We start from the raw sequence: 144179 nt of genomic DNA, 5'->3' as shown, positions 1-144179 counted from the left end.
TAGACCTCTAGAAAGGTTTGTTCCTTCCTTCAACCATCTCTTGATCTCAAATTCTGGAGAGCCGGAATCATACGAAGAAGCTATGCAACATGAATTCAAAGAAGAATGGATGAAGAGCATGCAAGTGGAGATGAACTCACTACATCGCAACCAAACATGGGAGTTGGTTGAGTTGCCTAAAGGTAAGCGGGCACTTCAAAACAAGTGGGTGTACAAGCTGAAGGAAGAAGAAGGTGGGAAGAAAAGGTACAAGTCTAGGCTTGTGGTAAAAGGTTTTTCTTAAAAGAAAGGTATTGACTTCAGTGAAATATCTTCTCTTGTTGTAAAAATGAACTCAATTAGGCTTGTCTTAAGCCTTGTGCTACTCATGATTTAAATCTCGAGAAAATGGATGTAAATATGGCATTCCCTCACGGTGACTTAGAGGAGGAAATCTACATGCTTCAACCAAAGGGGTATGAAGTAAAAGGTAAGGAGACAATGGTTTGCAGATTAAAGAAGAGCTTGTATGGTTTAAAGCAAGCATCAAGACAATGGTACTTGAAGTTTGATCGATGGATGTTGGATCATGGATTCACAAGATGCAACTCAAATCACTGCGTCTACACGAAGAATTTGGGAGATGGAAAGTTCATCATACTAATGTTGTATGTTGATGACATGTTGATTGCAAGTGCTAACATGCAGGACATCAAAGACCTAAAAGAGGAGTTGTCTAAATATTTTTAATGAAAGATTTAGGTGTTGCAAAGAGGATACTTGTTATGAAAATATCAAGGGATAGGACGAAGAAGACAATAAAGCTATCTCAAGATGATTACATCAGGAAGGTACTAGAAAGGTTTGCAATGCAAGATGCAAAACCACTTTCTATACCTTTGGCTGGCCACAATAAACTAACCAAGGATATGTGTCCAAATACACAAGAGGAGATAGCCTATATGTCTAAAGTTCCATATGTTGCAGCGGTAGGTTCTCTAATGTATGCTATGGTCTAGACAAGGCCAGATATTACACATGCAATGGGAGTTGTGAGTAGGTTCATGGATAACCCAGGTAAAGAGCACTGAAAAGCTGTGAAGTGGATACTTAGGTATCTAAAAGGACCAACAACAAATGCTTTGTATTTTGGAGGAACTGATATTTTTCTAGAAGGGTATGCTGATGCAGATATGGCAGGTTACAAAGATACTCGAAGGAGCACTCCTGGCTATGTCTTCACGGTTGGAGGCACAACAGTAAGCTGGGCTTCAAAGCTGCAGAAAGTGGTCTCAGTTTCTACCACGGAAGCAGAGTATGTAGCAATGACAGAGGCAAGCAAAGAAATTATGTGGCTTCACAGATTCTTAGAAGAGCTTGGATTCAAACAAGATAATTGTGTCTTGTACAGTGATAGCCAAAGTGCTATCCATCTTGCAAAGAACTCGGCCTTTCATTCAAGGACAAAGCACATTGAGCTGAGATATCACTTCATACGAACTCTTTTGGAAGAGGGACAACTAAAGCTAGGAAAGGTGCAGACATGTTTACAAAGGTGGTCAACAAGGAGAAGTTGAGCTTTTGCTTATCTTTAATCTGCATTCAAGGATAAGAAGCCAGGATGGAAAGCACTCACAGGTTTGTTTTGGAGATCAGTCTCCAAGTGGGATATTGTTAAGTATGGAGCATGATTTACCCCTTGTAATTTTTTGTGTTAAAAACGCACATTTGTAAGGCCTCCATTATGATCGTGCATGAGTAAAAATAACTCGTCGAAAAATAAAATCACTCGTCGGAAACCAAAATTTTCATGCCCAGTCTCGAGCCTAAACTCGAGACTGGCTTCGCCGGAATATTATGGCCGGACGGCGGCCGGAAAGTGATCGGAAAACGACCGGTCGGTTGGCCGGTGGCCGGTGGTCGGTGGTGGGAAGTCAATGGCCGGTGGCCGGTGGCCGAATTCAAAAGCGGACTTGTCTTCTCAAGGGCTGCCACACATGGGCGGATTGGAGGGTCCAATTTGGACTTATCTACACAAGGGCGGCTACACATGGCTCTCATGAGAGAGGGTAGCCCTTTTGGCCTATAAAAGGAGGCCATTTCTACACACATTTCATGGTGTGAAGTTGATGCAACAAGGTGGGTGTGAGGTGGTGAGAGTGAAGCAAGGCGGGAGCTCCAAAAGGGTATAATCCCTTTATAAACTACTTCTTGTTTTGAAGTACTAAAGCCATTGAGTGGCTGCTTTCTCATGGACGTAACCCACATTGGGTGAACCACATATATAGGGTGTACTCTCTCTCTCTCTCTCTCTCTCTCTCTCTCTCTCTCTCTCTCTCTCTCTCTCTACTCTATAATCTCATGTGAGAAAATCTGTCTCTCTCCATTAAGTAACCTACTCAATTATGTATTTAGCTACATCATATTTCCTAACATATTGCACCTCCTACAAGATTCCACTTGCAAGCTCCCCAACTCAAAGTAGGCAGATGGGAATATGTCAACCAAGATTGTGTACTACATCCTGCCTTCTCAAACCTTATGTATGCAGCTAAAATAATCAAGATCTAGCCACACGAGCCAACTACGACACAAGCTACAGAAGCCACCGCTTTAAATATCCAACACCAAGATATAATCCTACCACTTGGCATCATGTGTCACTCCCCATGGCCAATGTTTATCTTTAGATGTTGGACCGGTGGCCATATGAAATAGTGGATACAAGCATGTCACTTGGAAGGAAGCAAGCTTAATTGCATTCCAAAGCCAAGTGATCCAAATTAAAGAGCCTTTGTAAAAAAGAAAACATAGAACTCTTAATTTAGTCAAAGATAGAAATCCCCAAAATCGACATTCAACTTTTGATTTATCCCTTTGTATCAATGGAGCCCACAGAGTTGACATAAATGTTGTATCTTCTTGTGGTCTCTGATCGAACAATGAATGGATACAAAACTTTTTTCGGGTTGAAATTGTCATTGTATTTTTAGTGCAAGGTTAATTTAAGAATCACATCACTATTTAATTGACAATTTAATGTTTTTACATTCAAACTGTCATTATATAATTCAAATTTGTTTAAGTGACATTTGCGTCATTGTCTGTATATTGATTTGTCAATTTCAACTTACAAAAGGTTTGCGTTGGTTATATGGTTGTTGAATTTTGGTAGTTTGTTTGTAGATATGGTTGAAGACCTTGATTACGACGAGGTACAATGAATTATCAACGTGGAGCAAATTCGATGTGGACCATCAGACTTATAAGTTATTGCCAGCATTTGGGAGGATGAATCAAACCTGGAGGGCGAGCCTTGAGTCACAAACAATGCAAAGACTTATGTCCAAACCACTTTGTTCGGAATACACTTTTCAAAACAAGTGGCCACGCAAAGGGAAATCCACCGATAAAGCTCTCTGACTTGCAATATGTGGGCTTAGATTGAGCTCTTCTCCAATGATTTATCCATCAACAATGAGCTATCACCAATAATAACCAGATTGCCATATACTTCATTCAGTAGTGCTATGCACATTACATATTGGGCAAGAGAGTCAACTGGGATGATAAGCCTCCTAACGTGGGCGTTAGGCTTAGCCGCATTGCCGACAAGGTTTTAGCGCAGAACGATCGAAGACCCAAACCATTGTGAAAGCATCATGTTGTCCTTTTACCAGAGGAGCATAAAATCATTGTGGAGATGGCAAGTCATGGAGTTGACCTAGCAAGCCAAGGTGAAACTCCCATAGGCTTGAGGTTGTAGGTGTTAGAGCTTGAGACACAACTTGATGCCACTAGAAGAGAGCTTGCACTAGCTCAAAGCAAGCTTGAAAAGTACAACGAGAAGTTTGGTCCCCTTGCAAAAGAAGATTTTGCACCTGCCACAGCCAACCTCAACGCATTTTTTCCTGCACCGACCAACTCCCCATCTCTTGGCTCCGATAAATTTCGCTTGAATGAGATTTTGACAAATCTCACTCAGCATGCTAAGTTGTAAAATCTATACCTTATATTGTTGTAATCCTTCAAGCCAACATTTTGCAATCATTTTACATAATCAACTCAAATATTTATTGCATTGTCTCTTTTTCATCTTGGTTATAAATTGTATACAATAAGCATTATACGTTAAACGTTAAATGTATTATACATGTTTAATGCGCGTATAATATGTTAGGGAGTATAAAACGATCGTATTATACGGTATTATACATGAGTATCTTCCTAGGGACTGACACTCAATGACCCATGCACAAGACACTACTGACCAACACCTTCTTACTTACTTTCTAATCATTGTTGTTTCATAAAGGCTACCCAATGCTCTAGGAACTATTGACTTTTCAAGCTCCAAAATGGGCATTCAAGCCACAACTTTTGGCTTAAAAGAAAATTCGAGGTGCAGGCTTGAAAATGATCTTTACGAAGACTATACTAGCCTTTCTCGTGTTTAGTCAGACCACATCAATATTATTGTTAAATTCATTGGTTAGTACTACTGAGGAAACGTCTTCTCCTCATAGTTTCACATCATCTTAGATTTATTGTCTTTGCTATAAGGCCTTAACACTTTCCATTGCCTAGCCTACTAGGCTCCAGCTACATAACAAATTATCACACGAGAGTATCTATACTTTAACACCTGTGAGTTACCATCTCTTGTATAGGGGTGCTGAAATACTCACATTGTTTTAGAACTAAAGATGATGAGCTACTTACCAATGTTCCTTGCCAATTTAAGGGCTCATTGGCTCTTAAAAAAAGTATGCAAGCTCGTCTGTGTGAACCCTTATTTAGGCCACAAATCTTGACATGAGTCTTGTCTCCTCTCTCAAAGTCATAAAAAAAAAGAGAGATCAATTACTAGATTTATCTATTCTTTACCTCTAGCCCATATTCTTTTACCTCTATTTTTTAATAAAAGGCCACATGCTCTACTTCTATCTGTTAATACTTGAATTTTGGTCAAATCTTTTGACAGTGGGCCAATTATAAGTGCATATATGTGCTTAGGTGTGCAATTTATTTATTTTTAGAGTAATCCTTTGCATCACACCACTTACATGCTAGGCACTGATTAATCTACGCTTTTGAACCATAAGAAACTTAAAGTTCTCCCTTTTTTTGGGGTAGAAATATCTTAGGGTTTCCTTGCCTACTTGACATCCCCTTTTTTTTCTTTTTTTTGTTTAAAATTATCAAGAGACTCTGCCTCTCGCTAGCAATTTTTGAAGGGTAAACTCCCTTTTCCACTCCTTTTGGGTCCTCTCTACTTCTCCCTTGCTTCCTTTTGCTCTACTTGTTTGTGGCCTTCTACAAGAGAGAAGCAAAACTTGCCAAGAACCGAAAGAGTATTTTCAACGGGCTAAAATTGCAAAATCTTGAGCAACTTCCAAGAGAATCGACAAAAAATTTCGAGTTGCAGTGTAATTATTGGTAAAAACTTCAAAAAAAAAAAATTCACTTACCAACCATTAGAGATCTAAGTAGGCCCTTATTCTAAGGCACATAAATACTTTGTTTCTTCTTTTTTTTCTTTTTGCCCTTGAATATTAAGGTCCAATGGAGTTATAACTCTATTTTGAGTTTCATTTTCAATTGGACAATTACAATACAAACCAAGATACGAGAGCATTATGAGAACTCGAGAGAACTCCCTCTTTGTTTCTCTCTCTGTTACTCCAGGTTTCTCTCCTTTTAAAAAAACCAAGAACCTTCTCTCTCTCTCTCTCTCTCTCTCTCTCTCTCTCTCTCTCCCCCCCCCCCCCCCCCCCCCCCCCCCCCCACTTTGACTTCCTTTAAAGAGATTAGATTAGATAGCTTAGAGAGGAGACACGTGAAACTTGATTTAACAAGTTATAAAATCATGAGGCCTGTCGTATGGAAGTGTTAGTGCTTATTTTAAAAAAATGGAAAGGGGTGACATGGTACATGGAGGAGAGAGAGGGAGGGAGGGAGAGAAAGGAGCTCCATGTCAGGAGCTACAAGAGAGAGAGAGAGAGAGAGAGAGAGAGAGAGAGAGAGAGAGAGAGTCAAGAGAAACCCTACACAGTATAGCACGTGGAGCAGAGAGAGAGAGAGAGAGGGGGGGGGCACATGTGAAGGGCAATCGACAAGACACAGAGAGAGTGTGTGTGCCAAGTTTCAAAGAAACGGCGACATGGTCCTCTGCAAGTTTGACTAGCTTGAAGACCTCTTCTTGTTCAAGAGGAGCTAATTGTAGGAGAAAAAGCAGCGAGGTGACATGCGGACGACAAAGAGAGGGAGAGAGAGAGATAAGAGGTTTCATTCGCTGACTTGCTTGTAGGAGAGAGACAATGAGAGACGAGGGGAGATGGGAGCCACATGGGTACGCTGAGGAAGAGAGAGATATGGGTGAGATTTACCAAATCTCCTCGTGCAACAAGGAGGTGGATCCCCTTGTGTGTTAGCTACCATTGTTGACCTCCTTGGAAGAGAGAGACAAGGAGATGATGAATGGCAAATGGTAGTCGGTGCGGCAGAGTGAGCAATGGTGGATCAAAGATCGGGGGCTATTGGGGTTGACGAAAGTTTGTTTTGCTATGAGATTCAAAGATTCCAAGGAATCTCGATCACAAACTAATTGTAATTTCATAAAAGGGACCTAGTAGGTGTTAATTAAATTGAATCTATGGAGATGCTTAACTACATTTGAAGAGAAAAGAGGTCAAGATGTTTCATTGCCAAGCCGAGGGGAGAGAGAGGGAGAAGAAGAGCCATGTGTCAATTGCAATGCATGCGATCGATGGGGATTATCTCAAGGAGATATTGCTCTTTTGATCGATGATGGTGTCTGGCAACCAAATGTGTGCTTTTGTGTCTCTCTGCACCTACTCCTCTACAAGGTAGGTTCCATGTGCAAGTGGACTCTCTCTCTCTCTCTCTCTCTCTCTCTCTCTCTCTCTCTCTCTCTCTCTCTCTCTCTCTCTCTCTCTCTCTCTCTCTCTCTCTCTCTCTCTCTCTCTCTGTGTGTGTGTGTGTGTGTGTGTGTGTGTGTGTGTGTGTGTGTGTGTGTGTGTGTGTGTGCAGGCACACATTGTCTCTCTTGTTTGTCCCTCCAAGAGCATGTGTGTGCAATGGCACATTGGTGAGACCATGTGGTGATTTCCTAAGATTTTAGGATCAAAGGGGCATGGAGGTGATGTGCAGGGCTGCCATGTGCAACCAACAGCACAAAGAGAGAGTAAGAGATCGTAGGCAAAGGAAGGAGACATGGCAAATGCAGTCAGGGTAGGTTCGCACAACTCAAGGGTCTACCCAAACATAGTGATGTGGGGGGCCAACATTTTTTGACTTTCAAATAGTCATATTCCTTGGCAATCTCATGCTTTAATCAATGGGGTTTTAGTATATTAGACCATAGGTGGGTTCAATTAGTAACCATCATGATTCATGATACAAGTTACAACAACAACCTAGGGAGTCTTCAATCCTTGTAATGAGTGTTTTTTGAGATCTCTCCTTTTAATGAGTGTAATAATTAGGAAAAAGGAAGGCATCACTAATGCCTCACCCCTTTGTGGCAGGCCAAAAAAAAAAAAAAAAGAGGAGGTGGAGAACATTCTATACGCAAGCGAGAGATCTTGAGACAGAGCAGGGTGAATGATGTTATGCTAATGGTGATGACAAGGCTCTCCAACACCCTTCCTCTACTATGAATCTCTCTCTCTCTCTCTCTCTCTCTCTCTCTCTCTCTCTCTCTCTCTCTCTCTCTCTCTCTCTCTCTCTCTCTCTCTCTCTCTCTCTCTCTCTCTCTCTCACACACACACACACACACACACAGCCCCTTTTCTATTTCACTGTCTGTATCTCATCTTCTTAGCCTTGTCTCTCCACTCTCCACTTCCCTTGTGTGTTGTCTGTGGCAAGATGAGGTAAAGCACCTACTCCAGCTCGCTATGTGCCACCATCATTGCGGGTGCTCTTGCCGGTGGTTATGCTTCAAGGCACCACTTTCATGCCTAGCTTCTCTACCAACTCTTACATGGTCTACACTGGCTTGTCTAGCTAAGCACATGAGAACTCATATTGCAAAGAAGAAATATCTATAAGCAAATCAATAAACCAGATCAGATTCAAATACGTCTCATGAAATCAGTTTCAAACACTCACAAAATTAGTTTCAAATACACATGAAATTAACTTATCTCCTGTATGGTGATCATAAAATTGCAGATTGCTCATCTCTCAGGATCCAAAGAAGAAACAATAGATAAGAAAAATCAATAAACCAAATTACATTCAAATACTCATGAAATTGACTTATCTTTTGTATGGTGATCGCAAACTTGTAGATTGCTCCTCTCTCAAGATCCAAGGATCATCTCACTCTGATACAAATATGAGGCTCCATGCCTCAAGACCTCTTAAGCTCTCCTTGAAACTCTACACAAGAAAGACCAAATGAGCCAAAAGTGAGTGACTCTCCACCCAACCATAGCTAATATAGGATCTAGGCATGCTATCTTGAGATCAACATGGGTGTCATGCCCTAGAGATCCTATCGGAACACTTGTCCCAATTCTCCTAGCTTCTTGACCTCCACACTCCCTAGTCATGCCCTTACTTCCACCTATAAGTCCCCCCTGAGCATACCCGAACACAAGCATCTTGCTACGAGTGGTGTCCTTGGCATCTTTATCCTTGTGTACTAGCCATCCACACCTAACAAGCCCTATCCATCAAGCTTACTCTCACACTTGCTCTAGGTCTATCTTGCAGGTACTAACCTTACCTTAGGTAGCACTAACCTATGACCTCTAGATTAGCCTTGTCCTAATTTACCTTGATATTTCACACCATTCAGTCTGGTGTCTAACAGAGTATTTGCTCCCTCTAGCCTAAAAAGAGAAAATCATGTTTCAAACGTCAAACTTTATTCTAACCTCCTTGAAACATTGTAGGATTTTAGAAAATGAATTCCGATACTTAAACTTTGATGGGGGTCTTACCATAATACGATTTTGGTGACATAAGAGACAAATCTCCCGTTTGAAACAAACCCATCTTTTCTACAACTTGAGCCATGCATCCTTGACTTTCCAAAATGTCTTCCAAGAAAAAATATGCTCTCTTTAGGTACTTTCATCTAGAGACATGATCTCCCTTTTACATGAATATTGGATGTGTGAATAGGCCCTTAAGTTACAAAATTCCTATGATTACTTGGTAAGCCTAATAAGTTTCTCATGTTTCATAAGCCTACATGTGGCCATTAGGCATGATCTAAGTCATTGCCCTCAACCAACATTCTATAGCAAGAGCCTCATGCTAGCTTTAATGAATTTTTCTTGCTACTATAACAAAAGCGCACACAAGAGGCGTCATTTCATCCTACTGTGAAACCTTACCTTCTACTCACTACACCAATTCCTCAACGTTTTAGTGCAATCTTTCTACGAGGCTACCCTTCACCTATATTCCAAGATGGCCACATGTGCTTGTGGGAGGTAACAACTCTCTCTCTCTCTCTCTCTCTCTCTCTCTCTCTCTCTCTCTCTCTCTCTCTCTCTCTCTCTCTCTCTCTCTCTCTCTCCGTTTGCCACCTAGAGCTACAACAACCCTTGATCATCATCGTCGCATGAGTACTAAAAAACAAAGTTGTCCTTCTGCTCAAATCTTAGCACTTATCTCGTGTTACGATTATTTTATATGCTATTTCGTCTAGACTATAGACAAGGAACATCACATAAGCATTGGTAATGGTAAACATGATGGTTGTGGAAGTGAATGTGATAGCCAACACAATGGTAGAAGTTGCAAAAGTGATGAAGATGTAGATTGTAGTAGACATGAACAAGGACTCAAAGAGAGCATGATGATTGCAGGGAGGATCAATACAATGGATATTAAGAATAGAGCACCGATGCAAAGCCAACAGTCTCTCTCTCTCTCTCTCTCTCTCTCTCTCTCTCTCTCTCTCTCTCTCTCTCTCTCTCTCTCTCTCTCTCTCTCTCTCTCCTGCAAAAGCACAATATAGAGTTGTATGTTGACATAATCTTTTTGGTTGCCTACCTCTAATCACCACTGCAACAAAAACCAGCGACATTTGGTACATTTTGCTTTTTGTCTGAGAAACACGTTGATTGCATAACATTGAAATGTCAAGGGAACTACCGCATGCTCATCTCCACCCAGCCTTACCACTATATAAACCCTTGGTCCCTATTTTTGGAGTCCCCTTGCTCATGCATGCATAGATTAGGTCCATGCCCCCCAATCCTACCTTAGGCTTGACATTACTCCCCCTTTGGAGAAGTGTTTTCGTCCTCGAAAACAAAAGTGAAGATATCTTCTTAATGACACTAATGTTTTCCACATTGGAACCTCCCTCGGGTCCAGTTGTCCACTTGAGCAATACACGGTTCAATATGAGGTTCAATTAAACCAAGAAGAACATCTTGATCGTCTACATTAATGTCCCTTTGTAAGAGTTTTTGTAAATGGCTTATATCCAAAACCAGATGAATACAATAATGTGTTGACTTGATTTTATAACTCACTTGAGTATTTTAAATGATTTACCACAACTAAGAGGTACCTAAATGAATGACTAGTTTTCAAGCTTTCTGAAGGTGCAAGAACATGTAAGAATACCTCTCCTCAACTTTATATGAAAGTGACTTTTCGACATATCTCATCAGCATAGACTAAGTCCTTGACTTGTTGTCATTCCTCATCAGTAACAAACCCCACCATAATTGGTGATCGATGTTGAAAACCTAGCCTAAGCATGAAGGGACTAAACCTAGTCACAACATGCTTTCTATCATGATAAGTGAATTTCCAAACAAGAGAGACAATCTTCTCAATTAGGTTGCTACTTGTTGCTAATGTATGCTCTCAGTATAGCCTCTCATTGGATCAAGCAGTATTGATGTTGAGTTGTGTTCCCAACCATCTATATATAGTCCTCCAAAAATAACTGGTAAACATGGGTTCACAATTACACCTAATATGGCTAGGTAATGTATATAATCAATACAGATTGTCAATAACCAACTTGATTAACTTTAGAGATTGTGGACTAAATAAACTTTACAAAGTTTAGACAACTTATTTAGAAGCACCCATACCGGGCCATGACCTTGTATGGTGATTGGTAGACCCACAATAATTCCCATAGAGATACTGCACATATGGTGCTAAAAGCCTCATAAGCTATCATATTGCTGAAGTTGCATGCCGTTGTGAATATGCCTTTGCTAAACACTAGGGGCCATAACATCTGGTGTGCATGCATTTAGTAAAAACGTATTTGAGCCTGCATTTCCATGACTAATGATTTATTGTTACCGAAGCTTATGGCGAATGTTATGCTCATAGCATACATGGAGAGATGAGGGATTAAAATATGTAAATAGCTCTACAAAAAGAAACTAAATACTTCCCATTGTAATTATTAGAACATCTTGGCCATAATAGAATGTGAAGATAACTCACATCTAGGTACAAATAAGGAAACATTTTCATTAACAAAACATAGCTTTGCTATATGCCTAATAGGTATGCAAAAGTGTAGCCTAAAAATCTTGAAGCAACCATCTATTAATGTCGTTTATATTACATATTACATTAACAAGTCCTACTTGATATCTGACAATTTTTTACCATTGAAATGTTTTTGATACCACGTGCTTGCAATGGTCTAAATAAACAATTTTGACCAGCACCTAGGGACTCTATCACGACACTTACTTGAAGAAACAAGCACCAGTGTCAATCCCAGAGACTCATATTCTACACATGTGGAGTATGTCTCATATAGTGATGTCAAAAAATATGACATCCATCAAGTACGAGATGTACTTGTGTCTGGAGGTAACTGGAAACACTCAACAACATGAGTGAGAGAGACCCTCGTAAATCTTGGTCCACACCAACTAAACCTAACTCCATGGGTTCCTAGACCATGTTGTACACCTTGTGACTAACAACATGTGCCAAATGAAACCCTACGCTGTAGGCCTATAACCATTTCAATAGGGAAAGTATTAAGTTGTAGAGATGGTGCGTGATACACTACCTTCCCAAAATCCTTTGCTCATACATGGCCTTGTCATGTGTCTGAATAGTGAATTGGATGAAAGCATTACAACATATACATCCCACTTGTAAAGCTCTATCAAAACATATTCAAAAAGGAAACAAATCACATTATATGCATACTATGAGTTGAAAAGTACCGATTATTTACTAGGAGGTCAAGGGTAGTTTTCAAGCCTCAAAGGTACATGACCCAGAATTCAATCAATACGCTTAAATGCCTTGCACTATCTAGAGCTACTGTCAATACATTCCAGTACAAGTCAACCTTTTTGTACATAAAAGGAAAACTTTTATCTCAAGAATGCCCATTTTCCAGTCCCCTGGTCCTGTGTCGAAGATCAAAAAGCAACGAGCAGGATGTTGGCATGGGATAGAAGCCTTGCTTCCAAGTATGGCCTTTAAATCATGTTCCAAATTCAACGTTTAAAACACATAATAAAGTATTAAAAACTTAAAATGTTCCAAACTTGTCATTAAATCTAATAACTAACCAACCCAAATGATTTTATCATATTAAATTGGTCATTTAATGTGGGATAATAAACGAGAACAGAGGTTAGAATATAACATGTGCTTACGGATCTATCTCAACACGGGGACAATGGTAAAGGGGCCCAAATGAGAGATGGTCTATCAAAGAGCAAGGTTAATTAATGGAGCTTAAAATACCTTAGGGTTAGCTTCATTAAAGACCTCCAATGGTTAGTGTTAAAAGTCCCTTGACCTTACGCAAGTTAGGGCTAAGCTGGAGGTGGGAACCCGACCTAAACTTGTCTTTGACCTTAGGCAAGAGCTTGAGGTGGGAACCCGACCTAAACTTGCCTTTTACCTTAGGCAAGCTAGGGTTGAGCTTGAGGTGGGAACTCCACCTAAGGTGCTTGTCATGCTTGATGACTAAGGTACTTGAGGTACTTGTCATACTTAATGAGGAAGGTGCTTGAGAAGCTTCCCATGCATGGGGGGTAAGGTGCTTGAGTCAAAAAGAGACCCTACAAACTTAATGGGGAAGGTGCTTGAGAAGCTTCCCATGCATGGGGGGTAAGGTGCTTGAGTCAAAAAGAGACCCTACAAACTTAATGGGGAAGGTGCTTGAGAAGCTTCCCATGCATGGGGGGTAAGGTGCTTGAGTCAAAAAGAGACCCTACAAACTTAATGAGGAAGGTGCTTGAGAAGCTTCCTATGCATGAAAGTCTCAAAGTTAGGGGAATCTTTGACCTAATCTTCCACTCACCCAAAGGGCACATGGGACACATGTCAGACTCTCCCTAAGCTTAACCACATGGTGTGCTTGAATGCTATTGGTTGGGCTAAAGAGGGGTCCAATGAGCTTCTAGTTCCATCCAACAAATATCTAGATATCGTCAAGCTCTCTCTCTCTCTCTCTCTCTCTCTCTCTCTCTCTCTCTCTCTCTCTCTCTCTCTCTCTCAGGGGTAAGGAGGACACTTGTCAAAAGACTACCCATGTACTTGACTGCATGCTGCATGTGATTGGCTAGGGACGAGGGGTCCAATGAGCTTGAAGCATGTGGAAAAGCCACAACTCACCCCAAGAAAGCAAGGGGGATGCTAGGGGGATATACACCACACACACACACACTCATTTTGTGGATCATTCTCACTTGGTGAAAGTTGAGGAACTCCACCTCCTTCTCCAAGCTTGTGAGAAGTGAGAGCCTACACCAACACTCTTGGCTATGGAATGCAAATCCAACCAAGAGCCATGCTTTAATGCTTAAGCTTTCCATCTTCATTATTATGCTATTATGTATGCCAGCAAGAAGAGTGATGATAAGTGAGGAACTATTTCTTTCTCCTATGAAATGTTTCTTCTTCCTCTTCCCTATCCTCATTCCCCGCTAGCTCTCTCCACCTTTCAAGGTGTTTGAGGCCTTAGGACTGAGGCTTGGGATAGTTAATGCTTTCTACAAAGTTTATGTTATGCTTGTGATGCATGAAGCTTTCCATCTTCATTGCATCACCTAGGTCACAAGGAACACAAATATTTTATTGTACCAAGTCTCTCTTGATGGGAGAAACTATAATACAAATGCCTATTGGAGGGGGGACCGGATCCATATGAATCCGGTCCTCAACTATTGTCATGTTCTCTAAACTCTCTCTCTTGCAAAAGTATTGTTCATGCCAAGTTTACTAATTACCTTGTTTATGTTGCTACCATCAATTAAGTTCACCCGCTATGCTCACAAAGTAATCTCTCAAAAGTGCTTCACCTAATTTCCTAATTCCGCTACTTTCAAAGTTCATAGGGCATTTCCATTACATTGGTATCAGAGCATTTGGTTTCTCTTTTCTTGCTTAAGAAGAGAGGTCCTTAAGTAGCCTATTAATTGTTGTTTTTGTTTATTATATTAGGGTAAGTGGGACTGGGATCTATTATCGATTTTGTTGAGCCCACTATGTGGGATATGGTGCACACCTCGAGAGATTTGGTCTTAATAATGGAGTCTTTTTAGACTTGCCTACAGCTTTACCATTATTGAGCCATAAAAAGTCCGAAAGGAGCTATCCCTCGGCAACTTCGCTATGTTAGACTCACTCCACTACTCTCTATAATTAACCAATTCGAGCCGTGGGTGTAGATACTTAAGTGCGTATTTTCAAAGGCTAAGAGGAGTAGCAACTAAGGTTTTGAATTGCCAAAACATACACTAAGTAAACATATAAGTTTAATTAACATGGCTGACAATAACCAAGAGAGTATAATGAACATTGATTACTTTGATTTTGCTCATGAAGGTGCTAATGATGATGCCCCCATGTTTGTTAATTATCTTGTCACTAGGTTGCAACAAGCTATGGGCAACCCCGCTTTGCAAGCCGAAGTTACTCAACACTTCGTGTTTATGGGATTTCCTTTCCTCTCCAAAAGGAGAGAGAGCTTAGGAAGCCTCTTGATGAGACCCCCAAAAGAAGACTCTCTCCCATACGAGAGGATGAATCCAAAGATCAAGAAAGCAATGAATCCCTAAATTCCTTCAAAGATGTGACTCCACAAAGAAGGCGGACTAAACGATCACCAACTCCTCCCAAGAGGGAACAGTTAACCCATAGTCCTTCTCCTCGTCACTCCAAAAGGGAAGAGAGGAAACCAAGGAAGAAAAGGGAAAGAAAGAGGTCACCCTCTTCTCCTTTTTCTTCACCTTCCTCCTCTACCGATGAAAGCTATGGCTATTCTCCTAGAGAATATAAGAGGGGAGGACATCGCAAAACTTACCCTGTATGGCAAAGGTCACAAAAGCTAAAGAAGTTCAAAGAGGGAGGACAGAGTATCTCTTTTCTCACCTATGATGGCACCTTTGGTGCTACTGACAAAGTATTGGCCTTCATCCAACAATTTGATGTGGCTTTTGGAGACGAGGACTTCACGGAGTCCTCCAAGCTACGCCATGTAGCTATGTACTTCCAAAAATTGGCTCGTCAATGGTAGGCTAGCCTTCGTGGCAAAGGTGAAGCCCCATAAGACATGGAAAACTCTACGAGTTTCGATCATTAAGCAATTTCTTGCAAGCGATGCAAAGGACAAAGTGCTCACCGAATGGTGGAGTTTGAGGCTTCTCTCTCATGAGTCTATCCACAAATATGTGGACAAGTTTTGGGATTTACATCTCAAGGCTACTGTCTGTCAAAAGGTAGACTTTGCTGAGCAAAAGCAACAATTTTGTGCGGGATTACCTGAAGAGATGGCCGAGCATGTCAACTCTCAACGGCCTAGTTCTATCAGTGAAGTAATCCACCATACCATGGTTGCTTCACGCATCAAGTTCCAACAAGGGGTTAGATGGAATTTCAAGCCCCTGGAAAATAAAGACAAAAGTGATGCAAAGGGAAAAATTAATGCCCAAAATTCTTCCCAAGGCCATTCTAACAACAACAACAATCAGTCCAAGGAAAAAGGAGTTTACAAAGGTAAAAATAAACTCTCTCCAGAAGAACTTGAAACTTTTTGGAAGGATTAAAAATGTTTTAAGTGTGGGGAGCAAGGACATGGTTATCGTTCTTGCCCCAAAAAAAATGCCCACAATGAGACTCCTAGAGCTTCCACTATCAAAGCTCCAAAAGAGGATGCTCATTGCAAAGGATCACCTCTCTCCTATGCTTGGGGAAAGGTAAGGGAGCATGATGCCTTCATCTTGTTTGACCCTGATTCTACTCACAACTTGATATTAATGGAGTTGGGCATTCAAGCTTTTGAGATGGGAGATGTTGTAACTGTCAATGCCGCTTTCAAAGGACAGCAAGCCTCCGTTACTCCCTTGATTGGGAAGTTGAGGCTTCATGTCCAAAGCTATGTCGACAAAGAAGACTTATTTATCTCTCCTCTCCAACATGAGGATGCTATCCTAGGGGGTACCATGGTTCAACCGCATGGCTGCCAACATGAAGTTCCCTGAAAGGAGAATCTACTTTACCTACATGGGAAAGAATATGTATATAGATGCTAATGAGTCTGGCCGTACTATACCACTTGTAAATCCTCTTGCTCTTGATAAATCAATAAAGATCTCAGTTTCTGCTACATGATTTTTGTCAAAGAATCCTAAAAGGCCCTAATGTTTCATTAAAGGTGAATGGTAGGAATCAAGAAGAGTTAGACTTGTCTAAATTTCTAAAAGGATTCCAAGATGTGTTCATCAATGATATCCCTATGGACTTAACTCCAAAATGAGGGGATGATGACCATCGAATTGAGCTTCTATCATGAAGCTCACTACCTAATAAGCCTCCTTATCGAGTTTCACAAGCTCAACAAGAGGAGATCATGAGGCAAGTACAATAATTGGTAGACAAAGGTATGGTGAGGCCTAGCTCCTCTCCCTTTTGTTCTCCAGTCATTTTAGTGCAAAAGAAAGATGGTACATATCGCATGCGTGTGGACTATCGTGCACTAAACCATATCACTATCAAAAACAAATTTCCCGTACCTCGGGTAAAAGATATGTAAGCTACAAGGCTCTACCTACTTCAGTAGGATTGACCTTAAAGTGGCTACCATCAAATAAGGATAGTGAATGAAGATATCCTAAAGACCGCGTTTCGTACAACGTTTGGCCTTTATGAATGTCTAGTATGCCTTTTGGCTTGACTAATGCACCAGCTACATTCAATCTATTAATGGAGAAAATTTTTAGACCCTACCGCAAATTCACTGGAGTGTTCTTTGATGATGTCATCATCTACTGCAATTCCTTGGAGGAACACAAGCAACATCTCCAAGTGATTTTTCAAGCATTAAGGGAGAATAAGCTTTTCTCAATCAAAAGAAAAGCGCATTTTTCCTTCAAGAGATTCAATACTTAGGTCATATTATCTCTCGAGATAGTATCCGTATGGATCCATCAAAGTTGGAGGTAATAAAAGCATGGCCTAATCCAAGGAATCTACATGATCTAAGAAGCTTTATTCGTATGTGTGCATACTATAGACACTTCATAGAGAAATTCTCTCAAATAGAAGGACCATTACATGACTTAACAAAGAAATACGTTAAGTATTCATGGACTGTTAAGGAGCAAAGTGCTTTTGACAAGCTCAAAGAAAATCTTACCTCCCAACCAGTCCTTATGCTTCCGAATCTCTCAAAGCCATTTGAGGTCCAATGTGATGCTTGTGGTGATTGCCTTGGAGGAGTCTTGCTTCATGAAGGGCATGCCATAGCATATGAGAGTTGAAGGCTCAACACGGATGAACGGGTCTTAGGCATTTATGAGAAAGAGCTGTTAGCTATTCTACATGGCTTAAACACATGGAAGCACTATCTATTAGGGACTCCATTCATTTTACAAACAGACCATCAAAGCCTCAAGTACTTCATGACGCAAACAAAGCTTTTTGACAAACAAATGACGTGGGAAAATTTTATTTTGCAATTTAATTTCCACATTGCTCACATTGTTGTAAGCACAATCAAGTGGCTGATGCACTTTCATGACGACCAAAAGTTAATGTTGTGTCAATAGCAACTCACAATGATCTATCTTCTATGATAGATGAGTATGCTACTGACCATGACTTTAAAGACATAATGTCGGCCCTTGCTTTGGGGAAGAAAGAGGAACCATTCACCTTGCAGGATGGTTATATTCTTAATGGAAATAGGCTTTGTGTTACCCACTCCCTTCGTGAGAAAGTCATGTATGAATCCCATGCTCCTCCCTATGCGGTGCATAGAGGCATTCAACCTACTCTTTGAGGAGTAGAGATGTACTTTTATTGGCCTACCATGAAAGTGGACATACAAGAGTATGTTTCAAAATGTGTGGTATGCCAAAAGACCAAGTATGATAGAGGGAAGCAACCTGGATTACTCCAACCATAGGTCTATAATTGAAGATATTGCTGAGATCATTATATATGTGAATAGTACAACTAAGAAAATCAAATATTGAGGGGTCTAAAAAAAATATGTACATATCAAACATAAATAATATAGGAGGAAAAAATATAAAGGGGTCAAAATAAATCTCTCTCATTATAAGTTTACCATAAAAAGATGAATATTTTTGGTGGTCTAATTTATGAGAGTAATAGGGAATAGATGTAGGAAGGAAAAAATCACAATAGTGAAAAAATATACACATAAATAGAACTAGTTTTTTTGGATTTTTGTTGGGATAGAGTTATACCAAAAATAAGAGAAGCTTGCATGAAATTATTTCATATGGAATAAAGAGTATGCAAAATGGTAAGAAAAAATATGGTAATGGTGAGTCAATGTACATAGCATAAATAACACACCATAGGTAAAAATATTTAAATAAATACCAAAATAATTATGAAAACTCCTTTTATTTAGGCCCTATATACAATGAAATATTTACACACAAATGGGCCATAGTATATTTTATTTTTCTAATTTTATTTATTGTTTTGGCTCAACTAGCCCAGTGACTAGCTAACTGAGGGTTTTTAAGAAAATATGGAGAAAGTCCCTAACTCACACACGCCTATGTACAGTGAAATGGTAGGGATAACCAAAATGTTTGAGTGATTTGATAGGGTGAGGTAGCTTACTATTGCAATTATGTAAAGCCGAAAAACGGCTATCATTAGCCCTCCCCCAGGATGATGGTATATTCATGTACCATCATAGAGCATCTTTTTCAAAAAGAGTGCTTCAGAGTCCTTGACGAGATCTTCATTGTTTGGCCCGTCAGAATTTTTATTTGAGTTACACTCATGCTTCACGGAACAATACCTACATGAGATAGCTACCTTTTGACAGATCTTTGGTAGATCCTTTGGTAGAAGGCGACTCAAATAAGGCTTTAAGCGATACACGTTTACCTTCCTGGAGTGCTCTTTCCCATTCAAGTCCATAAGTTGATAGTAGCTTGAATTGAAAGCCTTCTTGACTATGTATGGCCCCTGCCATCTAGTTTCAAACTTGGCATCAAAACGATTATCGAGTCGATTGTCATACCTTAGCACAAGATCTCCTTCATTGATGCCTTTGTCCTTCAGTCTCTTGTCAAGCTTTTCCTTCGTCTCTGTAGCTTTCCTCTTGTAGCACTCATATGTTGCTTCTCTTTTCCACTCAAGCTCAGCTAAGGTAAGAAGTCGATCCATCCATGCTCCTTGATCATCTTGTGTTGCTTTGCCATGAAGTCGCATTGTTGGAATGTTGAGCTCAATTGGTTGTAAAGCCTCTTGACCATAGACCAAGAGAAATGGTGTAAACTTCGTGGCTTCCTTATATGTGGTTCGATATGCCCACAAGGCACCATCCAAGAAGTCATCCCACAACTTTGTCTTGTTTCTCACCATCTTTCTAATGATGCCTGCAATGACACCATTAGCTTTTTCTACCAAACCATTTGATTGGGAATAGTAGGGTGTACTATGACGATGTAGAATGTGAAGTTCTTCACAGACTTCTGTGAGCAAGCCCTTTCTAAACCCTGGACCATTATCAGAAATAATCTCCAAAGGTGTGCCAAATCTACAACAAATGTGAGTGTAGACAAATTTGCTCACTGTCCTCTCATTTACCTTTGCCACACTTTGTGCTTCCACCCACCTAGTCATATAGTCTACAGCCACTAGAATGTAGATTTTACCATTTTTTGTCCTAGGGAGAGGACCCATAGCATCAATGCCCCACTTTTCAAAGGGTCCATTTGCAAGCACTATTTGCCTTGCACCATAAACCAATCTTCTATCCCCATTTACCTGACAATTGTGACAAATTTTACACCAATGTTGGACATCCACATGCAGACTTGGCCAAACATACCCCGCAAGCAAAATCTTCTTCACAGTTAACTCTTGGGCAAAATGACCACCACATGCCTCTTCATGCAAACCTTTTAGAATGGATGGAATTTCCTTGATAGTTGGTACTCTTCTGCACACTTGATCCTTCCCTCTTTGATAGAGGGATCCTTCTAGAAAGAGATACACGCTTGCCTTTTTCATGAGTCTCCTCTTCTGAGCCTTCGTGAAGTCTTGTGGAAACTCGCCCTCCAAAATGTAGCTAATAATGGGAGTCAATGACTCCAATCCCTGGTATCTCGGTTGCTTGACAGTTGCTGCCACCATGATGACCTGCACTTCTTTCTCAACACATGTAACTGCTTGTTGTGCAAGTAAATCGGCATCTTCATTTTGTTTCCTAGGAATATGATATAGTTGCACTTCTTCAAACTGATTAAACATCCTATGAATGGCATGAACTTTTGTCCTTAAACTTTCATTCTTGCATGCCCAAATGCCTAAAATTTTCTTCACAATGAGAAGTGCATCCCCTTTTACCATGAGACGTTGTATACCTTGGCCAATGTATATCTTTAAACCATGAAGTAGTGTGTCGTATTCTGCTTCATTGTTGCTAGTTGAACCTGGTAGATTGACCTTCTCTTTTATGACCACCTCTCCACTTGGGTTGAGCAATACTAGCCCTCCCCTTGCTTTTCCTGTGGCTCGTCGAAAAGCTCCATCAAAGAACAAGGTAAAATCATTAAGAATATTTTTTGGTGGTGGCAATGGTAGGGTCTTTACTTCAGGCACCTTAATCTCCTTCTCATGTACCCTATAAGTAAGGATCCCTGCCAATTGTGTACGCACACTATCTTCTACCTTGAAAGAGTATTGAAACTCTTGCAATTCCATAATCCACTTTGAGATCCTAGTGCTAAGATTCATTTGAGATGACACCCAAGGAAACAAATTTTCTACAGTGAGAATTACAAAAGGTTTTGGTAGCAGGTAGGATCTAAACTTTCTCACCGCAAACATGAGAGAAAGCATCATGAGTTCTGCTTCTGTGTAGCCTCTCTCTAAAGCATTCATGACCCTACTAGCAAAGTAGATGGGTCGCATCCGGGTACTATGGGGATCTTGTTGTAGCAAAACCACTCCAATTGTTTCTTTCCCAACACTAGAGCTAACAAAGAATGTGTACTCCCAACAAGGAGGCATGAGTGTTGGTAGCTCTGACAGGATGACTTTAATGTTACAAAAGTACTCTTCAAGCTCATAAGACCATGCAAATTCTACTTGTTGTGTCAACTTTTGCAAAGGATGAAGCAACTCCGAAGCTAAGTGAATAAAGCGTGACATATACTTCACCTTTTGAATGAATGAGATGACCTCTTTGAGATTCTTTGGTGATGGGAGCTCAATAAGAGCCTTTGCCTTTGAAGGATCCACCTCAATGCCTTTATAGGAAACCTTGTGACCAAGCAAGATCACTTCATCCTCACCTATGTGACACTTGTCGGGGTTGAGTTGACCTCCCATGTCGTAGAGCTTCTTTAAACCTTCTTCTACCCTTTGTAGATGCAATGATTTTGAGCTATAAATGCAAAAATCATCAATAAAAATCCTAATGGACTTTCCAAAGAATGCTTGAAACACCATGTTCATGAAGCGTTGGAAAGTTGCAGGAGCATTTGTCAGTCCAAATGGCATGACTGTAAAAGCATAACAACCCCAAGGAGTGATGAAGGTTGTTTTCAACTGATCTTCCAATGTGATACCTATTTGAAAGTAACCCGAGTAGCCATCACACACAGTGTACTTCTCATGACCAGCTACCTCATTTAGTATCTCATCTTGAAATGGGAGGGGAAAGTGATCTCTTTTTGTTGCCTCATTGAGTGGACGGTAATCCACACACACCTTCCACTTGCCATTTTTCTTAGGAGTGACAACAATGGGAGAGACCCACTCTGAATTCTCCACTGGATAAATGAAACGTGCTGCTAGAAGCTTTCTTACCTCCTTGAGTAAAGCCTGCTCCTTGATGACTCCTCGCCTTCGTAGCTTCTGAGCCTTAGGTGTGGCCTCTGGCTTCAACTCAATTTTGTGTTGAACAGCATCTACTCCACGCACTTCGGTGTAGTCTTTAGCAAAAAGCTTAGGAAATTTCCTTAACACACCTTTGAGCTCCTCTCTTTCATCTTTTGTAAGTGTTGTAGATAACATACTTTCTAGCATTCTTTCATCTTCCACTTTTTGGTTTTCTTGGGAACCTACCTCTTCCAAACGTGGGCAAGAGGTCTCTTGGTTGTTTGGCTTAAACCTTACCCCCATGACTTCAATGGAAGACTCCTCTTCAGTAATGCTGCCGCTACTTTCTCCTTCTGAAGTGCTGTCGGTCCAGCCTTCCTCCGTCTCACTTTGAGATGATTCTTCATGGAGCTGCTCTTAGCGTTGATCCTTCATGTCAAAGACAACCTTCTTATGATTGTCATTCCTGCAAATTAGCTTTCCACTCTCCCAATCCTGCAAAGCTCGCATTTTCATTAGCCATGGTCTTCCTAGGATAAATGGGTAACCATTTCCTTTGGTAGACATGACATAGAAATCCACTGCCTTCTTAATGCCAAGGCCTCCACAAAAACATTTTTACAAATGCCTACGCACCTAGCCTTGCTATTGTTTGCCATCTTGACTTTAATTTCAGGTGTCTCATGGATGTGCATGCCTAGTCTTTACATGAGTCCCTCTGTCTTGATGCAAATTTGTGCACCCCCATCCACTAGACCTTTCCTAACCAATCTTCCTTTGATGTAACAATCTAGCACAGGTGTAATATCCTCATTCATTTCAGCATTTGCAATTTTTACAACAGGCACACTCTCTTTTACCTTTCTCCTAGTGCTAACTGCCTTTGTTAAATCCCTCATAACTTGTGGGCATAATGCAAGAAACTAAAGCCATGAGATATTAGGACCCTTACATCTCATGTCTTCCAACAAGTTGTATGGAGCCATACCATGTCCAAGAGGGAAGTCTTGGAAATTGATACGACGTCGAGTCCTCTTAGCTTCCTTGGTCTCCTTTGACTTCTTTTCTCGTCCATGATCACTTTGTGACGTGACTCCTTCTTTCTCCTTACCTTTTCCTCGGCCACGCATGCCATTTGCTTCCATGTCAACCTCATTTGAGTTTGTCACCTCTACCACATGCACATTTGGATCTGGCAAAGGTGGAACTCCTTCTACCCCTTATGGAGGTGGTCTTGGTCCATTTGGTCTTTGTAGAAGCCTTGGTTGTTGACCAGTTCCTTCACCTGCATTCATCACTGGGTAATTCAAGTTAGGTCTCCCTGGCTCCCCACGGGGCCAAGGACAATTATACATCCCATGTCCAGACTCTCCGCAATTCCAACATTGCAAGACTCTCCTAGGTCGTGGATCTCGCTCTTCAAACTTCTTTGCTTGTCCCTTTGGACCTACAGCTTGTGCAAGGTGAATTGACAGGCTGCTTAAAGATTCATTTAACTTCTCAATCACTTCCGCCGTTACCTCAGGAAGCTCCCTAGATGTTGATGCTTGTGACGTACCTTTGGGTCTAAGACCTTCTGTTGGAACCTCCCCCCTTAAGCACTTGAGTTTCCTATATTTCTCAGCAGCCCTAGTTTCAACTGCATCAAATGTAGCAGGTGCACCCGCCTCAACTTTTACCTTAAGGTCAGGAAAGAGTCCGGCTATGAACCTCTCCTTCTTTAGAAATTCTGCATCATCACCAGGGTTAGCAACATTTCGTATCCATAGAGCCCAAAGACGTAGAAACTCTTGCTTGTACAAGTGGTAGTCATCTAAATCTTTTTGCTTATGAGAAACAATGTCTTGCCATAGTTTTTGAGTGTTTTGGGGATCAAAGAAGTATCTCTTGAAATGATTCACAACTTCCGTGTAATTCCCTTTAACTTCCTCAGGCAACGAGTCAAACCAAGTGCTAGCATCTTTCCTAAGGACCACTTCAAACATCTCTACGTGTTCTTGATCAGTTACTAACCTCTTGATACAACAAGACATCTTGAAATTTGCTAAAAATAATTCTGCATCCTCTCCAAGCTCTCCAAAGAAAAGAAGATATCCAGACATTTGGCGTTGGGCCTCCATTGAATCAGTTTTGAGGTGACAACACGTTTTTTTTTTTTAAAATAAAGATTTACACAGTAATATTTTCTAAATTGCAATCTATTCTACAACAAAATAAAAATATTCACATCAAATGACCTATGATAATCAATAAGAGGCAGGATGACAGGGTTTGGTGATGCGAAAATTTCTCCTACTCTTTGGGCACCAAACATGAACACCATACGTTGTTGAAAATGGATTTTTCTACTAATTGCAATGTTTACTCTAATGTGTGGAGTGAAATGAAAGGGGAAAACCTGTATTCGTGGGCCATTATCCATGGTCTATGCATGACCTAATTCTTAAAACAAAACAAAAATATAAACGTCCAAACTAAGGTCGTACCTAATGAGAGGCAAAATAAAAGAATTTACTGATGCGTTTATCTCTGTCAACCTAAGAGGACCTAAAATTCTACGAATTACACGTTGAAATTGCAACTTAGTACTAACAATTATGTGTACCTTTTGCCTTGCAATGGGAATGAAGGGATCATACAAATTCTCGTGATTCATGCAAGCTACTTGATTATGCTAAAGGTTGAGCCTACACAAAACATACACAAGCCTTCCTCACTGGGGGCACCAACTTGAGGCGGTCCAAGGCGGGCAACAAGAAGAGTGGCCTCTAAGCACCCTTCTAGGCTCCCATGCTGCTCAATTGGGTTGGGGTTGAAAAAAACAACAAACACACACACAAACCCACAACCTAACCCTACACAAATTTGAGGCACCACCTAGTTTTGGATGCGAACTAGGACACGTAAAAAGAGAGAGAGAGAGAGAGAGAGAGAGAGAGAGAGAGAGAGAGAGAGAGAGGGAGAGATAGTGCTCGGGCTGCTTTGAAATGTATCGGCAATGATCAAGCAAACACAATTATATATGTAAGAAAGAGAGAGAAGAGGGACCGATCAAAGTGAGATTAGTATTTGTTCAACATAGCTTGAGTAAATTTCACCACAACACATCACAAAAAAAGCCACCCCAATCATTGTTTTAAGGCCAGGGGAGTCCTCTCCACCCTGTCGCCCTCTTACAATATGTGGGATTTATGGCTAAATTGATGACAACACCCAGACACAAGTTATCAAGAACTAAAAAAATCACCAAGACACTTACACATCATTGTTGTCCATTACTTCACGTTGGAAGAGAGACAAAGTATCCAAGCTTAGTCCAAATCCACCCTCCTTGATTCAGCAAATGTTGGGCTTACACTAGTATGAGGAATGATAGATTTCCCACTCTCAATTGAATGATCGCTCTCTCTCTTACAATGGCATAGAGTTCCCGTGCTAATCACCCCTATTACAACACATGCACATACATACGACAATGAGCTTCCACTCAAGAGATCCTTCTAGAGAGGTTGAGCTTGGCTTCTCAAGCTATAGCATAGTGCTCTTGCTTATGGCTCTCCCTTTTGTGCTAGCTACACCCTCCTTTTATAGCAATTTTGAGGGCTAGGGTTACTCCTCTAACCATGGTTGGGTTAGATTTTCAGCACTTATCTAATTTCTTTTGCTTGGAATTATCAAGAAGTTGGTGGGGATAGATGAAGAAGAGAGAGAGGAGAGAAGTGGAGGTGATAGGACTTTTCATAGTAGGTTAGTGTTAGTAAATTAGTAGAGTTAGTAATTTTATTGATTCACAAATGGAATTGGATATTTACAATGGGAGTATTCAAGTAGGATACAAATAAGGAAGGAAAAACTCCTAATATGTAAGAAAATATGGATTTCTTACAATGTTGATGCTCCAAGTGTCTTGAGTAGGGTCAATTTTGACGCTTGTTGACGGTCCACTAGCTTTGACGGTACATTTTTTCTCCACTCTTGACCTTCCTTGGAAGCCAAGGTAAGTGAACATGAGTAATCAATCACCATGATGCTGTCTTTCAAGAGAAGAGGCTGAATTTTGTGATTTTTTGATAGATATGGGTAATATGGATGAGGAAAAATGAGACTAGGTGGTCAATTTTGGAATGGAAGTGTGTGTAGGAGACATGAGTTCACCATAGTTTCTCTTATTCTTCAAGGTTGAGAAGAAGGTGAGTAGGGTGCAGAGAGGAGTGGTGAGAGAGGTGGGGATGATGAGTGGAGAAGTGTGTGTGAAAGAGGAAAATGATAAAGTGGAAGAGGGAGTGTGGCTGCATAGCATGGGCAAACTGGGGTCGACCAATAAAATCATAGCTCACAGCTCGTAGCTCAAAAAAATATGAAAAAATTTGAGGTGAAAGTTCAGTCCACAAGCTACAACTTTTATTTGTAACACCTTTTCAAATTCGGGGAGCATGTGATCTTTAAAAATTCAACAAAACCGATTGTTTTTTCCACTGCACAAAGTCCTTGTGAGGTCCTTTGGATGATTCTTTTGAATACCTCCAAGAGTGAGCCCCCCATGGTGCATGCATGCATTCCACATACCCTTGACCTTATTTGGTAGGTCTATAATTGAAGATATTGCTGAGATCATTATATATGTGAATAGTACAACTAAGAAAATCAAATATTGAGGGGTCTAAAAAAAATATGTACATGTCAAATATAAATAATATAGGAGGAAAAAATATAAAGGGGTCAAAATAAATCTCTCTCATTATAAGTTTACCATAAAAAGATGAATATTTTTGGTGGTCTAATTTATGAGAGTAATAGGGAATAGATGTAGGAAGGAAAAAATCACAATAGTGAAAAAATATACACATAAATAGAACTAGTTTTTTTGGATTTTTGTTGGGATAGAGTTACACCAAAAATAAGAGAAGCTTGCATGAAATTATTTTTATATGGAATAAAGAGTATGCAAAATGGTAAGAAAAAATATGGTAATGGTGAGTCAATGTACATAGCATAAATAACACACCATAGGTAAAAATATTTAAATAAATACCAAAATAATTATGAAAAATCCTTTTATTTAGGCCTTATATACAATGAAATATTTACACACAAATGGGCCATAATATTATTATTATTTTTATTTGTTTTTGGCTCAACTAGCCCAGTGACTAGCTAACTGAGGGTTTTTAAGAAAATATGGAGAAAGTCCCTAACTCACACACGCCTATGTACAGTGAAATGGTAGGGATAACCAAAATGTTTGAGTGATTTGATAGGGTGAGATAGCTTAATATGGCAATTATGGAAAGCCGAAAAACGGCTATCAGTATCTTGTCATCGATATGAATCAGTCTTTGGGAGCGTACATGGTGTGTTTCTTGTCTCGTCTCTCTCTCTTTCTCTCTACATCTCAACATGGTATCAGAGCGGTAACGATCACGCACAGATTCAATTCATGGTGACAAAACAGTATGTGTACGCGATTCGCATGTAAGATTCAAAATTGCTATAAATTTTATTTTTGAGCGTTGATTCTTGTTAACTATGGTTGTTTTGTGTTAAGAAGAATATGATTAGTGTTTTGTGTGATGTTTATTGCTAATCAATCTAATGAATCGTTGAATACGTTTTCTTGTTGATGACACCCTGAACTTCATCTCAATTTTTGGGGGTCTTCTGCCCAAAATTTGAAGAAACGGAAAAAGTGGCATGGAGCGCAACATACATGGGCTTTTCATCCAAAACTTGTTCGTCTCCTTGAGCTCTTCGATTTGAGTTCTAGGTTTGCGTCAATCGGAGTTCGCAGCCGAAAGTTATGCTGTTTTTACTGCAATTGAGCTTGATGCAGCTTTCGTCCGCGATCGTTTTTTTAATTTTGGCGTCGACTTTTTGAGCAAATTTAGCTTTTTTCTATTCAAATTGTGGCCGTCAATCTTGCGTCGCACGCCACTCTAGTATTTTGAGGATTCTTTTATTATGAACGTCTCCTTTTCCCTGCTTTTTTGGGTGATGTCTCTCACATCTTTGGACATTCATTGAGCATCCTTCTTGCGTTTATCATTGACAGAACGCAGTCCTCATATTTCTCTCGTTCTCAATTGCGGCCTTCACCATATATGGTGTGCAGATTCTGCGATCTTACCTTATACATCTTCTCGCAACAAGATATGGCTATGACTATTCTCGTCAACGGATTTCCTTCTGGCCAGTGTTCTGTTCCTCCTTTCCAAGGCCAAGGATTTCCAGGCTGGAAAGCAAAGATGTTGTTAATTCTTGAAGGCGATGAACTCTCTGATGTTGTTCTTGGAAATCGTGTTTGTCCGCCTCAGCTTGTTGATACGAATACACTACAAGAGGTTGTGTGCTCTTGTGACGCTGTTAGCGACGGAAATACACTGGGTTTTTATAACCCCCGGCGTCGCTAAAACCGTCGCTACGAGCGTCGCTACGAGAGCATCACTATCTGCGTCGCTATATGCGTCGCTATATAGCGACGCCCATAGAGACGCTCATAGCGACGCTCATAGCGACGCTCATAGCGACGGTTACACAGAAGACTATAGCGACGCTCATAGCGACGCTACAGAGCCATAAATAGCGACGCTTATAGCGACGCCCGAGAGAATTTCTTTTTGGTGGCAGGACATTGAATGCCCTGCCACCCATCAACCATATTGTACTTGATTCACTTTTTTAAAAAAGTGCAAGGATAGATAATAGACCCAAAATAGTCACCCACAAGACGCATTGTTTGCAAAATTGACAATTGTACACATCATAGGCAAAATGAATTGATTGGCAAATGTAATAATGACAATTGTACAACATCATAGGCATAAAGAATTGATTGGCAAAAGGAACTGCGGTGACAAATGTAATAATATACATGGTTCAAAAAGACGTATAAAATCCGTCTCATGATACATAAGCTATGAGAAACCCTAAACTAATGCTATCTAGCTACGGCTAAACTGACGTCGTCTAGTCAGACGTCTCATCGTGTCCAAGCGGCGTATCTATCGGATTCTGCAAAAAAAGACAATAAGACAGCTTTCAGTAAGTATAAACATATAACGACATTTATAAAACAATACAAAAAATAAAAAAGAGAAAAACCCTATACTAACCATGCCGCCGCGAGAACTGAGAATGTCCATCAGGGCGTTTAAGCCCTTCCTGCCTGCGTTCTCGCGCTCGTACAGTGTGGGATCACGTCCTGTCATCGACCACTATCAAAACATACAAAGATTTCATTATGTTAGAATTAAAAAACTCATAAACCCTCAACTATCGAACATAAAGAGCAATGCGAAAACACTTACAAAATCGGCCTCAAATGATGCCCATCCACCGCTCCCCAAGTGGTGCGAGCTCCCTGCCTCTACTCGCGCTCTGGCTGCATCCTTTTGTTGCTTCCACTTGTCGGGATTCTCGCGCACTGCTTTCTTCGTATTCTTCCAATCTTCTTTGGCCAACCAATCTGGCCTGTTCCACCCATTCTTGATTGCTTTTTACACTTCGGAACGCTTGTGTTTGCAGTATTCGTGCATTCGAATCTTCATCAGGTCTTCATTGAAGCGCTGATCCCGTGTTGGAACGGGAAACTCATCATGAAGTATGCTGATGACTCTGTTTTTTAAATCACTTGGTACTTCACTCCATTTGTTTAGTATGTAGTGTCTAAACAGCTGAGAGCAAAGACCACGCATGCGCGAGATCACCTTCTTGCCGTCATCATCCATGATGATGCCGCCGCTGATGTCGACGGAGTAAGGCAAGCCCTCTGGCCGGTGACGCGTGAACCTGGGTGTCCCGGCAGGGGTCTCTAGCGGCGTGTCGATGGGGGTACGGACGTCAGGTGTCTCCACCGGCGTCTGGGCCCCGAAGCGAGGAGTGTCGAGTGGGGTGGCTCCTGGCGGAGTAGGTAGAGGTGTGTAGCTTCTAGGAACAGTCAGCCGTGCAAAACCTGGCGTAGATGGCGATGCTGTGGCTGGTGTGGGGGCGGGCAAAGAAGGGGAGGGTAAAGAACCTCGTCGAACACGAGGTGGTGTGGAGGCATCGGTGGCGGAATCCCCACAACAACCGCCACCGCCACCACTAGAGCGCCGGTGTCTAGACGAGTGTGAAGCTCGTCTCGTCGACGCCGAAGCTTCGGAGCGCGCCGAATGCTCCGAAAGAGAGGGAGATGCGGATGGAGTAGGAATGCGCGATGATGCACCAGAGCGATGACGCTCCACGTACCACTGTCTCTGCTGCGGTGACAAAGAAGAAAGAAACTCCTCATCATCCATACCTGCATTAAACACACGAATATTTAAACTTAATATTGAATGAATAGAGTAGACAATGACGCAAAGACCATTAAATACAATGACGTAACCCTGAGAGTATTCCCACTCTTCTTCAGTCACTTCGTCACCGCATTGTTGTGCGCTTTTCAATTGGTTGTGCAACCATCTTAAGCTCATGAAGGTTGGTAGGCTCTCCATAACCGCTAGATAGTGCATCGGTGGTCGTCTTCCTCGTCTCCACTCGATTCGTGCCCTTTGTCGCTCTTGCTTTGCATCCTCATATTGTGAAATCCACTTTTGCATCACTGGATTGTGAAGCATGCAAAATCGGTTGATTTTAGCCTCCAGATCTTCCGTCATCTTCTTCTCAACACCGAGATTGCACATGACAATCCCAGATATGCGCTCATCATCTATGGTTCGCCATAGCGTGTCCCGGGATTTATCAAATCCGTCTAGCCACTCTCCAATGTACACTAGGGACTCTGATACCAACCAACCTTCTGCCACGCTACCCTCCGGACGCGCCTTTTGACGCACATATCCCTTAAGCGTTTTCATGAAACGCTCTTAGAAGAACATCCATCTGGAATGAACTGTGCCAGCTATTTCCACCTCATCAACTATGTGAACAAGAAGATGCACCTGAATGGTTAGCATTGTAGTAGGAAAATGTTTCTCAAACATGCACGCAAGCTCCGCAGCATTTAGTTTGGCGAAAGGTATGGAGTCTACGTTGATCTCCTTTTGTGAGATCCATTGCACCAGCTTTGCAAGTTTGTAGATTGTGTTACGGATGTCGAGAGACAAACATCCCTCAATGGCAACCGGTAAAATAAACTGTAAAGTATGTGCAGCAATGATATTAAAGTCCACATTTTATGCAATGATATTAAAGTCCACTATGAACGTACCTGACACATTTTATGCCAATCGTGTGACTTCAAACCGGTAAGCTTTCCTTCTTTAGTAAAACACGTTCGGAGCGAGTGCATTACGCCAGTGGGGGTCCGCAAAGATCGAATGGTCTCTTTTACTTTGCGTTCTTGGGCTCCTGTGAAAATCCATGGTGCTTTAGGGAGTTTTATCGATCCATCAGACGCTGTTTGCGGCCAATATTGCTCCATACGATCCACATTTCTAAGGTCAACTCTGGCTCCCAAAGTATCTTTCTTGCCGGTCAGATGGTCCCATAGTAGATTACCCACATTCTTGAATATGTGCATTGGATCGAGCAAGTGATTGATCATGAGTCGGGGCCAGTATGGTAACTCGTACCATAGAGATAGTCTCTTCATCCCTGGAGGCAATCCGTCATCGCACATCTCCTTCTGCTCTAACCATGCTTGTGCAGACATCCTTGGTGGCTCTCTTCCCAAAAAGTCGTCGCGTAACACATGATTCTCTGGAAGATACGCTTGATGACCTTCGTAGATTTGCTTCTTCAGTGAGGGTGCCCTACGTGCATACAGTCTAGGTCCACATGTGACACATGCTCTGTATCCGCTTGTTTGAAGCCCTGCATGTATACACATGATAATAGATCAACTATGGGAAAAAACAAGATTTACAGTGTCTGAGTGAGGAGTGTCAATAGATCACCTGAGCATTCTGTTAGCCCGGGATAGTCATGCATGGTCCACATTAGAATGCCTCTTATCAAAGCATTCCGTCGTCTTGTGTGTCGGCTCATATCCACCACCTCTATGCCAATCCACAATTGTTGTAGCTCTTCCAATAGTGGACGAAGATACACATCCATATTCCCCACTTTATATCGCCCTGGCACAATCAAGCTTAGCCATAGGTGCCCCTTCTTCGTAGTCAACCACGGGGGAATGTTGTAGTTGACGATGACAACGGGCCATACACTATAAGATGTTGATCTTTGACCAAATGGATTTACGCCATCCATAGCCAGGCCTAAGCGCAAATTTCGAGCTTCCCTGGCAAAATCCGGCCATGTTCCATCTATATGTTTCCACGCTACGCAATCTGCAGGAATTCGTAGCACACCATCCGAAGATTTATTCTCCTCATGCCATGATGCTAGGGCGGCCATGGACTTACATTCGAAGAAATGCTTGATGCGAGGAAGCAGAGGGAAATGTCGCAAAATCTTTTGTGGAATTTTTGTCCCGTGGAGATCTACTCGATATCTTTCGGAATCACATTTCGGACACTTCTCCATGTCTATGTATTCCCCTCTGAAAAGAATGCAATCATTAGGACAAGTGTGGATAGAATTGTAATCCATCCCCAAGTTTCGCAAAATCTTTCTTGCTTCATCTCGGGAATCTGGCATCACATTGTCAGCTGGTAGTATGTGCTCTTTCAGCAATCTACACAACATAAAAATATGATACAGTCGTGTAAAAATCTATCAGATCATTATACATTTAGAGTTTTATTAAAGTAAACTAATTGTAATAGATCACCTGAAAAGCGTTGTGACGCTAGTGTCACTCCATCCAAACTTTGCCTGCATGTTGAGAAGAACCAGGAGTGCTTTCAATCTAGACATACGTGCTCCATTATACAATGGCGTATCGGCTTCACTTTTCATATCATCATAGATACGCCTTTCTGAATCCATGATCGTCTCGATCATTTCATCAATCTCGGGCTCAAACATTGCCTCGTTGGGAATGTGCTCTGCATGATCATCCCCCGAGCTGTCAGAGGCTACATCTTGTGGCCTCACATATGCTGCTTGACCAAAGCGCCTGCAAACACGTCTATTGGGTTGCAAGATTGCTGCTTGTTGGCCAGCGTCAGAGTCCGACGAGTTATAATTGGCAACAACTCGATTTATAATAGATGGATCGAACTCGCCAAATTCACGAACGTGCTGCAAAGAAACACGTCTTGTCCGTCGCACAGCATGCTTGCATTGATTACAAGGACATAAGACCCTCGTTGAGAGATAGGTGTTTCGGTTGGACGGTCCCACATCCTCGTCGCTACTCATAATGAGGATAAAAAACTTATAACCTAGACAACAAATTTAATATTCTATTGGCATTCTTCGTCTTATCTCTCTCTCTCTCTCTCTCTCTCTCTCTCTCTCTCTCTCTCTCTCTACCTCACATTCTCTAGTCATGTCCAATCCCCGCACACCTCGGTCTAGAGGTGCACGGAGATCAGAACCACCGGGTTATAATTTCGTCTTTATTGGTCAATACCAATATTTGTGGGTACAAGAAATCTACACACCCACGTCTACATGATACTGCATGTAGTGGACAAAACCCCTTTGCCTCTTCTCTAGCTGTAGCACTTCACAGCATCTTAACATCTTTTCACAGTAGATCTTTTCACTGTTCGTCTAACTCTAAACCCTAAACCGTAAGTAATTCTTGCGTGGACTCGATCTAACGTAAATAAGCGTAAATCTAAATAAACGTAAATCTAACTAAAAATAAACCTAAATCTAATTTAACGTAAATCTACATCTAACCTAATCTTTAACGTCTTTTGGGATAGTTTCCTACGACGTTAAAACTCTCTTCTTCTTGTGTGTATGTGTGTGTGTGTGGGTAAACCTAAATAAACCTAAGTCTAATCTAATATAACATAAATCTAAATCTAACGTAAATATATTATGTTATATTTAAAAAACAAAGAACTAAACTAATAGGGATTATAAGAACCTTAAAACTGATTTAACACATAATTTTTCACATAACTCGGCAAGAGTTGGCATTCTCATCACTAAAGATGTGAGAGTTAACTTCCGGCGGTGACGCTGCCTCATCTCCATCCACATCTGACGACAGCAATTGGCCCTTTAGACCGTTCTTGCTCTTGTTACTAACTTTGAAGTTGCTGTTGAATGACTAGAGGTTGTCTAGATGGTCATTGTGTCGGGGATGTAGTGACTCTTGCCGCCCTGAAGATCCACCTTCTTCCCTATCTTCTGAAGACATTTCACCAGTACTTTTGGATCGACGGAGCCCACCATGAGTGAAGGCAGCAATACCCTATATTCCATTGAGGGCTTTCTTCACCCGCTTCATGCAGGCATCGCAGTCTATGGAGACCTAAATCTAATCTAATATAACGTAAATCTAAATCTAGCGTAAATAAACGTAAATCTAGTTAAAAATAAACCTAAATCTAATTTAATGTAAGTCTACATATAACCTAATCTTTAACGTCTTTTAAGATAGTTTCCTACGACGTTATAACTCTCTTCTTCTTGTGTGTGTGCGCGTGTGTGGATGTGTGTGCCAATAAAAAGAGATAAATGGTATAACCTTTCTATCACCCATGCCAAGTATGATAGATTGATTATGCCATTTCCCTCTTGAATAATAGGTCTTGAGTTCAACTCCTCGTCGGCTAGATCTTTAGTTATTTTAATTTTAATTAGTTTCCTACGACGTTAAATTAGTTTCTCTCTCTTTCTCTCTCAATGTGTGTGCGTTTTTTTGGATTGTATGCATGTTTTCTCTCTCTTTTCCTCTCTCAATGTGTGCGTTTTTTGTTTATGCATGTTTTCTCTCTCTTTTCCTCTCTCAATGCGTGCGTTTTTTGTTTATGCATGCTCTCTCTCTCTCTTTCTCTCTCAATGTGTGTGTGCATTCTTTGTTTATGTATGTGTGTGCGTTTTTGTTTTTGTTTGTACTCTCTCTCTCTCTCTCTCTCTCTCTCTCTCTCTCTCAAAAACACTATGTGTGTGTGTGTATGGTGTGTGTGAGAGAGAGAGAGAGGGAGAGAGAAAGAGGGGAAGGGAACATGAGAATGAGGAGAGGGAAGGAGCATACCTGGCTCTCCTTCCTCTCCTCGTGTGTGTGTGTGTGTGTGGAGAAGAAAAAGAGAGAGAGAGAGAGAGAGAGGGAGAGAGAAAGAGGGGAAGGGAACATGAGAATGAGGAGAGGGAAGGAGCATACCTGGCTCTCCTTCCTCTCCTCGTGTGTGTGTGTGTGTGTGGAGAAGAAAAAGAGAGAGAGAGAGAGAGAGAGAGAGAGAGAGAGAAAGAGGGGAAGGGAACATGAGAATGAGGGGAGGGAAGGAGCATACCTGGCTCTCCTTCCTCTCCTCGTGTGTGTGTGTGTGTGTGGAGAAGAAAAAGAGAGAGAGAGAGAGAGGGAGAGCATTACCTGCTCCTTGCTTGAGGGCGCCGAAAAACTCAGATCTGAGATCTGAGTTTTTGGGCGCGCTCGGTTATTTTTTTAGCCCAGCCGGCGTCACTATGAGCGTCGCAAATTTCTTTGTAAATTTGCGATGCTCATAGCGACGCCGGGAATTTTAACGTCGCTGTGTGAGCGTCGCTAATATGAATAGCCTCTTGTAGTGATAATGATAACGTGCTTATCACTGAAGGGCCTATATTTGAAGATTGGAATGTTGCCTATATGGATTGGTAATGACGTGATAAAGCAGCTCGTCATTATATTCTTTCTGCTCTTACTGATTCCCTTTTGCTTGATATGTATGAACTGCCTACTTCCCATGACGTATGGAAGTACCTTATTGCAAACTTTCAAAAGAAATCTGTTACAGAAATACTTTATTTGAGAGGGTTGCTTAACAAGTTTCAATATGAAGTTCGTACTGCCATGACGAGACATATTGAATCTTTCAAATCTATTATTAATCAACTTGCTATTGCTGGTGATCCTGTTCCACAAAAACATTTGATTACACTTCTTCTTGATACGGTGAAGGACTCCTCGTATGATAACATTGTTATTATTCTCTCCCATAAAGATGGTCTGGATTTCGACCAAGCCTGCATGTCTTTAATTGAATACTCTCAACGTCAAGAACGTTGTAATGATGGTCATGATACAGCTATGATTTCACAAGAGGAGATTGAGTCACAACAGATGGAACGTGCTTTTTATGCTCGAAGGCGTCCATTTCAACAAGGAAACCGCAGAGGTGGCCGTCGCGGTAATGTTTTCTCTCGTCTCAAATTTCCCAATAAGCAATGTTCTTACTGCAACAGAAATGGCCATACTGAAGATGATTGTTGGGCACGTCAATATGATGAAGATCACAATATTACCACAAAACAACCACGTTTATCTAGAGACTTTTCTTCTTCTTCTTCTTGTGAATATTGTGGACGATCCGATCATCCCACTCATATGTGGTGTAAATGTCGATTCGACACAGATCGTAATAGAGCATATGCTACTGAATATCGAAAAAATATTGTACCAGAAACAAGCTGCATTCTATATTCAGTTGCTCCAGACAGAATACTTCATGTACGTGATGGATCACTTTTTATTGTTGATTTTGGTGCTACAAGAAATATGACATATCAGTCTAAGTGGCTCCATAACTATCATCCACTACCAGTTCACCGTGTTGTTTATCTTGCTGATGATACTACTTGTCAAGTAAAGGGTATTGGAGACTTATATCTTGGTACCTTATCTTCTTCCACTCGAATTTTGCGAGGAGTATTACATGTACCAGATCTTCAACGTAATCTTCTTTCAGTTGCTAGACTTGTTGATCTTGGTTTAATTTGTTTGTTGGATTTGATCATACCAAATGCTGAATTGAGAAAGATGGACAGACTATAACCACTGCTCCGCGAAACGGTAATTTGTTTGAACTATCTCTCAACGATGGTGTAGCAAATGTTGTCACTGCTCCAGGTGATCATGATTGCAAAGTATAGCATCACCGTTTTGTTCATGCTGATTTCTCAAAACTCCTTGATCTTCAACGTCGTGATCTTGTTCATGGCATGGATCTTAAAGCCCATCCCCATATGGGAATTTGTAAATTTTGTGCTCTTGGGAAACACAATCGTAAACCCTTTCCTCTTTCAAATACAACTCATTCTCATGACATATTGGATCTTGTTCATACTAATATATGTGGACCTCTACCTTCTTCGAGATCACAATATCTCTACTTCATTACTTTCATCGATGATTTCTCACAATATACGATTGTATTTCTACTTAGACAGAAATCTGAGGCCTTATCTGTTTTCAAACAATTTTACAAGGCTGCGGAACTTCAAACCGATCATCGCCTTAAGAAGCTTCATAGTGACAATGGAGGCGAATATGTTTCTCGAGAGTGTGTGAGTTACTGTGCTGACAATGGAATTCATCATGAATACACTATTCCATATTCAACTCAACCGAACGGCATTGTTGAACCAAAGAATCGCACTATTCTCAATGATGTAAGATGTATGCTGATTCATTCTGGTTTATCTCGTGTTTTTTGGGCTAAAGCTACTTTGACAGCAATATTTATTCAGAATCATCTTCCTACTACTGCACCTTCTGGTAAGATACCCAGCACATCATGGACATGTGACATTCCTTCTGTATCTCATCTTCGAACCTTTGGATGCATTGCTTATATTTATATTCCCAAAGAAACACGAACAAAGCTTGATGCTCCTGGTCTTAAAGTTATTTTTATTGGATATTTTGACACTTCCAAAGGCTACAAATTCTATGACCCTTCCTCCAAGAAAGTAATTGTGAATCGTGATGCCACTTTTAACGAACAACTTATGGGAGGCTCATGGTCCATGGATGATTCTGATGATACTAAATCATTGCTTCAGGCTTTTCCATTTCTTTCAGATGATGAAACTCTTCCTATAGAGAAGCTTTCCTCTTCACAACCATCCATTCCGAATGTTGCCAATGATGATATTGATATTTTTGTTGATCTGCCTATTGATTTTGAACATGGCTCATGTCATGTTTATGATGACGATATTGTTGATAATGCTTTCTCTATTTCTGAAGATCCCATTACTTATGATGAAGCTATCTCTTCACCACAAAAGGATCAATGGCAAGAGGCTATGGAAGCAGAGTACGATTCTCTTATCTCTAAAGGTACATGGATACTAACTGAACTACCTCATGGTCGTACAGGTATTAAGTGTAAGTGGGTCTATAAGACAAAATCAAAAGCAGATGGATCTTTTGACAAGTTCCAGGCACGTCTAGTTGCAAAAGGTTACTCCCAAGTAGCTAGTGTTGATTATCAAGAGACCTTTTCACCAGTTGTTCACATTACAAGTGTTCAAGTTTTATTGGCATTTGCTGTTCAGGTTGATTTAAAAGCTCATCAAATGGATGTGCGAACTGCTTTTCTTAATGGTGACCTGGAAGAGGAAATTTATATGGAACAACCAAAAGGGTTTGTTATTCTAGGTAAAGAACCTTGTTGCTCAACTCCATAAGGCACTGTATGGTCTCAAAAAGCTTCGCGAGCCTGGTATACAAAATTTGATCTTTTTCTCACCTCTAAAGGATTCATCTCTTGCTCTTCAGACCCCAACTTATATATAAAACGCCAAGGTACCAGCTTTGTGATTCTTGTTCTTTATGTGGATGATACTACCCCTTGTTTCCAATGATTTAAGATTTCTTCAGCAAGTGAAAAATTTATTGTCTTCTGCATTTGATATGGTGGATCTTGGAGAGATTCACTCATGTCTTGGCATTCAGATCCAACGAAACCATACAAAAGGTATTTTATTCCTTCGACAGTCAAATTTTATTGCAGATATTATTCAAAAATTTGGTATGGAATCCGCACATTCGGCCAACACACCTTGTCTTGTGAGCTCTACGAAGAACACTTCTAACAATGGCGATCAACTTGTCACGAATCAACCTTATGCTAACTTGATTGCATGTCTTCAGTTTCTTGGTATGAATACTCGTCCTGGTATTCTGTTTGTTGCTAATTATCTTGGACAACATCTTGCACGTCCTTTTCTTAAGCATTGGTCTGCAGCAAAGCGTGTATTGAAATACTTGAAAGGCACTACAGATTTTGGTTTGGTTTATCGTTGACAACTCACATTGGATTCCATGCAATCTCTTCCTCTTTTGGGTTACACAGATGCAGACTGGGCAATCTCACATTTATCTATGCGATCTACTAGTGGAAATTGCTTCTTTATAAATGGTTGTCTCGTTTCTTGGATCAGCAAGAAACAACGTTGTGTTGCAGTTTCTACAACTGAGTCAGAATATGTCGCGGTATCACTTGCAGCTCGTGAGCTGATCTGGCTTCGACAAATACTAGTTGATATTGGTCACTCTCCTCTTTCTAGTACACCCTTGCGACGTGACAACCAAAGTGCTATTAGTCTTGCAAAAGACTACGTTCAACATAATAAGTCAAAGCACATTGCTGTCCATTATCATTATGTCAGGTATGAAGTACGCAAAGGAACCATTATGGTTGAGCATTGCCCAAGTGACCAGATGATTGCAGACATTCTTACCAAAGGCCTCAACGAGTCACGTTTCATCCTCTTGCACTCGGAGCTCGGAGTTGCTTCGGCTTCACTCTTTCTAGATTAGCTTATCTGCTATTGTGGTAGCTTTGTACATATGACATTGTAATCCTATAGGTACCATGCACTATGCACACTCCATATTTGCACATTGTGATCTCTGAGTCACTTGTATATTTGTACATAGATACACAACTCACTTTCACATCATCATCGTTGGTTCATATTTTCACATTGTATAGGGACTTGGATTTTTCCCTTGAACTCCCCGAGGGTTTTTTTATCCAGAGCTAGAGACCTTTGTTTGAGTGGGGCTGTTGGAGCTATATATGGCTCACTCTACTCAACTTGGTCTCACCTATATATTTGTATCTTGTCCTCGTTATGAATCAGTCTTTGGGAACGTACATGGTGTGTCTCTTGTCTCGTCTCTCTCTCTCTTTCTCTCTACATCTCAACATATAAAAAAGTGCCCTTCAATAATTGTCAACACACATACGCACGTGCACACACACCCTAGTATTAGAAATATAAATTATATTTCTTCAATGGGTATAGCCGTACAATATTGAGCTAACGGCTCATGCAAATAATGATGAGAGAGCAATTTCCTGGTTTATAGTTGATAATTGCCTACCTAGTTGTATCCACATTCTAATAATCGAGGTAACAGTCAATTCGGGTATAAGTGCATCTGGTCAGAGTCCTCATATGGTCATCATTGCTAGAATATCAAAGCCTGATGCATCTTGATGGGGAAAATTTTGCCCTAACATACTATGATTAATCATGGTGTTTACAATTCAAGGCATGAAAAGATTTTTTGTAGTGTCAACATCTCTTTCTCTTTCATATCATTGCTGATGATATCTATCATCCACTCTTCTATGTCCTACCGATGTGTGGCCATGGAGAGTCTGTGTAGATGGAATGGTCGTCATTAATATTGGCTTTTTTTAAAAAGTCCCCCTCAAGGCTTCTATACTTCTAATGAACCAGTAATATTGTTGTAGATTCTAGGGCTTAATGAATGTGAACTGCAACCTACTTTTGGTAACAAATCTTGGCTTTTTATGCCATAGGTCAAAAAGTACAGAAACAATGGACTCAGCGAGTCCTTAACATTATCTTAACGGGCATTCTTTTCTTTCAAATCTTATACATCTTACATATTTAGGTGATTAAGTCTATTTGTACAAGACAAATCATAGTTTCACTTTCAAAAGACAACGGGTAGGAGACATTTTATTGACCTTTGCAAAGTATAAGGAAGTTTGCCTCATCTTAGCCTAAGGCTAGTTGAAAATCTAAATTTATCGGTTTCAAACTATAGTTTGCAAAAGAAAAACCAGTAACAAATACACCATTCAGAGACCAATAGCAATGAGTTTCTCACAACCAAATCTTTTGGAGCTACTCTTGTAATGCTACAATTGACAATTATTTAGAAAAAGGCATACCAAGAAGAAAATTTACAACGTGGCGAACCTCTTTGACTTGTTATCTTCGTGGCTAGCATGTGAAGTGAAATCAGGTTAGTTTTGAACATGTAAAGTTTGAGAGCTCTTACGAGATCAAAGATTTTAGGAAAATGGTTAATCGTCAAGAGATTTTATGAATGAGTAGGTAGAGGGAGTTGCAAGGGAGAAATATTCAAGGTTATGAGAAGATAATGACTTTTACAACTATGTGATCAGCTATGTGTTTATAGAGAACCTCCTCCTTCCATGTCAATGATGATGAGCCAAATCTTGATCGTCATCTATTGTGGAACCTCAATCATCGTGTAGACTTCTGATTGCTTTTGTTTTCCTGGTCTACCATCACAATTGCTTGTGTTGTCTTGCTACTTAGGATGTGATATGGATAAAGGGTATTGAGGAAGCTATGAGAGAGACATAGATGATTCCATCATCTAATTAACCTCGAGTTTTAGCATACTATTGTACGTGCTTGGAGAAAGTAACCTGTGTATAATGCTATAGTGTATATATGTATTAATGAGTAATAGTCGTGTAGGTGCATGTTGCATGCAGTGGGGCAACACCGAGTACATGATGAATACATGGCGATGCTCAAATTGAAGCAAGACGTCGCTACTGGACCTCGATAAAATGCAACTCCAAGCTTTTATCAATAACGGAATGGAACCTCTATTCAGAGTGGTGAACACAACTCGAATCTCCAAGCATAAGCAACAAACATGGGAATCTCACAAGATTTTTTTTAAAAGGTTGGGAAGCAGAAAAAAATCAAGCTTTGAAAGTGCTCTTGCCCCATGTCATCCCGTATTTGCATAGTGCATTGCGCGATGATTCCTACAAAGTGGTGCTAGGTATAGCAATGTTGCAGATAGGAGAACAAAGAGAGAGTAAGTGAGAAACTAACGTTGAGAGAGAGAGAGAGAGAGAGAGAGAGAGAGAGAGAGAGAGAGAGAGAGAGAGAGAGAGAGAGAGATGAACCGAATCAATAATTACATGCACCCACACAAAAGCTTGAAGTTGTAGTTGGTGCTAGCTGAAAAGGGGCAACTGGACTCAATTTTGACGAATAAATGTCGACATCACTGTAGTGTGGGTGTGGTAGTGGAAAAAATAAAATCAAGTGTCAACGACGCGTTTGGGTGGCGATCAGACTGCATGCATTTCAATGTGTGTGGTAGCAAAAGCTGTTGGCGGGAAAAAGAGATGGTGGATAGCCGGAAATTTTTTTAATGGGTGGAGGTTACAACTGTTGGTGGTTAGATTTGCATGCAATGGCCAACATCGCCAAAAAAAGAGGCAGTTTGTGGGTGTGCGAGACAAAAGGAGGAACAAAGAGAGGGTTTTGATGGCAGATGGCTAGCGAAAAGAGATAAGGTGTTAACGCGGGGAGAGAGAGTTTTGACTATTAACAATATACATAACACATGAGATATTCTACAAAGACCTTGGACTATAGATATAGTACAAAATCATGTATTTCTTTCGACAGTATATCCAAAGCAAACACATCTTAGTTACAGGCCAATAAAGGGTAAGATGGTCTTGTTTTAGTCCAATAGTTACAAGTACAGCACTTCATCTTCTTAATTGGTAGCCAAGGAGAGGACACCCTTACCTGCATCCACAGTAAGAAAACAAACTTTTGGTTAGCTTCCAGACAACATTGCAGGTAACTAGGGTGACCCAGTTGTCATCCATGTCACCGAGGTACCAAAAAAGAAAAAATCATGCTCCTAATAATGAGATAAATAATTTTGTGTTTTGCATATGCCAGAGTTTTGTATGTTTTTAACAAAATATGAAATTTCTTGGAAAACCCATATAGTTTTAATTCAAGTCTAACTTTAATTTAAAGTGAAGTTTTAACAAGCTAGGACCTAGTCCTTGTTACATCAATTGTGAATTCAAGCCATGATATGGTTCATTCTGACAATCTTAATTACCGGCGAGAACAGCATGTTCCTTCTGAAATTAATTTTACTGTTAAAAAATTCCTCTAGAAAGCAGATTTTCATGAGTTTAAGCAATTCAAAAGTCATATTCCCTTTGAAACCAACCAGGATATGCAGACAGTCATCAAAAAAACCTTTTACAAAAACACATCCGCCTACTAGTTACAAGTCAGATTATGTCAACCATCAAACCATGTATGTCAGCTTCCAAAGAATAGTGTAAGCCTTATACACCCAAGCTTCAACCCATACCCTCAAGCCGAACAAAGGGCCATAACAACCATAGTATTCTAGTCGGAAACCCCAACCAAACCTTTAGATTTATCCATGATGTGTCAACAGTCTGCTACTGGTATAATTCCCAGCACATAAATAACCAACAGTTAGTGAACACTTTAATTATTGCTGTAAACAACCATTACAAAAAGAGTTAGTCGAGGGTAGACCATACAATATTCCAACCATGCCAGCCATTCGGCCGAAACAGCCAACTATATCGGCCAGATAGCACAAAAAAATAATCGATAGTTAGTAATTTTAATAGTGCTGCAGTCATCCAACAACACAAGTCAGTCGAGGATAACCCTCAAGTAACCCATCAAGCCACCCTTTCGGCCAACCATTCCAGCCATACCGGCCAAGTATCATCAAAAATAAAAAATAATGAATAATGATAGGGTAGTAATATTATTGCTGCAAAAAGAACTGCAAGACGTGGATCAACATAATCCACACAAAACCAACTTAATAGCTGGTATACACATCACCCTTCTCGACCTTCATATAGTCCATACAGTTTTGGTACTCATTAGCTGGTTTAAAGACATGAACAGGGGAGAAGATCATCCGCAATAGCTAGGGCCAGCAAAGGACGACAAAAAAAAACCATTCTATCCCAAAACTAGGCAAGGAACCAATCACCAAATCCCCTTAATCCTTTATGTACAATATCCGAACCTAGTCTAGCAAATGCTTATACAAATGGTTAATTACCATATCCTCATCCAAAAGTAAGGCAAGGCCAAGAGTCAAGAAGCATCCCAAACCTTTGTGCCAGTCAGAAAGAGATGGTCGGCACTATAGCCCGACAACCTGTTATAGAGTGTTGAATTTGATTCTCAAACCCTAAAATTCAAAATCAACAGTAGCCAGGATACAACTTAAGATCAGTTTATTGCATGATTCCTCTTTCTAGCAAAAAAAAAGCAATCGGCATTAGTGGATTACCTAACATAATCCCAAAATATCATTTATAGAGTATAAGTCAAAATAGAGAGAATAAAAGTAATGCACATGTTCATTCATTTCTGAATACCACAACAAAGGGAAAAGAGAGAAGACTACCCACACTAAAAAGGGACAGCAAATACTACCACTTTTATCCTCCTACTGTAAGGCAATGCTAAGAAGCAACCCAAAATTTCATCTAATGTGATAAAGGACAGTCACCCAACTTACTAGTTGGTAAAAGCACAAAACCCAGTTGGCAAAGGCTAGGGCCAGCGGAGGACAGCTTATCCTACCCTATCTAAAAGAACAGCAATGAGCCAATCACCTATCCCATTATCACAACATAATGGAACATCCGAACCCACACAACCTTTGTTTAGTCAAAGGCCCAATCGGCAACTGCTATGGACAGCATAGAACCTCAGTAGCAAGGATACATCCTAAGAGTAGTTTACTGCATAATGCCTATTTCTATCCTTTCAGTAGTTCCATTCCCAAACCAAATCGATCATCAGAATATGCTTCAGCCAAAAGCAACTTAGAAGGCCAGTCCATTCTATCCATCAACCAATTGTAAGACAAACTTAATAATCAAAGCTACACATGAATTGAGATAAATAGAGAGCGAGAGCAAGAGAGAAAGCACGTGCACATGTACCTCCTAGAGCGGAGTGCTACACCAGCACATGGAGAGAGAAGAGAGGGGAGGAGAGATGAATAGACACATGCACTAGGTGCAATCTCCCCTCCTGCAAGAGCGAGCTTTTTTCTCTTGCACATATTTATTTATAGATTTCTTGAATACTCAAAATGAGTACAGACTGCCCGATCGGACATAATAATGATCAAAGCTCATAAAGAGCACTTGAATAATAAAATGTACATAAATGTAATATCCTTTCAAATAATCCATCGACTGCTGCTTTTGCCACCTGTCAGCTGCAATAAATAGGTACTTATCAATTTTCGTTACATCAACACCCTATCACAAGGGCCTACAAGAAATAATAAAAAAGAAAGTTTGTTGCCATGCGGCATTAATTGACAAGTTTTATCTAATGGTCCAAAATTACACCCAAAATGCAACCCTTTACTAAAGGCTTATGTAGTCAAAAAATACTCTCGTCCTCATCAAGTTTTAATTCTTGTAATGTGTGGTATAGGAACCAAATATATTCAAACTAGTTAATGTTTCAAATGACCAAGCATGCCTCCACCTTGACGAAAGTGCAAAGTACGTAATTTGCATCCAAACCTTTATGCTTATGTGTTTGCTTGGGCAACACATAAAGAGTACAGGGCAGGGCACAACTTCTGTTCCTTATATTTATCGAGGAGACCACAATGCCGACTTTCCATCATACTTCTGTATGACATTCTTGCATGACATGAAATATAGGTTTAGTGTTTTCACTCTATACCTCATTGCGTGAAAAAATGTTTAAACCATTCACATTGTTTCCATGTAGCTTAACACAAACAAGATACTCTATCTTGCACACTTGGACGACATTCGTACATGATTACTATGTCAGTAGTGCACTTCAATTTTTAGAGTTTGTCAACGTTTTTTGCATTTTTAGATGGAGGACGAGAACAATTTTTCCATTTTGCAGACGTTGTAGCAAGCATGTACCACTTCTGATACACACGAGTAATTATGAAGCTGTTCAATTGCATGTTTATTAAAATTTTTCATTGTTACAATGTCCTCTGTTTCATGTCTATTATATTGTATTAAAGATAACTTCCATAGCAAGGCCCACCAAGCAAGACTAGCTATCCTTCTACGCCTTCGCTTTGCCTCCCCCCCCCTTCCTTCTTCTCTCTCTCTCTCTCTCTCTCTCTCTCCCCTTCTTTCTCCCACTTTGTTGTCTTCTCAAAATCTGCAACAATTGTCAAGAAATCTTTGTGTACCTAACATATTAATTGCCTAGGCCTTGTTTTTTTCCTTGCCCTCCCTTGTTTCTTTTCACATCTCCTCCACCCATCATCTATTGATTCCTATCAATGTGTTGAAATAAAGACTTAAATTATCCATTCGACAATTCTCTTTTGTTATCTCTATAATTCTCAAAATTTATGATAACGGTGAAACACCTTGAATCATTCATGTAAGTTTCGATCATCACAACAAGATCTAATGAAAGAACAAAGAGAACTTCATCAAACAACGAGAAGGATGCAATGCCAAGTAACTTCAGGTGTTCCTATAACAAAACATAGACATATGTTAAGCTTAAACGAACCCACATAGAAGTACAAGCAATTGATGCAGTCTCAAATAGTTAGATGAAGTGTGGTATATTGATTCACCTATGTGTGAGTTTGAAACTCCCTTTGTTTTGGTTTTTTGGGGCATTCTCATGTAGTGGTATCCAATTTCGTTACATGAGGTTTTTGAATTTGTGCATTGCTTACTAGTGTCAAGCGCACAATTGCCTTTTGTTACTTGATGTAACTCCCTTTCACGCAATGTTCCATGGAGTATGTTTTAAGGTCGATTATGTTGTCCTTAATTTGGGCTAGTAACTCTAATCAACCTTGATATGTTGAACACTTGGTATGTTGTCTCTCTCTAGGGTTGCTCTTGGGGGGTTTGGTAAAGGATAATATTGCAGAGAGGAGTGATTGAAAGGTTTGTGAATAAGATGTTTATTGCAAGCTAAACTCAGGGGGGAAATATTAATAAACACTAATTAAAAAATGTATAATCTCTCTCTCTCTCTCTCTCTCTCTCTCTCTCTCTCTCTCTCTCTGCAGCAAATATTTTCCCCTTTCGATTGAAACTCGAACCCATCGCGCATCTGCAGGCTTCGTTTCTCAAAACGGGCTTGCTCTGTGCCACCATAGCTCCACTGTCCATCTCCAAGCTCAGCTTTGCCTCAGAAGAGGAAGAAGGCGGAGGTAGAGGAAGAGGTCCTAGAAGAGGTTCCCTTGTTCAACATCTCGGGAAAACTTATCTTACGGTTCGATCGTCGTAACTTGCGTTCACTCCGGTGTCTACCTGTCTGTGATGTAAGTTTGCCATGGGAGCTTCAGCCAGCTCACAAAGAGCAGGAGCAAAATTAGGGCAATAGCAGAGGGGTGACCTCTTGCGTTTATGAGAGAGGGCTTGTCAGACCGCTGATGGCGGATGTGCTTCATGGTTCTGTACTATGCCTTGCTCTCCGATGCCGTACGGCTACCAATTTTTGTGATAAAAAGAAGCTCGCCCGTATTGCTACAGAAAGGGAAGCATGCTGAGTGTGCTACGGGTGCACTTGCCCTCGGATATTCCCATTGTGGGCTGTGAGCTTACCCCATATGTTCTTCTTCGACGTCCAGATGGCTCCATTACCCCAGATGATATTCCGGAAAGCTCTCCTGTTGATGGATTTTACCTTAAACACAGATGGTCAGTCACTTTGATTCAGATATTAATGTTTTATTAGCTTTAATCCTGTTGATGGATTTTACCTTCAGCACAGATGGTTGGTCACTTTGATTCAGAGTTTAACGTTTCCTTAGCTTTAATCTTGCAATTAATATGTTCTAGTTGATCAGGTATGGACAATAATAAGAAATATGAATGATTTATGGATATTTTATTCATGGTTCTTCCTGGCTTGTTAATGTTAAGCTGAATCTTCCTGGTATTTATGAATTACAAGTAAGTTGCAATCAATTTTCAGGTATCGTATTCAAAGTGACAAAGGAATTGCAGTATGCAATGTGCATCCATCAGAACCTGCCACTTTGCAGTGTCTAGGATGCATCAAGGCAAAAACTGTCAGTAAAAGTTATCATTGCTCTCCAGAGTGTTTTGCAGATTCATGGAGGCAGCACAGATCGCTGCACGCACGAGCTTCAAATGCTGTGCAGGAGAATGGCCCTGAAGAAGAAGAGATGTTTGGAAGCTTTACGGGGGGCAGCTCTGTTGGATCTACAGTGGGAGCAGCACTGCTAGGGCTCAGCAACGGATCTATTCCTGTTCTTGTCTCAGATAGAGGTGGAGCAGGTGAAACATGGTACGAGGTTGGAAGGAGCAGGACATATACTCCCTCTGCTGATGATGTTGGACACGTGCTAAAATTTGAGTGTACTGCAATAGACTCAAGCAACGGACAGTCCGTAGCTCCTGCAAGTACACTCTTGACTTCAAGAGTCATCCCTGCCCCTTCTCCAACTCCTCGTCGCATGATCCCTCTTAGCTACATGGATGGAATGTCAGGTTTAGATGTGGAAAGCCACTCCTCAGCTGCAGGCACCTTCACAGTTCTTTCGTATAATGTGCTTGCTGATCTTTATGCAACCAGTGAGATGTACAGCTATTGCCCTCCCTGGGCTTTGTCCTGGGCTTACAGACGACAGAATTTACTTCGTGAAATTGTTGGCTACAGGGCAGACATTTTGTGCCTTCAGGAGGTGCGGACATGCGTGTGATAGCTGTGAATTGTGTTGAAGTGGGGTAACACACTATATCGACCTTGGTTAGGTGGTGTTTTTTGCAGGTGCAAAGTGACCATTTTGATGAGTTCTTTCAACCTGAGCTGGAGAAGCATGGATATGTAGCAGTATACAAGAAGAAAACAACAGAGGTACTTCTATTTTTATAATATTGTTTGTTCTGAAATCTTTTCAAGAGGTTAATTTGTGAAGTTTTTTTGATCACAGTGTTTTTATTTTTTGGAAAGTGGTTAATAGTTTTCATGCACTGTAGATGACAATGCATTCAGAGGATATACTTATGTTTAGCTACAAATTGTCCAGTATAGTATTTTATTTCATGAAGTTTTCCTTACTTTTTTAGTTTCTGAAATTACTACATGGCAGAGCCTATTGTTAACTTCTGTAAGCATAGTATTGAAAGGCTTTCAGTGGGCCTGAATAATGGTGAAAGATTTTCTGTCTGCTTTTACTGCGTACATTAAATCTATTGCTTCAGGATGCTGTGTTATTATGGTTTCATGCACAGAAGTAGTGAGTCTTCGACTGTCAATAGGTAAAGTGGGTGGGCTGTGCACTGTTAAGAATATTGTGGTTTTTATTGCATAATCTTATTTGTATCTTTCTGATCTACCAGAGGTTTTAGGAGATTTTAGTGGGTCCGTTGGGATTTTGACATCTTCTTCCCTTTCTGCATTGTGCTTAAAATTGAGTTTGACAATGTTGATCTGAGGTTTGAGGAGCTTCCAGTGGGTCAGATATTTTTTCCCTCCCTTTCCACAGTGTGTTATAAATGAGCTTTGCAATTAGCCTGGTCGGAAGAAGACTCTATTTAAACGGAAGCATTGTTAACTATTAAAAAAAAGCTCAAGCAGTAAAGGGCTTAACAACATTTGTGTCCGCATGGATTTGAGATCATTGTTACAAATATTCATTTACCTTTTACATTTAGGCCAGGGCTTGTATTTTACTGGACCTTTTTGGGAAATTGGTGATTGGAAGAAGCGAGTTGGAAGAAAAGGTGCATGTGTGCCATTATGTGTGCATTTTTTGTGCATCACATGGAGGCTTTGTATACATGTATGTGCATTGTGCAAGTTGTGTGGATTGTGTGTTCATGTGTGTGATTATGTCTGCATTGTGTGTGATTTTGTGTGCATTATGTGGAGATTTTGTGTGCATGTGTGTGCATTGTGTGTGGTTATGTGTGCATGTGTGCATTTTGTGCATTAGGTGGAGTTCCTCTGGTTGTTGCCTTTCTCAAGGACATTGCTATGCTGTGGTGGTGTTTGTCCACAAGCCACATGCTCCAAGACATGTCAAAGAGTGGCAGCGGAAGCATAAAGGAAGAAAGAGAATTGTCAAAGAGATTTAGAGAGAGGTCGCAAGTAGCAAAGGCTGTGTGTCACAAATTATTGACGTGTCAAGCCACTGAAGAACGGAGCCCACTTGCAGATCCCGGCCGAGGGGCCTAAACCTTAAGAGAAGCAACAGAAGCAGCAGAAGAAGATCCAACCAACCTAAGGTTTCAGTTCGATGGGGCCTAGAGTAAAGCAGCCCACACTCACATACAAAAAAGCGTAGAAGCTGATGATGTGGCATTCTATACGGAATTTTTGGATTTTAGGCTGGCTTTTGACGTGGCAGATTGTACGGATTGCCATATTTTACACTGGTTGTTGATGTGGTAGATTGTACGGATTTCCGTGTTTTACACTGGTTGCTTACATGGCAGTTGTATGGATTCTTGCTTTCACGCTGACAGCTTTTGAGCACCTGGTAAGTGCTTTTTATGGCCGAGGGCCTTTAAATATGAGCCAAAGGCTCATTCTTTGGCATGCTTCAGTACGTAGGTGTAGAGGGTGGGGTACCGGCATTGTACTGAGTTCAAGTAATATAAAGAAATACCGAAAGGGGCACCAAGGTTTGGGGCCATTGCTCTTTGGGGTGGAACTTCGCCACTCCCTGTGTCGTCTATCTCTTTTTGTTCAGTTGTTATTTGAAGTGCTAAAAGTTTGCTCAATTTGTTCTTTTTCGTTGGCACGTGGTGCTTGTCACAAACTGGTGACGTGGCGTTCCATAACACACAGACACATACTTCCTCTGCTGGCTGCGGATTGAACTGGTTGACTGTTGACGTGGCAGCCCGCGAATCACAACGGAAATTGCGAAAGCTAAAAGCTGCGGCAAATTCGCTTTTTGGACAGCTTTTGGATACTGCTCTAATTTATTCAAAGTGAAAGAGAGAAGGAGAACCATTTTGTTTTATTTTTACAAGCAAGAGAGGAAGAACCTTTGCTTTATTTTTCCAAAGCTTTGAAGGCTTTTGAGTTTAACAGCTTTTGGGCTCTGCTTTTGGTATCCCATGTAACCTTCAAATAAGCGGATTGGCCACTTACAACTCAGAGCATCTGGACGCAGAGTCTGAGTGTGAGCGCCTGCCCGCACTCTTGTACTTTGAACTCAGATTAATTCAAAAAGAAATACCGAAAGGGGCGCCAGTCTTTGTGGCCAATATCTCTAGGCACGAAACTTCGCCGGGCCAGTGTCGAATCAATTGTAAACTGTGAACTGTTTTGAAGTGGTTATTTGTGCTGTCGCGGCAAATTTTTGACTTGGAGTGTTCAAGTCTATTACAGTGGTATGAGAGCACGGCCGATTTCTCGTAGAAGGCCGATTTATCTTCTACGAGAAATCTAATCCCTTTTTCCGCGGCATTGAGAATCTGTTTGAGACCTTGTTTGGAACTTGTTTGAAATGGATGGTATTTGTTTTGAACCTGTCCTGGTGCCAATTTGAACTGTTTGACTCTGGTTTGAATGCTTGGTGATTTACTTCTTGGTGGAGTAGTGAGAAATGGTGTTTTTTTGAGAATGCTTGCACATACTCAGCATCGTATATGGAATTTCCGGATTTTACACTGGCTTGCTGACGTGGCGGATTGTATGGTTTTACGGATTCTACGCTGGCTGTTGACGCGACAGGTTGTACGGATTTCCGCGTTTTACGTTGGCCACTGACGTGGCAGAGCTGTACGGATTCTTGCTTTTGCGTTGACAGCTTTTGAGCACTTGCTTTGGGGCCTGTTGCTTTTGAGTTTGAAAGATTTTCATGTAATTGCTTTTTATGGCCAAGGACCATAAAAAGAGCCATAAAAAGGGCTTTTTAAGGCCAAGGGCCTTTAAATATGAGCCAAGGGCTCATTCTTTGACATGCTTCAGTACGAGGTGCAGAGGGTGGAGTACCGGCATTGTATTGAGTTTGAGTAATATAAAGAAATACCAAAAGGGACGCCAAGGTTTGGGGCAATGCTCTTTGGGATGGAACTTCGCCACTCCCCGTGTCGTCTCTCTTTCCGTTCAGTTGTTATTTGAAGTGCTAAAAGTTTGTTCAATCTGCTCTTTCCGTTGGCACGTGGTGCCCGTCTTGTGACACTATGCAGCCATGGTGACCATACCATGTGCAACCTCTCGGGGCGGGAGTACCACCCGGATATAGTGAGTGAGAGCGCCACATACTGCCTTTATACCTGCCTAGGCAGGTCGGCGAGTCACAAAGCCCCACTTCCTCAACAAAAGATAGAGAAAAATACCCCTAAGTAGAGGCGCCCATAAGTATGGGGACATATGACCTAAAATAGTTTTGGTAGACCAAAGTGCCCAACCGGGACCACATGCAGCCAAAAGAAGCAATGCAATCACATGCAATGTTGCTAAATGGACTATTTTCTTATTTTTAATTTCTATGTAATGAGATAAGGATATTTAAATGTGTACACTTCAATTGTTAAAGTTAGAAATTGTAGATCTATTGGAATTGATAAAAGCCATCAAGAACGGACATCTATGTTGGGTGAAAATAAGCATCGTGAAGGACTTGTTCCGCAAGTTCAATGGAGAGAGATTGGAGTATGGAGATTCTCGATGTGCCATAGGATGGGTGACGAGAGCATCGGATAGGGAATATTCCATTGGTCCAGGAGGAAATCTAAACTTGGTAAAGGCAATCAAGAACGGACATCTATGTTGGGTGACATTAAGCATCGTGAAGGACTCGTTGTGTAAATTCGGTGGAGAGAGATTGAAACCGGCCTGTACTTTCAAAAAGGGCGGTAGAATTTACATTGATTTAGCTTTCACCCATTATTAGTCGTCTATTCTACCTGTACTTTCAAGACACAACAAAGGGGAGAGGGATACAGGCGGCTAGATTGTACCTGTATGAGTAGACCGACACCAGATTGGCCCCTAACTTAGGCGCCCCTTTCGGTATTTCTTTATTGTTTAAAAGAGGGAATAAACGCTGTGGTTCCCTACAAGCTGCCCCGCATAAACTTGGCTGAATTTCAATTGTTCCGGCCTGATTTCGGCAGCATAACTGTACTAGGACCCTTCACAATCAGTATTCCCACGCATCGACTGACTTTCCCGACGCATACGGGCACTTTGCAAAACCTGGCGAGAATCTGCAGCACGCTGAATTCTCTGTTTTCAGCCCGGAAATGCGCCAGATCACCTGTACAGCGGTCCCCTCGCGTCCCCGAACCTCCTGGGGGTATTAGGGACCGTTTAGGGCCAAAACCCTAAACCTGCAAAAATACACAGCAGGCTGTAATTTACTGTTTCGGGCTCCGTTTCGCGTGCCGGTCGCATCCGTAGCAAGTCCTCGAGCTCCCGCACCTGTAGGGCTACTTGCCCTTTGAATCGGACGAGATTTCTAGCGTGAAACCTCTTCGAATTCACCTGTACCTGCGGGGGATTAGCCGCTAGCTAATCCAGTACCTGTGCAAGAGGCTCTTGCCTTGGCAATCGCGCATGAACCCACACAACTGTACATTGGTCAATTGAAAAGCCCACTAGTGGGGCATAACATACTGCCATAGGGGAGAGAGAGGGCAGTGCGTAGCGTGCAGGGCATCACTCCTGGCACCGCACTGTACATAGGAGGGAAAGGAAGCACTCCATAGCTCTTAACCTGTGACAAAATCTTGCAAAATGAGCCTCCCAGCTATAAATTCAGCGCCACTTCTTGTTGCATGAGGAAAGTGCACAGAAATGTGCCACTTGGCGCATTTACAAGCTATTTCCTGTTTCGGGGTTGCCGCCTAAAAATCTCCCGACCGGTTGCTTGGTTGACTTCACTGCAGAGTAATAAAATGTTCCCCTTGTCATTCTGGAGGTAATGACGCGAACACATTTTCAGGTGGCAAAATAACAGTTCCCTAAATTTTAGGATATGCTGCCATTGTATCTTTCTAGGTCATCTGACCCCCTTTGTACACTGCAGCCACACCCAGAATTGAAATGTAGCCTTTGTAGCAAAGGATTTCACTTTGGCTAGTCAATGACCCCACTTTGGCTAACCATAGTCCTTGTCCAACCTTAGTGCTCTCTTGCCCTCAAGCGTGGACTCCCTCTGAACAGTTCCACACTAGCTATGCAATGCAGGGCAGTTCGATTTCCCGAGGGGTGTTTCAAAAAAGTGAAAGTAAATAAATAATAAGAAAGAAATCAACAAAAAGGATAGATAGTAGTCACACGCTGGTGACATACCCCCCTCTTGAAATCTCAAACGTCCTCGTTTGCATCTATGTCGTACATGCTCATAGTCAACATTGATGTATTCAACACCTGTCGACACATGTACGACACATATATGCTCATTGTCAACCCTGGTGTATTCAACACCTCGTCGACACATGTATTGCCTGCGTGTGAACCCTGTCCCAATGACATAGTGGTAGCTTCGCACTCTGCCATTGCTTTGAGTCACTAACTTTCCAATGACAAAATGATAGCCACACATTTTACCACTGTCTTATAGTACACGTCGGGCCCAGTAACAGTTTCGAGCATACCCAAACCGACAATTTAAGAATGCAGTTACACATGTACCCTTTAATAGAAGCAATTACTGTATCCTTGACAAACTGACAAGAAATACTCACTTCTATAGCACTAACCGAACTTTTGGACATTCCATAAGAGCAATTGCCAAACTGACAATCTGTACAGATCTAACATTCATGTAACATGTATTTGATTTGAGCTCACTTTAAATACCATGTACATCATTTGTTTCAGAAGCCATTGTCACACTGACAATCCATGTAGCTTTGAAACTCAAGGGGTCAAGGTAGATTGCAAATCGAAGGCTTCAAGGTAGAGTGATAACACAGTTGGTGACTCTGCAAGTTCACCTTCTTCCATCCACTTAGCATCCATTGGTGGATAGTTTCTTAACTTTACCAAGTAACGCCTAGCAACCTTGCCTTCCACTTTCCTTTCTTTGTGTGCCAAAATCTGTTCGGGGACCAAGATCTCGTCAAGTTCCTCGACTTTCGGCTGATCTTCACCTGGCATATCTTCTGGCACATCACCCACATAGGGTTTGAGAAGACTCACATGAAATGCATTGTGAATCTTCCAACTGTCAGGCAATTTCAGCCTATATGCAACATCACTGATTATGTCGCACACTTGAAAAGGCCCATAGTAACGCATGCTGAGCTTTGGAACAGTCTTTCCTTGCCCTTCATCTTCTTTAACCTTGCCTTTTCAAAGCGTAAAAGCACCCAATCACCAAGTGAAAATACCACTTCACGACGGTGACGATTAGCTGCTTTCTTTTGCTTTGCTTGAGTCTTTTCTAAAGCCACTTTGACCTACTTGTACATTTCATCCATGTCCTGAACATACTTATCTGCTTCAAATATGTTGTCCTTTGTATGCAGTATGGGAGGAACTTTCTTGCCACCTTCAACTATCTCAAAAGGTGCCTTGCCAGTTGATGAATGCACTGTATTATTATATGCATACTCCACCAATGGCAAATACTGCTCCCACTTTCCTTTATGCTATGACACATAGCACTTCAGCAGATCTAGGACAGTAGAATTTGCCTCTTTTGACTGCCCATCTGTTTGAGGATGAAATGACGAAGAGAATTTGAGCGTGGTGCCCATATTCTCAAACAAGCCTCTCCAGAACAAACTTGTCATGCGTGGATCACGGTCGCTAACAATCGACTGTGGCATGCGATGATACTTGAAAATATTGCTCATAAACAAGTGTGCTATCTGATCTGGCTTTATCTTCTTCCTGACAGGAATAAAATGAGCCTGCTTGCTGAATCTGCAAATAATGGTCCAAATACCATCGTTTCCCGTCTGCGTTCTCGGAAGATCAAAGATAGAATCCATAGCAATACTTTCCCATGGTTTGTCTGGAATAGGTAGTGGTTGCAATAACCCTGGTGCCTTTTGCCTGTCAAACTTAACCTTCTGGCAAATTAGGCATTCTCGCACAAAGGCATCCACATCTCTTCTCAATGTAGGCCAATAGAAGAATGTCTCAACCGCTTTAACTGTAGCATCGATACCACGATGCCCTGCATACGGTGGGACATGACTCTCTTCCATAACTTTGCGTCGCAATGGCTTTGTGACACACAATCTGCCATGCATCATCATGAACCCATCTTTGAGAAGATAGTGTTCATGACGTTGTCCATCCATTAGCTGCTCGAAGACCCTTGCAAAATCTTCATCATTTACATACTGTTCTCTCATATCATCAAGTTCATGATGATAAGGAATTGACACAGTTTAAATTTGTGGCTTCCTTGACAAGGCATCAGCCACAACGTTCTTCTTGCCTTCCACATGCACAATCTGAAAATGGAACATGGACAAGATATTTGCCCATCGCATATGCTTCTCAGATAACTTTGTTTGTGTCAAGAAGTATTGCAAGGTCTGATGGTCCGTTTGGACAACGAAATTTGCACCTAGCAGGTAGTGTTTCCAACTTAAGAGCGCATGAATCACAACCAGTAACTCTTTCTCATAGACCTGCATGGTCATCTCTGGCCCTTGCAAAATTCTGCTCTCATAGGCTACTACCCTGCCATCTTGCATTAGCACTGCACCAATGCTACTACCATAGGCGTCACACTGGGCCACAAATGACTTCCTAAGATCTGGCAACACAATGACTGGATCTGAAGTCATCTTCTCCTTTAAGAGATTAAAAGCTGAAATCTCTTTCTGTGTCCATCTAAAGGTGACTGCCTTCTTTTGAAGAGCAGGTAAAGGTGAAGCAATCTCAGCGAAATTTCGGATAAACCTTCTGTAATAGGAGCATAGTCCCAAGAAGTTTCGGACATCATGCACCGTCTTCAAATCTGGCCATGACTTGATTGCTTCAACTTTTGCAGGATCCATTCTGACACCATCCTTTGAGACTATGTGTTCTAGAAAGTGGATCTCTTCCAGAAAAAATTCACTTTTCTTTGCATTCACTTTGCGAAGCTCTTTGAACACAATGGCCAAGTGATGCCTATGCTCCTCTTCATTCTTTGAGTAGACTATCATGTCATCAAAGAATGTACCAACAAACTGCTGGTGTGGACGGAAAATTCTGTCCATCATCCTATTGAACGTAGCAGGAGCATTTGTGAGACCAAAGGGCATCACTAAAAATTCGTAAAGGCCAAACGTTGTTCTAAAAGCAGTCTTGTGCACATCCTCTGATCTAATGCGGATCTGATGGTACCCACTCTTTAGATCTATCTTGCTAAACATAGCTGCTGCTCCTAATTTGTCAAGAATATCATCAATTCTAGGTATAGGGAACCTATTCTTGATGGTATTCTTGTTCAGTGCACGGTAGTCTATGCACATACGCCATGAGCCATCCTTTTTCTGCACCAACAACACTGGAGAACAGAATGGAGATGAACTGGGCTGAATCAGCCCCTTTTCTAACAACTCCTGTACTTGGCCCATTATCTCTTTCTGCTGAGCCGCACTAACCCTGTACGGAGCACTAACCCTGTACGGAGGCTTATTTGGTGGGCTACTGCCTGGCACCAAATCTATCGCATGGTCCTCGGGTCTCTCTGGCGGTAATTGTGACGGTAATGAATCGGAAAAACAGTCACTACACTGTTGTAAAAACATTGACCTTTCTTTATCTAGCACAGATAAATTTGATTCATCACAATCTGACACTTCACGTGCAAAAACCAAGTACGCAGAAAGATGCTTTTTCATTACAGAAGTAATAGCAGAAGTTGATACAGTGGGAATAGACTCCCCTTTAAGCTTTACATCCAGAATGTGAGTCTTTCCCCTGCACTGTACAGTGATCTTTTTGTTGTAGGCATCCATGATTCCCTGTACACGAAATAACCTGTACACGAAATAACCAAGGAATACCTAACAACACATCACATCCGTCCAGTGGCATGATGTAAAATTCTTCAGCATCTACATAGGACTGGATATGTAGACGCAACTTTCCAATGATGGGTATCACAGCCTCTGTATGGCCGGGACATGCCAAACCTGCCTCTGCTGTATACCCCATCTCTTCAGGTTTGATTCCCAACTTTGAAGCCAATTCTGGGGAAATGAAGTTGGCTTTGGCACCTGCATCAAAGAAGATAAGCACTGTTTGATCCTTGACCTTTCCCCATGCTCTGCAAAGCTCACTTGCATCTGAATTGGGCTTGTCACCCACCATATCTGGCACTAGACCAGCCATGGGCTTCTTTCCTTTCCTGTCCTCCTTGTCTTCAGAATCAGCTGGCCTTTTCTTTGTAGGACAGTTGTAAGCAATGTGGCCAGGGTGCTCACAAATAAAGCATTTGTTCTCTGACCTTAGGACCTTCTTTTGCTCTTCCGACTTGCGAGGAAAACGTCTTTTCCATTTCTTCGCTGGTCCCTTTTCTGATTCAGCCGTAGCTTTGTCTTTCCCTGCGTTGGCTGGCTCCTGAGTCCCTTTCGGAGCTTCCTTGGGAACGTACTTCTTCGTTGAATTTTTCTTGGCTTATCCTTCCTTGACGCCAGTATTGAATTCACAATCTTCTCCCTTGAGCAAACCATTGCCAGTGTTTGCTACCTCGATGAGCTGCGTCAAAGTAGTGACTTTGGTCTTCGTGCAGTACTTTCTCAATCCTTTGGGTAGGCCACAACATTATTTTTCAATCTGTTTTGTCAATGGCACAAACCTATAGGAAGTTACTGGAAGTAGAGCTTTCCAAAACTTCCGATTGTAATCATCCAGATTCTTGCAAGTAGCAGCATTAAGCTGGTGCCATTCTGTCATGACATCTGCTTCAAAGTCATCAGATAACCATGCTGATGCAAAAATCTGCTTGAAGTAAATCCATGTGGACGGAGCTTGCCCTTGGAGCAATAAAGTTGTCCACCATTGTCTCGCATTCCCTGTCAAGAAAGTGGCTGCCTTGCGGACCTTTGAAGCCTCTGTAAAGTTTCCCCCTGCATAGGCCTTGTCAAACTGCTAGAGGAATGAGAGAGCCTTCTTCCTGTCATCAAACCCTGTAAAGGTCGTGAAAGTCACACCTTTGCCACCTTCTTTGTACGGAGTTGGCCTCTCCAGCGGCGTTAAATTGTCATATGGAAGTGACTGAAACATGGGAACACTGTTAGGGTTCATTTGTGTTCCCTGACCGCAATTAAGTTGACCTGGAAATGCCATATTTGGTTGCTGATTTGTAATTCCAGCCATACCAAAATTTGCCTGTGGCATCCCAAATTGGCCCCGAGTGCTTTGAAACCCTGGTAGCATGCCCGTGACACCATACATGGGGTTAGGCATCATCGTTTGAGCACCCCCGAACACTGTTCCTGGCGTGTAAAACTGATTTCCAGGTGCATGACCAGCCATGCTCTGGAATACTGATCCACCTCCAAAATAGTCAGGGTGTACTGAAGGTGGTGGGAAGACTTGTTGCATAGCTTGTAGGTTGCTTCCCTACCCATTAGAACCAGCTATAGGTTGCTGAAAGGTGGTGGGTTGAACTGGTACAGCTTGAAAGACTGGCATTTGAGCCACCTGTTCTTGCACCTTAGGCATAGGTTGTGGAGACTGCATGTTCTTCGTCAAGTGTACAGGTGTTTCCATTTACTCTGCAGTATGAATCACCTGTGCTTGAGCCTTAACAGGCTTTTGAATATGATCCAGTGACCCAAATTGCTGAGACGGAAGAGGAGGTTGCAGAAAGGCTAAAAACCTCGGGTTCTGCATTACTTGTGTGAACATAGCCACAACAGTAGCCAACTGGGTCTTGAATATATCATCATCCGTCTGTGGTGGTCTTGAAGACTCACCCACTTCATGTGTCTGTTGACCCTGTGAAGAGGAAACCTCTTCAGTCACATCATTTGGTCTGTCAGCCATAATTGCAATTCCCTGTGTCTGGTCTATGATCCCCTGTGTCTTCAAGCCCAAACTGACCAAGGCTCACTTCTATGGGAAAAAGTGATTTAATCCCGTCGATGGAACCATGAAACCGGCCTCTACTTTCAAAAAGGGCGGTAGACTTTACTTCAAACCTTGATTTAGCTTTCACCCATTATTAGTCGTCTATTCTACTTGTACTTTCAAGACACAACAAAGGGGAGAGGGATACAGGCTGCTAGATTGCACCTGTATGAGTAGACGGACACCAGATTGGCCCCTAACTTAGGCGCCCCTTTCGGTATTTCTTTATTGTTTAAAAGAGGGAATAAACGTTGTGGTTCCCTACACGCTGCCGCGCACAAACTTGGCTGAATTTCAACTGTTCCGGCCCGATTTCGGCAGCATAATTGTACTAGGACCCTTCACAGTCAGTATTCCCACGCATTGACTGACTTTCCCGACGCATACGGACACTTTGCAAAACCTGGCGAGAATCTGCAGCACGCTGAATTCTCTGTTTTCAGCCCCGAAAATGCGCCAGATCACCTGTACAGCGGTCCCCTCGCGTCCCGGAACCTCCTGGGGGCATTAGGGACCGTTTAGGGCCAAAACCCTAAACCTGCAAAAATACACAGCAGGCTGTAATTTACTGTTTAGGGCTCCGTTTCGCGTGCCGGTCGCATCCGTAGCAAGTCCTCGAGCTCCCGCACCTATAGGGCTACTTGCCCTTTGAATCGGATGAGATTTCTGGCGTGAAACCTCTCCGAATTCACCTATACCTGCGGGGGATTAGCCGCTAGCTAATCCAGTACCTGTGCAAGAGGCTCTTGCCTTGGCAATCGCGCATGAACCCACACAATTGTACATTGGTCAATTGAAAAGTCCACTAGTGGGGCATAACATACTGCCATAGGGGGGAGAGAGAGCAGTGCGTAGCGTGCAGGGCATCACTCCTGGCACCGCACTGTACATAGGAGGGAAAGGAAGCACTCCATAGCTCTTAACCTGTGACAAAATCTTGCAAAATGAGCCTCCCAGTATTAATTCAGCGCCACTTCTTGTTGCATGAGGAAAGTGCACAGAAATGTGCCACTTGGCGCATTTACAAGCTATTTCCCGTTTCGGGGTTGCTGCCTAAAAATCTCCCGACCGGTTGCCCGGTTGACTTCACTGCAGAGTAATAAAATGTTCCCCTTGTCATTCCGAAGGTAATGACGTGAACACATTTTCAGGTCCCAAAATAGCAATTCCCTAAATTTTAGGAGATGTTGCCATTGTATCTTTCTAAGTCATCTGACCCCCTTTGTACAGTGCAGTCACACCCAGAATTGAAATGTAGCCTTTGTATCAAAGGATTCCACTTTGGCTAGTCAATGACCCCACTTTGGCTAACCATAGTCCTTGTCCAACCTTAGTGCTCTCTTGCCCTCAGGCGTGGACTCCCTCTGAACAGTTCCACACTAGCTATGCAATGCAGGGCAGTTAGATTTCCCGAGGGGTGTTTCCAAAAAGTGAAAGTAAATAAATAATAAGAAAGAAATCAACAAAAATGATAGATAGTAGTCACACGCTGGTGACAGAGATTGGGGTATGGAGATTCTCGATGCGTCATAGGATGGATGATGGGAGCATCGGATAGGGAATATTCCATTGGTCTAGGAGGAAATCTAAACTTGGTGATGGGTTTTGAGACGCTTTTGTTAAAGGTAAGATGGTTTTTAAGTGCTTTTTGGGAAAGCAGATGCATTTCCGCGAGGAAATCTATGTCTGCATTGTATCTGTGTTTGTGATCTAGGGACGCGTGGAGAGTAGTGTGTGAGTATCAGTTTTCAGCTCACAGAGTTTCTACCGAGTTTTTGAACATGTTTACGTTATTTTTTAAAAGTGATGACTCGTCCACTTAATAAGTGGACAGCCCACTTGAAAATAAAGCAAGGCAAAGAGGAGGTGCCCCCAGACTGGCTAATAACAGTTCTAAGGCTGATCTCTCTCTCTCTCTCTCCTTTTGTGGTCGCCCCCACCCCATTTGCTATTGTCGCGGGAAAAGCAAAGCCTGCCTGGCTATTCTTACTGTCACAAAGTGATGACGTGGCGGACAGCAGAAACCCTAATTTCTGCCAGAAACCCTAAAATTCCTGCAAACCCTAATTTTTGCCAAAAACCCTAAATTCCGGAAATCGCGGAGGCGGATTATTAATTTTTTTTTTTTTTTTTTTTTTTGGAAAATGATGAGCGACGCGAATTTTGCTTTTGCTTTTTTTTTATTAAAAAAAAAGAGAAAAGACTCTCTAAGAGAGAGAGAGAACTGATGCTTTTGATTTTAAAAGCTTTTGGGGCTCTGCTTTTGGGCATCCCTTGTAACCTTTAAATTAGTGGTGAGGGCCTCACTTCTCAGAGCATCTGGACGCAGAGTCTGAGAGTGAAACCCTAACCGCTCTCTTGTACTTTGATGATTGATTAATACAAAAAGAAATACCGAAAGGGGCGCCAGTCTTTGGGGCCAATATCTCTAGGCACGGAACTCCGCCGGGCCAGTGCAAATCTATTGTGATCTGTGAATTGTTTTGAAGTGGTTATTTGGTGCTGTCGCGGTTGATTCTTGACTTGGAGTGTCCAAAGTTTGTTACAGTGGTATCAGAGCACGGCCGATTTCTCTTCTACGGGAAATACGATCCCCGAATTTTTTTTTCCGCGGCACCTATGGCTTCAGGCAATGATCAGTAGACTCCCTCTGCATCTGGAGATGCAGGCTGGGATCACAACGAAGATTCAGACAGAGAGTATGGCCCGCCTCGGCCTACTCAGGCGGAGCAAAGAGAGATGGAGCGTCGTCAATTGATTGGTGATGCAACAAAGATGATGCTCAATTTTGCCAAGGACCCGAAGATGGCAAAATATATGAATCAGACCTCTTTGGAAGAGGTACAGACAGAGTGGCAGAGAACCACAACACCACTCCCGAAACCCGCTCTCAAGAAACCTTCTGCCTCCAAGAAATATACGGAGAAGGAACTGGAGAACGTGGTTGATGCACGGATTGCTCAGCTTTTTGACGCGCAAACGAAAGCCAAAAAGCACGGCAAAAAGCAGAAGAAAGGCACTGACTTCCCGGGATATTTGGGTCGTCAGTCGACATTCGATAAAGCAAAGAAACTGAAGAAGCGCGTCAAGTTTGCAGGCCTACCCAGTTCTTCTTCTTCTTCTGACAGTTCTTCTAGCTCCTCGGATTAGAGCGAAGAAGACAGAAAAAAAAAGCAAAAAGCGAAGCAAGACACAAAGCTTCGGAACGGGCAAGAAAAAGGCAAAGAAGGCTACATCTCGCCCAGAGACTGACAGTTCTACTGAGGACTCGTCTACAGACAGCTCAGATTCCGATGACGGAAAGTTTTATGCGAACAAGAAGAATTTTTACAAAGCCAACCAGTATGACTTTCTCGAAGATAACAGCAAGAAAGTCCGAGAGTTTAAGGAAGGTGGCCACTCGATCAAGTTTGATACTTTTCAGGATACTCAGATGCTTCGAAGGCTTTGTCTCTTATACAGCAGTTTGACATCGCTTTCGCGGGAGGACGCTATTCAGAGCACTCCAAGATTCGGAGAGCTGCCTCTTACTCTGAGGGGAATGCTCCTACTTGGTGGTCCACGCTTCTATTAAGCAAGACTGTGCCAGTTACATGGCTGAAATTCAAGAGGCTTTTTATTTCTTCTTGGTTGACTCAAGAGTTTGAGCGAGATATACGAGCTGCTTGGAACCATCTCCGGATGACCAAGAGCGATACAGTGAATTCTTATTGTGAAAGATTCTGGAGCTCTTTTCTACCCTCCTCTTCATTCAAGAAGATCTCGTTCAGAGAACAAATTGAGCGGTTTACCTTGGGTCTACCTACAGAGATCCGAGATCACTGCTTGGAACAGAAGTCAGCTTCTATTCAGGAGTTGATGAGTCATGCGAAGCGGGGCTTTGCCATTCACTCTGGTAGTCTGACTTACCCCACAGATGAGGCCATGACACAACGAGCCAAACAGACTTCTGGGAATGAAAGTAGAATGAAAAAGAGCAACCCAGAGAAAAAAAAAGGATGCACGACCCAAGCTTACTCCTGAGGAGAGAGCTCGCTTCATCAGAGAGGGGAAGTGCTTTGGATGCGGGAAACATGGACATATTTCCGCAAAGTGCCCTGATAAGGCACAGAAAGAACAGAATGATAAAGACGACGACAGGTCTGAGAGTTCGAGAGCAGCTGAGGAATGTGGCAGAAAAGGCAGATAGAAAAGCAGAACTGGTACCACATGGCGTGGGACTTGCACCGAATCAAATGAATGAAAGTACAAACTTTGCCGTTTTTTTTTTTGGGGCAAAGTGAAGGATGTAGAAGCTCTTTTGAAGGAGCCAAGGCCAACTTCTTTTCACTTGGAATTGGCGGCTCGATTTGGAACTGCGCTCGACAGACTGACGCCACTGGCGGAGGTAGTTCGACTGGCACCCGGATGGGATGTTGCCATTACACCGAGCATTGGCAAACTTCGTTTGCAATGACAGGGGTGTTCAGGGCACGTGAGTGACGTTCTACTCGGGATCCCTTGGTACCACAAGAACTACGCCATGGTTGACTACCGGGCCGAGAAAGCGACTTTGATAAATGAAGGGCTTAGAGATTGTACTTGATGAACTTCAGTTTTCTTACTCATTCTTTTGGGAGAACTGAACCATGGATAAAAGTTGAATATGTTTTGACCTGAAGAAAAGAACGCCAAGATTTTTTTCTCCACGCTCATGCCGATTGCTTTTGAGAGGGCCTGAAGATCATACCATTGATCTGATATCTGGAAGCACACCACGGAATCGGCCACCTTATTGTGTGAGCCGAGTACAGAATGAAAAGATTATGAACTCAGTGAAAGACCTCTTGGAAAAGGGTCTTGTCCAGCTTAGTACTTCACCGTATTGCTCTCCAGTGTTGTTGATTTTGAAGAAAGACAGATCTTGGAGAATGTGCATCGATTATAGCACTCTCAACAAAATCACCATCAAGAACAGATTTCCGATTCCTAGGATCGATGATATACTCGACAGGTTACAGGGATCCTCGTGCTTTAGCAGGATTGACTTGAAGAGTGGATATCATCAGATCAGGATAGCGCCAGGAGATGTCTACAAGACAGCTTTTCGGACGACTTTTGGGTTATTTGAGTTTTTGGTGATGCCTTTTGGCTTAACCAATGCTCCTGCGACATTTAACCGGATGATGGACAGGATTTTTCGAGAGTACAGGCTATTTGTTGGCACTTTCTTTGACGACATCATTGTTTTCTCCAAGAATGAGGCAGAACACAGAGATCATCTGCTTCAAGTCTTTCAGGCATTACGAGATCACACATTAGTGATTAATGCTAAGAAAAGTGAATTTTTCCTACCGGAGATACATTTTTTAGGACACATTGTGTCAACAGCAGGAGTGCAAATGAACCCGGCCAAGATAGAGACTATCCGTGATTGGCCCGATTTGAGGAATGTCCATGAAGCTAGAAGCTTCTTGGGACTGTGTTCGTACTACAGGTGGTTCATACGAAAGTTTGCAGAGGTTGCTTCCCCTTTGCATACCTAGACACAAAAAGGAGTACCTTTTTCGTGGGGACCCACAGAGGTGACTGCCTTTCGGACATTGAAAGAGAAATTGACTACGGGACCTATTTTGACTTTGCCGGACTTGCAGAAGTCATTTGAAGTATTTTGTGATGCTTGTGGTCGTAGTTTGGGTACGGTCTTGATGCAAGAAGGCCATGTCATAGCTTACGAGAGCCGTTTGTTCTCTAGGCCGGAGATGACAGCACAGATCTATGGGAAAGAGCTTTTGGCGGTTATCCACGCTCTTACTCAGTGGCGGCATTACCTACTCGGAGCGGATTTCATTGTCTTTACAGACCATCAGAGTTTGCGCTACTTCTTGTCACAGAAGCAGCTTTCGGAAAAGCAGATGCGGTGGGCGAACATCTTGTCACAGTTTCACTTCCAGATTGTCCATGTGCAGGGTCAGAAGAATGTGGTGGCAGATGCTTTGTCTCGAAAACCGTTGGTTCTGGCTATTTCCGCGATACATCATAGGAGCTTCGAGGATATGGTCGATCAGTGTGCCACAGATACAGATTTTGCAGATATTTTCACACGGATACGGGATGGGGAGACAGTAGCTGGATACTCCCTTCGGGAAGGCTACTTGATGAAAAAGACTATGTTGTGCGTTACACAGCCGTTGAGGGAAAAGGTTATGACTGATTGCCACTGTCCACCTTTTACGGGTCACCGCAGCATTGCTACCACCATGAAAGGGGTAGAGAGAGATTTCTTTTGGCGGAGACTGAAGAAGGATGTGGAAGAGTTTGTGCGCAGTTGCTTGGTATGCTAGAAGGTCAAGTTTGACAGGCATAAGGCACAGGGATTGTTACAGCCTTTACCCATACCCTCCCGCCCCTGGCAAAATATTGTAATGGATTTCATTTTTTTTGATCTCCCGAGAATACAGAATGATCACGATGATTTTCCGATTACATGGCACGCCTGAGACGATTGTCTCCGACAGAGACCCCAGATTTATGAGTTTGTTTTGGAAGGCAATTTGGGAGAACATTGGCACGCGGTTGCAGTTCTCGTCATCGTTCCACTTGTAGACTGACGGGCAATCTGAGATTGCCAATTCAGTGATTTTAGATTTATTGAAGTCTTGTATCTCGCATCAGAAGACTCAATGGGAAAAGAACTTACCTTTGGTGGAATTTGCCTACAATAACACGATACACTCTTCGACGGGGAAGACGCCATGAGAGATTGTTGAAACTGCTGTGAAGGTTCCATCCTTCCTGAGCACGAAAGATTAGAAATTTGAAGCGGATGAATATTCGCGAGATTTGGATACGGCTTTTGCCAAGGTTCACGAGACTTTACAGAAGTCTCAAGAACGACAGAAAAAGGCAGCGGATCGCCATCGTCGCGACTGGAAACTGAAGGAGGATGATTGGGTGCTCTTACTTTTGAGAAGGCACGCCTAAGAAAGAAAAAGGGAAAGGAGAGGCTTTTTCCAAAGCTTAGTATGTGATACTACGGACCTTTCCAGATTACTGACAAGATAAATGATGTCTCCTTCCGATTGGACCTGCCAGATACTTGGAGGATTCACAATGCATTGCATGTGAGTCTCTTGAACCCTGTTAAGGGTGATGTGCATGATGATGGGGAGCCTGATGAGCAACCCAAAGTGGAAGAAAACGAGGAGATCCTTGTTCCTGAACAGATTTTGGCACATAATGATACGAAGAAAGGTAAAGTCTGAAGGCGGTTCTTGGTTAAGTTCAAGAACTTTCCTGCATTTGATGCGAAGTGGATGGAGGAGGAGGACCTAGCAGATACTCCTCGGATTGTGAAACTTTACCTCGATGTTTTGGTTTAGCATAGTCTACTCCAAACGGAACCCAGAAACTCAGCTTGGCCGAAGATCTGGTGCAGTGGGATGCACAAGAGGGGAGTCGCTCCACTCCTTTGTCAACAGATGCCTCGATTTTGATACTAAAGTCACTGATGTCTCTTTGAGCTTCAGGGATACTGAGAGCTGACAGTATTCTGCTGGATGACTTTATGAAATGGAATTCCTGATTATGATACTGATTTGTTCTTGACTTCTTGTGAGTGCAGGAACTAATAGCCGAAATGACTGCAGCATTTTGGTCTGATTGATCTCGAATAGACATGGTTGCAATAGGGGTTAGTCAATCGGACATCGATGAGGTCCCGATTGGACCTAGATGTGATTGCTAGCTACATTGCCGATAAATCATGGTCTAAGATCCGAATGAATGTTGAATGTCATGTGATGTCCTGTGATGTCTGGTGATGTCCTGTGATGTCGTGTGATGTGACTGTCGATTTTGTACATGTGCTAGATGTGTGTTCCTAGTACGTAGGTACTAACAGTCAGTGTCTGCTAAGACGGTTTATGGCTTTTGTCGGTTTTGCAGGCGTAATCGCGGTCGATTACAATGCTTTCAAGAGGGGGGTATGTCACAAAGTGATGACGTGGCGGACAGCAGAAACCCTAATTTCTGCCAGAAACCCTAAAATTCCTGCAAACCCTAATTTTTGCCAAAAACCCTAAATTCCGGAAATCGCGGAGGCGGATTATTAATTTTTTTTTTTTTTTTTTTTTTTGGAAAATGATGAGCGACGCGAATTTTGCTTTTGCTTTTTTTTTATTAAAAAAAAAGAGAAAAGACTCTCTAAGAGAGAGAGAGAACTGATGCTTTTGATTTTAAAAGCTTTTGGGGCTCTGCTTTTGGGCATCCCTTGTAACCTTTAAATTAGTGGTGAGGGCCTCACTTCTCAGAGCATCTGGACGCAGAGTCTGAGAGTGAAACCCTAACCGCTCTCTTGTACTTTGATGATTGATTAATACAAAAAGAAATACCGAAAGGGGCGCCAGTCTTTGGGGCCAATATCTCTAGGCACGGAACTCCGCCGGGCCAGTGCAAATCTATTGTGATCTGTGAATTGTTTTGAAGTGGTTATTTGGTGCTGTCGCGGTTGATTCTTGACTTGGAGTGTCCAAAGTTTGTTACACTTACCATCTCCAAGAGCCTATATTAGCACTTTTAACCAAACCCCCCCCCCCCCCCCCCCCCCCCCCCCCCCCCCCACCCCCCCCACCCCACCCCACCCCACCTCTCTCAGATTTGCCAGCTCTACCACAAGCCTCAAGGAGACCCTAGTGTGTCGGAGCCACAAGTGATCGCGAGAAGTTGGAGTACAAATGTTGCTTTTTCCGTACTAGGTGGACAGTCAATTAAGTTTGACACTTTTTCTGGATTCCGAGATGCTTTGAGGGCTTTGGCCTTCATTCAGCAGTTTGACATAGATTTCTCTGGAGGGCATTACTTAGAGCACTCCAAGATTCGGAAGGCTACCTCTTTCTTCGAGGGAAATGCTCGAACATGGTGGTCCACCCTTCTACTGAACAAGGAAGCTCCAGTTAAATGGTTGAAATTAAAAAGGCTTTTTATTTCTTCTTGGTTGACTCGGGAGTACGAACGAGATATACGAACTGCTTGGAATCATCTACGGATGACCAAGAGAGATTCTTTGGACGCGTATTGCTAGTTTTGGAGCTCTTTTCTACCAGCTTCTTTATTTAAGAAGATCTCGTTTAAAGAACAGATTGAGCGGTTTTGCTGCAGACTTCCTACAGAGATTCGAGATCACTGCTTAGAACAAAAGTCAAATTCTATTCAAGAATTGATGGGTCATGCGATACGGGGTTTTGCCATACATTCAGGCAATCTGACTTACCCTTTGATGAGATCTTGACTCTGAGAACCCAACAGACTTCTAATAATGAAAGTAGAAAGAAAAAGAGCCCCCAAGAAAAGAAAGACAAGGATTCACGACCGCGGCTCACTCTTCGAGAGAGGGCCAATTACATCAAAGAGGGAAAGTGTTTAGGATGCGGGGAACATGGGCACGTCTCTGCAGAAGTGCCCTAAAAAGACACATCAAGAACAGAATGAAGACAAGCCAGAGAGTTCGAGAGTAGCTGAGGAACGTGGACGAAAACGCAAGATGAAAGCAAGACTGGTTCGAGATTGCATGTGTACCGACCCAAGCACGATTGATGAAAGTACAGAACTTTACCGAGCTTGGGGCAAAGTGAAAGATCAAGAAGCCTTGATTTTCTTTGATGGAGGAGCCAAGGCAATCTTCAGTTCACCTGAATTGGCGGCACAGCTTGATATTACACCCGATCGGATGGGACCGCAAGCAGAGGCAGTTCTAGCGGCACCAGGCAGGGATGTGGCCATTACACCTGTCATTGGCAAACTTCGGTTGCATTGTCAGGGGTATTTGGGGCACGAGGACTTCTACATAATGCCCTGGGAAGGTTGTAATGTCCTTCTGGGAGTCCCTTGGTACCATAAGAACAACGCCGTGGTCGATTATCGAGCGAAGAAAGTGACATTGACTACTGAAAAGGGCCGAAACAGTGTACTTGATGTGAAACTGAAGGGAGTCTGTCCCTATTGTATCGGCTTCGGCCATTTCGAAATTAATGAAATCCAGTCTGTCTGTTTACTCGATCTTTTTGAAAGAGTTGAATGAAGAGCATACGACAAATATGTCTGAACTTGATAAAGAACGCCAAGAATTTCTCTACACATGCCGATTGCTTTTCAAAGAGCCTGCCAGGCGAGTTGCCACCAACTCGTCTTGAGGATCATACCATTGATCTGATACTTGGAAGCACACCACCGAACCGGCCACATTATCGTGTGAGCCGAGCCTAGAATGAAGAGAGTATGAACCAAGGGAAAGACCTCTTGGAAAAGGGTCTCATCCAACCGAGTACTTCACCTTACTCCGCTCCGGTGTTGTTGGTTTTGAAGAAAGACGGATCTTGGAGAATGTGCATTGATTATAAAGTTCTCAATAAAATCACCATCAAGAACAAATTTCCGATTCCAAGGATCGATGGTATTCTTGATCGACTACAGGGATTCTCTTGTTTCAGTAGGATTGATTTGAAGAGCGGATATCATCAGATCCGAATCGCGCCAGGAGATGTATACAAGACAACTTTTCGGCCGAACTTCGGTTTATATGAATTTTTGGTGATGCCCTTTGGCCTTACCAATGCTCCAACGACCTTTAACCGAATGATAGACAAGATTTTCAGAGAGTACAGATCTTTTGTTGACACTTTCTTTGATGACATTATAGTCTTTTCCAAGGATGAGGCAGAACATAGAGAACATCTGCTACATGTCTTTTAGGCATTGTGAAATCACAAGTTGGTGATTAATGCATAGAAGAGTGAATTTTCTTATCAAAGATACACTTTTTGGAACACATCGTCTCAGTAGTAGGAGTGTAGATGGTCTCGGCCAAGATTGAGACTCTATGTGATTGGCCCGATTTGAAGAATGTCCATGAAGTTAGAAGCTTCTTGGGCTTATGTTCTTACTACTGGCGGTTCTTAGAAAGTTTGCAGAGGTTGCTTCCCTTTGCATATCTTTGCATATCTTGACACAGAAAGGAGTCCCTTTCTCGAGGGGACCCACAAAGGTGACTGCCTTTCAGACTTTGAAAGAGAAATTGACTACGAGACCAGTTTTGACTTTGCCGAATTTGCAGAAGTCATTCGAAGTATATTGTGATGCTTGTGGTCGTAGTCTGGGTGCGGTCAATGCAAGAAGGCCATGTCATTGCCCATGAGAGCCGATTGTTTTCAAGGCCAAAATTTACAGCACAGATATACGAGAAAGAGCTTTTGGCTGTTATCCATGCTCTTACTCAGTGGCCACATTACCTACTCAGAGCTGATTTTACGGTCTTCACTGATCATCAGAGTTTACGCTACTTCATGTCACAGAAGCAACTATCGAAAAAGCAGATGCAATGGGCTAACATCTTGTCACAGTTTCACTTCCAGATTGTCCATGTGCAGGGACATAAGAACTTGGTGGTAGATGCTTTGTCTCGGAAGCCGTTGGACTTGGCTATTTCCGCGATTCATCATAGAAGCTTTGAGGACATGGTCGATCAGTACGCCACAGATCCAGATTCTGCATATGTATTTAATCGAATACAGAATGGGGAGGTAGTAGCGGGATATTCTATTCGGGATGGCTACTTGATGAAGAAAACGATGTTGTGCGTTACACAACCATTGAGGGAAAAGAATTGAACTGAATGCCACTGTCCACCATTTACGGGTCACCGCATTGACACCACCTTGAAAGGTGTGGAGCGATACTTATTTTGGCCGAGACTCTAGAAGGACGTGGACGATTTTGTACGCAGTTGCTTGGTATGCCAAAACGTCAAGTTTGACAGGCATAAAGCACAAGGATTGTTAGAGCCTTTACTCATTCCCACCCGTCCTTGGGAAAGTATTGCTATGGATTTCATTTTTGATCTCCCGAAGACACAGAGTGGCACGATGGTATCTGGACCGTTATTGACTGATTTACCAAGCAAGCTCATTTCATTCTAGTAAAGAAAACAATCAAGCTAGATCATTTAGCGAGACTGATCATTGCCCAGATATTCAGATTACATGGCATGCCTAAGACAATAGTCTCTGACAGAGATTCCCGGTTCACGAGTTTGTTTTGGAAGGCTATTTGGGAGAACATTGGCACATGGTTGCAACTCTAGTCATCTTTCCACCCGCAGACAGATGGGCAATCTGAGATTGCAAATTCAATTGTACTGGATTTATTGAAGTCTTACATTTCGGATTAGAAGACTCAATTGGAAAAGTTTTTGCCGTTGGTGGAATTTGCCTACAATAACGTGATTCACTCTTCGACAGGGAAGTTGCCATTTGAGATTATTGAAGGTGCTACGAATGTTCCACCCTTCCTAAGCACGAAAGATAAGATTTTTGAAGCCGACCAGTATATGAGGGACTTGGAGACAGCTTTTGCCAAGGTCCGAGAGGCTTTAGCAAAATCTTAGGAACGACTTAAGAAGGCAGCAGATCGACACCGTCGCGATTTGAAATTAAAAAAAGACGATTGGGTGCTCTTACATTTTGAGAAGGCACGCCTAAGAAAGAAAAAGGAAAAGGAGCGGCTTCTCCAAAGCTTAGCATGAGATACAATGGACCTTTCCAGATAAAAGAAAAGATAAATGATGTCACCTGTAGACTGAAGCTGCCCGATACTTGGAGAATTCACAATGCTTTTCATGTGAGTCCCTTGAAGCCTTTTAAAGGCAATGTGTCCGATGATGGGGAGCCAGATGAGCAACCAAAAGTGGAGGAAAGCGAGGAGATACTCGTTCCAAAACAGATATTGGCACATAAAGATAGAAAGATTAAAGGTAAAATGATGAGGCGGTTCTTGGTTAAATTCAAGAACAATCCCGCATTAGATGCCAAGTGGATGAAGGAGGAGCACCTACTAGCAGATACTCCTCAGATTTTGGAACTTTATCTTGAAGCATTCGATTTAGCATAGTCTACTATGATAGAACCCCGATTTCAGCATGGGTGTGTAGGAAGGAGAGGAGTCTCCTGTGTGCAAGCGATGGAAGTTCTTTTGTGAACGCGAGAGAGAGAGAGAGAGAGAGAGAGAGAGAGAGAGAGAGAGAGAGAGAGAGAGAGAGAGAGAGAGAGAGACGCGGGTGTTGGTCTGCGTGCTGTTTTTAGTATCGCACGCTATTCGATATTCACCTCTTATGTTTTATATGAATAGGGTACAAAGTATAGGGTCACTTAAGTGACCCTAGGGGTGGTTCACACCCCAAAGTATAAAAAATATATAAAGAATATACAAGGAGGCCACATAAGGACCTTCAGACCAAACAATCTCCCACGTAAAGGCCCAATGTGGTACCTTTAAGTAACTCCCACTAAGTGTAAGCAATGTTGATGTTGTGTCTTAGCAAGACACTTAGTGAGAACATCGGCAGGGTTATCCTGTGTTTTGACCTTTGTCAGTGTGACAAGGCCATCATCCAATATCCGTCGTGTAATATGGTACCGCACATCAATGTGTTTGGTACGAGCATGGAACATGGCATTCTTAGCCAGGCATACAGCACTCTGACTATCATAACCAAACACTGGAGCATATGCAGGAAGACCAAAGTCCCTGACCAACCTGCCAAGCCAAATAGCTTCCTTAGAAGCCTCTGTGGCTGAAATATATTCAGCCTCTGTAGTGCTCAGTGCCACAATCTTTTGTAACCTTGAACACCATGAGATAGCACCTCCAGCAAGTGTGAATACATACCCACTGGTAGACTTTCTAGTGTCAAGATCACCTGCCATGTCCGAATCACAGAATCCCCGCACTGACAATGTACCCTTTCCATAACATATGCATGTGTCCTGTGTACCTTTCAAGTACCTCAAAATGCTCCACTGCCTCCCAATGTGGTTTGCCAGGGTTAGACAAAAATCTACTAATAACTTTGTCACAAATATACGGAAGCGTAAACCGACTTTTAATTGTACTTCAAATACTCAAGAGAATTAGAGAGAGATAGAGAAAGCTTGACACTTCATTGGGGACAAGAAGGTGGGTTACTAAGAGAGAATCTTTACAAGCACAAGAACGGGGCAATATCCTGTCCCCTATTCTTTCTTTTTTTCTTCTGACTGAGAGAGTGCGAAAGCTACTCTCTGAATACTGAGAGGATTTTCCCTCTGCTATGAGATTTTGGGAAGCTCTCGAAAACGAGAGTCTATCTTCCACAAAACTCAACGGAAGCTCTCGAAAATGAGTGTCTACCTTCTGCTAACTAAGTCCCTTTATGCATAATCATTCCTGCAACAAAAACAAGGGAGAAACACGCAAAATGTACGCACACATGCTTGCTGTAATTTTCTGCACATAACCTGAAAATGTTACCTGAGCACCTTCCAAAGCCGAAATAGAGACCTTTTTCGCGATGGAATTGCACGAAACTTTGTGTACGCGTAGTGTAGGTAGAGAAGAACTAGATTCTATCTGTATTTTGCTGAAATTCACCCTAAAAGAGATGATTAGGGGTTGAAAATAGGGAATTTACAGCCACCACACTCTACGAAGAGAGTGCCTGCTGCAACTTCTCGCGATGAAACTTCACCAAAAGCTGGCTATGGCTATGAGAACCCTTGTTCTAGACAATGGGAGCACAAGGCCTCCACATATGTCACAAGGGCTGCTCTCAAGCTTCCATGGAGAGCTCCAATGCATAGAGCATACTCACAATAGGGGGGTAGAAGCACTGCCAGCCTGAGAAGTGGGGGAGGAGGGCCTCTTATCAAGCTAGCAAGAAGAGGGGGCGCTAGGAAGAGAGAGAGGGTGAGAGTGAGAGGGTTAGTTTGCATTGGTAAGTGTGCCACTTGGCACACTTAATAACTTAAAAACCCTTCAACTTTCACTTTTAAAAGTCCCTAGGCTATTAATGAAATGTGCAAATTAACTCACAACTGCACACACAGATGCTACTAATGAAATTGTTAGGTGCTCCCCAGCACAATGCCGTACCGACACTGCTCTGGCATTACCTGTTCGCACTTGTCCGGCCATTTGGTCCGACGCAAATCATTTAAGATAATTTAATGGACTTATCTTAAGGTCGTAAAAATAATTCAGGCCTTAGGGTTACTGTTGTTCTAAGGACCCCATCTCATTCATGTGCTTGCACTAGCGCGCGTATTTTTCTGAGCCTGAAATCTGATGCTACTGTCTACCCCTTCATTGAAGACCTGATTTCGGAATCACTACGGCTTCAGGGTATTTTCTGCTAGGGTCTCCGTGAGGTGCTCTGGCCCAAACTTGGGCGCACTTGAGGCGCCAGAAACTACTAGATCTATTTTGATGTGCACACAACTAATTAGATAATTCTTTTCTCGTAAATACATTAATTATTTACAAGTTTCTGACATAGTTACAAACTTCCACTGCATAAGGAATGTTTGGTCGTGTAGAAACCATGGCATACATTAAAGAACCGCGTGCTGGTGCATAAGGAATACCGTTTATAGCTTGAACAGCTGCATCATCTTTTGGGCAATCACGTTTGCTAAGCTTTGTGTCTGGTGGTAAAGGCACACCGAGAGGCTTAGCATCAGCCATATTAAATCTCTCAAGCACTTTCTTGATGTACTTTTCTTGAGAAAGGAATAAAAGACGCTTCTTTCTATCCCTTGTAATGCGCATACCCAAAATATGTTCAACTGGACCCAAATCTTTCATGGAGAAAGCTGAATTCAGCTCCTTTTTCAAGGCATTCATAGATTCCTTGCGCTTGCGTGCAATCAACATATCATCCACATATAGGACTAGCACAATAAGACGACCATCAGGAGCCTTTTTAGTGTAACGGTAGTGATCTGCATGGCTGCGTTCGAACCCATGGTTGAGCATAGAAGTATCAAATTTCTTGTATCACTGTCTAGGGGCTTGTTTCAACCCATACAAGTTGCGTTTTAGTTTGCATACCAAATGCTCTTTCCCTGGAATGACAAAGCCCTCAGGCTGCTGCATGTACAACTCCTCATCCAAGTCACCATGTAAGAAAGTAGTGATTACATCCATTTGATCCAACTCCAAATCCAAGATAGCACATAAAGCAAACAAAACACGGAGCGTAGTCATATTCACCACAGGTGAAAAGATCTCTTGAAAGTCTAAGCCTTCTTTCTGTGCATAACCCTTAGCAACCAAACGTGCTTTGTACTTGGGTTTGTCATCAACACATTTGACCTTATAAACCCACTTGTTAGGAATAGCCTTCCTTTCTTTGGGCAAAGGCACAAGCTCCCATATACAGTGATTGCATCTCAGATTTCATAGCAAGCTTCCACTTACTTTTGTCTTCACAAGTCTGTGCCTCTTTAAATGTAAGAGGCTCACCCTCATCGGTCAACAAAATGCAATCCATAGACGGCTGAAACCTCTCTGGTTGCCTTCTTGCATGTGTAGACCTTCTTACCCCCCGATGATCTACAGTTACTGGCAATGGGTCTACATCATTCGGAATCTGCACACCATCAATTGGCGGCTGATTTTCAGCATTACCTCGCTGCTGTAATTCATTTTCAGCAAGCTGGTCATGTGGTATAATCCCATTTTGTGCATCTATTTGTTGTCCAATTTCTTATGGCAATTGCACAATTGGTTGTTGCTCATTTTCAGCATTAAAAGGAATCAAATTTTCAGCCAAATGTGGCTTTATGGCTGGCTGAGTATGTTGAAACTTGACCTTTCTCTTGTCCATGTCTACATGTGTAGCATTTTTCAGCAATTTAACCTCATTGAAGACTACATCTCGGCTGCGTATTATCTTCCTGTACTATGGTATCCAAACTCGGTAAACCCATCTCTCCCTCATCTCCATATCCCATGAAGATACCCTTAATGGATTTCATATCAAGTTTGGTCCTGTGATCAACAGGTACATGCACAAATGCATCGCAACCAAAAACTCGTAAATGATCATATGAAGCCGGTTTGCCAAATCAAATCTCTTCAGGGATGGCATTGAAACCGGCCCGTGGGGCGGTAGGCTTTGGCTTTCACCCGAAATTCTTTACTTTCGACACACAGAGAGAACGTGCGAAGGAAACCTGCGACAGGAATTAACACTTCAATACACACACAGCGCGGAAGCTAGAATGCTCCGAGCAGATGCCGACAACTTGTAGGCCCCCAAATTGGCGCCCCTTTCGGTATTTCTTTATTCTTTAGGAGGGTAAATTACAAAGAAGAGTCTTGGGAATCCTTTATCTGTATCGAGCTAGATACCACCTGTTTTGGTCAAATTTCGGCAGCATAACAGCCCCAAAACTTGCGCGAAACCAATTCCCCTGCTAGAACTCTCTTCCACTGGCATAAACTATAACCGGCCTGTACAACGTAGAGGGCGGTACTATTTCAATTACCTGTTAACTTTACACAGAGCAGTGAGAAGGGAAGAGAACACAGTTGCGTCCAGCGACTAGAATGTCACTGCGCACACGAGACCGACACCCTGTAGGCCCCAGAGACTGGCGCCCCTTTCGGTATTTCTTTATTCAAATTAAGGTAGACGATCCGACCACTTAGCACAAGCTTTCACAAAGCTCCAAACCTGGCGAGGGCTGAAAACGCAGGTTTTCGACCTGATTTTGGCAGCATAACGACGCAAAAACCCCTGTAGGTCAAAAGCACATGTCTAGGACGGATTCCCTCGCTATCTGGAAGCTTTCTGGTGAGCTGTCACAGAAATTCAGCGGGCTGTAATTCCCTGTTTTTCATTGCCGGGTGCCCAAAAGCTTGTACACGCATCCCAAGGCTCTCACGAGGCTCCCCCGGGGTTCCCTTGCAGTTTAGGTGCGAAACCCTAAACCTGCAGAAAAACACAGCAGGTTGTAATTCGCTGTTTCGGATCGTTTTTAGCGGAGCGAACACGCCTACGCGTGTCCCAAGGGCTCCCGCACGCAATGGGATAGTTCCCCTGTGAATCGGACGAGTTTTCACGCGAGAAAACTCTCCGAACTCGCAATCTTTCGCGATGGAACTGTGCGTACCTGTGGGGGATTAGCAATTAGCTAATCCGGTTCCTGTTCAGAAGGCTCTTGCCTTGGCAAACGCGCATAAACCCCCAGAACTGTACATGTTCATCTGAGTAGCCCATCTAGTGGGGCATTACCATATGTGCCAAAGGGGAGAGAGAGATGCACGAGAGCAAGTCATCGCGCTACATGAGACAGAGGAGAAGGCAAGCTTTCCATTAAAGCTGTAGACCTGCACCCACTACTCACACACACACACACTGTAGCTCACTTATGATAAAAAATCAGCCTCCTCTCTCAAATTGGGCGCCCCCTCTTCAGCTGGAAGTAGCAAACTCCCCAGAAGCCGCCATGTGTCCAGTTTACCCCTTTTGAGTTAATTTTCTAGTTCCCACTGACTTATAAAGTTATAAGTGAATTTCCGAGTGGCCCGGACTTCATTTAGCGCACACAGGCTTGCATACTCATCAGAATTCAGTGCTAACTGGCCCGACGAGTCCCAGACTGTTTTTGGACAGGAATCAGAGGGTATACGACAGTGCAAGCGAGTTCCAGCAGGGGAATTGGTTTCGCGCAAGTTTTGGGGCTGTTATGTTGCCGAAATTTGGCCAAATCAAATGGTATCTAGGTGGATACACGTGAAGGATTCCCAGGACCTTACCTTGTAGTTTACCCTCCTAAAGAATAAAGAAATACCGAAAGGGGCGCCAATTTTGGGGCCTACAGGTTGTCGGCGTCTGCTCGGAGCATTCTAGCTTCCGAGCCGTGTGTGTATTCAAGTGTTAACTCCCGTCGCAGGTTCTCTTTGCAAAGTGCTCTGTGTGTGTGTATAAAGTAAAGAATTTCGGGTGAAAGCCAACGCCTACCGCCCTACGGGCCGGTTTCATGGTTCCATTGCCGGGATATCAATCACTTTTTCCTCAAAGAGTGAGCCTGGATTGTTCAGGGTAAAGACACACAATGCAAGAACGCGGGGATTACACTATGGCCGACAAGGGGAAGGGAATTATGGAAGAGGGTTCCTCTCCAAAGGACAGGCAGGAGATTCCTATGGTTTTTGAGATTGGCGAGAGCTCACGGCCACGTCAGTCTGTACCTCCTGTCAACGTGAATGTCCCTCCAGTAGTACAGGGCTTTCTGACAGGGCAACTTGAGGATGATGCGTTTAAGACTCAGTTAGTTGCCGTGGTGAATGTCTTTTCGCAGCTGGTGCAGAATCCGAGGTTTATGGAATTCTTGCAAGCGCCACCAGTGCAACAGCAAAATAGGCAATCTACGCTGCGTACGGAGCTTGTTGAAGCTCAAGCCCAGGTACTTCATGAGGCGTAGGAGGAAAGGGAACACTCGCATGTTGCGGATTCGGGGGCTCCAAAGCAGGTTCCTCCCGTGCTTGAACAGGTGGCTAGAACGCCTATTCCACAGGTTATGCCAGTTCAGCCCGCCACCTTTCAGAGCCAGCATGCTGTCTTGAATGGACAGGGAGCTGGATACCAGGCTATGCACTCAGTTTTTCCACCACCCACGGTACATCCTGGGTATTTCGGGGGTGGATCAGTGTTCCAAAGTATGGCTGGTTATGCGTCTGGAAGTCAGCCGTACATGCCAGGAACAGTGTTCGGGGGTATACAAGGCATCATGCCAAACCCCATGTATGGTACTATCGGCATGCAGCAAGGTTTCCACGGCAACCAGGGCTAGTTTGGGGTGCCACAGGGTCATTTTGGCATGGCTGGTTTTTTTGGACAGCAGCCAGATATCGCACCTCTGACGCAAAATGTGAATGGCCAAGGCGTGCCGATCATGCCTAGTACAGTGCCCATGTTGCAGACCATTCCGTATGACAACTTGGGGGCACTAGAGAAGCCGAAGGCTTACAAAGAAGGTGGTGCAGCGGTAAAGTTCAGTACCTTCAGTGGTTTTGAGGACAAGACAAAGGCACTCACTTTCCTCCAGCAGTTTGATACAGCTTATGCGGGAGGGAATTTTACAGAGGCCTCGAAGGTCAGGAAAGCTGCCACTTTCTTAAAGGACAATGCGCTTACATGGTGGACGACATTGTTAATGCAAGGACAGGCACCCGCCACTTGGGTTTACTTCAAGCAAATGTTTGCATCTGCTTGGCTATCAAATGAATTTGAAGCCGATGTCCTGACAGATTGGCACCAGCTTACGACAGCTTCGTGCAAGAGCTTGCTGGAGTACAATAGGAGGTTTTGTAAAGCATTACTCTCAGTGACCTCCTACAGATTTGTGCCATTGACAGAGCAGATAGAGAAGTATTGTTGTGGGCTGCCTAAAGGGCTTCGCGATTACTGTACAAAGAACAGAGTGGCTACCCTTACTCAGCTTATGGAAGTTGCGAACACTGGTCTTGCCCTGTTGAAAGGAGAGGACAGTGGATTTCCGAGCAGTGATAAAGGAGGGCAGCAAAAGAAAAATTCAGCGAAGAAGCCCTTTGTGAAAACAGCTCCTGATGCGTCACAGGGGTCAGAACAGGCCACCAAGGATAAGGATTCAGCTTGGACTTCTGGAGCGCAGGCAAAGAAACAGAAAAGGAAGCCTTTTGTGCGCAAGTCGCTCGAGGAAAAGAAGGTCCTAATGGCTGAGAACAAATGCTTTATATGCGAGCAGCCTGGTCATATTTCTATCAATTGTCCACAAAGGAAAAGGCCAGCTGACTTAGAGGATAAAGAAGATCAAAAAGGCAAGAAGCCAAAACCCACGGCAGGTTTAGTGCCAGACATGGTGGGTGACAGGCCCAGCACAGATGCCAGTGAGTTATGCAGGGCATGGGGTAAAGTTAGGGATCAGACGGCACTCATCTTCTTTGATCCAGGTGCCAAAGCCAACTTTATCTCACGAGAGTTAGCTATGAAACTGGGCATCAGAGCTGAAGAGATGGGGTACACTGCAGAGGCAGGGTTGGCATGTCCTGGCCACTCAGAGTGTGTTACTCCCATCATTGGAAAACTGCGTCTGCATATTCAGTCGTATGTGGACACTGAAGAGTTTTACATCATGCCGCTGGAAGGTTGTGACGCCTTGTTGGGGATCCCGTGGATGTTCCGAGTGCATGGAGTCTTGGATGCCTACAACAAAAAGATCACTGTACAGCATAGGGGCAAAACTCACATCTTTGATGTTAAGCTTAAAGGAGAGTCAGTCCCTATTGTATCTGCTTTTGCTATCACTTCTGTAATAAAGAATCATCTTTCTGTGTACTTGATTTTTGCACGAGATGTCTCAGATAGTGATCAGTCAAATTTATCTGTGTTAGATAAAGAAAGGTCAGCATTTTTGCAAAAGTTTAGTGACTGTTTTTCTGATTCATTACCGTCGCAATTGCCGCCAGAGAGACCTGAGGAATATCGGATAGATTTGGTGCCAGGGTGTAGCCCACCAAATAGACCTCCCTACAGGGTTAGTGCGGCGCAGCAGAAAGAGATTATGGGCCAGGTTGAGGAGTTATTAGAGAAGGGGCTGATTCAGCCTAGTTCTTCACCCTTTTGCTCCCCAGTGCTCCTAGTGCAGAAGAAGGATGGCTCATGGCGCATGTGTATTGATTACCGTGCGTTGAATAAGAATACCATCAAGAATAGGTTTCCTATTCCTCGCATTGATGATATTCTCGATCGTTTAGAGGGTGTTGCAATTTTCAGCAGATAGACCTTAAGAGTGGGTACCATCAGATTCGTATAAGGCCAGAGGATGTGCACAAGACTGCGTTTAGAACGACATTTGGTCTTTATGAGTTTCTAGTGATGCCGTTTGGGCTAACAAATGCTCCTGCCTCGTTCAACAGAATGATGGATCGGATTTTCCGCTCGCATCAACAGTTTGTTGGAACATTCTTCGATGACATGATTGTGTATTCGAAGAATGAAGAGGAGCATAGGCGTCACTTGACCATTGTGTTCGAAGAGCTGCGCAATCACAGGTTACTTGTCAATCCTAAGAAAAGTGAATTCTTCCTCGAAGAGATCCACTTTCTGGGCCACATAGTCTCAAAGGATGGTGTTAGAATGGATCCCGCAAAGGTCGAAGCTATCAAGACATGGCCAGACTTGAAGACTGTGCACGATGTCAGAAGCTTCTTGGGATTGTGTTCCTACTATAGAAGGTTTATCAGAAATTTTGCAGAGATAGCATCGCCTCTTCACGCATTGCAAAAGAAAGAGGTCACTTTCAGATGGACCCAAAAAGAGATTTCAGCTTTTAGTCTCTTAAAGGAAAAGTTGACTTCAGATCCAGTTATTGTTTTGCCAGATCTCAAGAAGTCATTTGTGGTCCAGTGTGACGTGTGTGGCAGTAGCATCGGAGCAGTGCTAATGCAAGATGGACGGGTAGTAGCCTATGAAAGCCGAATTTTGCAAGGGCCAGAGAGGACTATGCAAGTCTATGAGAAAGAGCTCTTGGCCGTGATTCATGCGCTTTCTAGCTGGAAGCACTACCTCTTAGGTGCTGATTTTGTTGTCCAAACAGATCATCAGACCTTGCGATACTTCTTGACACAGTCAAAGTTATCCGAAAAGCATATGCGATGGGCAAACATTCTTTCCATGTTCCACTTCCAGATTATGCATGTGGAAGGCAAGAAGAATGTTGTGGCTGATGCGTTATCAAGAAAGCCACAAATTTCAGCTGTGTCAATTCCTTATCATCATGAGTTAGATGACATGAAGGAACAGTATACTGCTGATGAAGATTTTGCAAGGATCTTTGAACAGTTACAAGAGGGGCAACATCACGAGCACTACCTCCTCAGAGATGGTTTTATGATGATGCATGGCAGACTTTGTGTCACTAGGCCACTGCGACATAAGGTCATGGAAGAGAGTCATGTCCCACCGTATGCAGGGCATCGTGGCATTGATGCAACAGTTAAAGCGGTAGAGACGTTCTTCTATTGGCACCAGGGTTGTTACAACCACTGCCGATTCCGGATAAGCCATGGGAAAGCATTGCTATGGACTTTATCTTTGATCTTCCAAGAACGCCAACAGGGAATGATGGTATATGGACCATTATCTGCAGGTTCAGCAAGCAGGCCCATTTTATCCCTGTCAGGAAGAAGATAAAATCTGATCAGATGGCACGCTTGTTCATGTACAATGTGTTTAAGTACCATGGTATGCCACAATCGATTATCAATGATCGTGATCCTCGCATGACCAGTTTGTTTTGGAGAGGATTGTTTGAGAACATGGGTACTACGCTCAAGTTCTCGTCTTCGTTTCATCCACAAACTGATGGACAGTCAGAAGAGGCCAATTCTACTGTCTTAGATCTGCTGAAATGCTATGTGTCAGATAATAAGGGCAAGTGGAAACAGTATTTGCCTATGCTTGAGTATGTGTACAATAATACGGTGCATTCGTCTACTGGCAAAGCACCTTTTGAAATTGTTGAAGGCGGCAAAAAGGTTCCTCCCATTTTGCACACAAAGGACAAGATCTTTGAGGCAGATCGATATGTTGAGAACATGGATGAGATGTATAAGAAGATTAAAGTTGCCTTGGAGAAGACTCAGGCAAAACAGAAAAAGGCTGCTGATCGTCACCGTCGTGAATTGCTACTATCACCTGGTGATTGGGTTCTCTTAAGGTTCGAAAAGGCAAGGTTAAAGAAGATGAAGGGCAAGGAACGGCTGTTTCCTAAGCTCAGCATGCGTTACTATGGGCCTTTTCAAGTGCTTGACAAGATCAGCGATGTGGCTTACAGGCTGAAATTGCCTGATGCGTGGAAGATTCATAATGCGTTTCACGTGAGTCTTCTAAGACCCTTCGTGGGTGATGTGCCAGAAGATATGCCACTTGAGGATCAGCCAGAAGTTGAGGAACTTGATGAGATCCTGGTACCTGAGCAAGTTTTGGCACATAAGGACAGAAAAGTTAATGGACAAGTTGCAAGACGCTATTTGGTGAAGTTCAAGAACTATCCGCCTATGGATGCAAAGTGGATGGAAGAGCATGAACTGTCAGAGTCACCAAATGTATTGCAGCTTTACCTTGAAGCCTTTGGGTTACAGCCTACTTATGCCCCAACCCAACGTGTGCAAAGGAGGGGTAATGATAGAGCTAGTACATCAAATGTACATATGAGTTCAGTGCCATAGATGGAAATGGCAAAAGTATGAAGGCCTCATTAAGTCATTTGTATCTATGTATGTTACGACCTTTCTTGCGGATACATGCGATGATAAAAGAGTGTTGATAGCACAAGATCATCAGTGGCGTGTATTTATGGTATGCAATCGAGGACGTTTGCGATTTCAAGAGGCGGGTATGTCACGAGGACGTGGCAGTTATTAACCATGTCACAGAGATGTGGCAACTGCTAACCTTGGTTGTTGGTTTCTTTCCAATGGGGTTTATTTTATTTGTTTTGAGACCCTCTTTTTGAAGTAGCAAACGGTCGGACATTGTATGGCCAATGTGAACGGTAGATTCACCCGCAGACGGGAAGTGGTCGGCACTGGAATTTGTATGGTAAGAGGATGTCTAGGCTCAGAGCAAGATCATATAGGTCCCCCCGTCGCACTTAGCAAGTTGGTGGATACTAGGAAGTGAACTCAATTGAGGCGTAAAGTCAAGGTGGGACTACCAACAAAAAGTATCCGACAGTTGGGCCACATTGCATTTTTGGATGCGGTCCCAATGAGGATTGATGGTCAGAAGACCAGTGGGAGCCCAACGGAAGCATCTCCTAAAATTTAGGGAACTGCTATTCTGGGCCGTGAAATGTGTTCGCGTCATTACCTCCGGTATGACTAGGGGAACATTTTATAACTCTGCCGCGAAGTCAACTGACGCGTCGGTTGGGATATTTTTAAGCGGCGAACCCGAAACGGGAAAATGCTTGAAAATGCGCCAAGTGTCACGTTTTCGTGAACTTTCCTCTTGCAGAAAAATGGGCGCTGATTTTTATGCTGGGAGAGGCCTCATTTCAGTTTTTTGTCACAAGTTAAGAGCTATGGAGTGCTTCCTTTCCCTCTCATGTACAGTGTGGTGCTAGGAGTGATGCCCTGCACACTACACACTGCTCTCTCCCTCCCCTACGTGCAGTTATGTGATGCCCCACAAGAGGGCTCCTCATTTGACTGATGTACAGTTGTGTGGGTTCATGCTTTTGTGCTGAGGCAAGAGCCTCCTTGAGCAGGAACAGGGGTAGCTAATTGCTGCTCCAAAGCAGGCACTGGTGAGGGTCATAACCTCACCGTACAGGTGCAAAATCAGCGCTGTGTATGCGCTGTAAATTCACTGTTTTTCAGCCATACGGACGCCAGGATCATTGGGAATCGTGCCCCACTGGCAAAGGACAGTTAGGGGACTGTTTGGGGCTGAAAACAGGGCAAAAACCAGTAAATACAGAGTGCTGAATTTACTGTTTTTGGACAGGAATCAGAGGGTATACGACAGTGCAAGCGAGTTCCAGCAGGGGAATTGGTTTCGCGCAAGTTTTGGGGCTGTTATGTTGCCGAAATTTGGCCAAATCAAATGGTATCTAGGTGGATACACGTGAAGGATTCCCAGGACCTTACCTTGTAGTTTACCCTCCTAAAGAATAAAGAAATACCGAAAGGGGCGCCAATTTTGGGGCCTACAGGTTGTCGGCGTCTGCTCGGAGCATTCTAGCTTCCGAGCCGTGTGTGTATTCAAGTGTTAACTCCCGTCGCAGGTTCTCTTTGCAAAGTGCTCTGTGTGTGTGTATAAAGTAAAGAATTTCGGGTGAAAGCCAACGCCTACCGCCCTACGGGCCGGTTTCAGTAGTAGTAGCGGCTTCCTTCTTCTGGCGAGAAGATTGAGAAGTAGAAGTATAATCAGGAGAGTAAGATGGAGATGAGATAGAGATGTCCTTGCTCTCGTCTAGCAAAGAGAGCGCTTTTTCCTGGCGTTTCCTTGGAGTAGGCCGTTCATTCTGATCCGAAGATCCTTTGTGCACCTCGGCACGTTCTTCTTCTGTTTCCTCCTGTGGTCTCACGCCAATAGTGTGGTCTGGATGCCCGGCTGCATCGGTTCCGTTCGTTCTCTTCATTCCGCCCAAGATCTTTTGGACATCTGGCAATAGTAAGACTTGTTGCAAATCCGCAAGCTGAGCTCACACTTGTTGAAGCTCCTCTTCAACGCTTCTCCCTTGGCTCAACATGGTTCTTCCCGTTCTTCCCGGAATCGTCCTTCTTTGCAGAGAAAGAGAGAAGTCCGAGCTCTGATACCACTGTCACAAAACGGGAGCGTACACGAGAACTGAGAAATCTGAAAGATAAAATACTTTGCAAATGTGAGAGAAGGGAGAAGATCGACACAGTATTGGGGACCAGAAGATGGGCTGGTCCCCCCCCATTCTTTATTCAGGGAGAATTCGTATACAAGCACAAGAACCCGAAGAAACCCCTCCGTTCTGTAATCTTAGACCTGAAGGTCGTTCTTTCTCGTAAGGGACTTAGGCACGAGGCCGTACTTTCCCGCAAGGGACTTAGGCGCGAAGCCGTACATCCCGTGAGGGACTTCCCGTGTAAGGGAGATTCCTGCAAAATAAACCACACCAAAACAATACTCGCGATGTGTAATTGACAAATTATACCTGTTGCTCCTCGCTCGAGAAAGCGACTTCCGCACTCCGTCGGCACACGAACTCTTGCGAAATCCGTCGCCGGCACTTGCTACCAGATTCTCCGGCGCTTGCACTTCTGGATTGTTGCGATGCCCAAAACTGAACGCTAGGCTTCTCTTTATACTCCTTGGCGTTTTGCTATTCTTGCTGCACAAAGCAAAAGCAGTAGCCTTCGCTAGAGAGAGGAGAGAGAGAGAACGTTGCTGTCGTACAGCCTTGCGTAGGCTTTTTTTGTAGAGTTTTTTAACGTAGGATTTTTTGAAGAGCATTGCTTTATTTTATTATAAAAGGGCTGGTCAATTAAAAGTGACCGGCCACTTTATAAAATAAAGTGTGAACTTGTTTAAACTTTAAAAAGTCACTCAGTTAGTGAAAACAATGCTACACGAACACATTCTAGGCGTCCTCGGGTGCAAAACACGGCACAGATGCAATGCAGACATAGATTCCTCGCGGGAAAGCATCTGCCCCCCCGCGAATGTTCCTGCTTTTCGTAAAAAGCTTCTTTGAACCCATCTTTATTCTTGTGCTTGCGTTCTTACGCGTATTTTCTTACTCAGTTTGGATTTCCTCCTTAGCCTACGGAATGCCCCCTTTTTGATGCACCCGTCACCCATCATGTGACGCATCAGGGGCACTCGTAACCGGGCCCTTTCCACCGAACTTACAGAAACTCCTTCGCGATGTTTACCGTCACCCATGAAATGACACATCAGAGTTGTCCGTTCTTGATGGCATTTCCTGTAGCTACAATCTTTTAACAGTTCTTAGTGTACACAATAAAATATCCTAGAAAAAGAAATTAATCATTAAAAATAAGAAAATAGTCCAATTAGCAACACGCATCACACTGAACCACAAAAGGTTTTGAAAGATCTGGCAAAATGATTACCGGATCTGAAGTCAGCTTCTCTTTCAAGTGTTTGAACGCTAAAATTTCCTTGGCTGTCCACTTGAAAGTAACTCCTTTTCCTTGTAGTGCATGGAGTGGATAAGCAATCTCAGCAAAATTTCGGATGAACCTCCTGTAGTAGGAACATAAGCCTAGAAAGCTTCGGATGTCATGTACGGACTTCAAGTCTGGCCATGATCTAATTGCTTCCACTTTAGCGGGATCCATGCGTACCCCATCCTTTGAAACAAAGTGCCCAAGGAAGTGAATCTCTTGCAAAAAGAATTCACTCTTCTTCACATTAATGAGTAGCCTGTTCTTACGTAACTCATTGAAAACTGCTGTCAAGTGATCCCTATGCTCCTCTTCAGACTTCGAATAGACAATCATATCATCAAAGAAGGTACCCACGAAGTTTCTATGTGGTCTAAAAATTCTGTCCATCATTCTATTAAACGTGGCAGGAGCATTTCTGAGACCAAATGGCATGACACGAAACTCATAGAGACCAAATGTTTTCTTGAACGCAATCTTATGAACATCTTCTGGCCTAATGCGTATCTGATGGTACCCACTCTTTAGGTCTATTCTTGTAAACAATGATGCTCCCTCAAGCCGATCAAGAATGTCATCTATCCTCGGTATGGGGAACCTGTTCTTGATAGTATTCTTATTCAAGGCGCGATAGTCAATGCACATGCACCATGAACCATCCTTCTTCTGCTCTAAGAGTACAAGCGAACAAAAAGGGGATGAACTGGGTTGAATCAGCTTCTTCTCTAAAAGCTCGTTGACCTGACTCATAATCTCTTTCTGTTGGGCTGCACTAACCTTGTATGGTGGTCTATTCGGTGGACTAGAACCCGGCACAAGATCTATGGTATGATCCTCAGGTCTCTCAGGAGGTAACTCCCCTGGCAAAGAGTCCGAAAAACAATCACTGAAACCACTCAAAAAAGTTGACCTGTCTTTATCTAAGGTAGACAAATTAGATACAACTTGAGGTACTTCTTTTGCAAAGATCAAGTACGCAGAAAGATGATTCTTTATTACAGATGAAATAGCAGAAGCAGAAACAACTGGAACAGACTCGCCTTTAAGCTTTACATCAAGGACATGAGTCTTTCCTCTATGTACAAGGGTAATCTTTTTGTTGTAAGTATCCACCGTAGCATGCAACCTGTAACACCATGGGATACCCAGTAACACATCACAACCCTCAAGTGGCATGATATGCAATTCTTCCGCATCCACATAGCTCTGAATGTGCAGACGAAGCTTCCCCAAAATGGGAGTAACGGGCTCTGAATGACCTGGACATGCCAAACCTGCTTCCCCTGTCATACCCATCTCCTCTGCACGAATGCCCAACTTTGATGCCAATTCTGGTGATATGAAATTTGCACAAGCTCTTGGATCAAAGAAAACCAGCACTGTCTGGTCTCTAACTTTCCCCCAAGCTCTGCACAGCTCCGTGGCATCTGTGTTTGGTTGGTCTCCAACCAAATCTGGATCAAGTCCTGCACTTGGCTTTGGCTTCTTCCCTTTATGGTCTGACTTTCATCCTTATCCTGTGACTTCTTCTGTGGGCATTCATTCGCAAAATGTCCTTTCTGTTCACAAATGTAGCATTTCTTGGCCTCCCTAAGAGCTTTCCGTTCTTCAAAAGTTTTGCCAGAAAAATGCCTCTTTTGTCCTTGTCCTCGTCCCGAAGAAGACTTAGACTGCTTCTTGGACGTATCACCTTCTTCAGTGGAGGGCTTCTTTGTGGGAGGCTCAGAAGGCTTCGCTGCAACATTGCCCTTGGCTGAAAACTGTTTGCCGTGGGACCCTTTCTTGTGGCTATTAAATCCATCGGAATCTCCCTTCGACAGATTGCTGGCCACTCTTGCATTCTCTATCAACTGAAACATATTCATGACAGTAGTCTTTGTGCAGTAGTCCCGGATTTTCTTGGGCAAAATCCGCAACAATACTTCTCAATTTGTTCTGACAATGGCACAAACCTGTAAGAGGTGACTGGCAACAATGCGGTCCAAAACTGTTTATTGTACTCTTCCAGATTTGCACAGTGTTTAGCATTCAACTCGTGCCATTCTGTCATCACATCCACTTCAAAAGTGTTTGTCAACCATGCAGGCACAAAAAGCTGTTTGAATTGGACCCACGTTGTTGGGGCTTGACAGTGGTTCAACAATGCGGTCCACCATTGAAGCTCATTCCCTTTCAAGAAAGTGGCAGCCTTGCGTATCTTTGAAGATTCCGTGAAGTTTCCTCCAGCATAAGCTGCATCAAACTGTTGTATGAAGGTCAAAGCCTTCAATTGGTCCTCAGTTCCTCTGAAAGTTTCAAACTTCACTCCCTGCCCACCTTCCTTTTAATCCTTCAGCTGACTCAAAGGAGCCACATTATCATAAATAGGTGCCTGTAACAGTGGTGCTCCATGATTGTTCATTCCAGCACTCACATCAACTGTTTTACCTGTCATATCTGCATTTTGTACGTATGGCTGCGAAAAACCAGCCATACCAAATTGTGTTCCAGGCACTCGAAACTGGCCATAGGCACCTTGAAAACCTGGTTGGACACCCATGTAGGGTTACCCATGCCTGTTTGCATTGTGCTGAACACATTCCCTGGCATATAACCTGTGGAAGGTCCAGCCATAGCTTGAAACACTGAACCACCTCCAAAATAACCAGGATAAGTATTAGGTCTGACGCATAGTGTGTTCATTACTCCCTTGACCATTCACAATTGATTCCTGTCTAGCTAAAGCAAGTTGCTTTGGATCATTGGACACCGCTAGTTGCTCAACCACATGGGCTTTCCCTCGAGCATCATGAGTCCTCTGCGCATTGGAAATCTCCTTTTCTTGCAACGGCTCAGTCATGCCCTGTGTAAGAGGCTGATAACCCTGTGTCGGAGCCTGTAAGAACTCCTGCATCCTTGGGTTGTTAGCCAACTGCTGAAACATGTCCATGCAGCAACGCAGTTGAGTTCTAAACAACCTGTCCTCTTCTTGAAGAGTTGAAGGAATTTTCTCTGTGCCATGTGAGGAAGATCCCTCTTCAGGTACTTGGTCTCTCTTCTCTGCCATAACGACAAGCTCTGTGTTGCTTTCACCCACAACAATCCACGCTGCACTTTTTGAAGAAAAATTGACTATCCCGTCGATGGAACCATATAACCGGCCTATACAACGTAGAGGGCGGTACTATTTCAATTACTTGTTAACTTTACACAGAGCACTGAGAAGGGAAGAGAACACAGTTGTGTTCAGCGACTAGAATGTCACTGCGCACACGAGACCGACACCCTGTAGGCCCCAGAGACTGGCGCCCCTTTCGGTATTTCTTTATTCAAATTAAGGTAGACGATCCGACCACTTAGCACAAGCTTTCACAAAGCTGTCCAAACCTGGCGAGGGCTGAAAACGCAGGTTTTCGACCTGATTTTGGCATCATAACGACGCAAAAACCCTTGTAGGTCAAAAGCACATGTCTAGGACGGATTCCCTCGCTACCTGGAAGCTTTCTGGTGAGCTGTCACAGAAATTCAGCGGGCTGTAATTCCCTGTTTTTCATTGCCGGGTGCCCAAAAGCTTGTACACGCATCCCAAGGCTCTCACGAGGCTCCCCCGGGGTTCCCTTGCAGTTTAGGTGCGAAACCCTAAACCTGCAGAAAAACACAGCAGGTTGTAATTCGCTGTTTCGGATCGTTTTTAGCGGAGCGAACACGCCTACGCGTGTCCCAAGGGCTCCCGCACGCAATGGGATAGTTCCCCTGTGAATCGGACGAGTTTTCACGCGAGAAAACTCTCCGAACTCGCAATCTTTCGCGATGGAACTGTGCGTACCTGTGGGGGATTAGCAATTAGCTAATCCGGTTCCTGTTCAGAAGGCTCTTGCCTTGGCAAACGCGCATAAACCCCCAGAACTGTACATGTTCATCTGAGTAGCCCATCTAGTGGGGCATTACCATATGTGCCAAAGGGGAGAGAGAGATGCACGAGAGCAAGTCATCGCGCTACATGAGACAGAGGAGAAGGCAAGCTTTCCATTAAAGCTGTAGACCTGCACCCACTACTCACACACACACACACTGTAGCTCACTTATGATAAAAAATCAGCCTCCTCTCTCAAATTGGGCGCCCCCTCTTCAGCTGGAAGTAGCAAACTCCCCAGAAGCCGCCATGTGTCCAGTTTACCCCTTTTGAGTTAATTTTCTAGTTCCCACTGACTTATAAAGTTATAAGTGAAACCGGCCTGTTCAATCCAAAAAGGGCGGTAGACTTTACTTTAAACCTTGATTTAGCTTTCACCCATTATTAGTCGTCTATTTTACCTGTACTTTCAAGACACAACAAAGGGGAGAGGGATACAGGCTGCTAGATTGCACCTGTATGAGTAGACGGACACCAGATTGGCCCCTAACTTAGGCGCCCCTTTCGGTATTTCTTTATTGTTCAAAAGAGGGAATAAACGCTGTGGTTCCCTACAAGCTGCCCCGCACAAACTCGGCTGAATTTCCACTGTTCCAGCCTGATTTCGGCAGCATAACTGTACTAGAACCCTTCACGGTCAGTATTCCCACGCATTGACTGACTTTCCCGACGCATACGGGCACTTTGCAAAACCTGGCGAGAATCTGCAGCACGCTGAATTCTCTGTTTTCAGCCCTGAAAATGCGCCAGATCGCCTGTACAGCGGTCCCCTTGCGTCCCCGAACCTCCTGGGGGTATTAGGGTCCGTTTAGGGCCAAAACCCTAAACCTGCAAAAATACACAGCAGGCTGTAATTCACTGTTTCGGGCTCCGTTTCGCGTGCCGGTCGCATCCCTAGCAAGTCCTCGAGCTCCCGCACCTGTAGGGCTACTTGCCCTTTGAATCGGACGAGATTTCTGGCGTGAAACCTCTCCGAATTCACCTGTACCTGCGGGGGGATTAGCCGCTAGCTAATCCAGTACCTGTGCAAGAGGCTCTTGCCTCGGCAATCGCGCATGAACCCACACAACTGTACATTGGTCAAATGAAGAGCCCACTAGAGGGGCATAACATACTGCCAAAGGGGAGAGAGAGGGCAGTGCGTAGCGTGCAGGGCATCACTCCTGGCACCGCACTGTGCATAAGAGGGAAAGCAAGCACTCCATAGCTCTTAACCTGTGACAGAGACTTGCAAAATGAGCCTCCCAACTATAAATCACGTTTTTGCCTTCTCTATAAGTAGTAAACTGGCCTCAAAGTGCCAAGTGTCACTCATTTGTGCATTTTCCCGCTTTAGACCCTCGGGTCTAAAAATATCTCACCTGCAGCCTCTGTTGACTTGGCCACAGAGTAACAAAATGATCCCCATGTCAAACTGCACGTAATGACGCGAAGACATTTTCAGGTCCCAAAATAGCAGTTCCCTAATTTTTAGGAGATGCTGCCATTGTATCTTTCTAGGTCATCCGACCCTCTTTGTACACTGCGGCCACATCCAGAACTGAAATGTAGCCTCTGTAGCAAAGGATTCCACTTTGGCTAGTCAATGACCCCACTTGGCTAACCATAGTCCTTGTCCAACCTTAGTGCTCTCTTGCCCTCAGGCCCGGACTCCCTCTGGACAGTTCCACACTAGCTATGCAATGCAGGGCAGTTAGATTTCCCGAGGGGTGTTTCCAAAAAGTGAAAGTAAATAGATAATAAGAAAGAAATCAACAAAAAGGATAGATAGTAGTCACACGCTGGTGACATACCCCCCTCTTGAAATCTCAAACGTCCTCGTTTGCATCTATGTCGTCCATGCTTACTGTCAACACTGATGTATTCAACACCTGTCGACACATATACGACACATACATGCTCATTGTCAACCCTGGTGTATTCAACACCTCGTCGACTCATGTATTGCCTGCGTGTGAACCCTGTCCCAATGACATAGTGGTAGCTTCGCACTGTGCCATTGTTTTGAGTCACTAACTTTCCAATGACAAAATGGTAGCTGCACATTTTGCCACTGTCTTATAGTACACGTTGGATCCCGTAACACTTTCGAGCATACCCAAACCGACAGTTTAAGAATGCAGTTACACATGTACTCTTCAATAGAAGCAATCACTGTATCCTTGACAAACTGACAAGAAATACTCACTTCTATAGCACTAACCAAACTTTTGGACATTTCATAAGAGCAATTGCCAAACTGACAATCTGTACAGCTCTAACATTCATGTAACAGGTATTTCATTTGAGCTCACTTTAAATACCATGTACATCATTTGTTTCAGAAGCCATTGTCACACTGACAATCCATGTAGCTTTGAAACTCAAGGGGTCAAGGTAGGTTGCAAATCGAAGGCTTCCAGGTAAAGTGATAACACAGTTGGTGACTCTGCAAGTTCACCTTCTTCCATCCACTTAGCATCCATTGGTGGATAGTTTCTGAACTTTACCAAGTAACGCCTAGCAACCTTGCCTTTCACTTTCCTTTCTTTGTGTGCCAAAATCTGTTCAGGGACCAAGATTTCGTCAAGTTCCTCGACTTCCGGCTGATCTTCAGCTGGTATATCTTCTGGCACATCACCCACATAGGGTCTGAGAAGACTCACATGAAACGCATTGTGAATCTTCCAACTGTCAGGCAATTTCAGCCTATATGCAACATCACTGATTATGTCGCACACTTGAAAAGGCCCATAGTAACGCATGCTGAGCTTTGGAAACACTCTTTCCTTGCCCTTCATCTTCTTTAACCTTGCCTTTTCAAAGCGTAAAAGCACCCAATCACCAAGTGAATATACCACTTCACGACGGTGACGATCAGCTGCTTTCTTTTGCTTTGCCTGAGTCCTTTCTAAGGCCACTTTGACCTTCTTGTACATTTCATCCATGTCTTGAACATACTTATCTGCTTCAAATATCTTGTCCTTTGTATGCAGTATGGGAGGAACTTTCTTGCCACCTTCAACTATCTCAAAAGGTGCCTTGCCAGTCGATGAATGCACTGTATTATTGTATGCATACTCCACCAATGGCAAATACTGCTCCCACCTTCCTTTATGCTCTGACACATAGCACTTCAGCAGATCTAGGACAGTAGAATTTGCCTCTTCCGACTGCCCATCTGTTTGAGGATGAAATGACGAAGAGAATTTGAGCGTGGTACCCATATTCTCAAACAAGCCTTTCCAGAACAAACTAGTCATGCGTGGATCACGGTCGCTAATAATCGACTGTGGCATGCCATGATACTTGAAAATATTGCTCATAAACAAGCGTGCCATCTGATCTGGCTTTATCTTCTTCCTGACAGGAATAAAATGAGCCTGTTTGCTGAATCTGCAAATAATGGTCCAAATACCATCATTTCCTGTCTGCGTTCTCGGAAGATCAAAGATAAAATCCATAGCAATACTTTCCCATGGTTTATCTGGAATAGGTAGTGGTTGCAATAACCCTGGTGCCTTTTGCCTGTCAAACTTGACCTTTTGGCATATTAGGCATTCTCGCACAAAGGCATCCACATCCCTTCTCAATGTAGGCCAATAGAAGAATGTCTCTACCGCTTTAACTGTAGCATCGATACCACGATGCCCTGCATACGGTGGGACATGACTCTCTTCCATAACTTTGCGTCGCAATGGCTTTGTGACACACAATCTGCCATGCATCATCATGAACCCGTCTTTAAGAAGATAGTGTTCATGACGTTGTCCATCCATTAGTTGCTCGAAGACCCTTGCAAAATCTTCATCATTTGCATACTGTTCTCTCATATCATCAAGTTCATGATGATAAGGAATCGACACAGCTGAAATTTGTGGCTTCCTTGACAAGGCATCGGCCACAACGTTCTTCTTGCCTTCCACATGCACAATCTGAAAATGGAACATGGACAAGATATTTGCCCATCGCATATGCTTCTCAGATAACTTTGTCTGTGTCAAGAAGTATCGCAAGGTCTGATGGTCCGTTTGGACAACAAAGTCTGCACCTAGCAGGTAGTGTTTCCAACTTAAGAGCGCATGAATCACAGCCAGTAACTCTTTCTCATAGACCTGCATGGTCATCTCTGGCCCTTGCAAAATTCTGCTCTCATAGGCTACTACCCTGCCATCTTGCATTAGCACAGCACCAATGCTACTACCGCAGGCATCACATTGGACCACAAATGACTTCCTAAGATCTGGCAACACAATGACTGGATCCGAAGTCATCTTTTCCTTTAAGAGATTAAAAGCTGAAATCTCTTTTTGTGTCCATCTAAAGGTGACTGCCTTCTTTTGAAGAGCATGTAAAGGTGAAGCAATCTCAGCGAAATTTCGGATAAACCTTCTGTAATAGGAGCATAGTCCCAAGAAGCTTCGGACATCATGCACCGTCTTCAAATTTGGCCATGACTTGATCGCTTCAACTTTTGCAGGATCCATTCTGACACCATCCTTTGAGACAATGTGTCCCAGAAAGTGAATCTCTTCCAGAAAAAACTCACTTTTCTTTGCATTGATGAGCAACCTATGACTGCGTAGCTCTTTGAACACAATGGCCAAGTGATGCCTATGCTCCTCTTCATTCTTTGAGTAGACTATCATGTCATCAAAGAATGTACCAACAAACTGCTGGTGTGGACGGAAAATTCTGTCCATCATCCTATTAAACGTAGCAGGAGCATTTGTGAGACCAAAGGGCATCACTAAAAATTCGTAAAGGCCAAACGTCGTTCTAAAAGCAGTCTTGTGCACATCCTCTGATCTAATGCGGATCTGATGGTACCCACTCTTTAGATCTATCCTGCTAAACATAGCTGCTGCTCCTAATTTGTCCATAATATCATCAATTCTAGGTATAGGGAACCTATTCTTGATGGTATTCTTGTTCAGTGCACGGTAGTCGATGCACATACGCCATGAGCCATCCTTTTTCTGCACCAACAACACTGGAGAACAGAATGGAGATGAACTGGGCTGAATCAGCCCCTTTTCTAACAACTCCTGTACTTGGCCCATTATCTCTTTCTGCTGAGCCGCACTAACCCTGTACGGAGGCTTATTTGGTGGGCTACAGCCTGGCACCAAATCTATCGCATGGTCCTCGGGTCTCTCTGGCGGTAATTGAGACGGTAATGAATCGGAAAAACAGTCACTATACTGTTGTAAAAACATTGACCTTTCTTTATCTAGCACAGATAAATTTGATTCATCACAATCTGACACTTCACGTGCAAAAACCAAGTACGCAGAAAGATGCTTTTTCATTACAGAAGTAATAGCAGAAGCTGATACAGTAGGAATAGACTCCCCTTTAAGCTTTTCATCCAGAATATGAGTCTTTCCCCTGCTCTGTACAGTGATCTTTTTGTTGTAGGCATCCATGATTCCCTGTACACGAAACAACCAAGGAATACCTAACAACACATCACATCCGTCCAGTGGCATGATGTAAAATTCTTCAGCATCTACATAGGGCTGGATATGTAGACGCAACTTTCCGATGATGGGTGTCACAGCCTCTGTATGGCCAGGACATGCCAAACCTGCCTCTGCTGTATACCCCATCTCTTCAGGTCTGATTCCCAACTTTGAAGCCAATTCTGGGGAAATGAAGTTGGCTTTGGCACCTGGATCAAAGAAGATAAGCACTGTTTGATCCCTAACCTTTCCCCATGCTCTGCAAAGCTCACTTGCATCTGAATTTGGCTTGTCGCCCACCATATCTGGCACTAGACCAGCCATGGGCTTCTTTCCCTTCCTGTCCTCCTTGTCTTCAGAATCAGCTGGCCTTTTCTTTGTAGGACAGTTGTAAGCAATGTGGCCAGGCTGCTCACATATAAAGCATTTGTTCTCTGTCCTCAGGACCTTCTTTTGCTCTTCTGACTTGCGAGGAAAACGTCTTTTCCATTTCTTTGCGGGTCCTTTTTCTGATTCAGCCGTAGCTTTGTCTTTCCCTGCGTTGGCCGACTCCTGAGTCCCTTTAGGAGCCTCATTGGGAACGTGCTTCTTGGCTGAATTTTTCTTGCCTGATCCTGCCTTGACGCCAGTGTTAAATTCACAATCTTCTCCCTTGAGCAAACCATTGCCAGTGTTTGCTACCTCGATGAGCTGCGTCAAAGTAGTGACTTTGGTCTTTGTGCAGTATTTTCTCAATCCTTTGGGTAGGCCACAACAATATTTTTCTATCTGTTCTGTCAATGGCACAAACCTATAGGAAGTTACTGGAAGTAGAGCTTTCCAAAACTTCCGATTGTAATCATCCAGATTTCTGCAAGTGGCAGCATTAAGCTGGTGCCATTCTGTCATGACATCTGCTTCGAAATCATCAGATAACCATGCTGCTGCAAAAATCTGCTTGAAGTAAATCCATGTGGACGGAGCTTGCCCTTGAAGCAATAAAGTTGTCCACCATTGTCCCGCATTCCCTGTCAAGAAAGTGGCTGCCTTGCGGACCTTTGAAGCCTCTGTAAAGTTTCCCCCTGCATAGGCCTTGTCAAACTGCTGGAGGAATGAAAGAGCCTTCTTCCTGTCATCAAACCCTGTAAAGGTCGTGAATGACACTCCTTTGCCACCTTCTTTGTACGGAGTTGGCCTCTCCAGCGGCGTTAAATTGTCATATGGAAGTGACTGAAACATGGGAACACTATTAGGGTTCATTTGTGTTCCTTGGCCGCTATTAACTTGACCTGGAAATGCCATATTTGGCTGCTGATTTGTAATTCCAGCCATACCAAAATTTGCTTGTGGCATCCCAAATTGTCCCTGAGTGCTTTGAAACCCTGGTTGCATACCCATGACACTGTACATGGGGTTAGGCATCATCGTTTGAGCACCCCCAAACACTGTTCCTGGCGTATAAAACTGATTTCCAGGTGCATGACCAGCCATGCTCTGAAATACCGATCCACCTCCAAAATAGCCAGGGTGTACTGAAGGTGGTGGGAAGACCTGTTGCATAGCCTGTAAGTTGCTTCCCTGCCCATTAGAACCAGCTATAGGCTGCTGAAAGGTGGCGGGCTGAATTGGTACAGCTTGAAAAACTGGCATCTCAGCCACCTGTTCTTGCACCTTAGACATACGTTGTGGAGACTGCATGTTCTCCGTCAAGTGTACAGGTGTTTCCATTGACTGTGCGGTATGAATCACCTGTGTTCGAGCCTTAACAGGCTTTTGAATATGATCCAGTGACCCAACTTGCTGAGACGGAACAGGAGGTTGCAGAAAGGCTAAAAACCTTGGGTTCTGCATTACTTGTGTGAACATAGCCACAGCAGTAGCCAACTGGGTCCTGAATATATCATCATCAGTCTGTGGTGGTCTTGAGGACTCACCCACTTCATGTGTCTGTTGACCCTGTGAAGAGGAAACCTCTTCAGTCACATCATCTGGTCTGTCAGCCATAATTACAATTCCCTGTGTCTCGTCTATGATCCCCTGTGTCTTCAAGCCCAAAACTGCCCAAGGCTCACTTCTATGGGAAAAAGTGATTTAATCCCGTCGATGGAACCATGAAACCGGCCTGTTCAATCCAAAAAGGGCGGTAGACTTTACTTTAAACCTTGATTTAGCTTTCACCCATTATTAGTCGTCTATTTTACCTGTACTTTCAAGACACAACAAAGGGGAGAGGGATACAGGCTGCTAGATTGCACCTGTATGAGTAGACGGACACCAGATTGGCCCCTAACTTAGGCGCCCCTTTCGGTATTTCTTTATTGTTCAAAAGAGGGAATAAACGCTGTGGTTCCCTACAAGCTGCCCCGCACAAACTCGGCTGAATTTCCACTGTTCCAGCCTGATTTCGGCAGCATAACTGTACTAGAACCCTTCACGGTCAGTATTCCCACGCATTGACTGACTTTCCCGACGCATACGGGCACTTTGCAAAACCTGGCGAGAATCTGCAGCACGCTGAATTCTCTGTTTTCAGCCCTGAAAATGCGCCAGATCGCCTGTACAGCGGTCCCCTTGCGTCCCCGAACCTCCTGGGGGTATTAGGGTCCGTTTAGTGCCAAAACCCTAAACCTGCAAAAATACACAGCAGGCTGTAATTCACTGTTTCGGGCTCCGTTTCGCGTGCCGGTCGCATCCCTAGCAAGTCCTCGAGCTCCCGCACCTGTAGGGCTACTTGCCCTTTGAATCGGACGAGATTTCTGGCGTGAAACCTCTCCGAATTCACCTGTACCTGCGGGGGGATTAGCCGCTAGCTAATCCAGTACCTGTGCAAGAGGCTCTTGCCTCGGCAATCGCGCATGAACCCACACAACTGTACATTGGTCAAATGAAGAGCCCACTAGAGGGGCATAACATACTGCCAAAGGGGAGAGAGAGGGCAGTGCGTAGCGTGCAGGGCATCACTCCTGGCACCGCACTGTGCATAAGAGGGAAAGCAAGCACTCCATAGCTCTTAACCTGTGACAGAGACTTGCAAAATGAGCCTCCCAACTATAAATCACGTTTTTGCCTTCTCTATAAGTAGTAAACTGGCCTCAAAGTGCCAAGTGTCACTCATTTGTGCATTTTCCCGCTTTAGACCCTCGGGTCTAAAAATATCTCACCTGCAGCCTCTGTTGACTTGGCCACAGAGTAACAAAATGATCCCCATGTCAAACTGCACGTAATGACGCGAAGACATTTTCAGGTCCCAAAATAGCAGTTCCCTAATTTTTAGGAGATGCTGCCATTGTATCTTTCTAGGTCATCCGACCCTCTTTGTACACTGCGGCCACATCCAGAACTGAAATGTAGCCTCTGTAGCAAAGGATTCCACTTTGGCTAGTCAATGACCCCACTTGGCTAACCATAGTCCTTGTCCAACCTTAGTGCTCTCTTGCCCTCAGGCCCGGACTCCCTCTGGACAGTTCCACACTAGCTATGCAATGCAGGGCAGTTAGATTTCCCGAGGGGTGTTTCCAAAAAGTGAAAGTAAATAGATAATAAGAAAGAAATCAACAAAAAGGATAGATAGTAGTCACACGCTGGTGACAATAAGTGACTTTCCGAGTGGCCCAGACTTCATTTGGCGCACACAGGCTTGCATACTCATCAGAATTCAGTGCTAACTGGCCCGCCCAGTCCCAGACTGACCGACCCAGACTCTCGCTGTGAGAAACCTATTCGGCCGCAGCCATTTCACACTGGCCATGCAATGTCCACTTGCACCTTTTCAAGGGTTCCGGGGAAAACAAGTAAAATTAAAATAAATTAAAATATCTAGTACTTATTTACGGAAGGCAACAGGAAAAATACACCTGTTGGTGACATAAACCCTCTGATTCCTGCCCAAAAACAGTAAATTCAGCACGTTGTATTTATTGGTTTTTGCCCTGTTTTCAGCCCCAAACAGTCTCCTAGCTGTCCACTGCCGGTGGGGCACGATTCCCAAGGGTTCTGGCATCCATATGGCTGAAAAACAGTCAATTTTCTGCGCATACATTTGCACCTGTACGGTGAGGTTACGACCCTCACCGATGCCTGCTTTGGAGTAGCAGCTAGCTACCCCTGTTCTTGCTCAAGGAGGCTCTTGCCTCAGCACAAAAGCATGGAACCACACAGCTGTACATCAGTCAAATGAAGAGCCCTCTTGTGGGGCATCACGTAACTGCACGTAGGGGAGCGAGAGCAATGTGTAGCGTGCGGGGCATCACTCCTAGCACCACACTGTGCATGGGAGGGAAAGAAGGCACTCCAATGCTGTAAATGAGCTCCTTGGTCCTAGATGAAGTCATGGGAAGCTCAAAAATGGAGAGAAATGGTTGAAAATCACAGTTATCAGCCTCCAAAACTGCTCCAAAAAGTCAGTTACGAGTTATGTTCTCCCAAACTTGGTACATTGACCAAAAAGTGCCACTTGGCACTCATGCATGCAATTTCCCCGCATTGGGATTCCTGCTTAAAAGTCTCTCAATTGGAGCATCAAAGTAATAAAATGTTCCCCTGGTCATACCGTAGGTAATGATGCGAACACATTTCACGGCCCAAAATAGCAATTCCCTAATTTTTAGGAGATGCTTCCGTTGGGCTCCCATTGGTCATCTGAAGGGGACCGCATCCAAAAGTGCAATGTGGCCCAACTGTCGGATACTTTCTTTTGGTAGTCACACCTTGACTTTAGGCCTTTATTGAGTTTACTTCCTAGTATCCACCAACTTGCTAAGTGCGACGGGGGGACCTACATGATCTCTAACTAAGCCTAGACATCCTTTTACTTTACGAGTTCGAGTGCCGACCAACTTCTCGTCTGCGGGTGAAACTACCGTTCACATTGGTCATACAATGTCCGACCATTTGCAACTTCAAAAAGAGGGTCTCAAGAACGAAACAAAAATCATTGGAAAGAAACCAACAACTAAGGTTAGCTGTCGCCACGTCCTCGTGACATACCCCCCTCTTGAAATCGCAAACGTCCTCGATTGTGTACCATATATACATGCCATAGATGATCTTGTGTGGTAAGCACCCTTTTATCATCGCATGTATCCGCAAGAAAGACTGACAAAACATGTGTAGAAATGACTTAATGAGACCTTTATACTTTTGTCAAACTGTACACTGCTATTGCACTGAATCCATGAGTACATTTGATGTGCTAGCTCATTACCCCTCTTTGCACACGCTGGGTTGGGGCATAAGTAGGTTGTAATCCAAAGGCTTCAAGGTAAAGCTGCAATACATTTGGTGACTCTGACGGTTCATGCTCTTCCATCCACTTTGCATCCATAGGTGGATAGTTCTTGAACTTCACCACGTAGCATCTTGCAATCTGTCCCTTAACTTTTACGTGTGCAAAAGGCTCTTGCCTCTGCAAACGAGCACAAGTCCGCAACACTGTAGCGTATCAACCACGACCAAGTAAGCTCAAATTTCAAGATGATTTACCAATGCGTCAAAGAATCCAAGCAATCGCCTCAGAGAATCGGTGAGCAGCGTGCCACTTGGCAGACCCACATCAATCCCGCAGGAGATCCAGGAGATCTAGTGACCAATCTACCACCGTCAGACCTCTCCCTATCTCATCTTGGTTCATACTTGCAAACCCTATAAACGCAGCAGAAAATCAGTCCTAATTTGACCACTGTTTGGCAAGGCGAACATGCGGAATTTCTTGTCTTCTCCTGTGAAGAGAAACCCTCTTCAATAATGTCCTTCCCTTTGTCGGCCATAGTGTAATCCCGTGTTCCTCTACTCTGTCTTTACCGAAAACAATCGAGGTTCACTTCTTGAGGAAAAAGTGATTGATATGTTGGCAATGGAACCTTGAAACCGGCCCGTGGGGCGGTAGGCGTTGGCTTTCACCCGAAATTCTTTACTTTAGACACATAGAGAGAACGTGCAAAGGAAACCTGCGACAGGAATTAACACTTGAATACACATACGGCTCGGAAGCTAGAATGCTCCGAGTAGATGCCGACAACCTGTAGGCCCCAAAATTGGCACCCCTTTCGGTATTTCTTTTTTCCTTAGGAGGGTAAATTACAAAGAAGAGTCCTGGGAATCCTTATTTGTATCGAGCTAGATACCACCTGTTTTGGCCAAATTTCGGCAACCTAACAACCCCAAAATTTGCGCGAAACCAATTCCCCTGCTGAAACCCTCTGATTCTTGCCCAAAAACAGTAAATTCAGCACGCTGTATTTACTGGTTTTTGCCCTGTTTTCAGCCCCAAACAGTCCCCTAACTGTCCACTTCCAGTGGGGCATGATTCCCAAGGGTTCTGGCGTCCGTATGGCTGAAAAAAAGTCAATTTTCTGCGCATACACAGCGCTGAATTTGCACATGTACGGTGAGGTTATGACCCTCACCGGTGCCTGCTTTGGAGTAGCAGCTAGCTACCCCTATTCCTGCTCAAGGAGGCTCTTGCCTCAACACAAAAGCATGGAACCACACAGTTGTACATCAGTCAAATGAAGAGCCCTCTTGTGGGGCATCACGTAACTGCACATAAGAGGGAGAGAGAGCAATGTGTAGCGTGCAGGGCATCACAAGGTTGGATCAAAACGTACGTACTGATCCGTTCCGTACCGTACGGACGTTATGTACAGATCCGTACCGTACGGAACGATCCGTACGCCTGTTTTTTTTTTTTTTTTTTTGTGGGTTTGGGGTGTGTGAGAAGCCCGTACAATGCTGATTTAAAATAAAAACCCAAATCTCTTGCAATAGTTACATAGTATATGGTTGTCTTGTAAAACGTGTCTTTGAATGTCTCTATAAGTTGTTGGCTTCTCTCTTGTTTTTTATTGGAAATGTCCTAGAAAATTTAGTACTTTGCGGTTTTTTTACAAGAGTACGTATTTTTACGTACGTAAAAATTTTTCCTGTACGGAACAACGTACAGTACGTACATATACGCCACGTACAGTACGTTTGGTACCACCTTGGGGCATCACTCCTAGCACCACACTGTACATGGGAGGGAAAGAAAGCACTCCATAGCTCTTAACCTGTGACAGGTTCTCAATGAAGCATCCCCCTAGCGTAAATCGAGCGCCCCCTCTTCTGTCCTTGACCTGTAATGCATCTGTGAACAAATAGATACAAAAAGGGGAAGATTTTCATGGCTGCCAAAACCTGCGTATCGCTGAAAACGTAGCAAAACAGCCCTGTAAACACGCATCTGACGCTTTCCAATGCTGAAAACGATCTCCTTGGTCCTAGATAAAGTCACGGGAAGCTCAAAAATGGAGAGAAATGGTTGAAAATTACAATTATCAGCCTCCAAAACTGCTCCAAAAAGTCAGTTATGAGTTATGTTCTCCCAAACTTGGTAAATTGACCAAAAAGTGCCACTTGGCACTCATGCATGCAATTTCCCTGCATTGGGATTCCTTGCTTAAAAATCTCTCAACTGGAGCATCAGTTGACTTTGCAGCAAAGTAATAAAATGTTCCCCTGGTCATACCGAAGGTAATGACGCGAACATATTTCACGGCCCAAAATAGCAGTACCCTAATTTTTAGGAGATGCTTCTGTTTGGCTCCCATTGGTCATCTGGCCATCTATCCTCATTGGGACCGCATCCAAAAGTGCAATGTGGCCCAACTGTCGGATACTTTCTGTTGGTAGTCACACCTTGACTTTAGGCCTTTATTGAGTTCACTTCCTAGTATCCACCAACTTGCTAAGTGCGACGAGGGGACCTACATGATCTTGAACTGAGCCTAGACATCCTTTTACTTTACGAGTTCCAATGCCGACCAACTTCTCGTCTGCGGGTGAAACTACCGTTCACATTGGCCATACAGTGTCCAACCATTTGCAACTTCAAAAAGAGGGTCTCAAAAACAAAATAAAAATCATTGGAAAGAAACCAACAACTAAGGTTAGCAGTTGCGACGTCCTTGTGACAGCCCTTATCTAACGTACGATTCGGAGAGCGATTTTGCACATGAACTGCAATTTTAAGAGCCTCTCCCCAAAATTCTCGAGGAAGATTAGCTGTGGATTACATGCATCTCACTCTCTCACAAATTGTGCGATTATATCTTTCAGCCACACCATTAGATGATGGATTATAAGGGGATGTCAATTCCCTCTTAATACCATGCATCTCACAAAATCTATTAAACTCATGTGATACATACGCTCCCCCATTATCCGTTCTAATAGCTTTTAACTTAAGTCCCTTTTGTGTGGTCACAAATGCATGAAATTTCTTAAATGAAAATACTATGATCATCAATGAAAGACACAAAACACAGTGCACCTCCATGTGAGTTCACAGGCATAGTGCAAACATTAGAATGTACTAAATCAAGAACATGCAATTTGCGAGCGACACCAGAGGAATAAGAGAACTTCACTTGCTTTCCATAGATACAATCATTACAAAAATCAAGGCCAAGACCTTTTACATCAAACTTCCCCAAAGAGGAGAGAACATCAAGCCCTTTTTCACTCATATGGGCAAGTCTTTTGTGCCAAAGCTCCTTGTGAGAGTAAACTTCAGCCATAACCAAGAACTTGCCAGGTAATGCCTTGCAATGTAAATAATAAAGAATTCCCGTTTTACTACCCTTTACAATCAGCATTGAGCCTTTAAGCACTTTCCAAGAGCTACCACCAAACATAGTGCAATAACCCTTGACATCTAGCTGCCCAACAGAAAGTAGACTTTTCTTGATGCTAGGCACATACCTAACATCATGCAAAATCAGCTCTTGGCCATTTTCAAGTGCCAAGTGTATAGTGCCAACACCTTCAATCTCACATGCATGGTTGTTGCCCAAAGTAAACTTTACCCAGACTACCTGTAGTGTATGAAGCAAAGGACTCCAAAGATGGAGTAACATGAAATGAGGCACCACTGTCTACAATCCATGATTGTGACAAACCATCATGTGCTGAAAGTAAAGCATCAATAACCTCTGGTTTTGTGATGTACATATCACTTGCCATTGTCACACTATCATCATGAAAGCATGAATCAATAACAAGTGCATCATCCACATCCACAATTTCTTCAATGACCACACTAGAAGCAACATTTGCCTTAGCAGCATCTCTGAAAGAAGAGTCACGATCATCACTCTTAGCATCATTTGTATCCTTCTTTTTCTTACCCTGCTGTTTCTTCCTTTCAAGTTCCTGCTTGTAGTACCTGCAATGGGATTTTTATGCCCTTTGCGTCCACATTGACAGCATGTAACATCATGTGACTTACCCTTGCTCTTACTTCTGTTTTTGCCTCTATTATTTGCATTATTCTTCTTTTCAGACCTGCCTCTTACATTATATGCTGACCCGCTGCATTCACCACTGCCCTTTCTTCTAATCTCCTCATTGAGAATAGAACCACGTACACCATCAAAAGTCAAAGCAGCATTGTTGCTCAAAGAAACAACTAAGGCCTCCCAGCTGTCAGGCAAAGTCATCAATAAGAAAATAGCCTTTAGCTTATAACTAAAAGGCTGCAAGTCCGAGTCAATTGACTCAAAATACCTATGAAAGCACTCAAGTGTTCAGATGTAGGCTTAGACTCATCCAACTCCATGTTCACAAGCTTACGCATAAGATGCACTTGATTCACAGGAGTCGTATTCTCATACGTATCTGTCAGTTTCTTCCAGATAGCATAAGCAGTGTCAAGACGCTTAATGTCTGTGAGCACAATCATCAGACACAGCCATCTTGATATAAGCAATAGCTTTCTTATTGAGCCTAGCCCAATCATCATCTAACAAGGGTGCAGGTTTCACTTCCAAAAGTGCATCATCACAATCTTCAGAAATAAGATTCCCTGCATTCTATCCTTCCACAAGTCAAAGCCAGAGCCATCAAATCTCTTGATTTCAAGAAGAGACTTTGACTCACTGCTTGTAGACGCATTAGAGGCCATTTCGGTGCAATAAAGACCAAAATTCCACCTCTGTAATTTTATGACAGCAGGCTGCAAACTGAAATTTTAGCCTCTTACAGGCTCAAAACTCAGTGTAAAATTGCAAGGGATCGTAAAACAACGTTATCGACACTTTATCCCAAGTGCACAGCAGATCTCGGAAAAAAATGAAAGATAAATTTCAGCAATGAAAGCTGAAATTTCAGCACACAAAGAGAGTATACATCTCTTGCATAAATACTCCCACTTTAGCAGTAAAACCAAAGTGCATCTGCAACAACCTTTAACCTGCAAGTGAAGTAAAAGCTGCTTCAAAATGTATTTTCAGCAATACAATTGTTGCCAAATTGGCTTTATCTGACAGAAAAATAATTCCAAATGAATTATTGGATTTATAAGTGAGAGGGTTTTCTCGCTTGGAACACCAAGGAAAAATAATTCTAAATGAATTATTGGAATTTTAAGTGAGAGGGTTTTTCTCACTGGAGACATCCGAGTACAGAATATTCCTAGTGCGTCATTTAGAGTAATGACGGGAGCACTGTGAAAGGGAATATCTGTAAGGCCACCAGGAACGGGTACTTTTGATGCGTCACATCGGATGGGTGACAGGGAGCATCAGGAAGAAGTATCCGACTATCCGGGAACGGACATCTCTCATGCGTCATAGGATGGGTGACATAGAGCATCGTGAAGGAGATTGTACCGTAAGTTCGGTAGGAAAGGACTAGGTGATGGGTATTCCTGATGCGTCACAAGGTGGGTGACGGGTGCATCAGAAAGGGAATATCCATAGTCGGGAGGAAATTCCGAACTGTGTTAGAATTGTGCACAAGGCAAAAGCAAGCACTTGAATGAAGATGGGTTCAGAGGAAACTTTGAGGAAAAACAGATGCTTTTTGAGAAAGTGGAATTGCTTTTCGGGAAAGCAGATGCTTTCCCGCGAGGAAGTCTATGTCTGCATTGCAACTGTGCATGTGATTGCATCCAGGGACGCCTGGGAAGTGCTGTGAAAGCATTGTTTTTAACTTATAAGGTTTTATTGAGTTTTTGGGCAGGGTCAGACTATTTTTAAAATACGCCGGCCGTCCACTTAATAAGTGGGCAGCCATCTAATAAATAAGGCAAGAGATCAGCAAGCGTTTTCTCTCTCTCTTTTTCTAGCAGAACAGAAAAAAAACAAATTTGAAAAAAAAAAAACCGGCTGCGATCTCTACGCGAGCAGCTCTTCGTACGAGCCCGTGGCTAGGAGCTATAAAAGCATCACATGCCCTCACTCAGAGGGGAGGACCAATCTTTGCAAGGAGGAGATGCTGCTGCAGATTTCAGCCGTAAAGAAGACGTTGCCGGTGATGCCCATGGCTGCCCCAAGTGTAGCAGATGTCGCCAAGACCCAGTGCGCGAGTTCCCTCGCGAAGAAGTGCCTATGAAGTGTGTTTCCATCGCGACAAGTTGCTGTTTTTCTTTGTTTTCAGCCCATAAACGTCGTAGACGGGGCTGATTTACGAGAAGGAACCTGAGAACACACCTCTTTTGTGTGTAGGATTGGAAGAGAGGATTTTCTATGGAGAGATCTCTTCCGGGGAATTGCTTTTTGAGAACGGAGTTGCGTTTCGAGCGTCGAGACTTTGAAGGTAACGATTTTCATGTTATGAACTCTGAGTATTTGTTTGCAGGTGTACTTCCTCTTAGTGAGGGAGTAGGAGCAGAGGAAGGTATGAGCCTCTGCAGGAGAAAAGCGCTCTAAGGAACTAGAGCCAGATCAGCCCAAGGGTTTTGTACTCGAGTTTGGGAAGTAGATCCACGGATCGGAGAGAGGTAGTCTCTCAAGCTGTGACCCGGAAGTTGGGATTCCCAAGTAAGGACTTCGTGTCCGGGAAAGCAGAGTTGTTCTGCGGGAAGAGGACTCTTGAAAGAGAGTTGGAAAAGAGTTGCAGGGATGCCATGCCCCGAGTCTGGAAGGTGAGATCAAGAGGCGAGAACCTTGATTCTCGAGGAATTGGAATAAGGAACGGAAGTTCCTTGGAATAGGGTTTTGCCCTAGGAATCGGAAGCTGAGGCTTCCGGGAACCATCAAGTCTTATTCTAGAACGAACGTGGTAATGTGTTCTGTTCAAGTGCTTGTATAGACTTCTCCTCGGTAATAAAGATACTATTACGGGGGGGGACCAGCCCATCTTCTGGTCCCCAGTATTGTGTCGATCTTCTCACTCTCTATCTCTCTCTCTATTTATTTCTCTCTATATCCTCTGGCTTCAGTAATAAGTGATAAATCCTATTTATCCGAATGTATTTTATATTGTTATGCGCTCCCATTTGTGACAACAATAATTCCATGGAGAGTATCCCACAAATGAAATACATCAATGTGTGCCACATAAATTGCTAATGCATAAAGAACCTGCGATTTCCTGTAATTTCTTGAAAATCTCAAGAATAAACTCCAAATTCTCTGCTCAAACTGTCCACAGAGTGCAATACATTAACCAATGTCTGCAAATTAATGAAATTTCAGCAAAAGCCGCAAATTTTGACAATCAAATTTCTGAAATTTCTGCAAATTATTGAAGTATTGGGTAAAACCCCCAATTTTTCTTAACCTGTTAACGAAATTTCAACCTGTGAAACTTCGACATGCAGTAAAAACCTGAAATTTTAGCAACCTGTCGATTTTTCCTTTCTTTGTAGTCGAAATCACGTGCTAATTCCCATTTGTTGGAACCGAAAGACTCAACAACTCTCACAGCTATAGTGAGAGAAGAGAGATTAACTCTCTTGCTGAGAATTTGTAGAGAGAAAAAGAGTAGGCTGAAATCGAAAGAGAGAAGGTGGAAGCCATTGCGCGTAGGAATAAGCCCAAAAGAGCTCTGATACCAGTTTGTAGGAAGGAGAGGAGTCTCCTGTGTGCAAGCGATGGAAGTTCTTCTGTGAACGAGAGAGAGAGAGAGAGAGAGAGAGAGAGAGAGAGAGAGAGAGAGAGAGAGAGAGAGAGATACGTAGGTGTTTGTCCGCGTGTTGTTTTCAGTATCGCACGCTATTCAATATTCACCACTTATGTTTCATCTGAATAGGGTAAAAAGTATAGAGTCACTTAAGTGAGACCCTAGGGTGGTTCACACCCCAAAGTATAAAAAATGTATAAAGAATATACAAGGAGTCCACAGAAGGACCTTTAGACCCAACAGGGAGAATCTAGTGCAACGGGTTTGCACTAGAGGGAAGTCACTCGGCTTCTTTGTCGACAGACTGCCCCAATATTTTGATATAGAGTCACTGATGTCCCTTTGGGTTTCAGGGATACTGCTGAGCTGACAGTATTCTGCTGATGACTTTATGAAGTGGAATTCCCGATAACGAAAATGATTGATTTATACTTGACTTGTTTAAGTTCAGGAACTGGTAGACGAAATGACTGTAGCATTTCGGTCTCATAAATCTCTTTAGACATGATTGCAATATGGATTAGTTAATCGGGCATCTGTGAGGTCCCGACTGAATCTAGATGCAATTCCTAAATACGTTGCCGATTAATCATGGTCTGGGATTTGGAATGAATTTTGAATGTGATTTGTCATGTGATGTGATTGTCGATTGGTACATGTGCTAGATGTATTGTTCCTAGTGCGTCGGTTCTAATAGTCATTGTCTACTAAGACAGTTTATGGCCTATGTCTATTTTGCAGGGTAATTGAGGGCGATTACAATGCTTTCAAGAGGGGGGTATGTCAGAAATGGGTGACGTGGCATGCTCCTGGACAGAGTGGCAGTAGACCCGGACAAGTACCGACAGGCTGACGTGGCAGGTTCCAGATTTTGCGGCGTGAAAAGCACTGACAGTGTTGACGTGGCCTGCCGTACGGATTTCCGCTTTTTACGCCGACACAGTTGTACGGAATTCTTGATTTTATGTTGGGCTGAATTTTGGGAGAGCTTTTGAACCAGTTGCTTTATTTTGAAAGCTTTTAAAGGGCTCTGCTTTTGGGGCTCTACTTTTGGGCATCTCACTTCTCAGAGTATCTGGACACAATTTGAGAGTGAGCACCTGTTGCTAAATTGGCTTTATTTGACAGAAAAATAATTCTAAATGAATTATTGGATTTATAAGTGAGAGGGTTTTCTCGCTTGGAACACCAAGAAAATAATTCTAAATGAATTATTGGAATTTTAAGTGAGAGGGTTTTTCTCACTGGAGACATCCGAGTACAGAGTATTTCTAGTGCGTCATTTAGAGTAATGACGGGAGCACTGTGAAAGGGAATACCTATAAGGCCACCAGGAACGGGTACTTCTGATGCGCCACATCGGATGGGTGACAGGGAGCATCGGGAAGAAGTATCCGCGACCATCCGGGAACGGACATCTCTGATGCGTCATAGGATGGATGACATAGAGTATCGTGAAGGAGATTGTACCGTAAGTTCGGTAGGAAAGGACTAGGTGATGGGTATTCTTGATGTGTCACAAGGTGGGTGACGGTAGCATCGGAAAGGGGATATCCATAGTCGAGAGGCAATTCCGAACTGTGTTAGAATTGCTTTTCGGGAAAGGAGATGCTTTCCTATGAGGAAGTCTATGCCTGCATTGCAACTGTGCATGTGATTGCATCCAGTGTGTGCTGTGAAAGCACTGTTTTTAACTTATAAGGTTTTATTGAGTTTTTGGGCAGATTCAGACCATTTTTAAAGGTGACCGGCCGCCCACTTAATAAGTGGGCAGCCTATGATTAAATAAAGCATTAAAAACCAGCCAACGATTTTTCTCCCTCTTTTTCTGGCAGAACAGCGCGACAAAGAAAAAGAAAAAGAAAAAGAAAAAGAAAAAGAAAAAGAAAAAGAAAAAGAAAAAAAAAACGGCCGCGATCTTTACGGGCTAGCCAATGCTCTGCTATCTTTGCCGTGGCCAGGGAGTTATAAAAGCATCACACCCTCTCCTAGAGGGAAGATCAATCTTTGCAAGGAGGAGATGCTGCTGTAGATTTCAGCCGTAAAGAAGACGTTGCGGGTGATGCCCATGGCTGCCCCAAGTGTACCAGATGTCGCCAGGACCCAGTGCGCGAGTTCCCTAGCAAAGAAGTGTCTACGGAGCCTGCTTCCATCGCGACAAGCTGCTGTTTTTCTCTGTTTTCAGCCCATAAATGTCGTAGACGGGGCTGATTTACGAGAGGGAACCCGAGAACACACCTCTTTTGTGTGTAGGATTGGAAGAGAGGATTTTCTATGTAGAGATCTCTTCCGGGGAATTGCTTTTCGAGAACCGAGTTGCGTTTTGAGCGTCGAGACTTTGAAGGAAACAATTTTCATGTTATGAAATCTGAGTATTTGTTTGCAGGTGTACTTCCTCTTAGTGAGGGAGTAGGAGCAGAGGAAGGCATGAGCCTCTGCAGGCGAAAGCGCTCTGAGGAAGTAGAGCCAGATCAGCCCAAGGGTTTCGTACCCAAGTTTGGGAAGCAGATCCACGAATCGAAGAGAGGTAGACTCTCGAGATGTGTTCCGGAAGTGGAAATTCCCAAGGGAAGGACTTTGTGTCCAATAAAGCGGAGTTATTCTGTAGGAAAAGGACTTTGGAAACAGAGCGGAAAAGAGTTGCAGGGATGCCATGCCCTGAGGTTGGAAGGTGAGATCCAGAGGCGAGAATCTGATTCTCGAGGATTTGGAATAAGGAATAGAAGTTCCTTGGAATAGGGTTTTGTCCTAGGAATAGGAAGCCGAGGCTTCCAGGAACCATCAAGTCTTAGTCTAGAATGAACATGGTAATACGTTCGGTTCAAGTGCTTGTATAGACTTCTCCTCAGTAATAAAGATACTATTATGGGGGAGGACCGGCCCATCTTCTGGTCCCAGTTTTGTGTCAATCTTCTCACTCTCTATCTCTCTCTCTCTCTCTCTCTATATATATATATATATATTCCTGGCTTCAGTAATAAGTGGTAAATTCTATTTATCGAAGTATTCGTTTGTAACAACACCTACCCCCCCTCTTGTACTTCGAACACAGATTAATACAAAAAGAAATACCGAAAGGGGCGCGAGTCTTTGGGGCCAATATCTCTAGGCACCGAACTACGGCGGGCCATGTTGACTCAGTCACTCAAGTGTGAATTGTGAACTGTTTTGAAGTGAATCTCTACTGTGTCGCGGTAGAATCTTGACTTGGAGTGTCCAAGTTTGTTACACCTGGAAGCACACCACCAAACGGGCCACCTTACCGTGTTAGCCAAGCCCAGAATGAAGAGATTATGAACCAAGTGAAAGACCTTCTGGAAAAGGTTCTTATCCAGCCGAGTACTTCACCCTGTTGCTCTCCGGTGTTGTTGGTTTTAAAGAAAGACGGATCTTGGAGAATGTGTATTGATTACAGACCTCTCAGTAAAATCACCAACAAGAATAGAATTCCGATTCCAAGGATCGATGATATTCTTGATCGACTACTGGGATCCTCTTATTTCAGCAGGATTGATTTTAAAAGCGGATATCATCAGATTAGAATCGCACCGAGAGATGTCTACAAGACAGCCTTTCGGACGAGCTACGGTTTGTATGACTTTTTGGTGGTGCCTTTTGGCCTTACCAATGCTCCAGCGACTTTCAACCGAATGATGGATAGGATTTTCAGAGAGTATAGATCATTTGTTGGCACTTTCTTTGATGACATCATAGTTTTTTCCAAGGATGAGGCAGAACATCTGCTACAGGTCTTTTAGGCATTGCGAAATCACAAGTTGGTGATCAATGCATAGAAGAGTGAATTTTTCTTATCAGAGATACACTTTTTGGGACACATCGTCTCAACAGCTGGAGTGCAGATCGACCCGGCCAAGAATGAGCCTATACGTGATTGGCCCGATTTGAAGAATGTTGATGAAGTTAGAAGCTTCTTGAGAGTGTTCATGAAGTTAGAAGCTTCTTGGGTTTATGTTCTTACTACCGGCGGTTCATTCGAAAGTTTGCAGAGGTAGCTTTCCCTTTGCACATTCTGACACAGAAAGGAGTCCCTTTCTCGTGGGGACCCACAGAGGTGATTGCCTTTCAGACACTAAAACAAAAATTGCCTACTGGACCCGTATTGACTTTATCGGATTTGCAAAAGTCGTTTGAAGTATATTGTGATGCTTGTGGTCGTAGTCTGGGTGCGGTCTTAATGCAAGAAGGCCATGTCATCGCCAATGAGAGCCGATTGTTTTCAAGGCCATAATTGACAGCACAAATTTATGAGAAAGAGCTTTTGGCGGTTATCCATGCTCTTACTCAGTGGCGACATTACCTACTTGGAGCCGATTTTAGGGTCTTTACTGAGCATCAGAGTTTACGCTACTTCTTGTCACAAAAGCAGCTTTTGGAAAAGCAGATGCGGTAAGCTAACATCTTGTCACAGTTTCACTTCCAGGTTGTCCATATTTAGGGACAAAAGAACTTGGTGGCAGATGCTTTGTCTCGGAAGCCGCTAGTCTTGCTATTTCACGATTCATCATAGAAGCTTGTAGGAGATGGTTGATCAGTACGCCACACATCTGGATTTTCCGGATGTATTCACTCGAATATAAAATAGGGAGGTAGTAGCGGGATATTCCATACCGGATGACTATTTGATGAAGAAAACGATGTTGTGCGTTACACAGCCGTTGAGAGGAAAGGTTTTGACAGAGTGCCATTATCCACCTTTTACGGGTCACCGCGACATTGACCACCTTGAAAGGTGTGGAGCGTTACTTCTTTTGGCCGAGACTCAAGAAGGATGTGGACGACTTTGTACGCAGTTGCTTGGTATGCCAAAAGGTCAAGTTTGACATGCATAAAGGACACGGATTGTTACAGCCTTTACCCATTCCCACCCGCCCCTGGAGTATGGCAATGGATTTCATTTTTGATCTCCCGAAGACACAGCGTGGGCATGATGGCATTTGGACTGTCATCGACAGATTTAGCAAGCAAGCTCACTTCATTCCAGTGAAGAAAACAGTCAAGCCGGATCATTTAGTGCGACTGTTCCATTCATAGACTTTCAGATTACATGGCATGCCTAAGACAATAGTCTCTAACAGAGATCCCTGATTCACTCTTCGATGGGGAAGGCGCCATTTGAGATCATTGAAGGTGCTCCGAAGGTTCCACCCTTCCTTAGCACGAAAGGTAAGATTTTTGAAGCCTACCAGTACATGAGGGACTTGGACACAGTTTTTGCCAAGGTTTGGGAGGCTTTAGCAAAATCTTAAGAACGACACAAGAAGGTAGCAGATCAACACCGTCGCGATTTGAAATTAAAGGAAGACGATTGGGTGCTCTTACGTTTTGAGAAGGCACGCCTAAGAAAGAAAAAGGGAAAGGAGCGGCTTTTTCCAAAGCTTAGCATGAGATACTATGGCCTTTTCTAGATAAAAGAAAAGATAAATGATGTCTCCTTTAGATTGAAGCTGCCCGTTACTTGGAAGATTTACACTGCATTTCATGTGAGTCTATTGAATCCTTTTAAAGGCGATGTGTCTGATGATGGGGAGCCAGATGAGCAACCCGAAGTGGAGGAAAGCGAGGAGATGCTTGTTCCAGAATAGATTTTGGTATATAAGGATAGAAAGATAAAAGTTAAAGCGATTAGACAATTCTTGGTTAAATTCAAGACTTATCCTGCATTGGATGCGAAGTGGATGGAGGAGGAGGACCTAGCAGATACTCCTCAGATTTTGGAACTTTACCTTGAAGCATTCGGTTTAGCATAGTCTACTCCGATAGAACCCCGATCAATCTAGTGTAGCGGGGAGTCACTCCACTCCTTTGTCAACGGATTACCCCGATTTTGAATAGAGTCACTGATGTCCCTTTGGGTTTCAGGGATACTGATGGGCTAACAGTATTCTGCTGTATGACTTTACGAACTGGAAGTCCCGAAAATGGAAATGATTGATTTGTACTTGACTTGTTCGAGTGCAAGAATTGAAAGACGAAATGACTGCATCATTTCGGTCTTGTAAAGCTCTATAGACATGATTGCAATAAGGATTAGTTAATCGGGCATCTGTGAGGTCTCGACTGGATCTAGGTGCGATTACTAATTGCGTTGCCGCTTAATCATGGTCTGAAATTTGGAATGAATTTGTATGTGATTTGTCATGTGATGTCCTGTGATGTCCGGTGATGTGACTGTCGATTTGTACAAGTGCTAGATGTGTTGTGTCTAGTGCGTCGGTACTAACAGTCAGTGTCTACTAAGAGAGTTTATGGCCTCTGTCTCTTTTGCAGGCGTAATCGAGGGCAATTACAATTCTTTCAAGAGGGGGGTATGTCACAAACTGGTGACGTGGCAGTGCTCCCGGATACAAACGTCACCAGTGCTCCGGGATACACACACAGCCTTGCTGATGTGGCAACTGCTGTCCATCCTCAGCGTTTTTCAGCCCAAGCCCATGGCGGTTTGCATATCGAACTCAGAGCATTTGCGTTTTGCAGATTTCAGCCCAGCGTTAGTACTTTCAGTCCATAGCCTCGTCAGATCTGAACCGATTATGTAGCAGATCCTCGCCGCAAGTCCCCGCGTGTTGCAGATCTACCCCATTCAGCTTTTAGCCCCAAATCAGCCTAGCGTTTTACAGATTCAGCCAGATCTGCCAGCGTTTTTGCATTCCCAGCCTTGCCCACGTTGGTGGTTGCAGATCAGCCCCGTAGTGTAGGGTTGTAGATCAACAGTAGTTAGACCTAGCGTTTTCAGATTTCAGCCCTAGCCTCGCGTTGTCATCGTCACGGCTACATTGTCGTGTTCGTGACGGTTGTCGACATCGTCATCGTCGTCGTCTACATAGTACCTCGAGTCCCTAGCATTCGTAGCATTTGTGCAAGAATAAAGAAAGTTGCCAGAGCAAGGGGGAACCTTGAGGGTTGGGACCCGTCATCCCTGTGTCGTCTCTTTCCTCTCCTTTGTGCCTCTCTCTTTCTTTCAGTTTGATTCAGTTCTTTCAAGTGATGTAAAGAAACCCTTGTGTTTGTTTGCGGAGTACTAGATTCGAGCAAAAGCCTTATTCTCTTCCGTTGCACCTGACGTTGGTATTAGAGCTCTGTGCGTGCTTCGGCTTCGAGAACGCGAGGGAAGAACCTAAAGAAGAACCCTAGAAGAACCAAGAAGCATCAAGAACCCAAGTTGAACCAAAGAACCTCTCCCAGTTTTTTTCCTGAAGAATCTTCGAGTCCCGACCATGGACTTACCAGATCCCATCTTCATTGCCATGCCTTTGAAGGAAGATCGACATCGGATACACGAAAACCTAGATCTTGAGTACCAAGATGAGTATCAAGATGTCCTAGCCTTCTATGCAAAGTTGGAGACAGGATCCCTAACCTCTTCTGCATTTGCATTCGCGTGTAGTGTGCATCCACTTCCGTCGACAAGAAAGCCCTTGGATTTACCTCCGAGAACCCGTACCTTTCATCTTCACCAGCAATGTTTTCATGACAGGACTATTCGAGTGGTAGTGCTTGCTTGCAAGCATAGTCAATATGAAGGCTGGTATTCTGTGACAGTAGTAAGTCTCCCTAGTAACTCGTATGGTCGGTGTTTACATTGGAGTAGCACCTACATCCGTAGTATCCACCCATTTGAAGGAATTTTCATTGGTGTTGCATCCACAACATCAAAAGCATTCATCAGTCAGCGTCAGAAGTACAGATAGAAGTTCGGCAGCTGTGCCTCACTCTTAACAGGGGGGATGTCACGTGCGCACTTCACTTGCACCACGTGGACACGCTTCTGCTACAGTCTAGGGTCAGTCTTAGTGTAGGACCTAGCTTGGCACCGTTGTGAGCCTCTAGCAGGACGTGCATGTCCAAGCTAGTCATAGTTGCATACCCTCTCACGCACATAACAATCATTTTTATCATGCAGGTAGGGAAAATGGCTAAAGGAACTATGAAAGAAACACATTGGGCACTCAGTAGAAGCAGAAGACAAAAGGGAATTGAAGTGCACAAGTTAGCCGTGCAACAGATTAACTCCAGTAGTGGTTTCTCAGCAGTTTGGCAAGCATTTGTGGATCCATCCTCAGCGTTTTTCAGCCAGCAGTAGCGTTTTGCAGATCAGCCCAAGCCTGTGGCGGTTTGCAGATCCAAAGATTTCAGCCCAGCGTTAGTACTTTCAGCCCATAGCCTCGTGAGATCTGACCCGATTTGGTAGAGATCCTCGCCGCAAGTCCCCGTGTGTTGTAGATCTACCGCATTCAGTTTTCAGCCCCAAATCATCCTAGCGTTTTGCAGATTCAGCCAGATCTGCCAGCGTTTTTACATTCCCAGCTTTGCCCACGTCGGTGGTTGCAGATCAGCCCCTTAGTGGCGTAGTGGTTGCAGATCAACAGTAGTTAGACCTAGCGTTTTCAGATTTCAGCCGTAGCCTCGCGTCGTCGTCGTCACGGCGACATCATCGTGTTCGTGACGGTCGTCGTCGTCGTCGATATCGACATAGTACCTCCAGTCCCCAGCATCACTAGCATTTGTGCAAGAATAAAGAAAGTACTTGCTTTGGCAATAGAGCAAGGGGGTCCTTGAGGGTTGGGACCCGACATCCCTGTGTCGTCTCTTTTCTCTCCTTTGTGCCTCTCTCTTTCTTTCAGTTTGATTCAGGTCTTTCAAGTGAAGTAAAGCAACCCTTGTGTTTGTGTGCGGAGTACTAGATCCGAGCAAAATCCTTAATTCTCTTCCGTTGCTCTGACATCGGTGTCATTGACATAGTACCTCCAGTCCTCAGCATCAGTAGCATATGTGCAAGATTAAAGAAAGTACTTGCTCTGACAACAGAGCATAGGGGGGTCCCAACATCCCTGTGTCGTCTCTTTTCTCTTCTTCGTGTCTCTCTCTTTCTTTCAGTTCGATTTAGTTCTTTCAAGTGAAGTAAAGCAACCCTTGTGTTTATGTGCGTAGTACTAGATTCGTGCAAAATCCTTATTATCTTCCGCAGCACCTGACAAATAAAGTGAGCTTGTTTGCTAAATTGGTCAATAATGGTCTAGATGCCATTACACCTAGACAATGTAGGGGGCAAGTTGAAAATGAAGTCTGTTGCATTATTTTCCCATGGCTGAGTAGGAATGGGGAGAGGATGTAACAATCTAGGGGTTTTCTTACAGTTGTACTTTACTTTTTGGTAGGTGAGGCATTCAGAAACATACTTCTCGACATCTTTGCGGAGAGTAGGCCAATAAAAGGTGGTGGGGTGAATACCGTGATGCCCTGCATGTAGTGGGGTGTGGGATTTGAGCAAGATCTTGGGTTGAAGAGCACGTGCAATGCAAAGCTTTCCATAGTATAGAAGATATGCGTCCTTCAACGTGTAGCTCGGGATGGAGAATGTATCTCGAGATGGAGAATTGAGACATAAGTCTTTTTGCGGATCCGTGGAATACAAATTCTTTAGGGCATTTGGGTGAATAGCAATACTATCGGAAGTGGCATAAGGTCGTCGTGAAAGTGCATTTGCTACTTTTTTTATTTTTGCCTTTGACATAGTTGACCTGAAATTGAAAGAGTGATCAGAATTTTGTTCATCTCATTTGCTTCTCGGAGATTTTGACCTGATCCATAAAATAACGGAGGTTTCTACAACAAATTTTGCTCCAATGAGGTAATGCTTCCAGGATTCTAAAGCATGGATAAGAACAAGTAATTCCTTCTCGTATACGTTACCAGACCGCTCCTTGGGTTGGAGGCGACGATTCTCGTAGGCGACAACATGCCCATCTTGTTCAAGTACTACTCCAAACTAGTGCCACATGCGTTACACTTCATGAAAAAGCATTTATGTAAATCTGGAAGAAGCAATATGGGGTCGATGTGTCGAAAGTTATTCGTTCAATGTGTCGAAAGCCGTAATTTCCGTAGGGTCACTTGCCCCTTGAATTAGACGAGAATCCTCTTTCTAAATTGTCTTGTACAAGCACCCACTGCTTTCTCGAGGCTCCCCTAGCAATTAAACTATCCGAACACTTGCACCTAACCCTCACCAAGCTATCCAAACCTGTCCATGGCTGTAATTGCAGGTTTTTGACCCAATTTCGCCTGCATAACGGCGCAAATATCCTCGTAGGTCAAAAGTACACGCCAAGGACACTTTCCCTTGCGGTATGGAAGCTTTCCAGTGAGCTGCAGGTCAATTTCAGCATGCTGTAATTTTCTGTTTTGCCACTTTTAGGTGCCTACTGCCCTGTACACGCATCCCAAGGCCTTTCCGAGGCTCCCCTGGCGATTCCTTGTAGTTTAGGTGCAAAACCCTAAACCTGCAGAAAAACACAGCAGGCTGTAATTTTCTGTTTTGGACCGTTTCGAGCGGAGCGAGCACGCCTACGCGTGTCTCAGGTGGTCCCGCACGCAATGGGACAGTTCCCCTGTAAATCGGACGAGTTTTCACGCGAGAAAACTCTCCGTTTTCGCATTCCTTCGCGATGGAACTGTGCGTACCTGAAGGGGATTAGCGATTAGCTAATGTGGTTCTTGTACAGAAGGCTCTTGCCTTGGCAAACACGCATAAAACACCCAAAACTGTACATGGTCATCTGAGTAGCCCAACTAGTGGGGCATTACCATATGTGCAAAGGGAAGAGAGAGATGCGCGAGAGCAAATCATCGCGCTACATAGAGCAAGGGAGAAGGCAAGCTTTCCATTAAAGGTGTGAGCACCTGCACCCACTACTCACACACACTGTAGCACTTAACGGGCTGAAATCAGCCCCCTCTCTTGAAATGGGCGCCCCCTCTTGCTGATGCTTCTGGCAATTGCATCAGGAGCCGCCAAGTGTCTCTTTTGAGTTAATTCCCTAGTACCCACAACTTATAAGTGTCGCGAGGGGCCTAAATGACTTTGAACTGAGCCTAGACACCCTTTTACTGCTCGGATTCCAGTGTCGATTAGCCCGACCAACTCGTGGTGACCTGCCCTTCCCAACTGCGGGTGAAACTCTCGGCCGTCGGCTGTTTCACACTGGCCACGCAATGTCCGGCCATTTGCAACTTCAAAAAGAGGGTCCCAAAAATTAAACAAAAATCATCGGAAAGAAACGAACAACTCAAGTTAGCAATCGCCACGTCCTCGTGACATTTTCCCATGATAAATCTTGTGAACTTTGCGAAGCTTGGAGAGTGAAGGGAGGAAAGCTTTGGTTTCTTTGCTCTAAGAGCTTCATAAAATCTCTTTTTGTTGGGCAGCTTGAAATTGCCTATACGTGACTTGGAAATTCTAGAATTGGAAATAGTTTCACGTTCGATTCGCTCTCTTCCAGTAAAGGTTCAAGACTATTCCATCATGGTTCCGTCAAGGTAGATTGAAGATTCCCTGGTCATGGGCTACACATGACCATGGATTTTATAGTAATGGTGCATACACCTAGGTCCCATCTAGGTCTAGAAGTGGTATCCATGGAGTTGGGATAAGCTTGGCTTGCGCTTCTTAAGCCAAATCGTATGGAACTTCATGCATGATTGGGTGCACTCACAGAGAATGATACGACCCTGCAAGTCGTCTATCCTTTGGAGACTATGGTCCAAGACAAGACTACCCCTACAATAAGTGGTTCTAGCATATACATTTTCTCCGTCCGGTGGTCGTTCCTCTAAGCTCAAGAAATTTTTCTTCATTAAAGAGCCCTTTACTTTCATTTTCCAGGGATGAAACTGTGCACACTGTACATTACATTGTATTTCTTTATTAGGTTCTTTTTTGCTTACCGCTAATGATCCAGGACGATTGCTTGATCTTAGAGGGTTCCACGTGATAAGTTTTAAGGTCAGGGTTAGCGGAGGTGCACAAGTAGGTGTACAAGTTACTATCCGCTTGGCATGCCTAGGGTGTCCATTTCCTAAGATGTCAGTCGTAGCTTAATGAGTCAGAATGAGAGTGCCTTTCTGCTCTTTCCATCTTTTGCTTTTGATTTGCACTTCTAAAATGCCCCCTTTTGAGATAACTGCATCGCCGTTTGTAATTTTCTGTTTTTCAGCAAGTACATGCTCCCATACACTTTAGAACTCTTTTTATTAAAAGGATCAACTGGAAATACCTATCTTGGCCTATTGTGTATTATGTGATTGCAGATTTGGAAGCATAATATCTTTTTCGCTTTTGGTGTAGCTTGATGCTCAAAGATCCCCCTGTCAACCACGCTCAACTGATAGCCACCTCTCGGGACTAATCGATCTTCTAAAAAAGGACTGTTTTGTGTGCCATGAATGATGAACATGTGTCATGCTATTATGATGACTTTAGACTAGGAAAGCCTAGGAGATTTTAGTTTGACACTTTTGTGAGCCTCGTCGTGTGACCTACATGCCCGGACAAATTTGTTTGAGAGAAGTAGGGGCCGCTGCCTAGCTCTCTTTCCATATTTGATTGTTCGAGGTGTCATCGTGTGTTGTTACACTTTTCTGGGGTATCCGGCAGCGTCTGCTGTGTGTCGAGTCTCGTACCGATCGGCATGACACACCTTCTATGATAAGTTACTAATGATGGTTTCCTCACGACTGTGCACTCAATCTTGCCACATTGTGGGCTTAGTTGTCAATTCTGTACCACAGTAGGTGAGTGAATTCCCGTTCTTCACTCACGATGTGCCTCCTTTGTTGTAGGTTTACCCTAGAAAAATAAGTTTATTGCGTTCAAAGGTACATTTTTTTGGCATAACGTGAAAGTGACTTTGCATGAACTCTTCCCTGCACTTTACTTTTTGTTTTCAATTGCTTTTAGTATTAATCTGGTAATACAAAAGTCGATCAGTTCAAGTTCATGCTTTTGTATTGATGTGTGTGATCTTGAATGCAGGTTTATACTGGTACTGCTTATGCCAATGATGGGTGTGCCACCTTTTTCAGGAGGGATTGTTTCTCTTTAGTCAAGAAATATGAGGTATATACTATACAAAATAGCTTGTTGCCTTTATGCAATTTGAAGGATAGCTTGTTGATTTTTATGCAATTTCAGCTTGTACGGGTAGTAAAATGTTTTGTTTTTAGGTGGAGTTCAACAAGGCTGCCCAGTCATTGACAGAGACTGCTATTCCTCCAGCCCAGAAAAAGACAGCCTTGAGTCGACTTTTGAAGGTGATATATATATATATATATATATATATATATATATTCTTTGGGTGAGTCCATTAAACAGTATATTAGCTGACTATGTTGTCTCTAATGCAGGATAATGTGGCTCTCATTGTTGTCCTTGAGGCACGTGATGCAAACCATGGTGCTGAAGGTGGATCTGCTCCTGGAAAACGACAATTACTTTGTGTGGTATAGTTATCAAGCCTCCTTGATTGAACTACATTTTTCAAGAGATGAGGTCTTTTCAAATGCAGGCCTTGTTTTTTTCATGTCGGTATTTTTCTTGTTCTTTCAAGTGATTCACACACGGCTACATCAACACGTACACAGATATATTTCACACACTTCAGATGTCGGAAGGGAGGAGCTTTATTTTTGTATGTATGCAGGAGACCATTATTTAAAACTGTTTCTGAGGGGTAGCATAGCAATATTTTGGAGGCATTCAGAAATTGCTCCATTCTCCGTGTATGGGATAGCATTGTGCAACAGTTGTCTAAGAGTTTGGTTTTCAGGTTTTACCATGTGACCCTGTGAAGTTGTGGTAGTGCTTGGGGGTCATTAGTAGACATGATGGAGCTGGTCGTTCTAGAGTGGTGTTTTCTTGACCAACATTCTTGACCAACATTCTTGACCAACATGAGCCATAACTTACACCTTATTTTTGAGATTCACCGTTATGATGCACATCAGGGGACAAGCAGATAGAGTCTTTTGTCCAAATTCTGGCTGGCTGATAATATGGCGATATGATTACATTGGGATCAATATAAATACTCATGGCTACTATGGATGATGGTGCCAGATGTAATGTTTGTAGTGTGCATGTGCACATGCCTGCGTGAGGTCCGTGTATGTGCTCGTTTATCGATGCATGTTTGGGTGTCGCACATGTGCATGCATATGGGAGCATGTAGTTCTATACCCACAATTGAGCACTGATGCCTTTAGTGGGGATATCATAGGATTTAGTCAATAGTGTGCATGATGGAGCTGATGGTTGTATTGTCTTGTGGATGGCTACCATGAGTCTGTGACTTTCTAAAGATGAATGTCGGCTTTACTAGATTCATGTAGGTATGTGTGTGGGAACACCATAATATTTAGTTGATACCATGCATATGGACCCAACAAAGTTTGTAGTTCATACCTGAAGAAGACCTGTGTGCACTCTTTCATTCTTTCTGGATTTAGGTTTTTAAGCCATCCTTTAGCTGCCAAAAGTCGAGCACAAACTCGGCTTGCACTCTGAATGATATATATGAACTTGCTTCATTGAAACCAAGCTTTACTAGGTAACCTTGGACATGTGGGCTTTCTTTGCTGTTCTAATCAAATATGTATGAACGTGCTTCATTGAAGCCAACCTTTAGAAGGCGACCTTGGACACGTTGGCTATCTTTGATATCCCAACCAAAGGCTACACACTATTTGTTGAAGTTGAGCTGAATGTCCTCTTTGTATAGTCTGTAGATTATGTTGATTTTTACAAGGGATCATTTTTCTTTACTACCTGCTACCACAGTCTTGGATGGTCTTTTTTGTTTGCTATGTGCATGTGCTGAAACTCGCTCTTCATATGCAGGCAAACACTCATATACATGCAAACCCAGAATTGAAGGATGTCAAGTTATGGCAGGCAAGTCTATTTCGGAACTACTGTTTTTCTTGGGTTAACGTGTACTGAATACCCTTTGAATCTTTATGCAGGTGCAAACCCTCTTGAAAGGTCTGGAAAAAATTGCTGCAAGTGCAGATATACCGATGCTTGTGTGTGGCGATTTCAATTCTGTTCCTGGCAGGTTGTAGGCTTATCAGCTGGATTGTAGTTGTTGTATTGGGCTTGAAGATGCGCAATGTGTGAGATTATTTGTTTGCTTGTGAACAGTGCTCCCCATGTTCTTTTAGCATCTGGAAGAGTAGATCCGATTCACCCAGATCTTGTGACTGATCCACTTGGTATTCTGCGTCCAACAAGCAGGCTGTGCCATCAATTACCACTAGTAAGGCTTAGAATCACTTATTACCGTTTCATGCTTGCATAAGGAGAACCTCAAGACATGCAGAGGAATTAATAATGAATTTGCTGCATTTTCCTGTTATGCAGATGAGTGCTTACTCTGCTTTTACAAGATTAGAGAGGCAGAGACGGCGCATGGACCCATCTAGCAATGAACCTTTGTTCACGAATTGCACCCGTGACTTCTTAGGCACCTTAGACTACATCTTCTACACAGGTATTGACTCAATTCAATAAACACAGTAAAAAGGTTCTGTTTACGAATTGCTTTTAAATGCAATCATGCCGACCCATCCTTTTTCTCTACAGCTGATTCGTTAGCAGTGGAGTCATTGCTGGAGTTGCTCGATGAAGAAAGTCTGCGTAGAGACACTGCGCTTCCCTCGCCAGAGTGGTCTTCAGATCACATAGCATTGCTTGCGCAATTCCGATACAAACCAAGACCGCTCCGCTAGTGCATATGAATTTTGAGCCAGTTAGCTCCTTCAGCGTGAAGATGCTCGTTCAACAAAGGGCTTATGTAAGAGCCCTTCTTTGCACCTTTGATGAGAGGGGTTTATGGGTGGCGTAAGGTTTGATGTTTCTCTCCCATGGTGGTGCAATCCTGTTGTCCATGGGCAAGATCACTGTATGTACCATGAATCACTTTACTGCTCCTTTGAATGGTGGCATGTGTCCGGGGATTTGAAAAGCTGGGAGATTATTTGATCAACTGTAAATTTGATAGATCTAGATTGTCACACGGGGGCACCACAGGCGAAAAAAACTGTGGTGATATGGATATGCTGCACTACATTTACCCAATAAAGGTGGAAAACTGTTTGTTACTAGTGGCAGTGTACTACGACATTTCGCCTTTTATACAAGAAAGAAGTTTCTGAGAGTTGTGGGATAATCTCCAGAGGGAACCCTCGCGCGTGCTAGACAGTAGTTGGATTCTTTTTAAAAAAAGCTTAAAATGATGAGGGGAATGTGCACATTTTGCACCCGGGTTTCATTGAAACAATTTTTGATTTTCAACAAGCGGCCTCGATGATTGTCATCTTGTAATCTGGCTTTGACCTGTAGAGCTTTGACAGACTTTGTGAGAAGCAAATTTTGGAAATGAGCATGCATTTTAGGCAATATTGGTGTTAATCAAGCTGTACAATGTACCCATTTATCATACGCAAGTTGTGCATTCCATTAGCATGTTTTTAATTCGTTTGCTCTTATCGTGTGTGGACTCTCCAGTTTTTCCTGGTCTTTTTTTTAGTTCACTTATATGAATCTGTTATATTACCTCTATTGAGTAGTTGGTTTTGTCGTTCATGAAGTCTTCTGTATGTGAAAATGTTAAGCTTACAGGTTAAACATGCGATATGGGCAGTCCTGGGGAAAGGTGTCCTTTTGGAGGTTGCAGTAAATGATGTGCTGCAAAATGTATCATGTAAAATTAGTAATGTAAGTACTCTCAAGCCATGTTCAGCTCTATTGTGCTCTTGATTGATGCGGGTCCTACATTTTGTTGGCATGCTAAAACCTGCCCTAGAGGAAGAGGGAGAAAGGTCTACAAGTTTTTGTAAACGGGGCCCTTTTTTCAAGTTTGTAAATGGGTCCCTTTATTGAAGGCCTCATGTCCTGTCTTTGTTTTAGAATTTAGAATGCCTTACTTTTTATGCCTTTGTCTAAGTTTATAAATGGATCACTACGGCCTCATGTGGCTTTATTTCCTTGTTTTAGAATGCGAACGAGACCATCGAACTTGTGATAGTGTAGTTGAGGTATGATCTTCCTTGGTCAGTATTGTTGGTAAAATGCTTTTGCGTTTGTCCCTTTGTCTTGATGACACCGAATTATCACGTCGTTTGAAGTTTGGTCTTGGTGGATCTCTCCATTTACCGTTAATCCCATATATCCTGGTGTGCTCATTGAACATGTGCATTTATATGCCAAGGTCTTCTTTTTCCTCTTTTATGGAACATTTGCATTTGACCCCAGCATGGTTGATAATGCCCATACCCTCCACGTAGGCTTCTGGTTGAGGGGTGCTTCATTGATAAATTTTAGTAGAAGCTATGAAACATAGCTGGTGTTTGAGGTATATGTTCGAAGTAGAAGCTAGAATCATAGCCAAATCCGTCTTCAAAATTCAAGCTTGTTTAACCTATGTGACACTAGAAATTGCAAGTATTTTGATCTCTGAACTCGAGGGTATGAGGCTGTCTTGGATATGAAGGAAAGCAACTCTTTTGATGACTGGTTAGGCCTTCAAATCTGGTCATGTTCTTAATAACTTTGCAGTTGTCAAGTACATGTATCAAGTAGTGCGAGTATTTATGTCTATGCAGAAGAATTGTCTTAACTTCCAACATGCACTTGGTGGTGGTTTTAGAATTTCCTTAATTGTTTGAATTTTCTTGGAAGATGGTAATTTGAAAGCTAAAACAATTGAGGTGCAATGCTACTATCATTTTTGAATAGCTGCGTTAGGCTATTGTCAACTATCTCATCTGTGTTATTCTCCTTAAGTGAGTACAGCTTAGTGTTGTTGATATTTACTTGGTTGGCCTCGTGCAACTTTCTTGAGCGAGGCTCTAAATAGAGCTTTTGATTGAAATCCATCTACCAACAGCCACAATCAAACAAGCTTTTCTATTCCAAATCGAATGCCTATTTCAATTAATGGCGTCTGCCTCGGTGTATCGTGCTTAATCTCATAGCACCCGTCTATTAAAAGCAACCAGCTAAAAAGAATGAATTTGAATCCAAGGGTCACACACTATTAGCCATGTCAAGTTTAGCAGCTGCAATCGTGCAAAGTCTACCTCAAGGAACTCAACAATCAATCAAGTGAAGTGCCTTTCAGAGTTGCCTTTGTTTCTATTTTGGGTGGATGTGGTAATCTCTTTTCCCCCCCGCGGGGTGGACAAGGTGAGGTGGCGGTGATAATGCAACCCAACAGAGGGTGGGCTCATTTAGCTTTTTGGCTGAACAAGGCAAGTTTGGGATGCATATGCCCCCCTTAGAGACTCCCATAAACATAACAACTTCCAACCAAGAGACTTCTATGTGAGGCAATCAAGAGATAGTGGAACGCTAGGCACTTTTCACAAGACAAACCTTGACACAACACCAACAAAGAGTATAAACATAGGGCATGGTGATCCAGATGAACGACTTCATCGTAATATTATGTGTCTTTTAAATTAGATAATTGCCTTTGCAAAGAACTCCTCTTAAGCTATAATTTATTTGGGGGCCAGCTTTGTTGTCATGTGATGGCCCATTCATAGTGTCATTGTCTGAGAAGGTTAGCAGTGTTGCCATAAGAAGATTGGGGGGCATATAAGAAGTATGTATGTTGTTGTGCACCTACCTCAAGAGGCGGGCGGCTTTGACTAGAAATGGGAAAGAGCCTTTTGGATACACTCCTCCCTCACTCACCACATGCCCCAAACCCCCTCAGCTTTTGTTGAAAGTTTTGTCCTTCGCTAGACGCTCATCAGAACGCATCAATTTCGATTCCAATCAATTGCCTTTTTTTTTTCCCAAACTTGACCACACATATATATTCATCTTGTTTATAAAGAAGTATTAGGAAATGTACCAAAAGTGTCCTCTTAGTGCTACGCTACCCTATTACTAACAATATCCTATAAATGGCAGGTTAGCTATGAAAAAAAAATTAAGGTGCGTATCCTAAAATGAGAAGTTTGAAAGATTAAAGAGGAATGCATTGTGAGGGTGAGGTATTTCATATCTCCCAACATTGTGACCAATGATGGTGTATAACCCGCATGCATGCTTATGCACCAAAATCACAATCCACACAACCCTATTCATGAGCCATTTCAATGAGAAGAGAAGCTCATTTTGCAACAAAAGATTGGGAGCATGGCCGTGACATTATAGTAGATGTAGATACAGATAAAATCTCAAGTTTGAGGAAATCCTAAAAGGAATATTTCATGCAAGTAGGTCAATAAGACAATAATAAAAACAAAGCACAACATAGAGGAAGGTACCAAGAGCACTCTCATGCCATTTATAAACTCTCCACATTAGATGCCTAGAGAATTTGGACACACCAATCTACATGTAGATGCTTTTTCAAACCGCATCCGTCTTTGGATAACTTCCTGTGATGTGTCTTGACGTCAAATGTTTAGAAGGTAGACCAAAGCAGCTATTGAGCTAATTGGTGAGGCACTTGCTAAGATATTTGCACAAGAAGTTTTGAACAGATTCTCACAATAATTCCCACATTATGACTTACCTCAACATCATGAGCTTCTGTGAGGGAGGCATTGCATACCTAGCTAGGTATGCGGTGCCTCCCCCACAAAAGCTCATGATGTTATGCATTGTATGAAAAACATTGAAATAAGCTCCCTTTTCCTACACGAGAAAATTTCTAAATGTTCATGTCTTGTAGTTCAAGGGTATGGGTGGTAGAGTCAAAACAATAATATCACGTGTATCATGAATAATCTAAAGCTTCAAGGCCTAGAGATTAGGGTTTAGTGCTTAAGGTTTTAGGGTTTTAGGGTTCAAGGTTTAGGGATAAAGAGAACTTCTGCTAAGACTTTACAAGATTAAATTGCAAAAAGACAATATCAGAAATGCTTGATTGCCACTCTTCATGCAGTGTATATTCAGAATCCAATTGCATAGAAGTGTTTAAGCCATTGCCTTGCATGAACTAGAGACATGACTACTTGAAGGCAAGGCTAGCAAGCACTTGGCAGGGAGACTAAGCAGGACAGGCAAGGAACAGAAGGGACAAGGGTTCGGGGTTGTCAAGCAACTCATTCTTTTAAGAGGATCCAATTATGTCTGTAGTAGTAGGTCTCCAATTTCAGAAAAAATAAAAATCCTTTCAAAACACCTCAAATGAATAAGTGAAGGGTGTGTTTAGGAAATGAAAATTCCCATGAAAATGAAAAAACGATTTTTCCATACAAAGAGGTGACTTGAATGTGGATTCATATATTTGTACTTCTCTTCTTGTTTTTCTTTCCTCTAGCTTTTTATGCACTTGGAATATGCAGGTAGTGAATTCATTTTTTTTGGAGCCATTAGGGAAAACATACATCAGTGGAACCAACCACTTCGTAAAAGCTGGCCATCCAATTAATAAAAGAAGGGTTGAGAATGGAGAGAGGAAAACCTAGCAATCTCCAACAACAAAGCTAAACCAAATAAGCACACACAATGAGGCAGATGATTACACCAAGTAGATAAACACTCTAAAAATTTCCAACAACAACAAAAAAGCTAAAACAAATCGATACACAAGGAATGCTTCGTAATGGGTTTCGAGCAGCACAAGAGCTAGATCAAAGGGATCAAGGCCCCCACCGTAATAAAATGCTGAGCGAGGGCGTCGCGTTCCACAGGTCAGAGACACCAAGTAGATAAACACTCTAAAAAATTTCCAACAACAACACCAAAGCTAAAACAAATCGATACACACAATGAGGCAAAACTATTGGCTCTCCTTCAAAGATTTTCTTTATTCATGCAAGAATCGTTCTTCAATATCATTGGGCAACACAATGTGAAACTTTGATATTGATCCAAGTGACAAACCAACATTGCAAACAAGTGAATGTCTATGTGATTCTCCAAGCCCATTGATTGTTCCCTCTAGACCTTCAAGCATTGAAATCCTCGTTCAGTTGCTCGCAAATTTCTTCCAAACATAGAGGCCACAATCCTTGAAAGCAGGCAGGATATGAGAAAGGTACAAAAGGGCAAGTTCCATTTATCAATCATGATGGAAGTTTTTGATAATTGAATTCTTGAGTAATGATGCAATTCTTTACAAGACGAATCCCTTCATTTGGTGACATGGCTTGAGGAGAGAACTTCCCCATGATCTCTACCAATGAGGCGCAGCTAGAAATGAGAGAACCTCACAAAAACAACAAAGTATTCAGCTAATGGACTATTTAATTAGAAAGAACCAAAAAGATGAAGAAAAGTGGTGTAGGAAAATAGCCTTCCCCAAGCTAGATATGGCTATGGAAAGTTTCAAAAATACAAAAGCATGTGTTATTTGGCCACACTTTTGAATAGGTGTTAACACTTTTCATTTCAGTGTTTCCTGGAATATGCTTTGCACACATGTACAATATAACCTCATACTACAAGTGAGAGAGACTTGTATAGAGATTGGAAATTACCTTGTACATATCCTAGTTGGTGGACATTTAAAACTAAACTTTTGATAGACTTTTATTGGTGCCCATTGAGTCAAACTTCAGAATGGTGGCTTAATGTATAATAGAGGATGTGCTCATCATCACGTACATTTGAAATCTTCTTGTGGACAATTCTTGTGGGGGTTTGCCAACTGCTACTTCACTTAAGAAGGAGGGCATAACTCATTCTAAATACGATAGGTGGGGGAAGGAAGAGACTATCGTTTTTGGTCTTGCAAGTAGGTGTCACAATGGTGGAGACAGTGAAACACATACTTGAGGGATAAAAATTACAAAGTTTCATGTTACTTTGGCTCTATTTAATTAATTAACACCAGTCTTGTAATTGGCCACAAAAGTGGCCGAAGCCACTAAAATGGCTCTTGCCTAGATTATAGGAGTGTGACATAAAAACTTCATGGAACTTCTTGAGCATCTTGTTAAGATGTGTCTGAGACTCTAGAGTCATATTCGAGTTAAACATGCTAAAAATATATTTTTTTCTTTTTCAAAAAGAGTCTTATTGGCATAAATTATAATCCACTAGATATCTTGGGTGAGTAGTAAATGTCGCTAGTCTTCATGTAAGCAACATAGGAGTATGTTAGACTCATTACATACCTAACGAGGGATTGTTCAAAGAAGTTTGAGTCTGTTAAAAAAAAATTTAGTTTACCATTGAGTCAATTTTGTAAAATTATACGCATTTTACTAAATTAGTCCTTAGTGATGGCCATGCAAAGACAATTTTAAACCTTGATTTATTTCTCATTCACACTATGTGTTGAAAGTATTTCCTTGAGAGGGTCTTTTGTTTAGACAACTAAATAGCCATTGAATTATTTTTTGGCCTAAGCCATAGTGATATGTTCCCTTTTTGTTAGCAAAAAATCTCATATGTATTATAGGAAAATAAATTTAGGTTGCATAATTTTTGGCCCGGCCGGCCACAGAGATGACACCTCTTTTTGGCTAACTAAAAATAGAGGTATTTTTCTTGGAAAAACAAAATTTTAATTGGGGATTGATGTAGTGGGCACTCAAGAGAGTTATAATAAGTGGGCGTGGTGGGTGGGTTGTCGAGTACAAGTGGTGGTGGGTTCTAGAGTGGAAGTATTGGGTTCCTTCATCTTGGATTTATGTGGTGCCACTAGCTGTGAACTGAGTTTTGTTTCAAAATTAATAGAGAAAATATTCTCTCCCTTTGTGAAGCCAGCGGAGTGAGCGGACTGTCTCTATGAAGCTCTCTCTCTCTCTCTCTCTCTCTCTCTCTCTCTCTCTCTCTCTCTCTCTCTCTCTCTCTCTCTCTCTCTCTCAACATTAGCACATGAAGAGGACGGTCGTCGGATCCTCGGCCAGCTGATGAAGCTACCTGCTGGTCGGCTGAAATCGAGATGAGTGAGCACATGAACAACCCAGCTGGAGAACATGAGGCAGCAAAAACACCATCATTGGCGAGAGAACCAGAACATGACAAGAAGAGCTACGTTGCAATGAATTCATTGGCCCGGCCAGTTTTGTGCTGACTGGCTGGAAGAGGTAGGCTGTGAACTTTCTCGGCAAGCGGCCATCAAAAAAGTGTACGCCATGTCAGCTTGTGAGCGAGCCGGCCGGAGCAAACTCCATCTTGTGCTCATTACATCTCTCTCTCTCTCTCTCTCTCTCTCTCTCTCTCTCTCTCTCTCTCTCTCTCTCTCTCTCTCTCTCCCCCAACCTAGGTGAAGCCGCCTTTTATCAGGGTTACCTTGCGACCTCTAGGGAACTCCTCATGACTAAGTAACACGGGGTCTTAAATGACCCCGAGCGGTGGGATCGAAAGATGAGGTTGAGTGGGGGGAATCTCGAGGACGGCGGATGACAGACAAAAGGTCAACGTGGGGTCGCCAGGAAGATTTGAACCCGAGTGGCCGCGGGGAGAGGCACACGCCCTGACCACATGCACGCGAACATTGAATTGTCCAAGATGGGAAAACATAAATATATAAATTAAACGAAAATGCTGAAAAGTAAACTAGGATGTAAAAAGTAAACTTAGACACATCGAACGGCTGAGCACCTTTTTGATATTCGTGTCTGACTTTCCGCCCGTCGATCCCACGGCTCCCACATCATTCAATACCCTGTGTTACTTAGTCCTGAGGTAGGGCACTCCAGGCACCTTGTCTCCCTCTTGTGTGCTCGACCTCGTCTCTCTCTCTCTCTCTCTCTCTCTCTCTCTCTCTCTCTCTCAGGCACCGAGAAGTATCTTCTCTTCGTGTGCAAAGCACGGCGACGAGCTACATGACTGGTTGCAAATTTGGGGGGAGAATTTGCATCAGCTTTCAAGAAATGTGGTTTCCTTTTGAAGAAGCCAATATGATAGCTAGGGTTAGAAACTGCCTGCTCTCGGTGCAAGGGGTCCAATGTGTAGGACCATGACAATGTTGGGCATTAACTAGAACAAGTGCAGTAACGAGGAAGGTACAATGGCAAAATGTTCTGACCAGATTGAGGGTTAGGGGGTCAAAGTGAAGGCAAGCAAGTAGCTGTCATCACAACATGAGGGGGGACTAATTGGCAAACCTGGCATCATCATGGATTGATGCCGGTGCAGTAAAGTAGGACCACCTTTCAATGGGGTCAGCTCAAAGTGATCCAAAATTAGTGCACTCATTACTGAGATCTTCATTGCGCTGGGGCCACCATTGAGGATCACTCATGCTTTATCGTCAATGTCAGGATGCAGAGGGGACTATTATCATGATGTGTTTCAATGGACTCTGATTGTGGGTAGCTCTATACATCTGAGCTAGTCTTTGATAGCACCGAGGGAAAGTGGGCTAGCCCATCGTGCATGTTGACACCTGCCACATCAACCAAAGCATGTAATTATACTGACCACCAGCTTGTTTGTGAGTATCGTGTGTTGCGGCTTGCCGCTCATTGAAGGAACTGTGCAGGAGAGAAGAGGAAGGAGAAGAGCACACGACACATAGATATGGGTGGGGAGACTCAATCAGTGAGCAGTCCCCTATACACTTATGCTATTTATAAGGTATACAAGTCAGTGGGCGCCCAGACTCTGGGCGGTCGGGCAAGGCACAAGCGCCTATACCCCAACAACCTCCCACTTAAAGGTGATTGTGCCTTTAAGCAAGGGAACCTAGTCTAAAGACTACAAAAGGCGAGAGAAAATCGCTCTCAACCGATGCCCACTAGCTGGCTGTGATCGTGTGCATCCGGCTGTCCTGCTCCCATGTAAGTCCATACACCACCAAGCGTACCGCACACGTACTGCAAGTATGTACGCAATACCTGCATATCTCCCTTGTGCACTATGCCATGATCAGTCAACAAACGACTGACAACCCCAACTGCAAATGCTCCCACTGCAGCTGCGATATCCGGTCTCAAGATCAACATCTCATACATGAGACCGCCGAATGCCGATGCAATGCTAGCGGGCCCTGCTAGCTCTACGGAGCATGCATCAATATATATCCCTGGAAATAGGCATCTTTGATTGACAAGGCGTGTTAGCCACATTCATCTCCTGACTGTCCGCAAAAGACGCATCATCCTGTCGTGCAACCTCAGAGCAAACCAGCTACTCTAGGTGTCTGCTGGAAGACATATCCTGCACAACTATATCCCCATGCTCATTGTCGAGCATAGAAAGGAATGACTGCATAATCGTTGACGTCTCAGCCTCCTCTGCAATCATCCACTACAAACATGACCACTCAATCTGCTGTGACTCACTAGAGCTCTCATGCTCTAACTCCTTATGCATAGACTCTTGCACAACTTCCTCCTGTCGTGATTCACTAGAGCAAGACCGCTCTACATGTCTATCCTGCATAGAAGTATCTCGCACAACTGACTCTCTGCTTTGCTCAGTCACTAGCAAAGCATGCATGTCTGACTCTGTCACCTCTCTGTGTGACTGCTCAAGTCGTGCCCCAACTGTGTGCACAACGAGCTCACTACTCTGCACTCCCATGCGAAGCACCCTGCAACCCATGAGCGAAAGAGACTGTCCGGGTCTCTCGCTCTTTGCATGGCAATAACAAGATTGAAACTCGACCATCTCGCACCAGTTCTACGTGGAATGGGTACCATGTGCCAACTCTAGCGCCTCTCGCAATCACTAGCGAACCCAAATGCAACGCAAAAGATTGCTCAAGCAGCGATACCCTACATCCACTATCCCTGAGCTGACCAACGGAGATTAAACTCATCGTCAAATCTGGCTCATGACACACATCTCTGAGCACGTACGATGCACCGCTCGGTAATGACAGTCTCACATCTCCTGAACCAGCAATCTCATGTAGTGACCCATCTGCCAATCGCACACTACCATGCACTCTGCTAGAATAGCTACTGAACCAGTTACGATACGGAGTGACATGAAAAGTAGTGTCCATGTCTAGCACCCACTGCAAAAGAAGTGCACTATCCTCAGACGTCAAAAAATCAGGAGTAATACAAGAAGCAAATGTGACCTCACTTTCACTAGGGTACTCAGACATTGTATCTGATCCTGCAACTGTCAAGTCAACGGAGCCTATAGCATCTACTGCATCCTTGAGACTAGCCTGTCTCTTGTGCTGTCTCATACGATGAAAGAATCGCTGTCTAATAAGCCCTGTGTGACCACAATGCCAACATCTCAAGTGTCGACACGAACGAGAACGCCATCTCTCATGAGTCATTGTCCTAGACTCGAAAGTCTCACACATATTGACTACTATAAGTGAATGTCAAAAATAACCAAGAGCTGTAACTCTACTCTAGGTACGGTAGCAATGAAAGGCACTCAACTATTCCAAAAGAAGCAACCTGCAACGAGAAAATTCTCTCAAAAAAAGAGCTCACCAGCACCTACAATGCTCACGCGAATCCACGCATAAAATCTCTCGCAGTAGTGTAACCACACTGTGCTCCACAAATGGCAATGATGCAAATCCCAAATGCCAAGTGTACGAGGCTCCTGTAGAGTAAACCAATCTCCTGTATGGCTGTAAAATATGGCTGCAAATCAACCCCAAAACAACCCCAAAATTCAGCTCTTAAACAACTGCATAAACAAGTCACAAACATGTCCCAGATCAGCCTACAACTGAGCCATACATGGACACCTGCAAAGAGGAAACAATGGCTGAAAATTCAGCGCCCAAATAAGCCCTCAAACCTGCTTGTAAACTTGTAAACCTGTAGCTGAAACCTGCTGGAAAACCTCAAGCCATTAGTGCTCGAATCCGGCTACCTAGCTCATAGCCACACAAGCATACATCACAATATTCACTCCTGTGAGTGTGCCAAGATAACTGTACGCCTGTCAAACCGTGAGCTAATCACCAAGCCCACACTGTGCGGTATCGATGCATACATGCACTAAGCTCCCACCTGCAGAGAACACTGGACGTAATCACTGAATGCAATCACAATGACAACCTGGATCGCATCAACTTATGCGCATAAAACTCCTGGGAAAATTTTGCCAGAGTTTCGACGCACAATGGCTATCAACACAAAACAACCATTGTCCTGCAAGCTCAATACAATGAGCAATCAATGCGCATCAAACTAGACTCACCATACATGCATAAGCTCTGCAAACTTGTGTCCAGCAAATGCTCACAAAGAGTACCACAGGTGACCATATATATCATCCACAAATAACCTATGCACTTGCTCACAAGATCTACTGCTCACCACATAAGCATACATAGAGCATTACCCGCTCAAAGACCATGTATGCAAGCCACAACACTGCAGAAGAACCACTCAACTGCAATTGGCAACACCTGTGGGAGTACTAGACTCAACCTATACCTGGGAGTCAAACCCGACCTTGTGACACCTGCAAATGCTCACAATTGAGCAAATCAAACCAATCCACCTCCTGCTTGCCAATCTACACAAGATGGGTTTCTTTGCGGCACCTGTGGGAGTACTAGACTCAACCTGTACCTGGGAGTCAAACCCGACCTTGTGACACATGCAAATGCTCACAATTGAGCAAATCAAACCAACCCACCTCCTGCTTGCCAATCTACACAAGACGGGTTTCTTTGCAGCTGAAACTATCTTTTGATGTAAGCTCAGAATGAAATTCTGAGGGCATAAACAGCTTCGAAAGGGGGGTAAAACCTTAGGTCGTCTGATGGAAATACTCTCGGAACGCCGAGTGTGAATTTCCAAGCTCCGGACCCAGAATCTGTCCGAAAAGTGCGCGCGCGCGCGATTACGCAAAAACGCACTGGACCTTGCTCTGATACCGATTGAAGGAATTGTGCAGGAGAGAAGAGGAAGGAGAAGAGCACACGACACACAACTATGGGTGGGGAGACTCAATGAGTGAGCAGCCCCCTATACATTTATGCTATGTATAAGGTATACAAGTCAATGGGCGCCCAGACTCTGGGCGACCGGGCAAGGCATAGGTGCCTATACCCCAACACTCATGACATGGCATGGTACTAACGACTCCTTCACTGTAGAGCTCCTGCCATAAGCGGCGTCACAAGAAGATTTAGAAATTTTCTCATGTACGAAAACGGAGTCTTTTCCAGTGTTTTTCATACAATGAATAACATCATGAGCTTCTGCTCGAGAGGCACCACATACCTAGCTAGGTACGATTGAGGGTAGGGGACCACTGGCCCCCCCACAGGGGCGGCGGTCCCCTGCCCCCAATCGTACCTAGCTAGGTATGCGGTGCCTCCCTCACAGAAGCTCATGATGTTGAGGTAAGTCACAATGTGGGAATTATTGTGAGAATTTGTCCAAAACTTCTTGTGAGTGGATCACCCCCCTCCTCTGATGACGTGCTGAGTTTATGTCAAGACCCACCTCTCCATCTTTCCTTCTATCTCGAGACTTATCTTAGCTTCGATGTAGCTCAAGGTGCACAGTGAGAGAGCTGATTCTTGCAATGAGGCTGAGAGCTATTGCACAAGAAAATTTAGAAATTTTCTCATGTAGGAAAACAAAATCTTTTCCAGTGTTTTTCATACAATGCATAACATCATGAGCTTCTGCTCAAGAGGCACCGCAAACCTAGCTAGGTACGATTGGGGGCAGGGGACCCCCGGCCCCCCCACCGGGCCGTCAGTCCCCTGCCCCCAATCGTACCTAGCTAGGTATGTGGTGCCTCCCTTACATAAGCTCATGATGTTGAGGTAAGTCACGATGTGGGAATTATTGTGAGAATTTGTCCAAAACTTCTTGTGTAATTGCCTCTCCTCAAGCCCACAAAAGATATTTGCCTTCTCTCTTACCCCTACTACTGCTATGTGCATCACCCTTCACCTGTGCAAAGCCCCTCTTAGGCCCCTCTCCCCCGGAGGCGCTACCCCCTTCGTCCACTTCAATCAAGGATGTCGTCTCTTGTAGTGCAAGTCCAACATGTATGTGGGATGCGAAGTGAAGGACGATCCCTCTCCGCCTCTCTTCTCTCTTTTTCTAAAAATAGAAGAATTATTTTTTGAAAAAAATCTTTTTTTAATAAAATCCTAATTGTGACATAGAATCGTTACATATTGCTATTTAAGGTATTATTCAAAAGCATCAGCACATACAGTCACAATTATACATACACGACTTTTTCTTTGACTACAAATGGTAAACAAATTTCTTTTGCGGTTATATGAGACTCTGAAATGGCCCTTTTGTTAAATTCTCCATGGCATGCCTCGTGATTTTATCACCTGTTTATTAAAGCCACAAAAATGACTTTTTTTTTTATAGGACTAGTGTTAACATCATATTGTCTTACATTTATGAGAAGTTGGTTTCATTGTTTCGTATGGTCCATGAAAAACTATGATGTTTTTTTTTCCCTCCCCAAAGGGCTAAGGCCATAGTGACGTGTTCTCTTTTTCCCGGTGAGTGTTTTTAAAAAAATGTAGATTTTTTTGATTGGTTAGTTCCAAGAGCAGACACTCGTTTAAGTATTTATAAAGATAGAGCTTTGCAAACACTCATCACAAGGAATTTTTTGGCATGAGGAGTAACACCTCGTGCAGAGAGGAGACACTATCAATCATGATAATTTACTGGCTCAATCTAACGATGGGATGCCGCCGGATATTCCTCCCCATCCCACATGCATAATAGCATTGGACTGTAACGCACTAGTTTCTAAAGCTTTGGGTCGGGGAGAGAGAGAGAGAGGCGAAGAAGCATGCGCTCTTCTCTGTGCCTGCCTTTGCAAGCCTCGACGGCAGGAGGAGCGACGACAGCCTTGTCATCTTGTTCATCTTGTCTCTCTGCTGCTTCTCCTAGCTATGGCGATCTTAGGTTTGGCTACCTCCTCTCGCTCGGCATAGCAGGCACCGAGGCCTCTGACTTGCAGTTGTGTATGAAACAATAGTGGAAATAGATGGTGTCTCCTCAACCGAGGGTGCTTCACCCCAGCCATCGGATCCAGGATTCGAGTCTCTAAACCCCTCACGGTCTACCATGTCCCCAAAAATCCCAATTTCGACCTGCAAGGCTGTGAGGGAGAGCTAAAGGATATTCTTAAGAGCTGGAAGGGTAAGCCCCTCTCAGCAAATCTCCCCTATAAGGTTCAATTCATTCTGGACCTTGATGGAAAGCAGGTGAAATTCTTTGCGTATCTGACCAAAGATCAATTTGAGGTCGTTTGAAGTTCAGCTTCAGTAAACATAGCCATGGCGATCCGTTTACACAGAAGTGGCCCAATGTTTCATGATGGATGTTGCATGCCTTACCCTAGCGGTGGCTAATGCTCAATATCTGCAATGGATTTTTAAATATAGGTTCCAATGAGCCTTCCATGTTTCCTTCAGTTATGTTTTTCATGATTTCAGCATTGCTGGTGATGACTACAAGGACTGCCAACAAAATCTGAAAAGCTCAGTTGTATAACTATGCACACTTATGAGAATCTCAGGTTTGTATCAAAAAAGAAGAGAGAGAGAGAGAGAGAGAGAGAGAGAGAGAGAGACTACACAGCTCTTCACCAGCACCAGGCTGGGCTTTAGGGCCTGACCCGCAGATTCATAGCCTTGCAATCAGAAGGCTCTTCGTGACAAAAACAGAGAGGGACAAAGTGAGAGCCTCGCAAGCAAGAGAGAGCAGAAGATCACCGCATCTTCACAAATCGGTAGGCCAAAGAAAGGAGGCGGTTCTGTGGAAGTCGCAAGAGCGCCACACACACAGAGAGAGAGAGAGAGAGAGAGAGCATAAGCCACACGATGCCATGCCCCCACATGGCCGCATCCCCCCCTTCCCACATGCAATGCATTGCCAATTATTGTTTTTGCTTAAGTCATGAAACGCCACGGCCCACAACAACCTCGACACCACGACTTTTTAAAAATCGTGACCCCATTTTGCAATGGCCACCTGGAAGCGGCTTTGACTTCAAAGGCTCATCTAAACCTCCCTCCCTAGCCCCTCCTCGTTTATAAGTGACACGGGGTGTCACTCATGGGATCGACGGCGTTTATAAGTGACACGGGGTGTCACTCATGGGATCGACGGCGGAGGTGTATTTTTGACGGGCGGGGGGCTTTCGGTTGTCGGATCAACACAGCAAGGGGGGGAAAGATTATAGCATTGATTGTGCTCGAAAGATTATAACCTTATAGTATTGATTGTACTATAACCTTGGAATACCCCTACAAGGTAAACAAAATGCTGTAGACACCGGTACGATCTTCTCCCTCAAGATAAATATTGACCCTCACCGTGTGTAACACAAGCCTTCAACAATTTAAGACTTGGGTGTGTGTGTGTGTGTGTTCGCTCGTGCGCTTTTTGGCAATTCTATCTCGGTTTCAATTTTAATCTACCTAGCCTAGAGCCTACGCAAGAATATTTGAAATTTGAAGGGTATTTTGGGAATTTTCACAAATTAGAGGGTAAGTTTTACTATAGTCTCATCTTCTGGGTTGCAGGCCTCGTGATTTATCACTTTTTGGCTTGCCCAAAGGGCAAAGGCTATAGAGATGCTTTTTCTTTTTGCGGACTAAAATAGAAAAAAATTTGTTGACACGCCAAAAATGTTGATTGGTTGAAATAACATACTGGACACTCATTTAGATGACTTGTTTGTAAACTTAATGATGGACGTATTGGGTTTTGAAATAGGGCTTGCTGAAAGCATTAACGTTTCCTTTTAGCTGATGAACAATGAGGATGTATTTGTTTGTAAATTGTGAAAATTTAAGAAAAGTAATTTTCTCGTTGAGTGGTGTTAAAGTGAGCAACAATCGATTATTGTGTGTGCGTAGTGTTTTGATTGAATTTAGAAATTTCGTAGGCAGGGTTAAGAGGGTCTTTCTTATCACTAAAGATTTCTTTTGAGCCTTGTTGCTCTAGGTTTCATAGCACCTATCTTTTGGGGATCAATATGCCGCTTCCTGCGTTTCCATGGCTTCACTCTCCTCAACCTTTTTTGTTACCCCTCCTCGCCCCTCTAATGGTGCTCTTTACACAACTTTCGGCTGTCCATGCATTTCCCATGGCTTCTCCCATTCGGGTGGCTCTTGCTTGTGCATCTACGCTTGCAAACTCGTAGGTGTTGGGCTTGTCAACTCGCCATCGCAATGGTGGGGAAGGGTTTGTTTGATGTGTTTTTGAAATTTTGTTTTTGGCTTGCAATGTTGATGGGTTTTGCCGTTCTGTAGGCGTTGCTTGCAATGTTGGTGGATTTGTTGAGGGGTCTCCACTTGTTGTGCAGAAGGATCGGTCTACGAGTAACACTGCTGTCCATGGATTTCGGCATGCAGCAGGGACCAGGGGCGATTCAGAACGGAATCTTGTGGACGACAGATCGTGGCTCATTGGTGTTGTTTGGTGAGGGGTCTCAACTTGCTGCAAGCCATAACCCTAGCGGATTTCGATCATGTGCTGCAAAATTGTAGCGTGCGAATGGCAGATCTGGCCTTGAGGTTCACGCATGATGTTATAATTGGAAGCACTGTGTTGCACCCCGTAACTACATGTATCCAACTGCAACAATCTGCATTGAGTAGCACGTGTTGGTGAATAGAAGGGAACTAATCGAGTAGGAAGCAATGGGCATGCAGAGTACTGGACTCGGAGTGGTGCAAGGTTGGCTAGGTGTGGAAACATCTACCCCCCCCCCCCCCCCCCCCCCCCCCCCCCCCTCTCTCTCTCTCTCTCTCTCTCTCTCTCTCTCTCTCCCTCCTCCTCCTCCTACTTCATGGTTTAGGTTACTGCACAGATGCATAGGTGTCACTGGATGCCAACTTGTTTCAACATGTTCATGGAACGTAGCATGTGGCTTTGAGCTCTCTCTCGTGTTTGGAACCTGGAACACTTTCCTTTGCGGATCTAGTTGCTTTTTGGGATAGCCCAGGAGCGTCAATGGACTTAGGGTACGATGTTACGTTGCATCTTCTAATTCAGCAGCCAGCTCCATGACCTGGCTGCATCCCCTTGCAAACAGAAGGTCACCCGCCAACCCATAACTTTTGTATGTATTGATATGTTTGAGAGTGTCTCTGCACACCTTGGCTTGGCATCGACAAAGGTAGCCGGACATGACACAGGTGACAGTCCTCAGGACTGCAACAGGGTACTGAGGAACATGGCCAAGTTGCAGGAGGAGTCAGTGCCAGCACTAATCGTTTCCAACATATTGGAGTTTGGGGGATTTGAGAATCTCCAAAAAATTTAATGTTTCTTTAATAAGTAATTATAGGCAGCTAGTCTGTATGATGGCAAGCACATTTAGAGCCTGCATCTCGATGTGGAATGCCTCACCTGCATGTGTTCATGCTTGTTGAGCTTAGGGTAGTGTTATCAGAACTGCTCTTCTAGTATCCTTTGTCAAAAACTGGGGGTGGCTAGCACATCACGGTTGTTTTACATGAGAGTTTCTTAGAAAATTGTAGGCAATGGGGAGCACAATGCACCCAAATCTTTGTGATGTGAAGCTTGTAGACCTGATCGACCTCGATACAAATACTACATTGTGAAGTTGGTAACCAGGGCAAGCATGTAGCCTCCACCAATCAGGTATAATACACTCTGAATATAGGGCAGAAGCCTTCAGTGCACATCTGCCAATAGACGTCTATTTCGTATCTCTTGTAATAATTCACCAGTGCTCTCTGGTAAATAATTGGGAAAATTATCCAGAATATCCCTGAAATTTTAAAAATTCCCAAATGATCCTCGATATTTTGTCATAAATTCCCAAAATGTCCTTCAAATTTTCCAAAATTCCAAAAATACCCTTGGTTATGAGATTAAATTTCTACAAGGAAAAAATAATTTGTAGCTTTTCTTAAGAAGATTGATTGTCTCTCAACACAAGATGCTAAAACTAGAATCTGAGTTGGTTATGTAGGCTTTGGAGACTATCACTTCATTATTTTTAAACATTATTGCCCTTTTTGTGAGTCAGTTTACGACAAATTACATGCTAAGCACTAAAAAATGATCCGTTCGCAAATTTGAGGGGTTGTTTGCAAATATCCACAACTTAGATGGGTATTTTGATAATTTTCCCAAAATAACTTTATGGACCCCGATTTTTATCCTTTTCATCCCTTTATGAGATATTTGAGAAGGAAAGCTTTACAAAAACATGAACTTTTAAGATAAAAATCCTCAAATTGGAGATCTTTACAACTTCTTGCTTAAATTTGTGGTGGTTATATTTTGATTTGGATAAAGCGAATGTATCCTTTTTCGAGCCTTAATTGCTTGTGGAGCAACTATTTGCTATGTGGCTATTTAATTGAGAGAGAGAGAGAGAGAGATAGAGAGAGAGAGAGAGAGAATGCTCTTCAATTGGGCGTGTAGATAGGAGTTCTATGAAGTGATTCTCCTCATGTTTTTTAATTTGGACTACCTTATGTGTCTATTTTGATATCTTGCCCTTTCTCCTCTAGACAAGGTGGCTACATTGCTATAGAGGAAATTGCAAGTACCATAGTGGTACCCGCTATGTT

The 144179-nt window shown here is 43.2% G+C and overlaps 1 protein-coding gene and 1 pseudogene across 1 annotated transcript; both read left to right on the top strand.

Annotated features, from left to right (window-relative positions):
* The first annotated feature begins 47228 nt into the window (after positions 1-47228).
* On the top strand, positions 47229-126172 carry LOC147442765 (DNAse I-like superfamily protein). The gene is made up of 11 exons (XM_086528817.1): positions 47229-47891; positions 48169-48901; positions 48988-49074; positions 122750-122833; positions 122941-123027; positions 123121-123216; positions 124613-124666; positions 124738-124829; positions 124916-125030; positions 125135-125264; positions 125357-126172. Exons 1-11 carry the CDS (start codon positions 47734-47736, stop codon positions 125500-125502), a joined length of 1782 nt encoding a protein of 593 aa, XP_086384943.1. The 5' UTR covers positions 47229-47733; the 3' UTR covers positions 125503-126172.
* A 13039-nt stretch (positions 126173-139211) lies between these two features.
* LOC147442764 (ferredoxin-thioredoxin reductase, variable chain pseudogene) lies at positions 139212-140174 on the top strand (annotated as a pseudogene).
* The last annotated feature ends 4005 nt before the right edge of the window (positions 140175-144179 follow it).

This window comes from Adiantum capillus-veneris, chromosome 14 (genome assembly GCF_014529385.1).
Source record: "Adiantum capillus-veneris isolate H3 chromosome 14, ASM1452938v2, whole genome shotgun sequence".
Classification (NCBI taxonomy): domain Eukaryota; kingdom Viridiplantae; phylum Streptophyta; class Polypodiopsida; order Polypodiales; family Pteridaceae; genus Adiantum; species Adiantum capillus-veneris.
Note: the sequence above shows the minus strand (reverse complement) of the source record. Positions and strands in the feature narration are given on the sequence as shown.

What these genes read in the sequence shown, in the direction of transcription:
- LOC147442765 (XM_086528817.1), top strand. Translation starts at nt 47,734, where the DNA reads ATGCTGAGTGTGCTACGGGTGCACTTGCCCTCGGATATTCCCATTGTG. An exon ending in TTCAATTCTGTTCCTGGCAG is followed by an intron (nt 124,830 to 124,915) that starts GTTGTAGGCTTA and finishes GCTTGTGAACAG; the next exon opens with TGCTCCCCATGTTCTTTTAG. An exon ending in AGACTACATCTTCTACACAG is followed by an intron (nt 125,265 to 125,356) that starts GTATTGACTCAA and finishes TTTTCTCTACAG; the next exon opens with CTGATTCGTTAGCAGTGGAG.